The sequence below is a fragment of the Sorex fumeus genome, unplaced genomic scaffold (genome assembly GCF_029834395.1).
Source record: "Sorex fumeus unplaced genomic scaffold, SorFum_2.1 ptg000125l, whole genome shotgun sequence".
In the NCBI taxonomy this organism is placed as follows: domain Eukaryota; kingdom Metazoa; phylum Chordata; class Mammalia; order Eulipotyphla; family Soricidae; genus Sorex; species Sorex fumeus.
Genome location: NW_026606182.1, coordinates 3,422,646 through 3,564,947, shown reverse-complemented (window position 1 = coordinate 3,564,947; position 142,302 = coordinate 3,422,646). Strand labels below are relative to the sequence as shown.

Here is a 142,302-nt window from a genome sequence, read left to right as displayed (position 1 = left end):
TGTACCTAATTTTCCTATCTTTTTTTTTTAATTTATTTGATTTTAGTCTAGTTTAGTTTCTGAGCCACACCTGGAAGTGCCCTAGGTTACTCCCAGCTCTGTGGTTGGGCCCTTCAGCGGCATCAGGGGACTCTGTGGTACCAGGATTCAAACCCAGACCTCCCACGTGCCAAGGAAGCTCTAGCTTCCAAACCTGCTCTCTTCGCTCGTGATCAAACTCTCAGACCTTCCACCTGGTTTATAAAGGTAAAGGTAAAGGCCCTCCCGTTGATCGTCGATTTGCTCGAGCGGGCCCAGTAACGTCTCCATTGGAGACTTTGTTGTTACTGTGTCTGGCATATCGAATACTCTCGGTAGCTTGCCGGGCTCTCCGAGAGGGGCGGAGGAATCGAACTCGGGTCGGCCATGTTGGCCGCTTGTAAGGCGAACGCCCTACCCGCTGTGCTATCGCTCCAACATAATCCACTCATTAGGCAGCATCGTCAGAGACTGACCATTTTCCACTGCCCCACTTAAAGAGAATTTTAAAGAAAGGCACCGGAAATGTGTCCGTAACTCTATTTTCCCATGAAGAGTTAAAACATCATCTCAAATTTAAATGAAAGTCACAAATATATGTGCCGTATTTTCAGAATCCATAGCTGTGCTGTGCTGTACACACACACACACACACACACACACACACACACACACGTACACACATATTCTCCCACACACACACCAGCGATCACAGGGAGATGCAAACTATTCTAATTTACTATGATTTTATTGGGGATTTCGTGCTTATACTGTAAGAAAAATATATAAGGTTTCTACGTCAAACGTACTACTTTAACATTCAGAACCCTTTTTCAATTAGTGCCTTGTCTACTTTAAACCAATATAGCAATGAGCAATTCAAATCACCCCGCTATATTAATAATTTATAACTGTGGTCTCTTAGCAAATGGCCTTATTATCTCTGTATCCTATTTCCTTTGATTAGCATAATTACTTAAAGTAGAAGCTCCTCCAGCAACACATTTTTAAGCGATGGGAAGACGCATTTGGGCATCCATCTTTTGTCATGCTTGCTGGCCCTCGCTTTGTAGCCGTAATTGCTTACAAAGTATTCAACCAACAGGAGAATTGATCACAGCAAAAGCTCTGTCTGACTAGAACACCCATTATTAGATTCGCAAAGATAATGGAATATACAATAATATGCAACGCTTTCAGTACCTGAATACAGCAGTAAACTTCTTGAAAAATGAAGGAGGTTTTCCAGAATGGATTGTTCCTCTCTGTCGGAAGGTCTCGGAATTCAATTTGAAGTCCTCACTCCAAAATGATTTCACCATCCTCTCCAGACCAGAAAAACATTTTCAGTACTTCAACAGCAGAGTTGTTCTCTTTTGTCGTTAGGCTCGGAGTATGGAGGCGTGAGGATTTTCCCCCCTTACCCCAGGCATTTTAGTGCTAGTCTGTTATTTCAGTTTGCTGTCGGCAGCCTTTCATAAGGAACCTGGTCTTCCTAAAGAAAAATGAATCTTGGGGCTGGAGGGAGGGAGTTTGCCTTGCATGCAGCCGACCTGGGTTCAATCCCCAGCATCCCATATCATCCACCAAGCACCACCAGGAGTAATTCCTGAGTGAGAGCAGAGCCAGGAGTAACCCCTGAGCATCTCCGGATGTGACCCAAAAATCAGAAAGAAAAGAAAAGAAAAAAAGAAAAGAGAAGAATCAAATTCAAGATGAATCAAAGCAGCATTTCTGGGCCCTGTTTCCCCTCCATCGAGTGTACGAGTGGATCAAAACAGGCCTTAAGATGGCTGAGGGAGAGTTTCATGATTTAACCCTGGGCTCCTTCCCATCCCAGAGCCAGCTGGATACACACTTGAGAACAAAGCTCCATTTAAATGGAGAGAAGATGAGAGACCCGAGAAAGCAAGCCAGCCAAAGGAACTGCCTGCATTTTCAGAGGAATCAGGGACCCGGTCGTGTGTGTTTGCTCAAGTGTGCGTTCCCTGCGTTGTGTTCAAACAGGAAGAGACAATATTTATTACTGTTTGCCATCAAATCCCCACAGAGTCCCCTGTGCCTCTGAAAACAGTCCGTGCGTGCTGTGGGTTCCTGATGTGACTCCCAGAAACGACCTGCCCAGTGCTCTTCCAGTGGGCATAGAAACCTAGACCTACTGTGTGCTGCCCGGCGCCCTCCAGTGGGAGCCTCCAACTCCCAGAGAAGCCCCAGAGACCAGTGAGAAGCATAACGTGTGTTCTGTGAATATTCGTTCAGTCAGAGGCGCTGAGCCAAGGAACGCCAAAGAAATTCATGTCATGGGGGGTCCAGGTTCTCTCAGCTCTGTCACAAAGGTAGAGAACTCCGAAATCTCCTTTTTATTACCATCCTACTGTTCATACTCTAAAGGGCTCAATACAGCGATGTCATCAAAAGAAGTTACAGAAAGAACACCGAGGCAGGCAGAGTATGTACTGTTTCCTAGAATCTGCAGGCCAGTGCATTTGGGCCTAAGGAAAGAGATACAAAACCGAAACCCTTCATGGGCTACAAGGATTTGGGTTTGCATCCCAAAGACAAACTGGGCCAGCACCAGAAATCTACATCCCAAAGACTAGATTGGGCCAGAGCCTGGAATCTCCATGTCAAAAAATTTAGGCCGGGCTTCTGTGAAAAAAGAAAAAAAAATGGACTCTTTCAATAGACTGAAATTCATGAAATTATTTACTGAAGGCAGCTTAAAGGAAAAAGATGTTCCCCCTCATCCAAGCCAGTCAAGACACATGAGAAATCTCGCCCATTTCCATAGGAAATCCTATGTTCCTGCCCGTTGGACAGTACATGGGCTCATCCTGATAGCTCAGCCCCGACACACGTGGAAGTCAAGTCTCTTCACACTCAGAAGAATCGTTAGAAAGAAGTCCTCGCCATGGCCGGTTTTACCACCTTATTTCATTTCTTCTTTATTTTCCTCTCATCAGAGGACCACTAGCCTGACATTCGGGCATCCAGGATTCTCCCCTCCCTTTGGCCATTGTCTGAGCCCAGCTAGTCTCTGTTCTCCCTGGGGTGGATGGAGAATGTCCCTTTAAGAGTTCTCCTTGATGACAGTTGGCTTTATCCCTCCCCCACCCCCCACTGGTTCCTCCAGATGATTCACTGGGCAAACATTTCTGAAATGAGAGCAGATGCTCTGCCAAGCCAGCGAGGATGGCGCGGTGGAGCAGGATGTATGTATGCCCTCTTGTTTCCCTCCCGCAGCAGGACACAGAATAGCGCCTGCCCCATCTCTGGACTTAAGGCCTATTTTGTACTTACTGCATGTGTCTAATAAGAGGTGAAATAAGAAGAAAACACAAACATTCGCATCAGACCATGCAAAAGCAAAGAAAATCTAAGGAGTAAGAACCGGTTTCATGAAGGAAGTTGGTAGCATTCGAATTGAGTCTTTTTTTTTCTTTTTTGGGTCACACCTGGGGATACGCAGAGATTACTCCTGGTTCATGCACTCAGGAATTACTCCTGGTGGTGCTCGGGGGACCACATGGGATGCTGGGAATCGAACCCGGGTCGGCCGCGTGCAAGGCAAACGCCCTACCTGCTGTGCTATCGCTCCAGCCCCTTGAATTGAGTCTTGAAGAAACTGATGCCATGATAAGCTGCAGTTAACATTCTCAACTAGGCCTCTGCTTCTGTTTCCCCAAAGCAGGACTTGCAGTTTCTGGTAGACTCCCAGTTGAGTATTATAGGAATTGGGCAGAGATAAGGAATTGGGCAGTTGGGTCTGGCCAGTCATGAGGGGTCACCATACCCTCCTTAGATGTCATTGCTAACTGTTACTGAGGAACCGTTGTCCAGTTGCTGACCACTGTTGTAATAGGGCCGATGCTAAAAATAGACCAGTATATAAATTGCTCTTAACCTGCACCCTATATAAACTGCTTGTGATTTGGAGTTGGGGTTCTTATCAAGACTCCACTGTGTTGGATGAGACTTGGACCCTAGCACGAGCTAGTGCTGACTCGAGCTAGTAATAAAGTTCCTTTGCTTTTGCATTATCATTTGTGGAACTGGGTCTCTCCCCGCGACTGGGGATCTGAAATTCGGGCACAACACACCTTTTTGGGGAAAGCAGGCAGCGAGGGTTAAAGGCTAGCCTGGAACCGTGAGAACAAAGACTCGGGACCATGAAAATATGAGCCCACACGATGGCCAGGACCCTGAGGTCAGAAACCAGTTAGGTAAGAAGATGAGGAAAAGCATTTCAGGCAAAAGGAACAGCATGAGTGAGACTTGATGACCCAGCGGGAACACGATATACTGAAATGAGCAGAGTAGAATCACAGCATTCGAAGGAACACAACAGCCATGAGGCCAGAGAGGCCCCCAAGACTAATAATCCGGGCTGAGGCTGGTAAGTCACAGTGAGTAGTGTGAGGACATTTTGGAGAGCGGTCACATGATCTGATGGTCACATGACCTGCTGGTCAGTTCTAGACAGAACAGTCTAGCTGTACTGTGCAGGGTGAACGCAGGCCCTGGGGTGAGGTGTGATGGAATCCAGGCTCTGGTTACTCACCACAAGATGACCAAGACTCGAGGGAGAAGGAAGGGCTGGTGCCAGCACCCTGAGGTGGCCGTCACGTTCCAGAACCTTCTCACTCTCCAGCTGGGACTCAGTGGGGGAAGAAGGCAAAAGCAGAGCAAGGGTTGGCAGGAAGCGCCAGCCCTCCAGTGCCCTTCCTTGGCCACGGTAGGATGGACTCCCCGGGATATGCCCTCCTGTTCTTTGGAAAACGTCAGATAATATCTCCGTGCAGTTGGCCCGTGGGGGTCGAGCTGACATCATCCGGGATAAGACATCTGTTGTTTGTTCTTTTCCTCTCGGTTGGCTCCTCACTTAATACTAAGCACCCAGTTTCTAGAAACATTCCTTAGCATTAAGGGAAGGGCAGAAGCAAGGAGTGAAAGATCTGGAACTTGGAGCTGGAGCGGTAGCACCGTGGGGAGGGCCTTTGCCTTGCACGCGGTCAACCCAGGTTCAATTCCCAGTATCCCATATGGTCCCCTGACCACCCCCAGGAGTAGTTCCTGAGTGCAAAGCCAGGAGTAACCCCTGTGCATCACTGGGTGTGACCCAAAAAAGCCAAAAGAAAGAAAGATCTGAAACTTCTGGAACCCACTGGCTCACCTGGAGACCTCTTGGGGGCGGTGGCAGCAAATCTATCTCCAGTATGAGAAGTGGAAGAGAAGAAGGTCAGAGCCAGACACCCTGCATTTCAGAGGGAACAGTGCTGGCGAGGTACTGAGGGTTCCCGGCGCGTCAGGGGACATTTCCATGTCAGCAACTCCGCCCCACCACATTCCCAGTACAGCCTGATCTCACCACTCGCGGGCCACACGCCCCCCATTGGACACCCGTCCTGCCCATGGCCTTGGTGCCCACTCACACTCGTCTCGTCCTGCCTGCGTCTTTCTGCTTCAAAACCCAAGAGTTTCCACCGGAAACTTTGAGACTTGCTGAGTCAGCCTCAGTGACTGCTCCACACAAAGGGACAATTCTCAGGCACTAAGAGCATTAAACCTCACATTGTCGGGCCTGAGGGACCAGTACCTGGGGTAGGTGCTGCCTCGGACGAGGTCGACCTAGGTTCTATCCCCGACACCCCATATGGTCGGTCCCCCAAGCCAGGAGTCACCTCTGAGGGCAGAACTAGGAGTAAGCCCAGTTGTGTCCCATCCCCCCAAAAATTAATCTACCTCGTTCTTCACATTCGTAACCTGGCCATCAATTCACTTCTCACTGATTTTTCCCCCCTTACTTTCTTTTTTTTTAAACCTACTTCCTCACTATCGCCCGATCTGCCTATTGTCTGTCATCTACAAGCTGTTCATGTTCACTCGAGTCATCCTGAATAGGATTGGCAGAACACTAGATGAAGGACAACCATGCGAGCAAGCAGGGTTCCGCAAAGGATTCAGCACCATCGACCATATCCACACGGTAACCAAGCTCATTGAGGTTTCTCGGGAGTTCAAGATGCCGCTCTGCTTAACGTTCATTGATTTAAAGAAGGCCTTTGATTCTGTTGAGACGGAAGCGGTCATTGAAGCCCTAGCCAATCAGGGCATTCAAGCCCAATACATCAGGATCCTCCGTGAGCTGTATTGCGGATTCACTACCAGGATCTCTCCATTCTACAAAGAAGTGATCGTTGATGTCAAGAGAGGGGTGCGGCAGGGTGATACCATTTCACCGAAACTCTTCAGTGCCACCCTCGAGAACATCATGCGACGACTGGAATGGGAAGGAATGGGAGTGAAGATAGATGGTCGGCAACTACACCACCTCCGCTTTGCTGATGACATTGTTTTAATAACACCAAACATCAGCCAAGCGGCACAAATGCTGGCCGACTTTGACCGTGAGTGTGGAAAGGTAGGACTACAGCTGAATCTTACGAAGACAATGTTTATGAGAAACAGCCTTGTTCCTGACGCCCCATTCGCTCTCAATGGAACGACCATCTCCGAATGCAACAGCTATGTGTACCTAGGTCGAGAGGTCAACATGAGAAATGACCTGGCACCTGAGCTGCGCAGGAGGAAGAGAGCGGCTTGGAACGCCTTCAAGAACGTCGAAGAAATAGCTAAGAGGACGAAGAACCTCCGGCTCCGGGCACATCTCTTTGATTCCACTGTTCTTCCTGCATTAACATATGCCTCAGAGACCTGGGCCCTACGCAAACAAGATGAGAACGCCATTCAGGTCTCCCAAAGAAGAATAGAAAGAGCTATGCTTGGAATATCACGTTTCACTCAAATGAGAGAACGAATCCGGAGTTCTGACATCCGTCGACGATCAAGGATCAGGGACGCTGTCTCATATGCCAAGGTGTCGAAAATCAGATGGGCTGGTCACGTAATGAGATTTAAAGACGACCGTTGGACTAGAGCTGTTACTGATTGGATTCCACGGGATGTCAAGAGACCGCGTGGCCGCCCACCTACCAGATGGTCAGACTTCTTTGTCAAGATCATGAACGATCGGTTTGAGGCCCTCCATGTTCCCGGAGCGAAGAGGTGCCATTGGGCTACACTAGCACGCGACAGGGACAAATGGAGACGTTACTGGCGCCCGCTCGAGCAAATCAACGACTAACGGGAAGTTAAGTGATTAAGTGATAAGTGATTAAACCTACTTCCTCACTATGAGTTCGATTCCTCCGCCCCTCTCAAGAGCCCGGCAAGCTACCGAGAGTATCTCGCCCGCACGGCAGAGCCTGGCAAGTTACCCGTGATGTATTCGATATGCCAAACACAGTAACAAGTCTCATGATGGAGACGTTTACTGGGCCCGCTCGAGCAAATCGATGAACAATGGGAGGACCGTGACTGTGACCGTGACTTCCTCACTATATGCTGTTGGGATCATGGACCGAATTAGCTAAACGCATCTAGGTCTTTCTCTACGTCTGCTTTTGAGAAGCATGTTCGATTTTCTGTGTAGTCCAAATAATTTTTCCCATGATATTTCATGTTCTCTTTGCTTAAATATTTAGTTTTTCTTCAGCCATTTCTTAAGAAGCTGCAATTCCTAGACATTGTGGCATTAAACTGATTATATGTATTATTATGTTTATGTTTAATGCATGTAGTGTGTGTTCTTTCTTCCTATCTGCCTGCCTATAGAAAATCTACACGCGTGTTCACTGACAGTGAAATCTTTGCTTTCACTCATTTGCGTCTCCAAGTCTAATGACTAGTCCAGGAAAAGTAGTAGGTATTTCTTGATCTTTTTTTTTAAATTTTTATTAGTGAGACACCATGAGGTACAGTTGTAGACTTACAAATTTTTGTGCTTGGGTTTCAGTTTTACAATGATCAAATACCCCTCCCTCCACCAGTGCCCATTTCCCACCACCACGGACCCCAGTATCCCTCCCCCTCCCCTTCCCACTCTGCCTCTGTGGCAGGGCATTCCCTTTTGTTCTCTCTCTCCTCTTGGGTGTTGTGATTTGCAAAAGAGGCATTGAGTGGCAATCATGTTTGGTCTATAGTCTACTTTCAGCATGCTTCTCCCATCCTGGGAGGATCCTCCCAGCACCCTTTATTTGGTGCTCTCTTCTCTATCTGAGCTGTCTTTTCCCCTAGCAAGTGTGGCTGGCCTCCAAGTCATGGAGCAATTATTCTTTTTATTTCTTAATCTTTCACATAGAGGGGCTGGAGTGATAGCACAGCAGGTAGGGCGTTTGTCTTGCACACGACCCAACCCGGGTTTGATTCCCAGCATCCCATATAGTCCCCAGAGCACCGCCAGGAGTTATTCCTGAGTGCAGAGCCAGGAGTAACCCCTGAGCATCGCCGGGTGTGACCCCAAAATAAAGCAAAAAAAAAAGATTTCACATAGAGTATGCATTGTTGTACCCAAAATCAACATATAAAATTGACATTAGACAGTTTACAAATTAAGGAGTTTAACAAATATTTGCACATCCCCCATGCGCAAAGGCATGATAGCAGTTGTAAAGAATGTAGGAACTTGGGCCAGAGAAATAAATAGTACAGCCAGTCAGGGGCTTGCCTTGATGTGCCTGAGTTCTTTGACCCCCCTGTTTCCCATAAAGTCCCCCAAATTAGAAGCGACCCCTGAGTTCAGAGGTAGGAGTAAGCCCAGAGCACCACCAGGTATGGCCAGAATAATCAAAACAAAACAAAAAGGGAATACTGCGACTTCGTATAATGCGTGGCAGACATTATACTGCATATAATTAAGATGGGGGTAGAGGGAAGGAATGACCTGACAGAAATACAGAAAAAAAATACTGCAGAGAAAGGAAGGATTATTTGGAATGAAAGACATGCTTGGAAACTTCTGCCAGCAGCTGTACTTGTGAGTGATGGGCCTTGAAGAACGATAGGAATGAGAGAGGGGATGGGGGGGGGGGGCGGTGCGCCCCAGGGCTGGCGTGCAGGGTAAGAGATCAACAGCGGTGAAGAAGTGTGAACTCACGCGGAGAAGGAAGATTAAACGGCTTTAATGGACCTGGGGGGCTCATGGAGCAACGAGAAAGGTCCGCCTGCAGGCCGGTGTCCTGTAGAGAAGTCACAGAAAATGAGCAGCGGGTGTCCTGACAAACCCAAAGAATTCAGACTGAGTCGCGGAGACCTTGGAAGTCTTAGAAGGTTTTTTAATGTGAACCGTAAATCATGACAGTGGTGACGGGATGGAGAGGGATTCGTTTGGCACATTGGACAGAAAAGCAGGAGCAAAGCAAGGCTGGTGGCCAAAAAAAAAAAAAAGACTCAGGACCACTTCTTGCTTTCTAGAATCTTCTGTCCTCTTTAGTATCCTGTCTCAATAAACATCTCTCTCTTTCTCAGATACTTTCCTATGCATTTAGGATAACTGTTGTTGGCTTTTTAATTTGGGTGGTTTTTTTTTTTGGTGGGGGGGTGGGAAGGCGGCCACACTTGGGGGTTCTCGGAGCTTACTCCTGGCTCTGTGCTCAGGCATCCTTCCAGGGTGCTAGGAATAACTACTAAAAACGAGTCGCCGTGGGCAAGGCAAGTACCTCACCCACTCTACTCCTCCATGTCATTGCCCAGATTCCTGTCTCGTTTTTCGCCATGCTTTCTTCTCTTAGATCCTAGTATTTCACTCGTTCAAAAAGGTTCGTAGTTAATTTTTTTGCTTTCGTTTAAGTTGAGGCAACAGGGGCTGGAGAGATAGCACAGCGGATAGGGCGTTTGCCTTGCACGCGGCCGACCCGGGTTCGATTCCCAGCATCCCATATGGTCCCCCGAGCACCATCAGGAGTAATTCCTGAGTGCATGAGCCAGGGGTAACCCCTGTGCATCGCCGGGTGTGACCCAAAAAGAAAAAAAAAAGAAGTTGAAGCAACGAAAGTTTATAGTCCTTTCTCCTGAAACGATGGGAAGTTGATAGAAACGAAATGAGTTCCTTCTGCTTTATTTCATTGAATTTTAAGGGAATTTTAAGGCCTTTTGTTGCCCTTCTTTTGTAATTTCAAATATTTGAACATACTTAAATATTTAAATGATAACTATACAAATGGCTTTATACCTCCCAATTTGGGGATTCACATTGAGTATTATTATTACAAATAGTTTCTCTAGGAAACTCATTGTTATTCTGAATAATCTTGGTTTGTATCTTACTAAAATTTAAGATGATTTTTTTATAGAAAAACACTCCCCCACCATTCTTCTCACATGTGAATTGAAAGTGTTAAATACTTGCCAGAAGGAGCCAGCGATATTGGGAAAGTAGGAGTCCAAAGCCAGTGCATGAGAGGCCCTGGGCCCAGCTCCCTGGCACCTCTTGGCCCCAAGCATTGTCGGATGTGGTCCCCACAACTATTAAATAAATAAACGGACAAAGCCACATTTGACTAACATTCACTTTTTTTTTTTTGGATTTTTAACTGCATGTCTGTAGACCATTGACATCTACAGACATTTCTTTTTTTTTTTTTTAATTTTTATTAGTGAGACACCATGAGGTACAGTTGTAGACTTACAAATTTTGTGCTTGGGTTTCAATTATACAATGATCAAATACCCATCCCTCCACCAGTGTAACATTCACTTTTGAGGAATTCTTTTCATGTAAATATAATCATGCATACGGGCACTTTGCAATACTGTACACCTAGTATTTGACTGGGAATACATTAACACATTTAAGAGGCCCATTTACCAGCTAGAGAAAGCTTGATCGGGGGCTGGAGCGATAGCACAGTGGGTAGGGCATTTGCCTTGAACGCGGCTGACCCGAGTTTGATTCCCAGCATCCCATATAGTCCCCTGAGCACCGCCAGCAGGAATTCCTGAGTGCAGAGACAGGAGTAACCTCTGTGTATCACCAGGTGTGACCTCCCCCCCACCACCAAAAAAGAAAAGCTTGATCATATGCAAATTTTGGAAGTTTTTCTCTCAATAACCTATTTCGTTTCCTCTCCTCTTATTAAGTAGTTGCTCTATATTCAGTGTAGGAAAACAAAGGTATTTTCTCTTCTTTATCCCCCTGTTTCTGTCTGTTTTTTTTTTAGTCCCCAGGCGTTTCTTGGGGGCCAGACTTGGAATACAGGAGAGGAAGCGCTCAAATCACACTCTGAAGGATGAAGTTGAGAGAGTAGGACAGGGCTGGGGATGAAGGGAATTGTGCAAACCCGATTAAAAAAGGGGGGGGTGCTTGAATTGAGTACAAATGATGGATATTTGGGGCTGGAGCGACAATACAGCAGCAAGACCACTTGCCTTGCTTGAGGCCGACCCTGGTTCTGTCCCGGCACCGAGTATGGTCCCCAAGCACCACCAGGTGTGATTCCTGAGTGCAAAGTCCAGAGGAATAACTGCCTGAGCATTGCCAGGAGAAGCCCCAAAATAAAATAAAACCCAAAAAAAGCTGGAAAGGTTTAGGAATGAGGAGGAGAATGAATTCCCAGGAGAAGGAGTTAGCTAAGTGTCATGAATCACCCACTTTGTACTGCGCTATCATTATTACTATTATTATTTTTACTTTTTACTTTTGGCCTGGAAGAACCTGGTAAGGGAAGTGTTTAGAATCCAAGAAATGTTGCTTTTCTTGAACTTGGAGCTGAACGCGATGTGGCTGGAATGTAAGTACACGCTGTGAGGGGCGAGAGGGGCGTTCGAACGGGTGTGCGAGAGCCGTTGATGGCGAATTACACAATCGCCCTCTCAGCCGTTCTTTGGGGAGCTTCGAAATTATGCCCTTTGCCGCTCACCCTGCTCACTTAGTTATGTCTCTAATTTCTTAACTCTGTCTCTTGACAATAACGCTCTTTCTCTTCATTACCATCTTCAGATGAAAGTCTCCGAGGAAAAGCCCTCACGCTGAGAATGTTGATGTCGATTTGCATTTATAAATTCAGCAGCTATCTCTCCATCGGATCCACCTGAAATTTCTATTCCTCTCGATGCCTCCGGTTCCTTCTGTCTGCGATACGATTGTTTGTCATATTTCAGGCACTCCCAGTTTGGGTTACATTCATGAAGAAAATGGACAGTAGCCCCCAACTTGATAAAAAAAAAAATTCCATTTTATAATCGTCGCAAAGGTTCTGCAAAGCTGACTCATTCCTTCCAAGGAGAGAAGGCCTTGGTTAAAATTAGGCTACAACCTGAAGTAGTGATTTTTTTTTCTTTCATGGGTTCCATATAAACACTGAGGCAGGAAGACATTTATATATATATATATATATATATATATTTGGGGGGGGAGACTGTTTTTGTAGCTGGGGGTTCTATAAGGATAGACCAGTCTGATGTGGCATATTTTCTCTAGTTTATCTTGTAAAGGGATGAAAAATTGAAGGACCTAAAAATATAGTGGTTTCAGAGGCAGATTAGTGGGTGAAGGGAGAAATATTTAAAGACAAGTTATTTGAAGCTTGCCTTGCCTTGTACTTCAGGGAGGAGAGAGAAAAACTGGCACTAAATGACTAATGTATCAGTTATAGCTCGGGTGTACTTTAAATAGGCAGAATAGAAGTGTAGTAGGAAGGGAGAGACAAGGAAATGCGAGAGACTTCTCTGATGGCATAAAAACTCCAAACCCTTAAAATTGCCATGGACTTGAAATGGGGTGTTTTCAGTTTATTTTCTAAGTTGTTATCCTATAGCTGTTCCCTCATAGAAAAGTCCATCTTTGTGTGCAAATGTGAGTGTCTACGAGAAATCAGATTTGGTCCAAATAGAAAACCAGGAAGGAACTTGAAGGCTACTGAAACGCTATAAAATCATTTCAGGCTTTGGTCTGACAGATAACGTACCAGTTGTCTGCTTGGAGATGCCTCCTGAAAAGCAAACCGTTGCAAAAACCTTTGAGCCTGAGTGACAGTCCAGCGGAGAGAGCATTTGCCTTGCACGCGGCCAATCTGGGTTCGATCCCCAGCATCCATGCCATAAGGGGGCCCTGAGCACCGCCAGGAGTGATCCCTGAGTGTGGAGCCAGGAGTAAGCCCTGAGCATTGTCAGGTATGACCTCAAAACAACCAAACAAACAAACAAAATAACAGCTCGAAAAAACATGGAGACTTTGGGGCTGGAGCAATAGTACAGTGGGTAGAGCATTCGCCTTGCACGCAGCCGACCCAGGTTCAAATTCTCAGCATCCCATATGGTGCCCTGAGCACCGCCAGAGTAATTCCTGTGTGCAGAGCCAGGAGTAACCCCTGAGCATTACCAGGTGTGACCCCCCCAAAAAAAAAAACTTGGAGACTTTGACAACTTTCCTGTTGGCCAGTAAAGAAGAGTTTGTCCATCCTCGTTCAAAGATATCAAAACCTGTTTCTAATTTTTATAAGCAGCTCTCCACAGAGATCCTTCCTGCTTCTCCCTCCTTCAGAACGTCTGACTCAGGGCCGCTGGTGCTGGCCGTGGAGGTTGATCTCCTGATCTGCCAGAGGACAGCAAGAACCTTAACGACAGACAGTGAGTCTGTGGACACGTTCTCTCCCACTCAATCACAAGCCGTCTCTCGGGGGGCATTTTTCTTTTCTTTTTATCTTTGTGCCCTCTGTAATTGCTTTGTTCCTCGCTGTCCGTTCCCATCTGCTGGAAGTGTCCTGGTCGTGGAGGCGTTTCCCCTGGGGGACCGTGGCCTGTCCTTGCAGAACCTGCGGCTCACCGTGCTGGGCTGCAGGAGTGTGGCGGAAGCACAGGTTCTAAAACGGTTTGGGAACAGGGCAAGTAAGAAGGAACAAGCATGAAATGAGAGCTTCCTCGGGGCAGGGAGTGGTAACAGTGGTTAGGTACGCACAGACCCAGCTTAGGTCCCTAATAATAATAATAATAATAATAATAATAGCACTGTTGCACTGTCCTCCTGTTGTTCATCGATTTGCTCGAGTGGGCCCAGTAACGTCTTCATTGTGAGACTCGTTACTGTGTTTGGCATATCGAATATGTTACGGATAGCTTGCCAAGCTTTGCCGTGCGGGTGAGAGACTCTCGGTAGCTTGCCGGGCTCTCCGAGAGGGATGGAGGAATCGAACCCGGGTTGGTCGGGCCAGCCACGTGCAAGGCAAATGCCCTACTGCTGTGCTATTACTTAATAATAATAATAATAATAATAATAACATCGTGGGGTGTCGCTCTGGAAGCCCCTGAACACCACCAAGTTACATCTAGTGGCCCCTAGCACTGCAGGGCCCAACTAGTATTGTCCCCTCGAAACCTGGCACAGAATAATCCACCTGGTTGGCTGAGTGTCCCTGAGAGAGATTCCCAACACCCCACCCTCTCAAATAAAAATAAACAAAAATTTCTTAAAAGCATTCTGCTAAACATTTAGGGTTCATTGTCGGGGAAGTTATTTAGAGATTTAGAGATTCTCTGGTAATAGTCGGTTATGAGTATTGGCAAATATGCATGCGACGTACAGGGCGGGGCTGGAGCAATAGCACAACGGGTAGGGCATTTGCCCTGCATGCGACTGATCCAAGTTCAATCTCCAGCATCCCATATGGTCCTCTGAACATCACCAGAGGTAATTCCTAAGTGCAGAGCCAGGAGTAACCCCTGAGTATCACCAGGTGGACCCCAAAAGCAAAAAAAAAAAAAAGAACAAAACAAAAAACCATGTGACAGAGAACATCTGCATCTGTGTGTGCACCCAATCTAAAGGGGCCATGCGTGTGCTAATTGAGAGAAAGCGAAGGAACCCTTCTTTCCCTCCCTATCTTATTTACACCAGGCCACGAAGGATTGAGAGTCCAGATTGCTGGCCGTCTTGCTAGTAAACCCTGTTCTGTAACAATGCTAGCTTCTCAAAAAGACAAAGAACACTGGTCTCCTCAGGCTCCGAGCTCAGGGCTGGAGTTTGTGGCTTCCAAACCTGGGTCCCCCCAGAGGGGGCAGAGTCCCAGGAACCCCATGGTTGAAGCTTTCGTTGGATTTCTTCTGGAAACATGGACCTCGGGCTAAGCTGCGTGGGCTCTGGCTGAGATGTCGAAAAGCAGATCTGAGGAGGGCCCCCTCCTGGGGTCGGTGGGCTCAGCAGTTTTCCCACGAGTGTGTGGGGCCAAGAGGTTGCACTTCCTGTTCGAGGTTTTTCAGAACATGCCCACATGTAGGGGTGCAGGTACACAGCCCAGGCTCTCGCTGGGGGCTTCTGCCAGGCTGCACCCTACTATGCCCTGGGTGGCACGGGCAAAATCAGAAACAGAAAACAGCGGTAGCCTTGCTTGAGAGCTGCTGCCTTGGTTTCCATGCAAAACTTTTGGCATTCAAGAAGAAATTCTCAGGTTTACCAGGACTTGAACACGTGCCCAGAAGTATGAGAAAGCAAGCAAAGGGCAGACACAGGCTCGTGGAATCTAAGGTGCTGAATTTGGAAAGTACTTAAGAATAACTAGGATTTATCCCATCAAGAAAACAAAAGAGTCGCCTGTCCTTCTCTCCCGGAAGGGAGCATAACACGACACACGCCATAACCATGTCGCTGGACCCCTGCGCCAGGCTGTTTTGTTTGGGGTGCCCCAGAGGGGGTTGGGTGAGACCCCCTTCCTGTCCCAAGGGACCCATCCCCAGCAGGCGAAAACCTCCAGAATGCAACCCCCGCTATGCTCGTGGTCACTTTCTACATGCTTGGGCCGAGCCTCACCCACAAGTGAACCTATTCCTGGACCATGTGACCACATTTGTGGCCACAACACAATTCATACCTCACACCACCCCTACTTCAAGAGTACTGCACCACATTTGATGGGGTTTAAAGTAGGAGGCAACCAATCTTAGAGGACATTTTTTTTTCTTTTTGGGTCACACCCGGCAATGCACAAGGGTTACTCCTGGCTCTGCACTCAGAAATTACCCTTGGCGGTGCTCAGGAGACCATATGGGATGCTGGAAATTGAATCAGAGTCAGCCGCGTGCAAGGCAAACGCCCTCCCCACTGTGCTATCGGCTCCAGCCCAGGGAAATATATTTTTACAGATATATATAAAACATACGTATGTATATAAGCACACAAGGCTCAACATTTAACAACATGTCAGTGATCTCTTCTAGAAAGGCTTAATGACCCCTGGGTGAAATGCAACAATCTTCACACTCTTTCCTCTAAAGAAAATTTTTGTAAAATTTTCAGTGGTTTGTCATAAGAAACAATACAAAATAAATTATTTCAGTTCTGTTTGGGGGCAGGGGTTGGGGTTCAGGATGGAAACATCCAAAATATGGTGGTGGGAAGGTGTCGTGGTGGTGGGAGATTGGTGTTTGAATATTAAATGTGATCAAATATTGTGAAACTACTTTATAAAATTTTTAAAATTTTAAAAATTAAAAAAAAACAGAAGAGACGGTGGAGTGAAAAAAAAAATATCATCTTTTACAGGAAAAGAAAAACATATTATGCCATCAGAATAGTCACTGTCACTGTCCTCCCATTGTTCATCGATTTGCTCAAGCGGGCCCAGTAACGTCTCCAGAATAGTATTGCCTATAAAAAAAAAGAATCAAATAAAATTCCCAGAACTGTCCTGGGAAATTGTGCAGTGCACTAGAGCGTGCTTTGAATATAGGAGTTTCCCTGAGCCCGCCATGAGTGAGTCCTGAGCACCGAGCCAGGAGTCCCCACACACACGCCAAGTACTGCCAGTTGTGGCCCAGAAAACGAAGAAGAAGAAGAAGAAGAAGAAGAAGAAGAAGAAGAAGAAGAAGAAGAAGAAGAAGAAGAAGAAGAAGAAGAAGAAGAAGAAGAAGAAGAAGAAGAAGAAGAAGAAGAAGAAGAAGAGGAGGAGGAGGAGGAGGAGGAGGAGGAGAAGGAGGAGGAGGAGGAGGAGGAGGAGGAGAAGAAGAAGAAGAAGAAGAAGAAGAAGAAGAAGAAGAAGAAGAAGAAGAAGAAGAAGAAGAAGAAGAAGAAACAAAAGGAAGAAAAGTAGAAGTTGAAATGAAGACCTTGAGGAAAATGGATAGCTCAGTAAGACAGAGAAGCTAGTAACCTAAAAGGGAAGGGAGCTACCGAGAGTATTCGATATGCCAAACACAGTAACAACAAAGTCTCCAATGGAGACGTTACTGGGCCCGCTCGAGCAAATCGACGATCAACGGGAGGGCCTTTACTTTTACCTTTACCTCATTTTAAAATACACAAGGCGAGAGGCTGGAGAGATAGCACAGCGGGCAGGGCGTTTGCCTTGCACGCGGCCGACCTGGGTTCGATTCCCAGCATCCCATATTGTCCCCCAAGCACCGCCAGGAGTGATTCCTGAGTGCAGAGCCAGGAGTAACCCCTGTGCATCACCGGGTGTGATCCAGAAAGCAAAAAAAAAAAAAAACAAAACATAAAATACACAAGGCGGGCCGGAGCAATAGCTCAGGGGGGAGGGCGTTTGCCTTACTGACCCGGGTTCGATCCCCAGCATCCCATATGGTCCCCCGAGTACCGCCAGGAGTAATTCCTGAGTACAGAGCCAGGAGGAACCCCTGAGCATCTCTGGGTGTGACCCAAAAAGAAAAAAAAACAGGGCTTTGGTGTGACCTCTAGGGCCCGGGAAAGCACTTTAGCACCTCACTGACCACCCCAGCAGCAGGCAGTGACTGCCCAGAGAGGCCGGGCCTGGCCCAGGTCACAGTGAGGGACAGCTGAGCGGCCCGGCCTGCTAATCGCCACGTGGCCTTCCTTCATGCCACTCTGTGGCCAGCCTACTGAAGGCCAGCGCTGAAACATCTGCTTTCGGGCCTTGAGTATTTTATTTTATTTTATTTTATTTTATTTTATTTTATTTTATTTTTGCTTGATCCCTTGCAGAAAGATTTGCTGGACTTTCCCTGTTGGCAGCAGGCCAGGCCGAGACAGGGCGTTTGAGAGGCATTAGAGTGATGCATTGCAGGGTTCTAGACAGGACTGGGGAGAAAGCAGGCGCGGATGGGGGGGGGAATCAGGACCCCTTAAGCTTTTGTCTCAATGTGGGGGCCAGACCTGGGAGTCTGGAAAAGGAGGAACCAGGGAAGAAGAGCTTCTCCGAACCTGAGATCTCAGCCGGACCCTTCTGAGCCAGGCCTGGAGGGCAAGTCTCCAGAGGAGAGCCTGGGGTTGCCGGTCGGAGAAAAGCCAGGAATGAGTCTGCAGTGATTATCCGCTGTCATTGGGGTCTGCGGGGGGTGGTGGGAGGGGATTGCTTGCCAGGAGAGCCTCATTTTCTGGTTGGTCTTTATTAAAGTATTTCTTTCTCCAAGGCTGCCAGGCTGATGCCTCACACCCTTAGAAGATAATGAGCTTGGCAGATTAAAAAGGACTCGTACCCCCCATATTTTAGTGGCTCTCCAGCGTGAGGGAGGCTGTAAGCCTTTGGGTTTGCTCTGAGTGAGGACAGATTGTCCCTCCTCTGCCCTTTGGATGCCAACTATCTGGAGAAGAGCCCCTTCCTGCTGCTCCCCCTATGAATTTTTTTTTCTTTTTGAGTCACACTCGGCGATGCTCAGGGTTTTCTCCTGGCTCTACACTCAGGAATCATTCCTGGCAGTGCTTAGGGGACCCTATGGGATTCCGGGGATCGAATCCCGGTCAGCCGCGTGCAAGGCAAATGCCCTCCCCGCTGGACTAAAAATCACTTGAGTGATTTTTCCTGTAGCTCAGACTACCCGTTAGGTCATTAGCTATTCTGTTATGTCCTCTGGAAAGGACGCAAAAGAGAGATCTGCGGGGCCAGTGGGTCCCCCCAAGTTCCATGGCAAGAGCAATATTTATGAGGTTGATTAAAGGCTGTTTTGTTGTTGTTGTTGCTTTTTGGGTCACACCCGGCAATGCACAGGAGTTACTCCTGGTTCATGCACTCAGAAATCTCTCCTGGGGGGACCACATGGGATGCTGGGAATCGAACCCGAGTCGGCCGCATGCAAGGCAAACGCCCTACCCGCTGTGCTATCACTCCAGCCCCGATTAAAGGCTGTTTTTTTTTTGGGGGGGGGGGGGTTGTTTTCGCAAAAGATGCAAGCGAAGACAGCTTTCCCCATATTCTCTTAAGCCACCGTTAGTACTATGTGAGGCCGCACTGGGGTTTACTTTTGATGGTGCGTGTGTGTGTGTGTGTGTGTGTGTGTGTGTGTGTGTGTGTGTGTGTGCGTGCGCTCCTATACGCACGCGCATATGCACACATTGGGGGGTGGAATCCAGGATCCCACACTGGCAAAGCGTGCCCTCGACCACCCAGCCCCGTTCCCAGGTTTGCTTCTCATTTTCCTGAAGGGGGAAAAGAAATCACCGTTTCTCTCCGTTCTCATGCTGGGAGCACGGCCCTCTCCTTTGTCCCCACGTGCCGCCCCTCCTGGTGCTCCGAACTTCAGCACTCCTACCTCCGTGGCGCTATTCAGTTCCCCGCGCCTGGCCAGGAGCTCCTGCCTTCATCCCCACAAAGACTCAGTAACCTGCTCCCTTCCTTGGCTCTATCAAAGCCTGCAGAGACAGAACAATGGACAATTTCCCCGGAAGAAAGGAGAGAGAGAGAGAGAGAGAGAGAGAGAGAGAGAGAGAGAGAGAGAGAAAGAGAGAGAGAGAGAAAGAAACAGTTCTGCAGCCCACCTCCTTTGTGAGCCCAGGGCCTCTGGTCAGGCTGGGTTCAGGAGGGTCAGGCAGAGCTGGGGGGAGCCTCAGTACACTGGGGGGATGCTCCCGGCCCCTGCCACCATCCCCCCCCACACCCATTGTGCGGCTGGTCCCTTGAGATGCATGAATCACTGATCTGATTTTTTTTATTTTTAATTTCGTGAGCCCAGTTTGTGTTTCATGGGTAAGTGGTGGGGGAGGATTCACCTTTAATTCAAAAGCTCCATTTTTCTCAGCAAACTGTAGTGGCCAGTTTAGTCTTTTTCTTTTATCCAATGTTATTCCTCAATCCTTTTCTTTTATGGAGCTTAGTTATAATGAGTAAAGCGTAGAGTGTAGAGCCAGGAGGAACCCCCGTACATTGCCGGGTGTGACCCAAAAAGCCAAAAAAAATTAGATCTGAGGACCCCTGAAGCATACCCTTTAAAGAGATGCCATTTTGTGGCTTTACTTTGTGTACATCATTCTTGATTCCTGCTCGTTTTTGTCACCCAGAAGAGTCCTCATGAGCGGTCACCCCCCATTCCTCCCAGCCCTCGGCAGCCACACACGTCCTCCTGCCTCCATGGGTGCATCTGCTCTGGATTGTTCGTGTCAGGGAACCACCAGTTCCGGCTTTGTGGCCAGCCTGATCTTGCCTGGAATCCATCACGAGGCCCCTCACGCCTCTCCCTGTTTCCTGGGAGAGATAAGCTCTGTGGGCATCTGCGTCGCCTTCACTTGGGGGTGCGAGGAAGAATTCTGCTGCAAAATGGTAAATAAGAAAATTGGTATAAGTTAGAGCAAAATCATTGGTATGCAAAACGCCTGGCTGGTTAATTTTAATTAACCTGCCAGCCATTATATACTAGGAAGACTTCAGGGGATGGATGGGAGAATGAGAAACAAATGAGGGTGAGGAAAGAAATCCGAGTTTTACAATGATTTGGTTTGGTTTGATTTGGGGGTTACGTTACTCCTGGCTCTGCACCCAGGGATCACTCCTGGCAGGGGCAGGGGATCATATGGGATGCCGGGAGTTGAACCCAGGTGTGGCGCAAGGCAGATGCCCTCCCCACTGCACTATTTCTGTAGCCCCTGCCTACAGTGAAATTTTTTTTCTTTTTGGGTCACATGTCACCATTCACTGGCCCAATGTGACTCCAAATGAAAACATTTTGAGACAGCACCTTGCACCGAATCGTCTCCTCGCTGCGTATCTGCGTGCCCCAGACCCTTCGCTGGTGGCAAATGTCACACCGAGCTCCTCAGCAGCAGGGTCACACTGTCATACTGTCACACTGTCGCTGACGAGAGCACCCGCGGCCCTCAGCTCTGCTGGGTACAAGGGAGAAGAGCACCAGCCAGGCACCCCAGAACCTTCTATGGGGCGTGAGAGATAGAAACTAAAAAAAAAAAAAAGGAGGGGCAGGGAGATGCCCACACACACACACACACACACACACACACACACACATACCACATACACACACAGCACACACACATACATATACACCACACACACTACATACACACCACACACACACCACACATACGCACACACACCACACACACACCACACAAACCACGCATACACACAGATACACACCACATACACACACCACACACCACATACATATATACACACGCACACACATACCACACACATACACCACACACCACACACACATATCACACACATACCACACACATACACCACACATATACACCACATACACACCACACACACATACACACATGCACACACCACACACATACACCACACACACATACACACACACATGCACACACACATGCACACACATGCACAAACACACCACACACACACACACATAACCTGTGCAATTTCAAGTGTCAGGCCAGCTGCGGAGTGTCTGGGGCCAAGACCCTCCGGTGGGTTACGGTCAGTGGCTGGCAGGATGGCATTGGTGAGCTCAGGACACTGGGGCGCACAGGAGGGCGACCAGGGGGGAATGTTGGGTCTGGGGTTGTGGCTTCAGAGCCAGAAGGAGGCAGGAGCCACAATTCTCAGGCTTGGGCACATAGCACAGCACCGGGAAGCTTGGGCACACACACACACACATACACACACACACACACGCACACACACTCACGCACGCACAAAAATGCACAGTCTGCGTCGTGTGTGCCCAGAACGCGCTTTACCATGGTCCAGGGAGCATCCTGTGTGAGCCTGGCACAGAGTTAAGTGGCATGTCTTTCAGTCCCACCATGTATGTCCGAGTCCCTAACCGAGTTCTCCGGCAGCTGAGGGAACACAAGATTCGCTTTCGACTCAGCACCGTTCTGCTCCAATTCTCCCTCGTACTCGGCGCATCCTCCCCCCAGCCAGAGCCAGCAGCTTCCAGAATCCTCCCTTAGTTCTCCACCAGCTCCGTTTGGGGGCCTGGGATCTTGAGTCGTGTCAAGGACGTGCCCTGTCGCCCGTCACTGCCCTGATTCCTTCCCGTGTTCCCGCGAGAGGAACCGCGGCGGCGCCGGCGGGTTCTTCTTAATCTCGGGCCAGCACCTGTTTGCCTGTGACTCTCGCCTCTTCCCCCCAATTCTAAGTCGCGTAAGAGGAGAGACGGAAGAGAAACGTCAGTCAAGCGTTGTGACTCTCTTCCAACATGAAGCCAAGTCTCTCACCTTTTCTCCCCTTGTCATCTTTGGGGTGAGATACTTGATGAAAAATCCTTGAGCAGGCAACGCTTTCGCACAGTCCAGAAATGAACCGGCGGGGCCAGAAAAATAGCACAGCGGGGAGGGCGTTCGCCTTGCACACAGCCAACCCAGGTTCCATCCCCGGCATCCCATGGGGTCCCCCAAGCACCACCAGGAGAGATTCCTGAGTGCAGAGCCAGGAGGAATCCCTGAGCATCGCGGGTGTGACCCTAGAACAAAACAAAACCCCCAAAACGGACTAGAGAGATGGAACAGAGGTAAGGCGCATGCCTTGTTGTGGCCAGCCCTGGTTCCATCCCCAACATCACGTGGTCCCCAAGCATCACATCAGCCCTGGAGGCCCCGAGCCCCGCAGGGCCATGCAGCACTGATCCTCAGGCCCCCAGTTGGTCAAAATTTGCCAGAAGGGGGGACCGAAGGAGGTGGGGGCCAGAGCGATAGTACAGCTGACCTGGGTTCAATCCCCAGCATCCCATAGGGTCCCCCGAGCACAGCCAGGAGTGATTCCTGAGTGCAGAGCCGGGAAGAAGGAACCCCTGAGCATCACTCGGTGTGACCCAAAATGCAAAAAAAAAAAATAATATATATATATATATATAAATTGCCAGGAGGGGTCCCCCAGGGTACAGCTCAGGAGGGTCTCTGTTCACCCCATAAAGAAACAAAAACCAGGGGCTGGAGTGATAGCACAGCCGGTAGGGCATTTGCCTTACAAGCAGCCGACCCAGGTTCAATTCCCAGCATCCCATATGGTCCCCTGAGCACCACCAGGAGTAATTCCTGAGTGCAGAGCCAGGAGTAATCCCTGTGCATCACCGGATGTGACCCAAAAAAGAAAAAAAAAGAAAAGAAAAACAGAGACCAGTGGGTTGGATCAGTAGCATACTGAAAGGTAAGGTCCCAGATTTGGTCTCTGGCAACACCGACAAAAGGAAAACGACACTAGCTCGGACCTATTAAGGACTGGAGAGATGGACAGCAGGTCAGGCACTGGCCCTGCCTGAGGCCAACCGGGTTCCATGCCTGGCACCACATACAATCCCCTAAGCCCGCCAGGAGTGACCCCTGAGCGCAGAGCCAGGAGCAAGCCCTGAGCACACCCAGGTGTGGCCCCCAAACAATCAAAAAACTATTAAGTTGGGGGCTGGAGCAGTAGCACAGCGGGTATGGCATTTGCTTTGCATGCGGCCGACCCGGGTTCGTTTCCCAGCACCCCATATGGTCCCCTGAGCACCGCCAGGAGTAATTCCTGAGCGCAGAGCCAGGAGTAACCCTGTGCATTGCCAGGTGTGATCCAAAAATCAAAAAAAAAAAACTATTAAGTTTCCTCTGGTCTCACTCTCTATCCACCCCCCCAACCCTGCCTCTTTGGGTAACCATTAATATTAGTTTCTTTTATGCTTCTTCGAGTGAATGAAAGTAAATAAGTTTCTAAATTTTGCTTTTCCTTTATCACAGAAAAGGCAGGGAAAGCCTCAGTCCTTTGCTAACCCTGCCCTATGTCAATCCCTAGACCACCCCTTTGCCTGCCTTCTGGATTTGACACCCAGACTTTCCCTGAATTTTATAAAAGAATTCTACTCGAGTCGAGTGGTGGGGGTGTGGTACAGAGCGGTTCAGAGCAGATACTTCGACATCAAAGGCTTGGATCGGTGGCTCATTCCTCCCCGATTTTAGCTTGTGATCTTGGGAACATTTTTTTAGTCTCTTTGAAATGTGTCTTTGTTTATTGGCTAGAAAGGGGCTGGAGTGATAGCACAGCGGGGAAGGCGTTTGCCTTGCACACGACCGACCCAGGTTCAATTCCCAGCATCCCATAGGGACCCCCCAAGCACTGCCAGGAGTAAATCCTGAGTGCATGAGCCAGGAGTAATTCCTGTGCATCGCCAGGTGTGGCCCAAAAAGCAAAATAAAAAAGGGGGGGTCGCTAGAAAGCCTAGTTCACGTCATTATTGGGGGGAGGGGCGCTGAGAGAAGATAAGTGGGAGAATAGGGCTGGAGCGATAGCACAGAGAGGAGGAAAGATGGTTCAGCCTCTGTCCTGGGGGAACAACTTGTCTCGTTCCGGGCACGCAGCGTCGAGCAGAGCCAGCGTGAGTTCCCAATCTCATGAAACTGGCATCTCAGGGTCTGCAGAAACCAGAGGCTCACAGGCGAACATCAAAGCCTAATGATTCGGGGACAGAATCATTAGGCTCCAACCTGTTAAGAGGTTCAGGAAGCCTTTGTCTAAGGGAGCTTTGGAATTAAAACCCGAGTTCCAAGATTATGGGAAGAAACACCACGTACCGCCCTGCTGGACAAATGGAGTACAAGAGAGCATGGAATACAAAGGAGGTGAGGAGATATATTTTGACTTCCCTTGTCATAACAGAAATGCGCTTCACCGAGCACACCGAGACAGATTTGGCGGGGAAACGAGATCTTTCTTGACACCAGCTGGTCAGGCCAGGAAGACAGTTAAGCAGAGCACCTGAAGCCATTGGCCGGGGATTAGGGCTTCCAAGAGCACTTCTATAGAGTATCTGTGGGACACGTGACTTCTTATCTGGCAGGACACAGTATGGTCATTGGCATCAAGTACAGAAACGATGTTGGGGCACCGGACAGCCAGGATATCATAAGGAATCACAGTTCCATCGAGGGAAGGTTATTTCCCCAATATCAGGGAGTCTTGGGGTTTTACAGTTTACAGCGTGTACAAGTTATGAGCATTTGGGGCTGGAGCAATAGCACAGCGGAGAGGGCGTTTGCCTTGCATGTGGCCGACCCAGGTTCAATCCCCAGCATCCCATATGGTCCCCCAAGCATCCCATATGGTCCCCTGAGAACCACCAGGAGTCATTCCTGAGTGCAGAGCCAGGAGTAACCCTTGAGCATCACCGGGTGTGACCAAAAAAAAAAACAAGTTATGAACATTCCACCACCCAACATTTGGGACAGTCACTAGAGGATTCTCAGGAAACAGTCAGACACTTTCTGCTGCAGAGCTCTTTATTGTAAGCTTGAGTAGATCCAACCTCTTGTACCCACCTCGCTTCTTCCTCCCTCCCCAGTCACCAGAAGTTTCAAGCATCTCCATCTTCCGACAGAACCACGGAAACGGAAACGGTGATCCCTCTGGGAAAATGCCTTCCACGCGCATAAGGAACTTCAGACTTTAACTCGGTTCTACATAGCTCATATATTTTAATTCAACCATTTGTTAATTAGTGTAATTAACAAGCACTTATTTGAGTTTCTATTTCGCCAACTCCATTACATGAATAGAACAAACTTGGCTTAAATTAAGAGTGGGTATATTCTGATTGACTTTGTAATTATCGCAGATTAAAAATACTTCATTAGATGTTATTCTCTTAAGTATTTTCCTTGGAACTCGAGGATCTTATTATAAGGCTATTATAAAAATATTTTACAGTTTACTTACTGTCAAACTACTCATGTGTTCATTCTTTAAATATGTATTAAGCACTCGTGACGCGTAGGCAACTTGCTAGACATTTGGGACACGGTGGTAAACGCAATGGCTGTGTTTTTTGTTTTGTTTTGTTTTGTTTTTGGGGGTTTAGTTTTTTTGGGGTTTTTTGCTTTTTTGCTTTTTTGGTCACACCCGGCGATGCACAGGGGTTCCTCCTGGCTCTGCACTCAGGAATGACTCCTGGCAGTGCTCAGGGGACCTTATGGGATGCTAGGAATTGAACCGGGGTTGGCCGCTTGCAAGGCAAACGCCTTCCCCGCTGTGCTATTGCTCGAACCCCAATGGCTATGGTTTTGACATTGGGGGCAGGGGAGGATGCTGTGATACTGCTGTGAACCGGGGCTAGGAGTGGGCTGTGGGGGTCTGGGTCCGGAACAGGGGGGACAGCCAGCTCTGCCTGGGCCCCAGGGATGCGTCCTGAGGAAGGGAAGCCCAGGTCAGATCCTGAAGGAGGAGCAAGTGTTAATCAAGCAACAGGTATAGGGGACAGGTGGCTCTGTGAGGCCAGAGACAGGGTGACCCACCTAGCAGGGAGCTAGAACCTCTGCTGTGGGGAGGGAGGGTGGGGGAGGCACCAACGGACTGAGTGACCCAAGAGTGACAAGGAGATGGATGGATCGGATTAATCCGTTTGCTTTGTGCCTATTGAGATTGACGGGAGTTGAATGGATTGGGTTGAAAGTGAAATCAGAGACTGTTGGGAGAATAAGGGTTTCCGAAATCCATTTACTGATACAAATAGGCTTTGAAAGGGAGTTGAGGTCAGGGTGCCTCTCTCTCTCTCCTCTCTCTCTCTCCCTCCCTCCCTCTCTCCCTCTCTCTCCTCTTCTCTCCTGTCTCTCCTCTCTTGTCTCTCCTCTCTCCTCTCTCCTCTCTTTCCTCCCTCTCTCCCTCTCTCTTTGTCCCTCCCTCTCCCTCCCTCTCTCTCTCCTCTTTCTCCTCCTCTCCTCTCTCTCTCTCTCTCTCTCTCTCTCCCCCCCCTCCCAAAATCCCACACCCCTACCCCCAGCAGCAACTCCTCTGTGAATCCGTGAGTTACCCACAGGAGACTGGGACTGTTTTTTCACTTGGTTTTTAAATAGAGTAGATCCTGAGATGTGATAAAAAAAAAAAAATAAGAGAGAGAGAGAGAGAAAAAAAAGATTTTGAGCTGTGGAATTGAGAGATTTTCATTTCTTGCAGAACACCAAGTAATTTGAGGAGGCCAAGCATATCATTGTTATGCCAGAATATATGTGCCACCTTTTATCAGCAGGCAGGCTTCGAAGAGAGTAAATTGGCTGGGAAGAAACAAGGTTTTCAAGATGATTTTGTTTGGTAATTTCAAATTCTGTTTTCTCACTGATGGTGCAGAAAGTTCTCAAAGATATGGTAATTATTGCGGAATTATGGCCTCCGGCATTTGTCGCTATTCAAACGGTAAAATTCCATTCTGAAACGTCCCCGGCTCTGGGTGCGACGTGCCTCGCCGGGTGGAGAGCTTGTCCCCTCTCGGAGCGTGCGTCCTTGTCACAAACACGACACGGACGGTGAGAGATTGACCCCGGGAGCTCGGGGAGTCACTGAGAATGGGACGGGGGGTTGGGGGGCTGGAGGGAGATGGGGGTGAAGCCCACCAAACTGAGCTCAGAAACTCCAGCTACTGTCTGGCTGTTGTTCCTTTTGCTGGTGCTCGGCGTTTCTTGAGTAACAACCGTGAACTCAGCACTTTCTAGTTCTTTCCATCACCAGCAGGGTGGCACACGTCGCCTCTGAGGGAACAGTCTAAGAAGAGCTAAGGAGCTTGTCCTGGGTCCCGTGAGCGGGTGGACGGGACGAAGCAGGGTCAGCCCCAGAGCTCTGGGCTGTCTCCAGGGTGTGCTTCTAACCACCAGGCCACACAGCCTCACCAGTGAAGGTGAGGACGGCCGGTCGGGTGGTGGGTTCCTTGGCGAAGATGGGAAATGGGGGGTCCACAGGGGTCTGGCCTGAGTGTCCACTGCTTAGGGAGCAGTTGGGGGGGGGCTGCTGCCCACACTTGCACCCCCCATTTGCACCAGCTACTAGTGGGTCCCCCCACACCGGGTTGAAGCTTCCCCTACACCTCTGGCTGGTGGCTGATATCCTCCTGGGGGGTGCTGAACCGATCCCGGGGCCCTGAGGGGTGCAGGAGCTCTCCACTTGTGTAGGAAGGAAGGTTCCCAGGGGCTCTCTGTACGTGTTCTTTTTTTCCTACCATACCAGCAGGAAACGGTAGCAATGTAGCACTGTCCTCCCGTTATTCATGGATTTGCTCAAGCGGGCACCAGTAACGTCTCCATCGTGAGACTTAACTGTGTTTGACATATGGAATACACCTCGGGGAGCTTGCCAGGCTCTGCCCTGCAGGCGGGATACTCTGGGTAGCTTGCCGGGCTCTCCAAGAGGGACGGAAGAATTGAACCCGGGTCAGCACCCACATACACATGCACACATGCACACATACACACACACAGACACAAACATGCACATGCACACACACACACACACACACACACACACATGCACATGCATACATGTGCACACGCACACACACACACAATCACAATCACAAGCCCACACACAAGCCCGGCTGTCAGCACTGCTTCCCGTGTAGCCGGGCTCTCTGCCACTGGAGTGTGTGAAGCACCTGAAAATCACCCAGGCGGGGCATAAGCCAGGGGTGGGGTGTGGTGTGGAGGAGCCGTGGGCTCAGCACAGAGGCGGCCGCGCTGGTCAGCTGCCCTTTGTCGGAGCGAGCAGAAGACACTCAGTAGAGAACTTCCTTTGCTCTGGCTCCAAGGGTGGGACATCTCTTTATATCTGAACCCCAGGGAGCGGCCACCAGCCGGGGCACTGGCTTTCATGATCCCATCTGCCCACAAGTGTCCGCCACCCCCCAAACGGGACTGAGCAGAACGCAGGCATGAGGTGAGGCCGAATGTGGGGACAAAGCCACAGCTGGAGAACCCCGGACGGCAGAGACAGAGAGAGACCAGCTGCTGGGGGAGGGGGGGGACACACACAGCTCCGGGGGAAGGGCCAGGGGCGGCTCTGAAGCCCCGGGACAACCCCGCGGCCCCTCCAGGTCATGGAGCAGAGAGAGAGAGAGAGACAGTCACATCCCCTGCAGACACCCGGTCAGGGGCTCAGCGGAGGGGACACGCGTGCCTATGATCGCGGGGCAGGCCAGGACTGGAGTCTATGTCCACTTGGGGGGGGGGGCTGTGGGAGACAGAGCCGGAGAATCCTGCTCGGACCCCCAGATGCACGAGCGGGGTCTTTCACCCCACACCGCATCCCTCACCATCCACACCTGCACCCCAGAGCCGCGGGCAGCCCTGGCCACCTGCAGCCATAGGGGAATGGGCTTTGCCAGCCCACACAGCCCCTGAGTGCACCCCCCCCCTCAGCTGGGCACCCCCAGACCCTTCCCTCCTGGCTGGACCTATCATGCCCACCTTGTTAGCAGGGCACCCTCAGACCTCACCGCTCCCCTGGAAGAGCACGTGACCCCCCCACCAGTGCTATCCCCTTAGGAGCAGAGAACGGGGTGCAGTTTGGGTTCCAAATGTCCTCACAGGGCTCTTGGGGTGGGGGCTGAGGTGGGCTGATGGCCACCCCCCTCATCTTTTGATGCCGTTTCGAGGGGCTTTCGGGAACTGCACAAGGTCCTCATGGCTGAGCTCCCCCACCCCGCCCGCCCATCCCACCCCTACTTCTGCTCCCTGAATCAGGGTTCCCTAACGAGGGGCACATACCTCTTGGCTTTGGAGAGCTCATCAGAGGCGGGCCTGGGGTCTCCCGGGGCTGGTGGGGATGAGCTCAAGGTCACGACCTTGAGCATCTCCCTCAGCTGCACCCCCCCCCCAGCCCCTTCTGAGCGCTCAAACCCGCTGCCACCTTTCTGAGTCCGAGTCTGTGATGAGCTCTGTTGAGGTCATTAACATATACTTCATCATATCTAATCCATGGAAATGAGTGTTTTCCTGGGGCTCATTAAACTCCGCGCCTTCCCCTCGAAAGCCAGAGTCGTTGTCGGGAACCACACACAGAGCAGAGCCCCCTCCCCACCCACCCCCACCACCATCCCCAGGTGAGCCCCTGGCAGAGGGCCCGCTGAGCGCTCACTCTGTCTTGACCCTTCAGTGACCATCTCAGTGACAGGCAAGGCCGGCGCGGGGACGCATGCGGCTTCCTGCACATCTCCCTGACCACCTGGACAAGTGAGTCCTGGGAGAGGAGGGAACAGCAAGACGGAAGTGGAGAAACGTAGAAATAACGGGAGCCGCATTCACCTCCCGGGCGCCCAGGGAGCAGGAGCTGGGCTAGGGTGGGCACCAGCTTGGGGACCTCCGTGGCCAGTCCCGGCCCTGGGGGCACAGCTCACATGCCCAGGGTGGGCAGTGTGATGCCCCGAGAAGGGTCCTGGCACCAACCCCTTTCCTGCATGGGGGGCCCTGAGCAGGATACGGGTGTGGCCTGGGTCCCTGGGCGTCCAGCTCGCCAATGGAGGCTCTGCAGGAAGGACCCTGGTCGGGACGCTTCCGTGGGCAGTTCCGCCCGGTTTGTGTTCCCCAAGCACCCAGCGTGCAGTTCCGTTAATAAAAGGGGCTCCTTTCTCAGAGCCTGACCTTGCAGAACCCACCAGGGGATCCCGAGCCTGTGGGCAGCCTCTCTGGAGGGACACAGGCCAAACAGCGCCTGCAGTGTCCCCCGGGCCTCTGAGTCCCTCCGCTACCTGGAAATCTGAAGAGAAAGGGGTTCCAGGGGAGGGCGTGGCCATCGGGGAAGGGGGAGGGGGGCAGCTGGCCCCCTGCAGGGTCACCCTCCTCGATTCTGAAGCTTCAGATTCACTCGCTTTCTGCCGCTTTCCCCTCACCTCAGCCCGCGAGGCAGATGTGTGAGCGCCCCAACGCAGAGACTGTTCCGGCCACCAGCCCTGCACAGTCAACGGTCAGTGGTCAGTGGTCAGCAGTCAGCGGTCAGCGTCTGTTTCTTCACTCACTCATTCGCACCTCTCCGGACCATGGGTGGCCCCAGCAGGATGCCGGAGGTCTATAACCCACAATGCTTGCCTGGCAAAGTGGTGAACCCATTGGTGCCCAGGGCCACCCTGTGTGGTGCCAGGATCGAGCCTCGAGATCCTCGCTACAACCCTGAGTGCCCCAGCCCCCACTGGCCTGTGTCCTTGGCTGGAAACCGGAAGCCCAGCTTCTGTGAGCGTTCAGGCCCGGGATGGTCTCAGACGTTTCTGTCTCTCTGAGGGAGAGCTGGCAGGACGCCTCTGGGACTCAAGAGGCAAGAGGGAGGATGGGCCGGTCTCTCTCATCCCCTCTCCCCACGGGACCCTGGAGGTGACGCCCACAAACTGTCCCCAGCTGCTGCTTAAACCCCTTAAGGGCCATAATCCAGAGACACACAAAAGAATCTCTAAAGCAAGCAGCTCTTGCAGAGATTTCTCCAGACTCTAACCACCTTATATTTTTTTTATTATTAGTGAATCACCGTGAGGTACAGTTACAGGCTTACAAACTTTCACACTTGCATTTCAGTCAAACAATGATCGAGTACCCATCCCTCCACCAGTTCCCGTTTCCCACCATCAATGGTCCCAGCATCCCTCCCACCACCCTGCCCCCTCCACCCTACCCCGCCTCTGTGGCAGGGCATTCCCTCTTGCGCTCTCTCTCTCTTTTTGGGTGTTGTGGTTTGCAATAGAAGTAGTAAGTGGCCATCATATTTGGTCTAGAGTCTACTTTCAGCCCGCATCTCCCATCCCAAGCGGGTCCTTCTGGCACCTAAAATTTTAGAATTCCAGGCGTGCATGGCCGTGACATCTTATGCTATTCATAATAAGCAATACAAGAGAGTATGGGGGAGATTGTCTGCCATGGAGGCAGGAGGAGGGCTGGGATGAGGTCGGAGGGCTACCGGGGACCTTGGTAGTGGAAGATGTACACTGGTGGAGGGTTGGGTGATCGATCATTGTATGACTGAAACTCAAAAAGAAAAAGAAAGGAAAGTTTTATAACTGTATCTCATGGAGATAAATTAATAATAATAATAATAATAATAAAATTAAATTAGCATTCTGGAAAAAAAAGTAATGTGGACTTCATGCCCAGTTCAATCAGCTTAATCAATGGCTGAATAAATAGCAGTACTCCTATATTGTTAAAAATAAATAAATAAATAATTTTTTAAAATAAAAATAAATTTTCAAAAAAGAGGTGACAGGGAAACCCCAAGGGTTGGGGAAAAGAATGCCCGCAGCCTCTGAAGTCAGACCGGGGTGGGGGGGGGCGGGGGGGTTTCAGGGTTCAGGCCAGGCAGGAGCCGCCCGTTCTCACCCTCTTGGAGAGGGTCCCGAGGCCCAGGGGTCCCAGGGGTCCCAGGCACCATCGGGTGAGTGAGGACAGGGGAGCAGGGGAGCGGGCCAGAGCGAGGTCTGCCCACAGTCTCAACAGCCCGCCTGCCCGGCCGAGTGTCCAGGGGCATCAGGGAAGTGTGACAGGCTCCTGGGGGCCCCCGACTCCCCAGGAGGGAGAGAGTGAGGGGGAGCTGGGGAAGATGACCCAACGGGGGGCTTCCTGAGGACCCCTATGACCACACACACACGCACACGCACACGTACACACACACACGCGCGCACACACACGCGCGCGCACACACACACACACACACATACACACACACACACACACACACACACACACACGTGTAGGGACTGAATGCAGCCAGGCTGGAAGTGCCAATGAGTCACCAGCAGGTGGGGTTCTGAGCCCTGGCCCAGGGGGCAACATGGTTCGAGGCCCGAAGAGGCCCCTTCCCCAACGCCCCAGAGCTGGTGCAGAGGGGTCCTGCCCACCTCCCCCCCTTCTTGTTCCTCACATCCCTGCTGCCTCTGTCCCTGCCCCAAGTCTCCGTGCTCCCCCAGACCCCCCACCCAGCCCCCCAGACTCCATGGTACCACCCAGACCCCTCACCCAGTCCTCCCAGTCTCTGTGCTCCCACCCAGGCCCCCAACCAGTCCCCCAGTCTCCATGCTCCCACCCAGGCCCCCAGTCTTCGTGCTCCCTCCCAGACCCCCCACCCAGCCCCCCAGTCTCCGTGTCCCACCCAGACCCCCAGTCTTTGTGCTCCCACCCAGGCCCCTAATTTCCGTGCTCCCTCACAGACCCCCCACCCAGACCCCCAGTCTCCATGGTCCCACCCAGATTCCCCCCACCCAGACCCCCAGTCTTCATGCTGCCACCCAGGCCCCTGATCTCCGTGCTCCCTCCCAGACACCCCACCCATCCCCCCAGTCTCCATGATCCCACCCAGATTCCCCCCACCCAGACCCCCAGTCTCCGTGCTCCCACCCAGGTCCCCACCCAGAACCCCAGTCTCCGTGCTCCCACCCAGACCCCCACATCCAGCTCATGCCTCTTCCACCCTCTGGAAGCGGAAGGTGCTCCCTGGCTCCCTGGGGTGAGACTTGGGGGTCTGAAGCCTTTCAGAGCAGGGGGTGCTCATCGGGGCAGCAAGCATGGGGGAGGCGGAAGCCCAGGGCGGGGGGTATAGGATGGAGCGGGGGTCCCATGAGAGGGCAGTGCAAGCTCACCCGGCAGTGAAGGAGGAGGCTAGAGGGAGCTCCAGGAAGGGGGAGGACTGCAGGGGAGCACGGGGAGCATGGTGAGGCCAGCAGGAGGCGGCGGGGGCTGGGCCATCCTCGTGTTCTCTGACGAGCTGCTCTCGGACCCAGGTGCAGCACCCGCATCTCCTCAGAAAGTCCCCGTCACCCCCAGACCCCCGAGCCCCGCCGTGGTCCCAATGCCAGAGTGTCCCCCTGGGATTGGGCGTCCTGATTTTCACCCAGGTGCACCGAGCAGGGTCGAGGACCATCAGGCGGCTGCAGGCACGAATCAGAGGGCTGAGAGCAGGGGGTGCCCTATGGGGGGAGGCGTCCAGCAAGGGACATGGGACCCTGCCCTGGAGCAAGTCAGAGCCATGTCCGTTCCCCCAACCCGTCCCCCTCCCCCCAGGTCACCTGCTCAGACCGGGCTGAGGCCTTAAGACTGTGAGTCTCATGTCCCCTTCCCTGGGATGACCGGGGTCCCAGAGGGAGATGGCTCTGAGCAGAGTACCCAGCTCATAAGCATTTGGGGGTGCCCAGCCGTGAAGTTACACTGACTGCCAGAGGGCGTGGGGGGGTCCGATGGCTGCTGCATGGCCAACCCGGGTTCAATCCCCAGCATCCCATAGGGTCCCCCGAGCACTGCCGGGGTAATTTCTGAGTCCAACACCAGGAGTAACCCCTGTGCATCACTGGGTGTGACCCAAAAAAGAAAAAAAAAAGCTTATTTAAAAAAAAAAAAGCGATCCGTGTGGAAAGAGAGGAAGCCATGTCCCAGAGTTGGACTTCCCAGTGCTCCTTAGGGCTCCCCCGAGCACAGAGCTAGGAGTCCACCCTGAGCACTGTCGAGAGTGGCCCACCTGCCCTGTTGCTCGTCTCAGAAAGCAGGCCTGAGGATAACAAGGCACAGGGGGCTTGAGAAAGCCAAACTCAGGGTACGGAGACCCCCCCCCCTCCGCTGGCTCCCGCACAGTCCTGGCTCCCTACCCGACCCCGCCTGCACAGTGCTCCTCTGGCCTGAAAAACCAGAAAATGATTCTGGGTCCCCAGGAGCAGCCGGTGGCCCTGGCGCCTGCCAGCAGCTCGGCGACGTCTGGATCCCGCAGGGGCTCAGGGTCGGGAAGGTGCCTCCTTCGCGTCCAATTAGACCGTGTTTCATTTCTCCGGGTATTGTTGTCCGGGGACAATGAGCGGCTCCTGAGAATAGCACAGCCGTGAAAGGCTTCTCTGAGCCCCGCGCACCTCTGAGCGGCGCCCGCCGGGGGGCTCCGCGCCCCCAGTGAGCGAGGGAGCCGCACCAGCTGTCAGCGGGAGAGACCCTGTAATTAATTTTTAAATTCGCTATTATCATGCATTTAGGCTGCGGCCCTCACTCCGCTGGGCTCTGACCTTTCCAAGCTGCTGAGGTGCTATGGGCGTCTCGCCAGTGGGGGCCACTGACCCCAAGGCTATAAAAACTGCTGCCCCCACCTGGGACTGAAGGCTCCTGCCTTCCCCCCTTATTTCACTTGTCACCTGGGCTACAGGAAGCACCAGCACCCCTTTTTATATGGAAATGAGGCGTATGTCTCTCTCCCTCACCTGCCAGCTCCACAGTGGCTGTCAGCCCTGTCCTAGAGGTGACGTCTGTCCCCGTCCATGCAAGCCCGGCCCAGGGGCTGCTGTAGGTGGACTGTCCATGGTACTGAGTGTGCTCCTGCCTTTCACCCCATCAGCCCCAAACCACTTCCTCTGCCCCGGCCCCAGCCCAGCCCACCCCACCCTGAGACCCCTCCCTGAGACCCCTCCATTCATCACACAGAAGTTGCCCCCCCCGGGGGGGGCTGGAGCAATAGCACAGTGAGGAAGGTGTTTGCCTTGCACACGGCCGACCTAGGTTCGATTCCCAGCATCCCATAGGGTCCCCCCAGCACCGCCAGGAGTAATTCCTGAGTGCAGAGCCAGGAGTAAGCCCTGAGCATTGCTGGGCTTGGGAGAGAACCCTGGACCCTGCCGGGTGTGCCCAGCCCCCTGCAAGAAAATAAAATTAAACAAAATGAAAAAGTAAATTAAAAAAAAAAGCAAAAACAAAACCCAAAAACAAAACAAAACAAAAACAAAACCCAAAAAGCTAAATAGAAAAAGAAAACGAAGTTGCCTCCCCCTCCACCCCACCCCAGAGACTCCCCCAAGCAGTGCTCAGAGGCCCCAGGGGCTGCTGCAAGCCATCCTCAGCTATGTCACATGACTCCGCGTTCAGCCCCGGGATGGGGTGCTGGTTGGACCTCTCCGTGGTGTAGACGGCTAGATGGATGGTGTTGGGGGGGTGTGGGGGAACTCCAGGCTCCACCCTGCTGTGGAGGCAGGATTCAAACTCAGGCCCCCAGTTCCTCTGACCACTGGCTGTCTCCCCAGACACAACGCCTTGGGCTATGGCCATGCCAGGAGTTGTCAGAGCACTGAATGCAAAGCCCACACCATTGCGTTCTTGGATAGGAAAGAGTGTCAGGTCTGCTGGTGACTGGGTTTTGTTTGGGGGTTTTTTAAATTTACTTTTTCATTCTGTTTACTTTTATTTTATTGCAGGGGGGCGGGCACACCCAGCAGGGCCCAGGGGTCTCTCCCAAGACCCAGCAGTGCTCAAGCCACCAAATAGCACTGGGGGATGGGGCCTGAGGCTCCCACATCAAGGCGTGAGCCCCTAAGTGCCCGGGACACGCGGGGACCCCCCCACCTCCGCTCTGGCTTCCCAGAGCCCCGTCATGTTTATTGCCTTGATTTTGTAGAAGTTCCTCGAGTCTGTGGAGCTTGTTTTGTCTGTTAAAGACGCTCCTTTCAAGCTTCCTGCAAAACTGCTTTCCAGGCCATGAGCTCCCCAGGCGGCCGTTTTTCCCGAAGCTTTGCCTCGTTCCCTGCAGCTCCCAGTGCTGATCTCGTTAGCGAGCGGCGACTGTCCGCCTGTCCGGGCGAGGCGAGTGTCCCACTGGGCCCGATCCTCTCGCCCACCTTCTCCTCGGCCTTGTTAAGTCCTGACCGGCCTGCCGGGAGGCGGATGCACTCTATAGTTCTTTTTTGCTTTTTTTGGGGTCACACCCGGCAATGCTCAGGGGTTACTCTTGGCTCTGCACTCAGGAATTGCTCCTGTCGGTGCTCGGGGGACCATATGGGATGCTGGGGATCGAAACTGGGTCGGCCGCATGCAAGGCAAATGCCCTCCCCGCTGTGCTATCGCTCCAGCCCCTGTAAGTTCTTTCTAAGTTCCTCTTTCATCCTCTGCTCTCCACATTTTGTTGCTGTCTTTGACTTCTGCCATCTGATTGCAGTGTGTCTTGGAGGTTTTCAAGGTGACCCTCCAGGTCTGAGTGCTCCAGGCCCCTGCCACCCCACTCCGGTTTTTCTCAGCTCTAGGGAGTTCGCCGCTGTGGTTCCTTGGACTCGCTCTTCATGGAATCGGCCTTCCTGTTCCGAGGGATGCTCCCAGTGCTTCGGCTCTCTGCTGGGCTGTTCATTTCCCGCTCAGACTTTTTTCCTTCTTCCAGAGTTTTCTGGAAGTTTCTGCAATCTCGTCCTGGAACTCACCCATCTTATCCTCAGCTGCTGAGAACTTCCGCCAAGTTTTCCATTTCATGACCACACGCTCACACTCATGCTTAGCTGAACAGAACATCCTCACAGAATTTATCGCACATACATGTGTGTGCATGTGTGCGTGCATGTGTGCATGTATGTGTGCATGTGTGTGCATACACGTGTGTACATATGTGTGCATACATGTGTATGTGCATGTGTGTGCGTGTGTACATCCTTGCATACATGTGTGTGCATGTGTGCGTGTATGTGTGCATGTGTGTGCATACACGTGTGTACATATGCGTGCATACGTGTGTATGTGCATGTGTGTGCATGTGTACATCCTTGGATACATGTGTGTGCATGTGTGCGTGCATGTGTGCATGTGTGCGTGTATGTGTGCATGTGTGTGCATACACTGTGTACATATGTGTGCATACGTGTGTATGTGCATGTGTGTGCATGTGTGTACATCCTTGCATACATGTGTGTGCATCCGTGCATGTGTGTGCATGCAGACTTGTGCATGTGCGTGTGTGTGCACACGTGTCTGTGTGTGTGTGGTGCTGGGGCTGGAACCCAGGGCCTTATACATGCAAGCCAAGGGCACGCTCCCAGTGCCCTTCTCCGAATCTAAATCGTGGGTCTGTCTTCTGTTTGCTCTGTTTGGGGGCAGCTTCCGGCTCAATACGTGGAGGTCGCTGTCAGTTCTCAAGGGACCGTGTTGCGCCAAGGATGGGCCTGGGGCTCTGGTGTGCAGAGTCTGAGCCCTAATGCTTTGCGTCCTCGCCCCAGCCCCAAGGCGGGCATTGCCTGCTGGCCTCTGCACAGGGCCAGGCGCAGAGCCAGGCCGCGAGGACACGGAGGTGAAGGGGCCTCCTCCTCTGTGCCCAGAGGGGCCAGCTGCTGTCGCGCCGTGTGGAGAGGCAGCGGGACTTGGCAGCCGAGCGCGGGCGAGAGGCTCTCTCCGCGGCTCCCGGCAGCGGGGACTCGGCCGTGAGCCGGCAGGAGGCCTCCACAGTGGCAGGAGAGCCAGCAGGGGCCTGGCGTCTCCAGAGGCGGGTCAGCGCCTGATGGACAGATGGGGCGTGGAAAGGCAGACTCCCGTAGCGGGCGGGAGGCCCAAGGTCACCCAGCCTCCCTGGGAGCAGAGATGTCGAGGGCTCTGTGCATGTGACAGGCACCCCGGGACCCCGAGGACTCCCAAAGGAACCCGAAGGCCCGGCAGCTCAAGGGAGCTCTAGGATGGGCGACCCCACAGCCCCACGTCCCCCCACTGCCAGCCTGAAATGTCCTCTGTGGCTGTTCCTTCTGACCCGTCTGGGGACACTCAGGGACCCTCCGTCACAGCCTGCCTTGGGGACGGCCATCCATCCCTTCTGCCACAGCCTCACTGTCCTCAGGGGGACTCCATTTCCTGTGCTGGTGAACCATTTCCACTAGCCCAGAGACTGCGGGAGGAGAGGGGCAGGGGTGGCCCCCGACAGTGACCTCAACTCGCCTCCTGTGGGGTGGAGGGTGTGGGGGGCTGCAGCCTCTCCTGCCCAAGTCCCCCAGTGGCGGGCAGCGGCCTGACCTGTCCCTGAGTGCTCAGTTGGAACCAGAAGCCTCACCGCTCTCGTGGGGACACCCAGAGCTCCACCAAGTGACAGCGGGACCGGGAGGACGAGTGAGGCACTCCCAGGTGCCTCACCCCTCCTTGACCAAGGGGGATGGGGCAGGGGTGTGGAGGAGGGTGGGGAGAGGGACAAAGCCCCCGGAGCACCCCCAGTCCCTGAGCAAAGAGCAGCAGGCTGGACAGAGCCTGCTGCAGCTGAGCGTGTGTGTGTGTGTGTGCGCACACGTGTGTGCGCGCATGTGTGTGGGAAGGTATATGTATGTATACGCGTGTGCATGTATGTTGAGGGGTGTGTTTATGTGTGCACCTGTGCATGTTCATGTGGACATGTATGTACACACTTGTGCATAGGTTTGTGTCTCCATGTGTGTTTGTGTGTGCTCGTGTGTCCATGTGCATGTGTGTGTGTGTGTGTGTGTGTGTACAGTAGCAATTGGTAGAGAGTAGAGTCCAGAGGCACCTTTGGCCTCCAGCAACACCCAAAGACCCCCGGACAGTGTTGAAGGTTCAGGAAGTCGTTCGGCCAACACCCAACCAGCACCGACTAAGCAGGCAATGACCGAAGATGCAGTCCTTTGTGAGGCGAGCAGGCCCGAAGGCTTCCTGGAGGAGGAGTGCTGACCCCCACCACCACCGCTGCAGCTGTTTGGAGAAATCTTTAGGCAGAGGCCATGATGCCCACAGCAGCCCACGGGAGCTTCTGGGGGATGAGGACACTCGGACGCATCTTCTCTCTGGGGTGATGGAGCAGACAAGACCGACCTTGCAAGGTGGTCCTGAAGCAAGGCCCCGTGGAAGGGAGTATCTGGGCAGAGTCAGCAAGAACAGGGTGTCAGCACCAGGTGTCTGGCCCCAGGACTCACTCGACCTCTAGTCACAGCGCCCAAGACACGCAACTGTCACGTGAGCTTAGCAGGTCATCCTAACCGCAGCATCTCGCCTTGATTGGGACTGGGCCGGGGCAGAGCAGAATAGGAGAGTGGAGAGGCCCATAACGCTGAATTTCATGTGATTAGACCTTCTTGTAAGCCGGGACCTCCTGTAAAATCTGTGTGTATTGGGCAATAAAGTGAACAACCATCAGCGGCTCCCAAGAGTGTTTCTCCAGGAGCCCATCAGCCTTCGCCCCACGTCTGCCCGGACCCAGTGAGCAATGTGTCCAAGGACCTCGGGGGGGAAAAACTGTTCCCCAAGAGGGTGAGGCACAGGGCATGGCCCCGCCCGCCAGGCAGACCCTCCAGCTGGGACACAGCTTTCTCCTTCGACTGCGTTGTCCAGGCTCTGGTCCAGGGGCTCGTCATCCATCCTAAAGTGGACAGGGTGGCCCAGAGGCACACACAAAACTCACCCGCCCGCACCCAACTCACACTCAGTGTCCCAGGGAGCGTGGGCGTAACCAGCGCCCCTGCCCCCAACTGCGCCCCCCCCCCCCCCACCTAACAGAGCTGTCCTGTGTGTGGTGCTGTGGAGTCCGGCTGGGACCCAGGCTGGGACCCATCCCCCAGCCACTAGAAGCCACATCTTCATCTTGTTCTAGAAGACACGGTCCCAGTGTGGGGTTGGTTCTGAGGCTGCTCAAGAGCACTTCTAGAAGCTTCTATTGGCAGGTCCTGGCATGGCTCTCTTTTTCCCCCGCTTGCTTGGTTCGTAGAGTGCTCCTGAGCCAGAAACCTCACCCCGGGTCACCCTGGTGAGTGCTCAGCCCCGCCTGCAGCCTCTGTGTCCTCCCATGGGTGACCCCAGGACCTTTTCTCCACCTTCTTTCTCTGACACACATTTGCATCCTGGGATTATTTTATTATTTTTTTTCTTCTACCTTTTAAAAAGCTCCATCTTCTTCCAGCCCCCTGCTTCCCTCCTGGACCAGGCCCATCCTCTCTGTGTTTCCTGTTTTGATCATCTGCGTTTTCGCTTCTAGAAGCTTCTGTCTACTGACTTGACTATTTTCATAACTCTCTGATCGGGTTTATATTTTCCTCCCCTTTGGTCCCTTTGGCCATGCTCTGCATTTTTGACTCTCTAAACAGCGTTTGAACTTCCTTATTTTTATTCTGACCACTCGGCCCCCAAGACATCTGGCCCGGGCTTTTGCCAGGGTGGTTTCGGCCGAGTCTGACTCATCGAAACTGTTTCTTCTCGGGCCTTGACAACCCAAGCCTGCTTTTTGGATGCCACATGACCCAGCCTCAGTTCCGCAGAGCCCGAGGTTCTAGATGCCTGGTCTGGGCAGATACTGAGAAGGTGGGCAGTGGAGGGGGAAGGGGGGAGGGATGCCCTAACTCTCTCCCGCGGGTGATGGGGGTACCATAGTGCCCCTCTGCTGGTTCAGCTTCCCAGAAGTCCCCTCACAAACCTAGTCGGGCATTGCACAGCCAAGCCCTGCGTTTCCAGGACATTGGATGTGGGAGAGTGACCCCCCTTCTCCCCGCCCACATTCCCCCCCACCCCCGGCTTGGTCGTCCAAGGAAAAAGAAATGACCCCTTCCCGGGGCTGGAGCAATAGCATAACGGATAGGGCGTTTGCCTTGCATGCGGTCGACCGGGGTTCGATTCCCAGCATCCCATAGGGTCCCCCGAGCACCACCAGGAGTAATTCCTGAGTGAAGAGCCAGGAGTAACCCCTGTGGATCGCTGGGTGTGACCCAAAGAGCAAATAAATAAATGAGTAAATAAATAAATTATAAAAAAAAAAAAGAAAGAAAGAAATGACCCCTTCCCTTCTGCTCCTAGTGTGAGTCTGATCCTCCTGCAAACACCTCGATCTCTCAGGTTTGGGGAACTCAGTGTCAGGGGTGTGGAGCACCCCTCAGAGTCCTCCATGCATCCCCCCGAAGGCAGGGAGCATGGGCTGGGCAGTGGGGAGGGAGCCCCCCCACATGCAAGGACTTGCAGAGATCACATGGACCGCCACCCCCACCACCATGCGGAAGGCCAGGCTCAGGGGTTCCTCCTGGCTCTGTACTCAAGAATTACTCCTGGTGGTGCTCGGGGGTCCCTATGGGATGCTGGGAATCGAACCCGGGTCGGCCGAGTGCAAGGCAAACGCCCTCCCCGCTGTGCTATCAGTCCAGAGGTGCGTTTCTGGTTCCGCTGTAGGGTCTCAAAGATTTGCCATTGCTGAGCCATGTCCCAGGGGTGCCCCCCTGGTGCCCGGTGTCCAGCGCGTGGAGAAGCGGGTGCCCAGGGTCGTGGCTGGCGGGTGGCGTTGAAGTTGGATTTCGGCTCTTTTGTTTGGGAAGATGAGAAAGTTCTGGAGAGGGGTGAAGGTGAGGATCGTGAGGGGTGGGGTCATCACTGAGCCCTGGAGTAATGGCTGAGGGTCTAAACTCCTCCCGAAGGGGTTCTTGGCTACGGAGGAAAAGGGGCATCCTTGGAGGAGGGGGCATGAGGAGCTTCACCCACCCCTGAGTCAGGGCTTCAAGCCTGAGACACTCAGAGCGGAGGAAGCCCCCTGCGGGCGCCATGGGGGCCTGGCGCTGGCAGACTCGCAGGCAGAGGCTCTGGGCTTGAACCCAGAGCTGCAGGAATGGCTGGCGGGGCTCCCCGAGCTGCTTTCTGGGGGGCTGCTGGACACGGTCTCCCTGCCCACTGTGCCCAGAAAGTGGCCCATCTCCCCCAGGCCGCATGCACCAGGGGGCTCGGATGCACCTGGGGCGTTCAGGCATACAGGAGCTCAGATGCACCCAGGGGAGCTCAGATTCATGGGGGGGGGGGGGGGGGAATCGGAAGGACCCTGGGGAGCTCAGACCCCTGGGGGTGGGGGGGCCTGGACGGATCCCGGGGAGCTCAGACTCAGGGGGCATGGGGAGGGGGTTTGGACACACGGGGGGGGGCTCAGATGCACTGGCTGGGTGGGGGGCGGGGGGCTCAGACTCACCAGGGGCCTTGGACACACGGTGAGGGGCGTCAGTAGGAATTTGCACTCCAGCTCGACCAAGGTGCAAGGTTTAACCAGGACTCACCCATGATGGGCACCCCTCCCCCGCTCTTCAGAGGCCTCCAGGGACCCCCCCACACACACACACACACACCGCCAGGTGGACGGCCCTGCCCAGCCTCCATCACTCTGCCTCTCCTGTGCAGGCTCTGAACCCACCGCGCCCTGCTGGGCCAGCCCAGGGACTGTCACCCTTGGGTCCCCAGCACCTGGCACAGGGATGGCATATGGTAGGTGCTCAATTAACACACCCCGGGCAGGGGAGGAGAAGGTGTGGGTGCCAAGGTGGGGGAGGGGGATGCTGGAGCCCACCGCCGCCCCGCTCAGAGTGACCCATCCCCTCTCCTCTGAGCCCTGGGGACAGCCCCCCCATCCCCCCCCCCCCCCCCCCCGCACAGCCCAGCCTGGACACGGGGACGCAGCTGCCCGCACGCAGGTTCCCCAGGCAGCCTCGTTGCCATGGCAACGGCAGGGGCAGCCACAGCGACGGGGGCGGAGGCGCTGCGACCGTGGCACGCGCCCCACCACAGCCCGCCAGGACTAATTCCCATCACTGCCATTAGCGGGGTTTTGCATAATCGCTCACAGGTATAATGATCGCGCACAAGGCCTCGCGCGCCCGGTGTTCGTTTGGTTAAAATTCATGAATTCGGGCCGAAATAAAAAGTGCTGATGGCTGAAGATGCGCTTTCCCTTAAAAGGTTCCCAGGACTTTTTTTTTTTCCTATGTGTGTGTGTGTGTGTGTGTGTGTGTGTGTGTGTGTTTTCTCCCCCGTGTGGCGGCTGCTTCCTGTCAGTCTCTCTCCTTGGCAGCAACTTGCTTTTATCCCATTATTCACGGGTAAAAGAGAGGAAAATAAAGCGGCCTCAGCTTCCCAGGGGCCCCCCAAGGTGCCCTGGACTGGAGGGGGGGGGGTCGTGCCCAGGACAGGCTCCCCCACCAGCTCTGTGGAACCACACCCAAGGGCTTCAGTTTCCCCAGGCAGCTGAGTAAGGTCCCCAAAGTTCTCTTTTGCTTCCCAAACCCAGGAGCAGAGAGAGGGGGGTGCTCAGACTGGTGGGGACCCAGCCAAAAACCGTCTAAAGGGGCTGGAGCGATAGCACAGCGGGGAGGGCTTTTGCCTTCCCTGCGGCTGACCCAGGTTTGATTCCCAGCATCCAATAGGGTTCCCCGAGCACTGCCAGGAATAATCCCAGGAATATCCTCGGTGCATCACTGGGTGGACCCAAAAAGCAAAGCAAAAAAAAAAAAAAAAACAACTAAAGCCTTGGGCTAGCCAGGAGGGCTTCGTGGAGAGGGTGACCTTGGAGCCAGGGGCTGAAGGGGCACAAGTTGGCCAGAGAAGCGAGGGGTGAGATCTGGGGTCCAGTCCATGGGCCACTGAGGCCCAGGAGGCAAAGCTTGAGAAATGGGGGAGGGGGGCTCAGCCTTCGACTCACCCCTTCCAACAACCTCAGAAGTCTTGGGTGTGCCCACTGGGGGGGAGAGGACACACCTGGAGGGACAGTGGGGGAGGGGCAGTGTGCAGGAGGAGAGGGGGCAGTGTCGGGGCGGGGAGCTGCTGGGAATGGGGGCAGTCACCTCTCAGGACAGGGGACAGTGGCCCAGGAGCCCGACCTGCACATGGGCACATCGACCCCGGATTGAGCTTCTGCCCCAGCCCTGGACACTGGCTTCAGAGGGGCTCCCGGCGGCCCCCGAAAACGCAGCTGGATGAAGCCAACCGTCAACACGCCCCCGAGCCCAGCTCGGCCATCCCAATGGCAGGGATGAGACCCACCACACACACACACACACACACACACACATCTGCAAACATGCACGCGGACACACATGCACGCACAGGGACGCATGCACACCCATGCACCCAGCCCCAGGCACACGCACCGAGGGCGTCTGGCTGCCCCCACACAGCCCGGGGCAGGTGAGTCATCCCCTCCGGATCTGGGGGGGGAGGGGGGCAGCAGCGCTCATATCCCTGGCAGGTTCCTGAGTCAGCGCTGAGAGACGGCCGTGACTCTGTCAGACTGTCAGGAACTGTCAGGAGAGACGGTCGTGTCCATCTGGGGGCAGAGGCCTGTGTGGTCCAGGCAGGGAGGGAAGCAACGGAGGAAGGAAGTAGAGGATCTGTCCTGGTGACCTTGGGGACCTTGATCCAGCCGTGCCTGAAGGCAGCCTCACCTCTGACTCCTTAAACCGCAAAATTATTTCCTCCTTCCCCTTTATTCTCTCTCTCTCTCTCTCTCTCTCTCTCTCTCTCTCTCTCTCTCTTCCTCTCTCCTACCCCACTCTCTCTCACACCCTGTCCTTGGCTTTTTTTTTTTTTGCTTTTTCACCCAGGGATGCTCAGGGGTTACTCCTGGCTCTGCTCTCAGGAATCACTCCTGGCAGGGCTGGGACTCCTGCAACCATATGGGATGCCGGGATTAGAACTCGGGTTGGCCACATGCAAGGCAAACGCCCTACCCGCTGTACTATCACTCCGGTCCTGCCCTTGGCTCTTTTATCCTTAAACTTGAGTTGGGGATTGGGGGGTCTGCCCTTTGCAGACCTATAATGTCCTATAATCCTGGCCATACCCACAGGGCTGGAGCAATAGCACAGCGGGTAGGGTGTTTGCCTTGCATGCGGCCAACACGGCCGACCCGAGTTCGATTCCTCTGCCCCTGTTGGAGAACCCGGCAAGCTACTGAGAGTATCTCGCCCGCACGGCAGAGCCTGGCAAGCTCCCCGTGACGTATTCGATGTGCCAGACACAGTAACAACCAACTCTTACAATCGAGACGTTACTGGGCCCGCTCGAGCAAATCGATGAACAACAGGAGGACAGTGACAGTGACCCACAGACTAAAGCCAGGGAGCCGTTCAGCCGTGCGAGGTCAACCCTGCAGTGGCCTCTGCCCAGTGCAGCATCTTAGCTAGAACTAGGGGCTACTTCCCACCCCGACTCCACAGCCCTGACAGGTCCAGCCGAGAGAAGGCCCCGGACTAGACACTTCCCCGGGGTGCAGTTTCCCCAGAAAAGGACAATAATGGGAGGGGGCATTTCAGGGGAGGGAGCAGGACCCGGGCCCAAGCTGGGGGCAGTAGGTACCCTTGGGGGCACATTTGGAGGGGTGCTTTCTGGCTGCAGAAGAGTGATTTCCCCCGGATGGGGTGCAATATTTTTCTTTGGTGGGGGGAGGGGCAGCAGGCCAAGTTCAGTTTGGGACCCTCGAGGGCCCAGACCGTGCAGGCCCTAGGACCCCATCCCGCCCCCACCCACGCCGTGAGGGAACACGAGCACACAGGGGAATTCAGAAATAGGTTTCCGGGTTTTTATTCAAAACAACACGGGTTTTCTCTACCCCGGGGCGGTCTGGGCCGGCAGATACCAGCACATCAGCAACTAGGGTGGGGGGGGGGGGGAATAGGATGGAGGGGGGGGCTCATTCACACCATAGAAACTGTACAGCGACTGGAAGTGCAAGAGTCACAGCGCAGGGCCGGGCGGAGGACTGCCTGGAGGAGGAGGCCCCCCAGCTCAGCTCCCCGGCTCTGCCAGGAACACTGATTATTGCACAAAAGACAGGAAGAAAAAGAGTATGTGTATCTGGGCGGAACAGCGGCTTCTAAGACCCCAAGCCCTTACACAGCGCAGCAAAGGGGGCCACAGGCGGTCCTGAACGCGGAAGGTTCCAGGGGAAGGGCGGGGTCGACAGGTAGAGACACTGCACGCTTCCTCCTCCGCTAGGGGCCAGAGGCCTGGCCCGGGCAGGGAGAGTAGTGACCGGGAGGGGCTGCACCCGGCGGCTCTGAGCTAACCCAGCCCGGCCGAGCGCCCTGCGAACAGGCTCCAGGAGCGGGGCTGAGATTGTGCTTTTGTGACTGCGGGAGAGGGGACGAGCACCCGGCCCCTCGCGGCTCCCCGGGGGCCCCCAGCCCCTTGTGGCGGCAGGACTAGACTGGCACCTGGGACCAGCATTGGGGGGTGGGGTCTCTGAGAGTGAGCCCCTGGCCCCACCCGGGCCCTGCCCCGCACCCCCACCCCATCTTCTGCTGGTTCTGGGCTCACGCAGTCCAGGCGAAGGGGGCTTCGTGTCAGACAGTGGGGTGGGGGGTCCCTGCTGGCCCTCTGTGGTCAGGGATCCTGGGCTGAGCACTGGACGGTCCACCTCGCACCCCCTTCGACTGCAGCGTGCTGATGTACCCCAGGCCTGAGTGGGCCCCTGGGTCCCCAAACGAGACCCAGAACGGAAACCCACAGGAACGGGGGTGGGGGGGACCTGCACGCTCTCTACGCTGAACCCACCAAGCGAGCCCCTGGGGCCCCGCATTCAGGCAGCTTTTCAGGGGACCCTCCCCCCACCATCCGCCCTTCTGGAGAAGGACCGCAGGCAGAGGCTCTCCCTCTGAACCCAGCACTCTTGAACCCTGGGCAGGCGCCTCCCCACACACACACACCTCCATGGTCGTTCTACCAAACCGATCTCAGGCGCGGGTCCGAAATGAGCCAGGGCCCCTGATGGCCGAGGCCAAGAGCCCCCCACCATTGTCACCCCTCCATCCACGCTCACCTGGACACCCCTTGCCTGGCTGTGGCCGGGCACTCGGCACCCACGGCCCACCCAGCGCATTTTCCAAACAAATCCAAGACCAGTGAGTGAGTGGCTGGGCCCAGTGTCCACACGCAGTTCCGAAAAGTGGTGCAGGGGGCCGGGTGTTGGGGCAGGGTGTGAAACGGGCCTGGGGCCAGTGGGGCCAAAAGGGTGTTGAGGGACTTTGGGGTTGGCCCCCGCCCCTCCATCACCCCTGCTTAGAATCTACCCGGGTCTGCTCACTCCTCAAGCTGGCCACCTCCAGCTCCGACCTGTCCCCTATCAGCCGATGACGACACCACCCCACACCTCCCGGTACCCCAAAGGGCCCTCCGGGAGACCACCCCCCCCACCCCGCCCTGGACGGGACTATGATGGCCTGCGGGTTTTCTAGAGTGAGGACTAGCTCCGGGCTCATTGGGGGCACCCCGGGGCGTCTACGGACACTGCTCGGGACAGGGGGGGACGGTCAGGAACACAGACGTGGGGACACCCCGACACGTGGGGCTGGCGGGGGGGTGGGGGGAGCGCGCACCCGGCCTTAGCAGCGTTTCTTCTTTAAAGGTGGGGGGAGAAACCCCAAAATGCACCCTGAATTTCACCTCTGCGTCGGGCTGGCTGCCCCCCAAGGAAGCCTGCACCAGCCCGCCCCCCACCCATCCCGCGGCCGGGCGGGTCTTCGGCAGCTGCCCACCTCTGCAAGAACTACGCTCTCGGTAAGAAAAATAAATCTATCTGTCTGTCTGTCTGTCTGTCCGTGTGTGTGTGCACGTCTGCGGGCCGCTGGGGAGTATTGCTGTCTGCCCGGCTCCTGAGGTAAAGCAAGTGGGAGGCGCGCGCGCCCCCGGCCTCATCTCTTGCTGCGGCCGCTGCAGCCCTCGCCGGGACCCCCGGGCGGCGGGTCGGCGCGGGCCGGGTCCTTGGTGCGCGCGGCGGCCCACGAGGGGCTGCGGGCCAGGGTGGGCGCGGCGCGGGGCCCCGGGGCCAGGCGGCCGCTGCTGCTGACCCTGCGGGGCGGCGGCGGCGGCGGCGGCGCCGGGCAGAAGAGCGACGTGAGCGACAGGCTGCTGAGCGGCTCGGGGGGCTCGGCGACCCCCGGCGCGCGGCCCGCGCCCTCCTCGTCCGACGGGTCCAGGGAGTCGCGGCGCGCGCAGCCCCCCGGGCTGGTGGAGCCGCCGCTGCTGTAGCTGCGCTGGTGGCCGCGCAGACCCCGCAGCCGGCACGCGCCCCCGCGGCCCCGCAGGCTGGGCCGCCGCGCCCCCGACGGCGAGGGTCCGGCCGGGGGTCCCAGCGCGCGCCGGGGACTGTCGCTCAGCGTCAGGCTGTCCTCCAGCGTGGCCTGCAGGCTGCCCGCCGAGCTGCTGGCGCTGGCCTCCAGCGAGGTGTCGCTCCCGGTGGCCTGCGGGGACGGAGGGGGCGTCGGGGGAGGGGAGAGGGGGGTGCACCCACCTCCCCACCACCCAGAACCCGGGGTGCCCCAGCATCATCAAGGTAGCTTTCTGCGGCTGCAGCTGGATGACCCCGACCTGAAGCCTCCGCTCCCGCCCCACACCCCCATGCTGGACCCCTCGCTGCCTTTTCAGCACCCCGACCCCCACTTCCCTAGGGAGCAATCTCTCCGGGTGCCCAGGTGATGGCCCTCCCACTATCCCCCACGTCGTCCCCACCTCAGCGCCCCTCTAGCCTGCAAAGCCCCCAGCCCCCTCCTCCTCCCCGTCCCCGTTCCAGCCAGAGCCCTCCTGGCCCCGTCAGCCCCCATCTGCACCCCCACACCTCCCGCTCCCCGATGCCCCAAGGCCAGGCCCTTCCCACCACAGCGCCACTGTTCCCTTGGGGGGTGGGGGTCCGGGGGTTCATACCTGCCGGAGGAGGGTGCAGTTGACGCTGGGGGACCGGAGCGAGGCCCAGGAACCCTGCAGTGCAATTTTGGGGAGGGCCCCGGGGCTGGCCCCCTTCTCCTGCCCCTTCTGGCTGGCGGACACGGCTGGGTGGAAGAACTCGGCCGGCATCGACAGGAGGGTGCTGGAGGCATCCGGGGAGAAGGGGCTCGGGGGCGCGGCTGGGGAGGGAGGACAAGAGGGCTGGGGTCTCCCTGACACCTGGCACGAAGACCCCCCTGGGGTCTGTCCTCTGAATCGGAGGTCAGGCCACCTGGAGGGGTGTGGCGCAGCTGTCCCAGGGGGCCATCCCACACCCCCATGCGGGCCCCTTTCTCTCCGGGCTGGCCCCTCCCTTCTCCATCCTCCCAAACCTGGGGTCAGGGGCGGCCGGTGATGGAGGGCTCCGTCCCCGGATACCGGCCAGGCTGGCACTTGGCCCTCCGCCAGCCTGTCCCTTCAAAGGCTGTGAGTTTTCAGGAGGATCCTCCAAGGGGACCCGAGGAGAAGGGGGAGCCCCCGTTCCACCCGCTGTCCTTGAGCCCAGAGCCCGGCTACACGCTCAGAGCACGAAGGATGCTCAGGACAGGGCGTGGGTGCACCCAGCCCAGGGGTACCGCAGACCCCGCATCTGCTGCTCAGTTTCACCCTGCGGGGGAGCTCAGGGGCCATCTCAGTCCAGCTCGAGAGGAAACGCAACGCTCCTCCCTCTCGGTGGAGGATAAGCCGAGCTGTCACCTCCGGCCCCTTCATGGCCCCTTCACTGGGATTCTGGGAAGTTCAACAGGAAGCTCCCACCCAGGGCTGGCACCTGAGTCCCCACCCATCCTGGCCCCGCTCCTCTCCACCCTGGCCCCTCCCCTCTCCACCCTGGCACCGCCCCTCTCCATCCTAGCCCCTCCCCTTCCCAGCCTGACCCTTCCCTTCCCATCCTGGCCACTCCCTTCTCCATCCTTGCTCCTTCCCCATCCATCCTAGCCCCTCCCCTCTCCATCCTGGCTCCTCCCCTCTCCATTCTGGACCCTCCCTTTCTATCCTGGCTCCTCCCCTCTCCATCCTTGCTCCTCCCCTCTCCATTCTGGACCCTCCCCTCTCTATCCTGGCTCCTCCCCTCTCCATTCTGGACCCTCCCCTCTCTATCCTGGCTCCTCCCCTCTCCATTCTGGACCCTCCCCTCTCTATCCTGGCTCCTCCCCTCTCCATCCTGGCTCCTCCCCTCTCCACTATGGCCCCTCCCCTCTCTATCCTGGCTCCTCCCCTCTCCATCCTGGCTCCTCCCCTCTCCACTATGGCCCCTCCCCTCTCTATCCTGGCTCCTCCCCTCTCCATCCTTGCTCCTTCCCCATCCATCCTAGGCCCTCCCCTCTCCATCCTGGCTCCTCCCCTCTCCATTCTGGCCCCTCCCCTCTCTATCCTGGCTCCTCCCCTCTCCATCCTGGCTCCTCCCCTCTCCAGCCTGGCTCCTCCCTCTCCGTCCTGGCCCCTCCTCTCTCCGTCCTGGCTCCTCCCCTCTCCATTCTGGCCCCTCCCCTCTCTATCCTGGCTCCTCCCCTCTCCATCCTTGCTCCTTCCCCATCCATCCTAGGCCCTCCCCTCTCCATCCTGGCTCCTCCCCTCTCCATTATGGCCCCTCCCCTCTCTATCCTGGCTCCTCCCCTCTCCACCCTGGCTCCTCCCCTCTCCAGCCTGGCTCCTCCCTCTCCGTCCTGGCCCCTCCTCTCTCCGTCCTGGCTCCTCCCCTCTCCATCTGGGTGACTCCTCTCCCATCCTGGCTCCTGCGCTTGCACCAGTCATAGCAAGCCAGGGGGATCGCCTCCCCTGCTTGTTCTCCTGGTCAGTTGGGGGGGCCCTCACTCCGACAGGCAGGGGCACTGCCCTCACCGTGGCTGCTCTCCTGCTTCAGCCAGGCACGGACAGGGTTGAGTGGGACGGGCTCCATCTCACACAGGCAGCTCTCGCGGTCCGAGGATGCAGCTGTGTTGGGCAGGGGGAAGACGCACTCACCGGGGTCTCCTGTTCGCGTGGGCTCTGGCTCACCCTGCATCAAAGGGGCCAGGGTGAGAGGGATAGAGACCAGCCCTCGTGGCTAGGTCATTACCCGCCCACAGCCCTCCTCCAGGAAGCCCTCCCTGGTACCCAGAGCAGGTAAGGCTGCCCTGCCCATCCTCCTGGTGGGTCCCCAAGCCTGGAGGGTTCCACAGCATCGTGGCCCTGCAGTCAGGCTCCAGGCACAGGCCCGGCCAGTACAGGAGGGCTCTGACTCCAGCAGCCCAGAGAGGCAATCCCACAGCAGTCCCCGTGGAATGGAGCCCTTCCTGCTGGGCCCGGCCCCCAAAGCTGCAGCAGTTCCTTCCGCCAAGACAACCTCAGTTCCTCAGGGGCGGCTGCCCTCCAGGCCTCCACAATATAGACCGTGCCCACAGTGGCCTGCCGGGGCTCTGGAACCCCAATACCCTGGGGGGAGCAGCTGTGGGGTTTGGGGGTAAGCTGAAGGGCTGAGAGGGGCAAGTGATCAGCTGCGAGGGAGGGGGCTGCCCTGTCTGAGCTGGTGGAAACACCCCAGGGGTCAAGACTCCCTCCTCGGACCAGGGTCCCTTACACCGGTCCCTCCAGCTGCCAGACCCCGTGGCCTGAGCCACAGGATGACCCAGAGGCCACCTCCTGAGGCCCTGCCCAGAAAGCTCATTTTCTCATGCCTGAAACGGGTCAAATCTTCCTCCATGCAAAGAGCTGGGGACAGAAAAACCAGAGCGAGCAAAGGGTCACCCCACGGCCAGTGCCGGTGCCCCATGGACTCCTCTGAGCGCGAGAAGCCAGGCAGACCTGGACAAAACCGGTTCGGTAGCTGCAGGGAGGGTCAGTGGGGCCTGGAGGGACACTCCACGGGGGAAGGGGGGGCTTCATGCTCTAGCCCCTCGTTCCTGAGGCCCAGCACCTGGCGGGCACCGCTGCTGGGGACTAAGCCGAAGTGGCCCTCCACAGCCGCTCACCTTGGAGTCTTTAGGGCCAGCAGGGCAGGCCAGGGGGTCCTCAAGACTCAGGTCGTCACCCAGCAGGATGGAGGAAGAGCGGTCAGAGTTCAGGGAGAAGGCCTCTGTCTCCGCCAGCTGCACCTGCGGGTGGCCACGCTGGTCACTGGGGGCCGGCTGGGCAGAGGGGGAGACCCAACAGGGCTGGGTAGAGGGGGCGGGGCCGGCTGGGCCGCCAACCCCGACCCACCTGTCCCCAGACCCGGGAGCCCGGTGCTGCCCTCTGGCTCTCGCTGTTCCCTTGCCCGGTGCCCACCCTGCCCACACCCTTACCTCCTGCTTGTCGTGGTGACACTTGTCGCAGCCGGCCGGTGAGGAGTAATGGTGGAAGATGGAGCCCGACAGGTTGTCAATGATGGTCAGCTCCCCCTCCAAGGAGTCCTTGATGATTAAAGAGACGCTGTCCAGCCACAGGTTCTCCTAGGCGGACGGGGACGGGGTGGGGACAGGCGGGATTATCGGCAGGGTCCCGGGAGGGTGGGGTGGGTGGGGCGCCGCGAGGCCCGGGCCCCTGGTCACAGGGTCACCCCTTCAACGGAGCTGACAGTGGGGCGTGGACAGGTGGCAGGCAGTGTCTGCCCTCGTCACCCTCCAGCCCGACAGCGCCCGCCCTCGGCGACCCCGTGTCCTCTCGCGCCGCCCACCTGGGCTGGAGAGTAGCAGCGCCGGCACAGGCGGCCCTCGGGGTCGCCCCCCGCCGCCCGCCCCTCCGGGCCCTCGGCCGGGGGCCCCTGGCGAGCCGGCGGGGGGCCGCGGGCCGGGGCCCAGGCCGTGGGCCAGCTCCAGCTCCAGCTCGGCGTCCATCTCGGCGTCCTCCTGGGCCTCCTTGTTGCTGTCGTCCAGGTGCTTCATGAGCACGGCCACCACCACGTTGATGAGCACGAACTGGGCCGTGAGCACGAAGCTGACGAAGTAGAGCGGCGACACGAACTGCAGGCTGCTCAGGCAGCTGCGCTCGTCGTGGGTGCAGTCCCGCAGCGTGTCCTGCCCGGGCAGCGGGGCGGGCTCAGGGGGCGGCCACAGGCCCCGGCCACAGACCGGCCATGGGAGCCCCAGTCCTGCCTGTGGCCCTATATACGGACCACCAGTCCTGCCTGTGGTCCCGCCCACTCCTGCCCGTGGCTCCGCCCACGGACCGCCCACTCCGGTCGGTGGCCCCGCCCACTTCCGCCTGAGGCCCCGCCTGCTCCTGCGTGTGGCCTTGCCCACGGGCCGCCCACTTCTGTTTGAAGCCCCGCCCACTTCTGAGGCCCCGCCCACTCCCACCTCTGGCCCCGCCCACAGACTGCCCAGTCCTGCCTATGGCCCTGCCCATGGACAGCTCAGTCCTGTTTATTGGCACCCACCACAGACCGCCTAGTTCTCCTTATGGCCCTATTCAGGCTGCCCAATCTTTCTATGGCCTTGCCCATGGACCTCCCAGTTCTGCTCAAGGTCCGGCCCCACTGTCACGGCCACACCCAAGGACTGCCCAGTCCTGCTTACAGCATCCTCAGGGCCTGACCTGCCCCCCCCCCAGGTGAACCTGCCCCCAGAGCCTCTGCTTCTCTGAGCCTGCACCCTCTGCGGGCAGGGTCAGCTCCCCAAGCACCCTTCTGGGTGCCAGCCCGCCTCTTCCCCCAATCCGGCCCCTTCCGCTGATACCTTCATGATCCCATTCCAGTTGTCGCCGGTGGACACCTGGAAGAGCGTGAGGAAGGCCATGCCGAAGTTCTCGAAGGTGGCATGCCGGCTCATGCCCTCGCACGGGTTCTCGTCGTTACAGACTGCAAGAAAGGGGGCGGGGTGTCAGCCAGTGGAGATGCGGCCAGGGACCCCCAAAGCCGGGAGGCCCCGTGGAATTGGTTGCCTCCGTCCTCCTGGAATCCCTACCACACCCCTCGGGATGCATGTATGCCCATTCCAAAGACAGGGAGACCGAGGCTCCGAGAAGTGGCACACAGCTAGGACTTAGGTGATGAGGGCCGCTTTCTACACCCAGCTCTTCTAGGCCCCGCCCACAGCTGGCGGTGGCCCCGCCCACTTCCGGCTATGGCCCCGCCCTCGGACCGCCCACTCTTGCCTGCAGCCCCGCCCACAGCCGAGCCAGTCCTGCCCATGCCCTGCCCATGGACAGCTTGCTAGCTCACACGGGCTGGGGGCCGCACGCTGGGGGCCACTGTCCACCCCCAGAGTCCACCATGAGGGCAGTTTCTGGCCCGAAGCTGTCTTGTCTGTCTTCCACCCCACCGAGACCCTTGGGCCCTGCCTCATCCCCATCACCTAGGGGTCACTCAGCCCCCATCACTCACCCAGCTTCCCAAAGAGCTCCACCCCCAGGGCAGCGTAGATGAAGAAGAGCAGCATGAAGAGCAGGCCCAGGTTACCCACCTGGGGGAGAGAGCAGGAGGGTGGGGAGCACTGCAGAGGCAGGGCGGGGCCACTGGCACATTTCACATGGCCCCGTGTCCAAGTCTGCCCCCTGCCCGGACCTAATGGAGGCCTGAGACACCTGCTTTTAGCCCGAAGACCGTCTCTCTCCCCTCCTGCCACCCTCAACTCTCCAGAGAACCAAAGAGGTGAAGTGTCTAGACCAGAATCACGCAGGTAACAGGCAGCGGGGACAGGGATTCATATCCAGCAGACAAGACCCAGGTTATTCACACAATGGTTATTCCATAACCCCTGCCTAGCTAAGATAATTTCCGGGATGGATAGAGAGACCAACAGGGGAAAGGAAAGTCTTGACAACAATGCCACCACCTCCAGGAAGTCTCCCTGGATTCCTCACAGCAGACTGGAATGTGGGCTGAGGGTGATGACTACTGCACTGCCCTATCCCTGTCCTCGGGGGATCTGGAAAGTCGCGGAGAGCAGAGGCAAGGCTGGGATTTAGTTGGGATCTGCCCCCTTAGGCCAGCACAGGGAATGGCCCCTGAGAGAAGGGAGGGTTGCAGGATGCATCTAGGACTGTGGGCCTTCCTCAAGCCCTGCCGCCTACATCGCGCAGTTCCTGCGGGAGCAGAGCGTCCCAGATTCCAGACCTATTTCCAGTCTTCCCGTCCGCTGGAGACGGCCTTTCCCTGCGCCAAGATAAGGCTCAAGCACAGTTTTGCCCTAGAAAACGCAGCATCTTCCTCGAGCCCGGGAGACTCGGGAGATGATGGCGTTGTTCGCTGCCATGTGAGCGCCGGGAGTCACTGACGCCGCAGTCCGGCCTGCGCCCGGTGGGGCCCTACTCTCTGTGAGCACGGCCAGGTGGATTCAGCCGCAGGCCACGTATGACACCAAAGCTTGGTGAGATGAGAGACGGCTGAGTGAGGAGTTTCCCGCGGCCTCCTGCAGCCTCCCTGCCTCCCCTCCAGCCTCCCCCTCCAGCCTTCACCCCTGCCCCGTGGGTCCTTGCAGCAGCCTTCCTTCCGAGAGTCGTCCCAGGGCAGCACCCAATGCCTCGAGGAAATGGCAATACTGGGTGTAGGGAGCGGCAGGAGGAGGCTGGCGTGCACCCCACAGCCCCCACTTCCCGAGCACTTCCCGGCCCGAGCCTCGGGGGTGCTTCATGAGCTCTCGACTGCACCCTCCGAAGCGAGCACGGGGGCCAGACCCCACTTCAGAGGGAGGGAAACTGAGGCACAAAGAGGTGGTCTCAGGCTGGAGCCACAGGCCAGTGGGGAGGGCGCTTGCCTGGCATTGCCGCAGACCCAGGTTCGATCCTCAGCACCCCTGAGACCTGCCAGGAGTGAGCCCTGAGCACCACTCAAAAGTAAAAAAAAAAAAGGGTGGAGGAAAGAGCTGAGTCCAGACTCCCAAGGGGTGGGGCTCAGAGCCCAGGAGGGGCAGCTGGAGGCCAGGGGCAACCCACTTCCCGCCTGCCCACACCAGCCCACGCTCCCCATGAGCCAATCCCGCTGCGGAGATGACCCTTCTCTCAATGGGCACCCCCTGGCTTTGCATGCAGGGCTGTCCCAAACCCACCCCAAACTGCCCGGCCCCGCCCAAGACAGCGGAGCTGAGCTGCCCTCCCTCCTCCCTGGGCTTCTGTCCTCCCTGCACCCACCCCCGTCCCCCCCCCCCCCACACTCTGAGCATGTGGTTCTGTGTCTCTTATCCAAGATCCCTCAAGTTGCTGGAGTCGAGGCGAGTCACATGCACGAATGAGTCAGGGGCCCCGAGGGGGGCTGGGGTAGGAGGCACTGCAGGACCCCCGGAGCGGGGCTGCTGGAAGTGGCGAGGTCACGGCAGCACCGCCTCCCTCTGCCTCTGCCCCTCAAGGTCCAGCCCACGGCCCTCCCCGGACAGTGCCAGGGCTGTTCCAGCTCCGCCTGAGGGGTTCAGTGCAGAATGTGGGTCCTCAGAGCCAGCCCGGGGCCAGGCGCACAGTAGGGACGGGGACTCCAGATGCGTCTCCGGACCCTGCCCCAGCTCTGGGCACGGGAGAAGGAAGTGGGGCGCCCTGCACTCCCCAGATCCAGCTCGGCTGACCCCTGACCTTACCTGGGGCAGCGCCTGCACCACCGTGTCCAACAGCGCCCGCATGCCCGTGGCCATCTTCAGCAGCTTCAGCACTGCGGGCGAGACCAATGGCAACGCTGGGCGGGCGCACATGCATGTGCACGCATGCGTGAGTGCTTGCACATACGTGCCTGCAGGTGCCATGTAGGCATGTCCATTGTATGTTCATGTGTGCATGCATGTATGTGTGTAGGCAAGTGTGTTTGCATGTGTGTGTGCATATGTCCATTGTGTGCACGTGTGCGTGCATTCATGTGTTTGTTTGCAACATGTGTGTATATGTGCATTGTATGTGCATGCATTTGTATGCTGGGTGTATATGTGTGCATTCATGTGTTTGCATGTGTGTGTGCATGTGTCCATTGTGTGTGCAAGTGTGTATGCATGCATGTGTTTGCACATGTGTGTATACGTGCATTGTATGTGCATGTATGTGTGTACTTATATGTGTGCCTGCAAGTGTGTGCATAGGCGTGTGTGTGAATGTGTGTGCATGTTTATGTGTGTCTGCTTGTGCGTAAGAGCTCTGCCGTAAGCCCAGGGGGACAGAGGACGGAGTGAGTGTGGGTCAGGGGTGGACGCTGGGGTGAGAGTCCCGAGGAGGAGGGCAGGAGTTGGGACCGGACCCCACGGCCAGTCTTAATAGGAGGCGGGGCGGGAGATGGGGGCTGTGTCCTGGAGCGCCCACGGCAGGGGGGCGGGGGGCAGGGGCGGGCGCCTCACCCCTCGCGATGCGCAGCACCCTCATGATGCGGATGATGGTGGGGTTGATGGGCAGCGCCGCGTTGATCTCGATCTCCTCCAGCGTGATGCCCATGACCGACAGCAGCACAATGGCCAGGTCCAGCTGGTTCCACCTGGGCGGGGGGCGGGGGGAAGCGTCCCCACTCTCAGCAGTTTGTGTTTGTTTTGTTTCAGGGGAGGGGGGAGCACAGTGGCGGTGCTCAGGGCTGACTCCTGGGGGGCAGTCAGGGGACCTTCCGGGTGCCAGGGATCAGACCCAGGTCGCCAGGTGTAGGGCAGGAACCCACCCCCTGCTCCCCACGGCCCAGCTATGCCCACCCTCCCAGGGCCCACTGCGAATGGCCCCTTCCTGCGCCCCGAGAGGCTTGCGAGCAGGGAGGAATCTCTGCCCCTGAGTCTTTCATTTTTTTTCTTTTTGGGTCACAGCCGGCAATGCACAGGGGTGACTTCTGGCTTTGCACTCAGGAATGACCCCTGGCGGTGCTCGGGGGACCCTATGGGATGCTGGGAATTGAACCTGGGTCGGCAACGTGCAAGGCAAACGCCCTCCCCGCTGTCCTATCCTCCCGCCCCTGCCTCTGAGTCTTGAGCCAGCTGCCCGCTGAGTGGCACCAGGCTGGTCTGTGACCCTCTCTGAGCCTCGATGATTAGGGCCCTCTCTAGGGGCCACTGGGGCGTGGCACAGCCCGAACCCAGGAGGGCTGGGAGGGGGAGTGCAGCCACTTCCTGTCCAGAGTTGGTGACATTTGGGACCCCCTGGCCGGCACTGCCCAGACACTCACTGTCGCTCGGGCTCTCCCTGACCCGCAGCCCACCCCGCGCTGCCCTGGCCGGGCCTGGCCGCTCACCGGTCCTTGAAGAAACGCCTGAGACCGAAGGCCACCAACTTCAGCACCGCCTCCAGCACGAAGACCGTGGTGAACAGGTAATTGCAGTACTTGAGGGCCGTCTCCAGGGACTGGGGTGGACCGAGAGAACAGGCATGACCCGGGTCCAGGCCTGATCCCCCTCATCCCCCATCAGGCTCTGCCCCTGAATTCAGTCCATCCACACTCAGCGCCTCTGTTCTGCTCCCTCCCACCGATTGTGAGCCATCTCCTCTGCATCCCGCCTCCCCTGTGGTCCAGGCACCCACTCCATGGAGGCAGTGTGGGGTGGTGGTTAGGGCCAGAGCTCAGACCCCTGAATCAGCATCTCCATCCCCCCTTTTTTTTTTTTTGCTTTTTGGGTCACACCTGGCGATGGACAGGGGTTCCTCCTGGTTCTGTACTCGGGAATCACCCCTGGCGGTGCTCAGGGGACCATATGGGATGCTGGGAATTGAACCTGGGTCTGCTGCGTGCAAGGCAAACGCCCTCCCCACTGTGCTATTGCTCCAGTCCCTCCCTCCCCCCTTCTTCTTCAAGTGACCAGGAGCAAGTACCCCACTTCTCTGAAACTTACTTCCCCCTCATCAACTGGGAATGACAATAGTACTATCAGGTGAGGGCATGCTCTGTCACCCCCCACCACCACCAAGGGGTACTTGGCCCCAGGCTCTGAGGAAGGGAGGCAGGTGGAGCTCAGGAAAGTCCTTCCCAGAAGAGAAGAACCTTAAAGGCCCGATAGTGCATGATGGGGAGGCGGGGAAGGGGGGGTAGCACCTTCCTGGATCTCCCCACCTGTCGGAATTCAGATCTGAGAGACTGTGGGGGGGGGGCTTGGGGGCCCCTGGGAGGGGCGGGCAGGAGGCATATCACACCCACTGTCTGTGTACGGGCCCCGCCTCTGACTGAAGAGCGTGGGGCTCACAGCTCATTTCTCGGGGTGCCCTGCCCTAATAGGCGGCTGCAGGAATCACCCACGGGGCCAGCCCAGGCTGGGCGTGCCATAAAGAGGCGGCAAACAGGAGTCCTGCTGCTGGTGCCTTTTCTGCGAGTCTAAAGGCGCCTGTGCCCCTGTGCCGGCCCGCCAGGCAGCTTCCCTGCCTCACGTCCCAACACTCCTGCTCACTGTTCCAAGATGGTCCACTGATTCCTCACCCGAGGAGCCCCCTGCCCCCTGTCCACCCTGGCGGGCTCTAGCACACCCCCTGCTCCATGTCCCCTCGCACGATCAGGTCACCCCCACGGTCCTGCTCCCAGCAATGGTCTCCCCAGACCCCATCTGTGGGCAGGGACCAGCCCGGAGCACCAGTGTGGGCCCCCCACCCCGCCCCCAAATTTCCCGGATGCGCCCGGACCCCCACCGTGGGCTGGTTGTAGTGCTCCAGCGACATGGTGACCACGTTGAGGCAGATGATGAAGGTGATGAAGATGTCCAGGTAGTGGCTGGTGCACATGGAGTGGATGAGCAGCCGGGTGGGGCAGTAGGTGGCATAGTAGGGCAGCCGCTGGGCCTCTGTGGGCAGGCGCGGGTCAGAGGGGGGCCAGAACGAATTGGGGGGCGTGGGCCGGCGGGAGGGGGCAGACAGGCGGGGGTCCACTCCACGCCCCGCCCCGCCCAGCCAGGGCCCGGACAGGGAGACGGGGGTGCCGAGGGTGGCTGGCCGGGAGGCGGCCCGTGGCCGTGGCCGTGGCTGTGGCCGTGGCCGTGGCCTGGGGCGAGGCCCGGCGCGGGGGTCCCACTCCCCCCACTCACTCCGGCGCTTCTTCTCCAGCCGCCGCAGCCGCTTCTCCTCCCGCCGCCGCGCCTCCTCGGCCTCCTGGTGCTGCCGGCACTTGTGGAAGTTCTCCACCACCACGCCCACGAACATGTTGAGCACGAAGAAGCTGACGATGAGCAGGAAGGAGATGAAGTAGAGCAGCATCCAGGGGTTGTGGTTGGGCACCGGCTGCGGAGCAGAGGACGCGCGCGGGACGCTCGCGCATGCGCGGAGGAGGCCCCCCGCGGCGGGGCCCGATGGGGCGCGGGGCAGAGCCTGCTTACCCCGGGGTGGGGGGCAGGTAGGGAAGGGGCAAGGGCCAGCCGATTCCTCAGTTCCGGCTTCCGACAGACAGGGTCACCCGGCTTCCTCTCGCCCGCCCCACTGAGCACTGCCTGTCCACTCGCCCACCCGGCCTTCACCCGCTCAACTCCCAGCATTCACCTCTCCACAGGTCATCATTCATCCAGGCACCCTTCCACCACCCGTCCAGCCATCCACCCACCCGTCCACCCACCCACCTATCCAACACACCCACCCCCCATCCATCTACTTGCCCATCCATCCATCCACCCACCCAACCATTCACCTACCCACCCATCCATCCACCCACACCATCCACTCACCCATCCATCCACCTACCCATCTATCCATTCATCCACCCACCCATCCATCCATCTACCCATTCACCCACTCACGCATCCACCCACCTACCCACCCACCCATCGAACACATCCACCCAACCAACCATCCACCCACCCATCCACTCACCCACCCATCGAACACACCCACCCATCTATCCATCCACCTACCCATTCACCCACCCATCTATCCACCTACCCATTCACCCACCCATCCATCCATCCATCCATCCACCCATCCATCAACCTACCCACCCACCTAGACATCCATCCATACACCCACACCATCCATTCACCCACCCATCAGTCCACCCACCCCATGCACCCACCATCCATCCACCTACACTAACCTCCAATCACCCACACATTCCATTCATCTGTCCTTCAACCCATCTATCCACCATTGACCACCACTGTCCTCCCATCTGCACACCAATTAATCAACCCACCCATCCACCCAACCTCCATCCATCCACCCACTAACCCACCCACCCACCTACACTGGTGTTCACACACACACATGCATTCATCTGTCTACCCATATTGGCCACCCACCCACCCACCCATCTACACATCCATTCATTCTCCCTCTTCCCCCACCCACCCACCCACCCATCTACACACCCATCCACTCCCCATCCATTCATCTGGCTGGCATCCAGCCATGCACCCTCCCGCCCACTTCACCCACCCATCCTGCCACTCGCCCGTCTGTCCATCCGCCCACGCCTCACGCATCTACTCATCCATCCAGTCATCCTTCCACTCAAAAACGTGTCAGCCAGCAGAGAGAGAGCGATCCTACGGGATGCCTGTGTGCACATGTGTGCTGGAGGAGCAGGGGGCGGTTAAGGAAGTGGGGGAGGGACTTTGCCCAGTCCCGGGTCAACAGCCTGCCCAGCCCTACAGTGGACCCCTCTTCTTAGGCTGACTCGGGAGAGAAAACTCACTCCCACATCCATCCTCACCCCCACGGTACCCCAATAGCTCTGCAACTTGCTCTAGTGTTCTAACACCTACCCTGGGTGCCACCACCCCAAACTCCTGCCTTCTGTACCTGCCCACCTGGAGTGTGACCATCTCCCTCCACCCCAACCCATCCCTCACCTCCCCATATTCTGCCCCATGGTGCCCACCCCCCGCTGACTCTGCACCACCCCCCCCCTGCAGAGCAGCACCAGGCAGGTGTTGAGGCCAGAGGTGGGTGAGACTGGACAGTGGGATCCTTACAGACCACCAGGCCCCAAAGATACTGCACCCCATCCACCCACCCAATTCTGGGGCCGGGCCTGGCCCTGCCACGCCCACCTGCTGGTCCACAGCGACAGCGTCCAGCCCGTTGTACATGATGTTCACCCAGCCGTCCTTGGATGCCAGGACGAAGAGGGACATCAGGGCCTGCAAGACGCATGGGGGGGGGGGCGGGGGCCACGGGGTGAGGGTGCGGTGGTTCTCCATGGCCCTGCCTCCCAACACAGTGCTCCCACGGGGCACAGTCAAGCATGCAGTCCATGAAGCGTCACAGAGTCCGCGCCATATGCCAGGGAAAAAAGAACTGCACAGCGGCCCCTCTTGAGAGTCACTGGGCAGGTGACCTCAGCGCGCGCGCACACACACACACACACACACACACACACACACACAGAGGGCCTGGCCAGCACATTACTCAAGTTGGCTGGGAGGCGGGGCCTGTGGCTGGGGTCAGGGATCAGAGAAAAATTCACAAAGGGGTCCCCACTTACTCCCCACCCCAGGAGGGGGGAAAGGTCACTATCTCTGAAGACCCACCCCAGGCCTGGACCCCCTTCCCTGGTCCTTGCCCACACACACACCCCTGGCCCCCCACACCCCTGTGAACTGGCCAGACCAAGCCTCTGGAGCACCCGGAGGCTTGTGGGGTGTGGTCTGGGCTTCCCAGCTGGGGGCTGTCCCCTGGGGTGCAATGGAGCAGGCAGAAGGTGAGGGACCCCACTGAATACAGGGCAGGCTTTGCTGTGCTTTCATGTCTCGCTCCCCTTTCACAAATGGCAAACTGAGGCCCGGAGTCACAGTCACAGTAACAGAGCCACGCCGGGTCAGGCTGGTCCCCAGACTCCCGTGGGGCACCAAGGCCCCTCCCCCAGGACCCCCAGGATGCAGACAGACTCTGCACTCCAGCCCGGAGGCGCACCTGGCCCAGGTTGTCGAAGTTGTACTTGTGATGGACCCAGCGGTAGTTGGCGGCCACGCAATCAGAGCGGTTGGTGATGTTGCGGGTGTCCACGCCCAGGCAGTGGTAGAACTTGCCCTTGAAGAGCTGCCAGAGAGACGCGGCGAGCAGTGAGAGGCTGACCCGCTCCCCAGCTTCCGGGGGGCACCTCCTCAGCACGCCTGGCTGCATCCTCGCCTACCCGCTCAGGCCAGGAGAGAGAGACCCTGTCCCCAGAGGCCGCTGAGGTCGGGGCAGTGGCCGGGCTGAGGCCTGCACCCTGCTCTGCTCCCTGGAGCCCCAAGAGAGGGAGAGAGGGACAAGGGGAGACCCTACAGGGACGCAAGCCCGGCCGTCAGCTACCCAGAAGGGGCAGATGATCCCCAAAGAAGACCCCTGCCCAGGCAGATGTGCTGTGGGTCTCTCACCCCGACATGGGGTGTCTGTGACCTCAGCTGCAGCTTCCTTAGGTCCCTTCGGCCACCCCCTGTCACATGCTTGATGCCCCCTCTGTAGACCCCATCCCTCTGTGCTCGGCTCCTGGGCTGGATGGGCACTTGGGCTGGACTCCATCCGACCCGGTTCTATCCTGCCTGGGCCGGAGGCGCCATGCTCACCCCAACCTCTCCACAGCTCACAACAGAGCCCAGCTCAGCCCTGCCGGGCAGGTCAGGTCACCTCCCCAGGGCTGTCCTGTCCCCTGCCCCCTGCCTGGCCCTATGCTCCACAGAGCTGGGGAAGCTGGGGTCTCCGGGAGCACTCAGGCGGGCAGGAGAGTGGGGCCTCTTCCTCAGCCCCCGGGGCCCACCCAGCGGGGTGCCCTCACCTGCACCCCCAGGATGCCGAAGATGATGAAGAAGGCGCAGCAGATGAGCACGATGTTGCCGATGGGCTTGAGGGAGGAGATGAGCGTCTCCACCACCAGCTTGAGCCCGGGCGCCCGGCTGATGACTCTGCGGGCAGGAACAGGGCCACAGTCCAGACTGGGCATGGCCTCCCTCCCCCTATCTGCCCAGAGGCAGGGAGGGCTGACAGGGACCAGCAAGCCCATGCTTTGGCATAAGGCGGGAGCATCATCCAGGACTCCCACCTGGGGCCCTGGGGGTCCACACCCCATCCTGGTCTAGACTGTGGGGGGCCTCCGGGGTGTCTAAACCCTCCCTCCCAGCATATGCCCCACCCCCAGCGGCCCCGGGCTTCCCTACAGCTGGCCGGGGCACTCAGGTGGTTCACAGTGTGAGCAGATTGGGGGGCTGCACAGAGCCAGAGTGAAAGGCCCACCTGGACACCCCCCCCCCGCATGTGGGCGCACGGGTGTCCCCGTCCGGGGCTAGGGGCGCTCACCGCAGGGGTCGTAGGGTGCGCAGGAGCCGCAGGACCCGGAGGACGCCCAGGATCTTAGCTCCCCCAGCAGAGGCCACGGACACCACAATGTCGATGATGGACACGAAGACGAGGAAGCCGTCCAGCACATTCCAGCTGCTGCGCAGGTAAGCCTGCTCCCCAAAGTACAGGCCGAGCGAGACCACCTGGAGGCGGGGCCAGGCTGGTTAGGGGCGGGGCCTTGAGGGGGCGGGGTTAGTTAAGACAAAGTCAGGGGGCGTGGCCAGGCAGGGCAGCGGCGGGTGGGGTTAGTTAGGGTGAGAGAGGAAGAGGCGGGGTCAGGAAGGGCGGGGCCAGGTGGGCGCGGTTAGTTAGGGCGGAGGCAGGAGGGTGGGGCCAGGCGGGGCGGGGTCAGGCAGGGGCGGGGTGGGGTTAGCTAGTGTGGCGAGAGCTGGAAGAGCGGAGTTAGTTATGGGGCTGGGGAAAGGGCAGAATCTGTTGTGGGCGGGGCATGGTGGGCGTGGTTAGTTGGGGGCAGGGTCATGGGGTGGTGCCAAGAAGGGCGGGGTCAGGCGGGTGGGGTTAGTGAGGGGATCTGAAAGGGGCGGGGTCTGTTGTGGGCGGGGAGATGTGGGCGGGGTTAGTTGGGGCAGCGTCAAGGGGCGGTGCCAAGAAGGGGGCAGGTGGGCAGGGTTAGTTAGGAGAGTCGGGAAGGGGCAGTGTCCGTCATGGGCAGGGTCAGGTGGTTTGGTTGGTTGAGGGGAGCCAGGCAGGGCTTTGCAGCCGTCAGCGCCTGCACCAGGGAGCCCAAGGAGCTGCTGGTGGCCACAGAAGGCCCAGTGAGCAGCTGCTGAAGGGTCCCTGCTCCCCACACCTCCAGCAGATTATCAGTGTGAGCAGGGGTCTGTGCTTCCCAGAAGCCCCATCCCCGGACTCACACTCAGCATGGGTGCCCCCCACCCCGTGGGTTGATGGGCAATTAAATGATGAGCAAGTTGGGGGCGGGGACTGCGCATGGGCGGGGCTGGGACCCCAGTGCTGGGGGGGGGAGGGGGCTGGAGGGGTGGTAGGGGTCTCAGGAGAAACTGGAAGCTACCTTCAGGGTCATCTCGCCCACGAAGATAGCCGTGAAGATGTAGTTGGACACAGTGAGGAAGATGCGCTCCTGAAAGAGTGGGAGCCGCCATGGGCCTGGGTGCTCAGAGCCCGGCACAGTCCAGGAGGCGTCCCCAGCGCCAGCGAGTTCCTGCCGCCCCACCCAGGTGCCCCGAGTTCTCCCTGGCACCCTGGCCACGGGACTCAGCCACTCACGGTGCTGCCAGCCTCGATCTGGGGCCGTTCCAGGGCGATGGTGATGCAGTTGAGGAAGATGAAGGCCAGGACCACATAGTCAAAGAGTTTGTGGGCGATGATGGTCTGACACAGGACGCGGAACCTGGAGGGATGGGATGGGGCACTGTCCACTTGTCAGGAGGGCACAGGATCAGACACCCTGATCCAGGAGGGCCCGCCAGAGGCTCTCTCCTATTCCCCCAAGACTAAAGAACAGAAAGCAACTCTGCTGGGCTCAGGCTGCCCACCTGGAGCGCCTCCCCTGGCCACACACCCACAGAAGTCCCTGGCCCTGGCCCCCGGGCTTTTCCAGCCAGAGAGAGACCCCCCTGCCACCCGCCGCACCTTACTTACTCCTGGGCTCCCCTACCCCCCTTTACTGCCCACTTTAGCCACCCCAACACCACCTGTCTCCAGAGTCTGCGGGAGGCCACCCATCCAGGATGTCCTGGGGTGCCCCTCTGCCCGTGAGAGCACCCGGGCGACTTAAGGGGTGACCTGAGGGTTCTTCCCACGGGGTAGGCAGCCCCAGAACAGCAGGAATGAGATGACCCGCCCAGGAAGGCAGCACAGGTGAGCTCCAGAGCCTGGACCGCAATCCCTCCTCCAGCCCAGACAGGCAGCACCCCCCACCCAGCCCCCGGCCCGACCCTGCCCACCTGTTCTCGGGGGAGAAGAGATAGACCGACCAGTCCTCGCGGATCTCACACCAGTCCGGCTTGTAGACGTCAATCATCTTGCGGACTCGGAAGCAAAGGGTCTGGGAAGCAGAGCGCGGGAGCGGGGAGGTCAGCGTTGACCAGCTGGGGGCCCACTGTGACCCACCTGAAGTCCTGAGCAAGACTCTAGCCCCCCACTGCCCTCCCCACGCACCACCTGGGACAAATGTCCAAGCCCAAAACTCTGGGCATGCCCCAAGTCCGCCTCCAGCGCCGGACATGCTCTGGACACGCCCCCAGCCCTGCCTCCAGCTCTGGACACGCCCCCTTGCTCACGTTCTGCTCTGGACACGCCCTGGACACGCCCCCAAGCCCACAATCTGCTCTGGACATGCATGCCCTGGACACGACCCAGACCCTCCTCCAGCTCTGGATACGCTCCCAGGCTCACCACCTGGTCTGGACACGCCTTGGACACGCCTTGGACACGCCCCCAAGCCCACCACCTGCACTGGACACGCTCCCAGGCTCACCTCCTGCTCTGGACACGCCCCCAGGCCACCTGCTCTAGACATACCCTGCTCTGGACACACCCTGGACACGCCCCCAGGCTCACCTCCTGCCCTGGACATCCCCTGGACACGCCTCCCCAGGCTGACCTCCTGCTCTGGACACGCCCTAGCCACGCCCCCAGACCCGCCTCCGGCTCTGGCCACGCCCTGGCCACGCTCCTGCCCCTCTAGGCTCCTCGGGCCCAACCGGGGCCCCCTCGGGTGCTCACATAGTCAATCTCCTCGTCGTCCCCACGGTCATGCCGGTCACCCATCTTGGTGAAAACGTCCTTGGCGATACTGGGCATCCTGCCGTTGCAGTCCTCGTGGCCCGGCCCCGGCCCCGCCGCCCTCCAGGCCGCCCGGTGATGCGCGCCCGCGGCCGGCCCCAGCTCGGCCAGGTCCACCGAGTCCCTGGTGTCCAGCGACAGCGTCCGGCGGTGGTGGCGGTGCCGGTGCGCGGGGTGCGCGCCGTGGTGCGCGACGTGGTGCGCGTGCGGGGCGTGCGGGGGCGCGGCCCGGGCCGGCCCCTCCTCCCGGGGCCCCTCGCCCGCCCGCGCCGCGCCGCGCTCGGCGGACAGCAGGGACTCGTGCTCGGCCGAGGGCGGCTTGTGCTTGAGGCTGTTCCAGCTGGAGCGGCGGCTGGCCCAGGCCCCGCTGCGGCCCCACGGCCCGTAGTAGGAGCTCCGGGAGCTGGACTGGGAGCAAGGCGGGGGCTTGGGTCAGCGCGCCCACCCCCGCGCGCCCCGGGCGCCAACGCAGCCTGCACGGGAGGGCGGAGGCCAGGAGGGACCAAGCCCGGCGTGCCTGTGTCCACAGCCGTGGGTCCCTCTTCCGAAGGGACAGCCGATTAGGGCACGCGCCCATTTGGCAGGAATGGAAACTGAGGCTGAGAGAGGGATGGCCACACAGCTGGGTAGGAGCAGACTGGAGCTGGGATCTGGCTCCTCATCTACCCGATGCTCTACACCAGAGCCACTGGCACTGCTGTTCATTCGTTCGTTCCTTCATTCCCACTGGGCATCCGGGAATGCCGTGGGCACAGGCCCTGACCAGTTCTGCTGAACAGATACTGGTGCCCTAAGCCTGCACCCCAGTCAAGGGCAGGACGGGTGGGCGCTCCTGCTGCGGGGAGCTCAGCATACACCCCAGCAAAGAGCACTCCTGAGCACTCTACAAAGACTCACCAGTGAGTACTCGCCTGGAGCACCTCATAAGAATTCACAAGGGAGCACTTACTGAAGCACTCCACAAGGACTCACCAGGGAAAATATACCCGGAGCACCCCACTGGAACTCATCAGGGAGCATCCACGCAGAGCGCCCCACAAGGACTCATCAAGGAGCACTCAACCAGAGCATCCCACTAGGAATCACCAGGGAGCACTCACCCAGAGCACTCCACAGGGAGCACTCACTAGGGGTATCCTATTAGGACTCACCAGGGAGCACTCACTGGGGCATCCCACTAGACTCACCAGGGAGCACTCACCCGGAGCACCCCACTAGGACTCATCAAGGATCACTCACTAGGAGCATCCCACTAGGACTCACCAGTGAGCATTCATGCAGAGCACTCCCACAAGGACTCATCCAGGAGCACTCATCCAGAGCACCCCACAAGGACTCATCAAGGAGCATTCACTGGGGGCATCCCACTAGGACTCACCAGGGAGCACTTACCGGAGCACCCCACTAGGACTACCAGGGAGCACTCACACAGAGCACCCCCACAAGGACTCATCAGGGAGCACTCACTGGGAGCACCTCACTAGGACTCACCAGGGAGCGCTGGTCGGCGCTGAGCCTGCCCAGAGACATGACACTGCTCTTGCGGGAGCCCAAGGCCATCAGCACCGGGTCTGGCTGCAGCGAGAGGCGGGGGGCGGGGGCAGCTGCCCCAGGAGGGCCGAGTTGTCCACCCAGAGGGAGACTGGGGTCCAGGTGCCCATTGGGGGTCATGGGGATGGGACAGAGCTTGGGATCTGGAGGGATGAGAGAGAGACGGGGGGAGGGGGGCGGGACAGACAGGGGACAGGGCAGGACAGCAGAAAGAGCCACCAAACACACAGACAGACACACAGACAGGGACAGGAGCAGACAGAGAGGGTTTCTGGGAGTCGTCCTCCCCCAGAAAACCCCCCCGTGATGGGCCAACCTTGCTCTGCCCCTCTCCCCCCACCCCTGCAGGGTTCTCTGCAGGCTTAGGGGACAGGGGGGGCCTGGCCTCTGTGGAAAGCAGGCGGCCCTTGTCTGAGGACCAAGTTGCAGATGACCTGGCGCCTGGAGCACTCCTTCGCAGACCGGTCACTGGCAGGTTGGGGGCAGGTGGCCCCGGGGGGCTGGAGTCCAGGGCCCAAGGCCGTCACCCACCCTCTGCTCTCTCTCGCCTTTGGCCAGCCAGCAGGTGCGGGGGCAGCTCACCTCCAGCCTCCAGGCCCTCCTGAAACTTCTCCAGGTCCTCCATGTTGGACGAGCTCTGGTCCTCATCCGAGTAGGACCGGTTGGCGTCACCCTGCGAGACCGTCCCTTGCGTTGGCGCGGGGGTCCTGCCCTTCCCGCCCCCACCAGAACTTCCCAATGGGTGTTTTCAGCCCCGTTTTACAGCGGGGGAAGGAAAACGCGTCTCAGAAAAGCAGGGGGTGGGGGTGGGGGGGAGGGCTCAGATGAGCACAGGCCTTGCCGGGACAAGGCTCACAGAGCAATTCATTTTTTTTCCCTGCCTTTTTTGGGGTCACACACCCAGCAATGCTCAGGGGTTCCTCCTGGCTCTGCACTCAGGAATGACTCCTGGCAGTGCTCGGAGAACTATCTAGGATGCTGGGAATCGAACCCGGGTCGGCCGCGTGCAAGGCAAATGCCCTCCCCACTGTATTATCGCTCCAGCCCCAAGCAATTCTTTTTTTTTTAAAATGAAGGAAAAGAAAAAGCAAAGGAAGGTGAGACGCTCAGGAGACACTCAACTACAAACCACCACAGCCCAGTGACACGGAGCCCTGGAGCCTCAGAAAATGGGGCAAGCGGGACTCGAACCCAGATCTCAGGGGGCCAGAGAGGATGAGGCTGTGAGCCCAGGCAGCCTCTACTCACACTCCTGTGACTGGCGCTGACGACCTCACCGACTGAGACGCCCTCTCCGGGAACCCCTGCTGCCCGCTACAAGCTCCACTCGCCCCACCATCCCCCCTCGGGTCCCTTCCGGTGCTCCCACCACCAGGGGCGCGGTCACCTCCGCCTGGAAGCCCTCCACCAGGATGGCCACCAGCAGGTTGAAGAGCACGTAGTTGCCGAAGGTCATGAGAGCCACAAAGTAGAGGGAGGCCCAAGGGGAGGTGGAGGCCATGCCATTGTAGAGGACCACATTCCAGTCCTCCTGGGTGAGGATCTGGGGGGGACAGTCACAGCTCAGCCTGGGGGGCTGGGCCAGAGCAGGGAGAACCCACAGCGGGGGGGGGGGGGGGTAGGGAGGGCACAGAGCTGTGTCGGGGCACACCCAGCACCCCCCCGGGTCAGGGCACTCCCCACCTCCATCCCCTCGGCACCCCCACCCCTGCCCCAAACCACGACACACTCGCTCAGGACACAGGGACTGAGCCCGTGGGGACGCGCAGCCTCGCACCCGCAGCCCTGCAGCTCACCTGGAACACGGTGACGATGGCCCAGAGCAGGGAGTCAAAGTTCTTCCGGTCGGGGACCGTGTCGCCCGTGTCCGTGCGGAGGCTGAATTTGCAGCCAAAGATGTGCATCCCGAGGATGCTGGGGGCGGGATGGGGTGGCTCACGGGACTCGCCCGTGTCCCCCCTGCAGAGCCCGGAGCCACCCTGGGGGCCGCACCCAAGGCCGAGCACTGCCCCCTGCCCTCCCCCGGCCCCGCATCCACCTCGCAGGCCCCGCGGCGGCTCACCTGAAGATGAAGATGAAGAGCATGAGCAGCATGCAGAAGGTGGCCACGTTGTCCATGGTCTTCATCAGCACCACCAGCTGGCGCCGCAGCGCGGGCATGAAGCGCACCAGCTTGAGCACCCGCAGCAGCCGGAAGGTCCGCAGCACCGAGAGGCCGCCGTCCGCCTGCCCCACGATCTCCCACACGCTGCGGAGACCACCGTCCACTCCGACCTCCCTCCCGGCGGACTTTCCTTCCCACGCCAACACCCAAGGCCTCGGGGGATGAGCCCCACGGGGAGCCCCGATCTCCGCCTCCCAGTTCCAGAAGGTTCTTGCCATCCCTCCCTGCCCCCGGGAACCCAGGCCCGTGGGACGAGCCCCATGGGGAGCCCTGATCTCCGCCTCCCAGTTCCAGAAGGTTCTTGCCATCCCTCCCTGCCCCTGGGATGAGCCCCACAGGGAACCCTGATCTCTGCCTCCCAGTTCCAGAAGGTTCTTTCCATCCCTCCCTGTCCCCAGGAACCCAGGCCCGTGGGACAAGCCCCACGGGGAGCCCTGATCTCCGCCTCTCAGTTCTGGAAGATTCTTTCCGTCCCTCCCTGCCCCCAGGAACCCAGGCCCGTGGGACGAGCCCCATGGGGAGCCCTGATCTCCGCCTCCCAGTTCCAGAAGGTTCTTTCCATCCTTCCCTGCCCCCAGTAACTCAGGCCCGTGAAATGAGCCCCACCGGGAGCCCTGATCTCCGCCTCCCAGTTCCAGAAGGTTCTTTCCATCCCTCCCTGCCCCCTGGGAACCCAGGCCCGTGGTCGTTCGCCCCGAGGCACCTGATGACCACGATGACGCTGTCGAAGATGTTGTAGGGGTTCCGCAGGTAGTCGAAGAGGCCGAAGGCCGCCAGCTTCAGGAGCATCTCCAGGGAGAACATGCTGGTGAAGACCACGTTGCAGATCTCCAGGATGTTGGTCAGCTCCTCAGGCTGCAGGGCACGGCGGCACCCGGTCAGCCGGGGCAGCGAGGGACCCCCCACACGTCCCTCAGCGCCCCCCCAGGGTGGTCAGGATGTGGGCAGGCCTGGCTCTGCCACCCACCGGGTCAGTGTTCTCACGGGGGGGGGGGGGGATCCTCCAGCCCCAACATGCACACACACAAAAACCCACACACACGTGGGCACACATGTGTGTGCACATGAATCTGTGTACATGCACACACGTGTGTGAACACACACAATGCACTCTCATGCACACACACGCATGCTTGCAAACACACACTCATGTACACACACACACACACACACACGCATGTGCACACACTGTCCTGAAGGTCTGTGCAGCCCCCACCCACAGTCACGGGTGGGGCACACGCAGGCCGAAGGGAGACCCGGCGGGAGCTGTCTCCCCAGTGGAAAAAGGCTGGGAAGCTCGCCCAAGGTGGGCAGGCCCTGCTGGGCACCTCCGCCCATCTGTGGTCTCTCAGGGGCCTGCTCTGAGCCACCTGCCGGCCCCCAGGCCCTTGACGGCAACTCGGTTTGCAGACAAGGAGACGGGCTGAGCGCAGGCCCGGCCTGGCAGGTGAGGAGCAGAGGGGGGTCTAAGGCCGCTCCCCCCGCCCCATCTGCTCCCCTGGCCCCCAACACTAGCCCTGACGGCTGGTGCCCACCCTCCCGCCCGGCCAGGCTGTCCTCCCCGGCCCAAGGGAGCACTGAGCCGGGCGAGCTGGCGCTGGAGTCTTGGCCTCCCCTGCACCACGGGCCATCTGACAGACCTGGGGGGCCTAGTGGGGGCCCATGCCACGCGGCCCCAGGAGTGGGGGTGGGCCCGCTGCTGCCGCCGTGGGATCGGGACCCCCAACTGCCTGGGGGAGAAGGGCCCCGAGCTCAGCGACCTGGGGGGACACCGCAGATGCCCCGTCCTGCAGGTGAGGAGACGGAAGTCCAGGGTCCCCGAGCCGGGCACCAGCTGCGCTGCTCTCCTCCTGCACTCGTTGCCCCCCGCCCTTTCATCATTGACCCCCAGCAGGACCCTCCGGGAGTCTGGCCTCTGCGGCAAAGCCCCACACCAGAGCCAACACACAGTCCATGGGTGCCAAGGAAAGCCAGGGTGGCCGGGAGGGCTTCCTGGAGGAGATGGCCCTTCACCAGAGACCTCAGGCTGGCAGAGACTAAACTATATTCAGCCTCAAAGGCTCCCGCCCACCAGACCCCTCCAGCCCCCGCCCCCGCCCCCAGCCCAGTCCCAGGTGGGGGCCTGATGTGGACCCCCAGGGAGAGAGAAGAAAGCCAGGAACCACTTCCGGCCTCCAAGCCCCCGAGGCGTAGCACAACTCCTGGCCAGTGAGCGAGCAAAGACCCCCCTTTCGCCAGCACTGCACCCACAAGTGGTCCCCAGGGACTCTGCCATGCCAGGGGGCGCCTGGCTCAGGGCTGACAACAAGCACGAAAACTGGCACCTGGGGTTGCACGCCCCCCTCCCTGCAGCTCCCAGAGGGCGCGGCCTGCCCCCACCCCCACCCCACCACCTCCCACGGCTCCTCCTGCAGCAGCGTACCTGGGACACTGGCGGCTTGGGGCACAGACAGACAGACAGATGACAGCTGGGTAAAGACAGACAGACAGACGGGTACAGATAGAGACCCAGCGGGGGCACTAAGGGGTGGGAAGGGGTGGAAGGAGATGGACAGATAGACACAGAAACTGAGGGACAGGCAGAAGCAGAGACACAGATGGAAAAGTCATAACCTTGGCAGAGGCGAGACAGCTGGAGAGAGAGAGAGAGAGAGAGAGAGAGAGAGAGAGAGGGAAAGACTTGGGGAGGGAGGGAGAGAGAGGGAGGGAGAGAGGAGCAGGCAGGCAGGCTGACAGACCAAATACAGGCAGGCAGACACAGGCAGGCAGGAATACAAGCAAGCAGGCAGGCGGAAGACAGACAGACAGACAGACAGACAGACAGAGACAGACAGAGGCTGTGGCTGGAGAAAGCGCAGAAAGGCCCAGTGGTCAGGAGGTGTCAAGAGAAGAATGAATTCCGCTGAGGCAGGGGAGGGGCCTTTGGGGCCAGTGCGGAGGGTGCTGGGGTGAGGGCCGGAGGGCAGGGCTGGGCCACTCTCAGAGCCGGCGGCCCTCCCTGGCCCCCTGCCGCTCCCGCCGTGGTCACCCTGAGGTGGACAGGGCCCCCCAAAGAGCCAGGGGCGAGGGCCCCAAGGGACAGCTTCAGGGCACCTGGGATGAGAGCCAGAACCCTGGCCCCTCCCCTACTTTGTCTGGGCAGGTGGGGGGCGGGGAGCCCAGGGCTCACTCCTGGCTCTAAGCTCGGGGCTGACTCCTGGCTCTGTGCTCAGGGCTGGCTCCTGGCTCTGTGCTCAGGAATGACTCCTGGCTATGTGCTCAGGAATAACTCCTGGCTATGTGCTCGGGGCTCACTCCTGGCTCTGTGCTCGGGGCTCACTCCTGGCTGTGTGCTCAGGAGACCCTATGGAATGCTGGGCACCAAACCCAGTTTAGCCACAACTGCAAGACAAGCGCCTCCCCCCCCCCCCCCCCCCCGTGCTCTCTCTGCCCATTTGTCCATCCTTTGAGGCTCCAAGCAGAAGGAGACAGACTCCACGTGGGGGCCAACGCTGGGCGGGCAGGAGATCCCCTCAGTGACCGCTGCTGCCTGCAGTGAGGAGGGACCTGACAAAGGCAAGTGCCACCAGGGCAGTGCCAGGCTGGGCCCGCCGTGGGGTCACCTCCTGGGCAGCTGGGGGGGGGGGGGGAGCGAGGAAGAGAATCCATGCTCTGGGAGCCTGAGAACTCAACCCAGGGAGTGCCAGTGGTGGGGACTGTCTCCCGGGAGGGTCCCCACGTCTGGTCCTGGTGTCCCTGAGCTCCCAGAATCCCTGCGTGTCACCAACGGGGGCCTTAGACCCCGCCAGCTCCCTGCCTGCTCCTAACGCCGTCATCGGCGCCTCCCCAGGCTCCTTTGTAATGAGCGGAAAGGCTGCAGGTCTGTGGCAGAAACCGGGTGCGAGGCCTCAGGGGCCACGTCCAGGGAAAGAACGGAGCCTGCGACCAGCCAGCTGGGGAGGAGGGAGAAGCCAGCAGGACACTGCCGGCCCAGGAGGCCGGCCAGGGAATCCAGGCCGCTGGGCAGGGCGGGAGCAAGTGGACAGCAGGTAGGGCGTGTGCCTGGACAGCAGGGAAGGTGTCCCGGATAGCAGGCGGCGTGTCCCAGGTAGCAGGGGGCGTGTCCCAAGTAGCAGGGGCGTGTCCCCGATAGCAGGGGGCGTGTCCCGGACAGCAGGGGCGTGTCCCAAACAGCAGGGGGCGTGTCCCAAACAGCAGGGGCGTGTCCCGAACAGCAGGGGCGTGTCCCAAACAGCAGGGGCGTGTCCCAAACAGCAGGGGCGTGTCCCGAACAGCAGGGGCGTGTCCCAAACAGCAGGGGGCGTGTCCCAAACAGCAGGGGCGTGTCCCAAACAGCAGGGGGCGTGTCCCAAACAGCAGGGGCGTGTCCCAAACAGCAGGGGCGTGTCCCGAACAGCAGGGGCGTGTCCCAAACAGCAGGGGCGTGTCCCAAACAGCAGGGGGCGTGTCCCAAACAGCAGGAGGCGTGCCCGGTCACCCACCCGCCCGGGCCCACACTGGCCTGCTCGTGGTGCTCGATGCCCATGCTGAGCGTGTTGACCAGGATGGCCGTCATGATGCCGCGGCTGAAGTACTTGCTGTCCACGATGCCGCGCAGCTTGGCCCGCATCTCCCGCCACACACGCCCGCACAGCCTGGCCGGCCCGTCCGCCGGCTCCTCCTCGTCCTCCTTCCCGGGCCCCGAGGACCCTCCGTCGTCCTCGCTGCTCCGGCCACCGTCGCCGCCGTCCGCCTCGTCATCGTCGTCCTCCGCACCGGCCCGGGAGCTCCCAGAGCCCTCCCGGCCCGAGTCGGGGCTGCCGGGGCCCATGTCGTGCCGGCAACGGGGGCAGCTGGCGGGGTCGGCGGCCAGCACGGCCGAGAGGGGCTGCAGCACGGTGTGGGGCGTGGGGTCCAGGGGGCTGTGACGCGGGCAGAGCTCTGGAAGGCAAGGGGGCCAGGTCGGGCTCGGCCGGGCTCCCCGCTCCACCCCCAGCCCCCCAGGACCCGGCCTTGCCTGGGGCACCACAGGGGACTCAACCTCCCCGGGAGGGACAGCACCGCCAGGACAGAGCAGGGTCCGGGAAGGCGGCTGGTCGCGCCCTGCCCCCAGGAACCAAGCCGGCCACTGTCCCCATCCTCCTCGCTGGCCGGCCATGGCCCTGGACCTGCCTCTGCCCTGCACTCTTCCAACAGGCCAGGCTGCGGGGCCCACCTCCAGCGGACACCATGCCCCCCTCCCCTCTGGGGTCCCACAGAAGCAGGAGCAGCCTTGCACACGCCTGCTCTGGAGCAGGGACCCCAGAAACGCAGGCCAGGCTCACATCTGCCCACCCCCGACCCCCCAGGATGAGCAGGACAGAGCTGGGGCGGGGAGGGGGCTTGAGCACCGCCCGCAGGAACCCACGGCCTGGGACGCCTGGGCACAGCATGCAAACAGCCCCCCAGCCTGCGGGACCCCCGTGCCCCTTCCCTGGGCCCGGATATGGTGTGGGGGGACAGCACGGAGACCCGCCCACAGGCCCCTGGAGCTGGGCAGGGGCTGGCACTAGGAACAGTGAGTGGCAGCTCCTGGATGAGGGTCCCCATGGCCTCCCGGGAACCCCCAATTCTACAATCTGGTGCGCCAGTCCCCATGGGGAGACTGAGGTAGCAGGGGCACGCCCCGTGCTGTGCTATGCCAGGGTTCACCTCCTCCGGGTGCCAATGAGGCAGGGTTGAGGCTGGGCTCTCGCTCCCCGGGGGGTCCTCCTCCTCCCCCGGGGGCTGGAGCCCCAGATTCCAGCATCCCAGAGTCTGAGGCGGCACTGGTCATGCTGCACCCCGACAGCCTCATCTGCCAGGGCTGCACGGCCCACCGGACCGGAATTAGAACCGGAACCAGGACACACTCACGCTGAACCCCCTCACCTCCCAGAACTTCACAGCCCATTGGACCAGAACAAGAACCAGAGCCGGAACCAGGACACACTCACCCTGCACCCCATCATCTCCCAGTGCTGCACAGCCTACCGGACCGGAACCAGAACCGGAACCAGAACCAGGACACACTCACTGTACCTCCTCATCCCCCAGGACTGCACAGCCCACCAGACCAGAACAAGAACCAGAACCAGCATACGCTCACCCTGAACCCCCTCACCTCCCGGGACTGTATGGCCCACCAGACCAGAACAAGAACCAGAACCAGAACCAGGACACACTCACCCTAAAGCCTCTCGTCTCCCAGGACTGTATGGTCCATCGGGCCAGAACCAAAACTGGAACCAGGACACTCTCTCTGCACCCATCACCTCCCAGCGCTGCACAGTCCACCAGGCCAGAACCAGAACCGGAAGCAAACCCAAGACACACTCATCCTGAAACCGCTCATCCCCCAGGACTGCAGAGCCCACCAGACCAGAACAAGAATCAGAACCAGAACCAAGACACACTCACTCTGCACCCACTCATCTCCCAGGAGTGTAAAGCCCACCTGACCGGAACCAAATCCAGAACAAGAACCACTCACTCCACAGCCCCTCAACTCCCAGGACTGAGCGGCCCATCAGACCAGAACAAGAACCAGAACCACCCCACAGTCCTACACCAGAACCAGATCCAGAACCAGAACTGGGCCACACTCACCCTGTGCCCCTTCAGGGAGGAGGGCGGGGCGCTGGGAGGCCCTTTTGCAGCCCCGGGGGGCAGCTCTCCAGAGGACCCCATAGGCGCAGGAGTGCCCCACCTGCAGACCCTCATGCACTCACAGGGGTCCCCAAGGGCCCCAGAGTCACAGCTCTGGCCCACTGACCACCAGGACAGCAAGAGCCCATGCCAATAGGACAGCGGTGGCCACAGCTGTGTGGTCCCGCTGAGGGCTGACACTGGCCTGTGTCTTTCAAGGGTGACTCGGGAGCAGAACCCACCGGTGGGTGGGCGAGGGGGGTCCCTCCCAGGGCCCAGGACCAGCAGCTGGGATGGCACTGCAGAGTGGACGAAGGTCCCGGGAGATGGGTATGTCCCTCCCAGATGACTTGGCCGGTGCTGGGGGACCAGCCACGGGCGACACCAGTGTCACTTGGGAGTCCCCGGGGGTGGGCCTTGGGGGCCACTCACTGTAATGCCGAGGCTCCTTGGCGGCGGGGCCGGGCTTGGCGGCGGGACCCGGGCCCGCGGCCTGGCGCCGCCGCTGCACGGCCTGGTAGAGGCCCAGGGCGCGGCGCTTGGCCTTGCGCAGGATGTGGCAGGCGTACTGGAAGAGCTCCTCGTAGCAGTCGCCGGGCTCCGCGTAGCTGGCCACCGTGCTGGACGACAGGTAGCGGCGCCGCTGCTCCAGCATCAGCCGGTGCTCGCGTTGCTTCGTCTCCGAGAACTGCGTGGCGATGACCACCAGGCACAGGTTGATCATGAAGAAGGAGCCCACCTGCGGCGGGAGGGGCGCGCGGGCACCGGTCAGGGCGCGGGGGCGGGTCAGGGCGCGGGGACCCGGGCAGAAGGGGCGCATGCGGATCAGAGCGCAGGGACGCGGGCCGAAGGGGCGCACGCGGGTGGGGTCAGGGCGCGGGACCGGGCATAGGCGGACGGATCAGAGCGCAGGGCCGAGAGCCGAAGGGGCGCAGGGGCATGGGTCAGGGCACGGGACGGGTCGGGACGCGGGGCCGCAAGCCGAAGGGGCGCACAGGGACGGGGTCAGGACGCGGGGGAGGCCGAGATCCGGGGCGCACCGGCACAGGGTCAGGGCGCAGGGACGCAGGGCGCAGGGGCGCATGAAGATGGGGGTCAGGGCGCCGGGTCCCAGGCATAAGGGGCGCACGGGGACGGGATCAGGGCGCAGGGGAGGCCGAGACCCGGGGCAGGACGGACAGCAGCGGCGTCCAGAAGTGGAGAGACGGTGACCGACGGCAAGGAGGAACAGAGAGACTGGACAGACTCGGAAGAGGAACAGGAAGCAGCCCAGGATGCCATGGCTCCCGCCCCCGGGCCGGACAGGGACGTGGGGGACAGCAAGACCCTCCCCAAGTCCCCCATCCCCCCGGCCAAGTGCCCCCAGCCGTGCCCACTTCTCTGGACCCGACTTTGTCCCCGTCCAGACCAGAAGAGAAGCTTCCCCTGAAATGGGTCCCCACGAGGTCTCATCTGCACTGTCTTGGGGGTGGCAGTGAGAGAAGCCACGGGGACCAGGGACACCCCCCCAAGTCCTGGCATCCAGCTCGGGGGCCTCCACAGGAAGATGAAACCACAACGGGTGCTCAGAAGGGTCTGGGGGGCTGTGCACTCGAAAAGCAGTAAGGAAGCGGCACCCGGCGGTGAGCATGAGGAGTGGTGGGTGAGTGGGGTGCACGCGCAGGACGCCCCCAGCCCGCCCCCCACGCCCCCCCACGCCCCGCCACTCACGATGATAAGCAGGATGAAGTAGATGAAGTTATAGAAGGAGTGTGCGTCCATCACGTAGTACATGATCTCCACCCAGCCCTCCAGCGTGATCACCTGCGGGGCACAGTCTGAGCGCCCTGCCGGCCCGCTGCCCTGCCCGCTGCCCCCGCTAGGCCCTGGGCACCCACCACCCTCCCCCCTTGCAGCCGAGGGTGCTGGCCCGGCCTCTCAGGCTCAGAGAGGACAGTGAACTCGAGAGCCCCCGGGCAAGGCATCAGCACACATGTGCACACATGTGCGCTCACACACACAGTGTCCTGCAGCCAGCCTCCTGACAGGTGATCACCTCCACCAGGAGGGCCCTGAGCCCCAAACTGTTCCCATGGGACCCCAAGAGGGACCCCAAGTTCTCTCCCTCCCCCTCAAAGAATGGTCAGCTGGGACCTATTGCCTCCAGAAACCTGTGACACCCCCCCCCGTCCCGCAAAGAGCCACTTTGGGGTCACTTGGTGCTGACACCCTCAGCTCCCGTCCCTGTCCAGCGGGGGCCGGGCCGGGCTGCAGGACACTCGTGGCCGGGCCGGCTCACCTGGAAGATGACGATCCAGGCGTAGCCGATGTTGTCGAAGTTGATGGCGCCCTTGTGGGGGTTGGCACTGCCCGTGCGGCACACGTTGTAGTAGCGGTTCCAGTTGACACAGAGCCCGCTGGCGTTGAGGTCCTGCCGGCCCGGCCCGAAGTCGTAGACGTCGTCCTTGGACAGGCAGCACTCGCGGCCCTGCTCCCGCAGCGGCGGGATCTCGTGGCAGCCCATGATGCCGTTGTCCCCCGACAGGGAGCAGATGAAGGGTGTCTCGTCGTCCTCCTCCGGCTGGTAGTACGGGGGTAGTGCCACGTCCCCGTGTCTGTCCACGGAGGGTGGGGGAGACGGGCGAGGACAGGTCAGGCCCAGGAGGAGCAGGAAGGGGTGCGTGCGCCCCATGGTCGTCCCTGCCGCGGGGGCACTGCACCCCTCTAGGGCCCGGCAGGGGCCTCAGCACTGCGTTTCCCCTGAACTCTCTGGGCAAGCGGAGAAGCTGCTTGTCTGTTTGGTCTGGGGCCTCACCCAGCGACACCCGGGGCCGACTCCTGGCTCTGTGCACAGGGTTCACCCCTGGTGAGGTTCAGGGGACCACACGCGGTGCTGGGGATCAAACCCAGGTCAGCCTCGTGCAGGGCAAGCGCCCTCCCCTCTGGACTACTGGGTACTGAGTTTTGTTTGTTCGTTTTGTTTTGTTTTCTTTTTTTTTTTTTTTTTTTGCCTTTTGGGTCACACCTAGTGATGCTCAGGGGTTACATCTGGCTCTGCACTCAGGAACGACTCCTGGCGGTGCTCAGGGGACCATATGGGTTGCTGGGAATCGAACCCGGGTTGACCGTGTGCAAGGCAAATGCCCTACCCGCTGTGCTATCCCTCCAGTCCCTGGGTGCTGAGTTTTATGCAGCAGCTTGAGGGGGAGCTGTCACCCTGTGGCTGTCACTCTCCCTCCCTGGACCTCAGCTTCCTCCCCAGGGAGGCAGATGGTGACTCCACCATCACCTCTGTTGGACGGGCCTAAAGACAAAAAAACCTTTTTTATTTTTTGTAGAGCGATAGTGTGGAACAATCCTTTATAACACCTCTGCCCCTTCATAAAACCTGGCCCCTGTAACATGCCAACAAGTCCCAGGGAACAGCTAAGAGGGTATGTCTGTGTTCCAATGAAATTTTATTTACAAAAACGCCCCAGAGGGGGTGAAGCATTTGCCTTGCAATGCGTAGGACCCTGGTTAGACCCCCTGTCATTGCTTTGGGTCCCCTCATCACCGCCAGAAGTCACTCTCAAGCTCAGAGCCAGGAGTAGCCCCGGAGCACCACTGGGCCTTACCCCAAATCACCCCAAAACCAAATCAACATCAAACAGTAAAAAAAACAAAAAACTACAACCGTACTTGCCTCCTCTAGAATAAAGCTTTTGTACCCCAAACACAAATAAAACACAGATTATCTAAACCATTAACATCTCTTATAACTCATTATGTTGAAGAACCCCTGACCTGAAGAACAGAAAATCCACTGAAAAATCAAATAAAATGATCGATACACAGGAAGAGATTGATTGATCACCGCACCGATAACAGCAGAACATCAATAAAAACAACAGAGATCATTTCCTGTCTTGCAAGGGTGTCAGGGTGGGAGGGGCTGGCATTGGAGTCCCTGCTGGTTCAGCCTTTCTGAGGGGCGACAGGGACCCCACACATCCACCCTAGTGTCTTGGGCCCCTCACTGCTCTAGACCCTGGTGACAGTCCCGAGAGCTAAAGAGCTAAAGGTGGGTTTCGCCACTGAGGCACTGGGACAAACGACGCCCCTAGGAGAATAGACCTTCACCCCAAGTCACCCCAGGGTCATCCTTACTTGCGACAGAACACATAGATCTAAATGAGAAATATGAGATTCCCCCCCCACAAAAAAAAAAAAGTTTCTTCTGAAGGAAAATGTCAGGGAATATTTCCATGGCCCAAGAGAAGGAAGAATTCTTTGTCTAGACATCAAAAGCAATGCTGAAAACTGGTTCATAACCTGGAGCTTTACAACTACGATTACAAATGGGAGCTTTTTCATTAAGAGAGCAGAACAGGGAAATGCAGCCAAGTGGGGCGAACATCAGAATCCGCAAGCACAGACTACCTATACTACTCGCTCATCACTTATAATCCCGGTCTGTGTATACATACACGCGCCTGGCTGTCCTCACCGGGGTCCCTTAGAGGGGGGAGGGTTGAGTTTCTCTCCCCCTCCCCACCCCGAGCAGAGCCCCAGCAGCTGAGGACCTCCGGAGCCAGCCACGGCCATGCTGGGACCACTCTCCACACTCCGGACGGGCCTCATGCATGAAAGAACTGGCAGAGGAACCCAGGCATGCGGGTCCCGGGGCTGAGGTCTCCAAGCCTACTCGGATTGGGACTGGGCCTCCTCCACCCAGACCCCCCTTCTTCCAGTAGGTAGGCGTCACACCCACCAGCTGCCGCCAGCGCCAGGTTGGTCCCATCAACGGCCAAGACGCAGAGACTATAAAACTCAGTTCTTCTTTGGAGAACCTGGCAGAAACCAAAAGTATCCTGCCCGCACGGCAGAGTCTGGCAAACTTCCCTGTCGTACTCAATATGCCAAATACCAGTAACAATGATGGGTCTCATTCTCCCAATCCTGAAAGAGCATTGAAATGGCTCTTTTAAAATCTCAGGGCTAGGAAGAAGGAGGCAGTCTTCTGCCCCCGTGCCTGGCTGTTCCTCGCCGGGGGCCCCTTGGAGGGGAGCGGGTTGAGCTTTCCTCCCCACCCCGACCAGGACTCCAGCAGCCGAAGACCTCCAGGACCAGCCACCACCATGCTGAGACCACTCTCCACACACATGAAGGTACTGGCAGAGGGACAAAGCCACGCGGTTTCCGGGGCCGAGATCTCCCAGCCTACTCGGATTGGAGTCGAGCATCCTCCACCCAGATCCTCCAAATTCCAGTAGGCGGAGGTCACACCCACCACCTGGCCCCCTGGCGCCATGTAATCCCATCAACGGCCAAGACTCAGAGACTATAAAATCCAGCTCCTGGAACCTTATCAGGACATCTTTTTATGACATCTTATTATCTCATTCCTACTTTGAACAAACTTGCAGGCTATCGAATGTAGCCTGCCCACAGGGCAGAGTCTGGCAAACTCCCCGTGGCCTACCAAATATGCCAAATACCAGTAACAATGATGGGTCTCATTCTCCTAAAGAGCCTTGAATATAATCTCAGGGTTAGGATGAAAGAGACGTTACTGGGGCCTGCTCAAGGCAATCGACGAATAACAGGATGATGAAATGAATGAAATGAAAAGGAAGAAGGAGACATTACTGGTGCCTGCTGGAGGAAATCGACAAACAACAGGATGATCGTGATCGTGATATGTAAAAAAAGGTAAGAAAAACAAAACAGACAGCACAATTTTATTTTGGTTTTTGGGCCAAGTTCTGATGGTACTCAGAGCTTACTCCTGGCTCTGCACTCAGGGATCACTCCTGGTGGTGCTCAGGGGGCCATATGGGATGCCGGGAATCAAATCCAGGTGGGATGCTTGCAAGGCAAGTGCCCTACCCACTGGCCTCTGAAACACATTTTTTTTTTCTTTTTGGGTCACACCTGGCTATGCACAGGGGTTCCTCCTGGCTCTGCACTCAGGAATCACTCCTGGTAGTGTTTGGGGGACCCTATGAGATGCCGGGGATAGAACCCAGGTTGGCCACATGCAAAGCAAACACTCTCCCCGCTGTGCTATCACTCGGGCCCTGAGACACAATTTTAAATGAACACCATATACTTCACAGAAGGCCGACAAAGGCGGACAGGCCTGTGCAAAGGTGCCTCTCGCCACCATGGGTCAGGAAAACACACATGCAGCTGCTGTAAGAATCTCTGGCATGTGCTGGACACTTTCAGACCCAAAGGACAGACAATGCCAGCCTCGGCCGGAACATGGGGCCGCAGGAACTCTCAACTTTGCCAGCTAACGCGTGGTGCCACCATGCCAGGAAAAACCACTGGCAAAACTTCAGGACGCTAAGGGCGGGCCCACTCGCCACCCTGCAAAGGCAGGGAGGGCCCAGGGATGGGCAAGGCCACCCACTCCGATCTGAAAGAGGACATCCCCCGGAGCTAGGGACCCCAGCCCCCAGCAACCGCCCAGATCGACTGGACAGGGAGGACAATGAAGCCGGCGTGGACCTCACAGAGCCAAGCAAGGTGAGACTCGGACGCTGCCCAGTCCAAGTGACCCTCTGCAGGGGGCCAGAGACTGGGCACAGGAGGCGTCCGCGGAAGGAAACCTCAAGAGCAGACGAAAGGCCAGAGCGATAGTACAGTGGTTAGGGCATTTGCCTTGCATGAGGCCGACCCGGGTTCGATTCCCAGCATCCCATATGGTCCACCGAGCACCGCCAGGGGTAATTCCTGAGTGCAGAGCCAGGAGGAACCCCTGAGCATCACCAGATGAGACCCAAAAAGCAAAAAATTTTAAAAAAAAGAACAGACGAACTGGCATGATGGCCGATGGTAAGAGGACACGACTCGAGGGCCTCCTGGCGACATCTGTGTGTGACTCAGGGACTCCCAGCCCAGTGTTCCCACCTGCTGTCATGACCCGGGCTGGCCTAGCCGTGTGCAGAGGGAGAAGACGGAGGGAGAGACTCTCCCTCCCTGGACCTGGAGCACAGCAGTGGCCAATCCACAGGAGAAGGAAGCCGGTTGGGTTCAGACACGCGGGCGCCATCCCCTGCCTCGGGCCCACGGGGACCTTGGGGTGTCCGAGTTCTCCCACACTCACAGCTCCGCCAATGCCTGCTTAAGCAGCTGTGGCCGGGCGCTGTCTGCAGGGACGCGCATTCTGCCCAGCCAGCAGGTCTGCGGGGTCACCTCCCCGGGGAGCTCAGGGTTGTGGGAGGAATTCCGCTTCCTCTCACCCCACCACCTGCCCTCTGCTCAGGTCTAACCCTTCGTCCTTCCCTCTGCAGCGTCTACTGTGTCAGCCGAGATGCCCAGTTCCCCCCAGGTGCTGAGTGTCGCCAGCAGTTGAATGAGCAGTGAGGGCCCGTCTGCACAGAGACTCGCTGCTACCCAAGAGAGAGACGAGGCCTTTTGTGCTGGATCAGAGGGTCCAGGCCAAGCGCCCACCCAACACACACACACACACACACACACACACACACTCTTAAATCCTGCACCACCAAGAATCAGCATCTATGGACCGGGAGCACTCAGTGGGGAGCACCTGCCACAACTTCAAATGATCCTGCACAGGGGCCGGCCCTGAAGGGCTCCAGGGTGGGCCTGCACTCACATGGTGAAGTTCTCCTCCAGGAAGCAGCGGTTCCGCAGCAACCCGGCCCACAGCTGCACGCCGATGATGCCGAAGATGAAGAAGACGAAGAAGCAGAGCAGGAGGACGTTGCCCAGCATGGGCAGAGTGTCCAAGAGTAGGTTCACCAGGACCCGCATGCCTGGCGAGGGGCCGGAGCAGCAGGCAGACGGCGACAGTCAGATGGCAGCGGTCAGGTGGTGCCAGTCAGACAGAAATAGTTGGATGGTGGCAGTTAGACGGTGACAGTCAGATGGCAGCGGTCAGATGGTGGCAGTCAGACAGTGGCAGTCAGATGGCGGCGGTCAGATGGTGACAGTCAGATGGCGGCGGTCAGATGGTGGCAGTCCGATGGCGGCGGTCAGATGGTGGCAGTCAGATGGTGGTGGTGGTCAGACAGTGACAGTCAGATAGTGACAATCAGACGGTGGCAGTCAGATGGCGGCGGTCAGATGGTGGCAGTCAGATGGTGGCGGTGGTCAGACAGTGGCAGTCAGATAGTGACAATCAGACGGTGGCAGTCAGATGGCGGCGGTCAGATGGTGGCAGTCAGATGGTGGCAGTCAGATAGTGACGATCAGATGGTGGCAGTCAGATGGTGGCGGTCAGATGGTGACAGTCAGATGGCAGCAGCCAGATGGTGGCAGTCAGATGGCAGTGGTCAGACAGTGACAGATGGCAGCGGTCAGATGGTGGCAGTCAGATGGTGACGGTCAGACAGCAAGCAGAAGAAGAGCAGGTGAGAGAATGGGAGGAAGAGAGCAGTGAGAGTCAAGCCACGGGCTCCGGACTGCACCTCCCCCCGCCCCGCGTCCACCTCCTGCTGGACACCTGCCCTTCCTCCTGGGGGCCATGGGAACGACGCTGTCACCATTACATGAGTGAGTGGGCCTCGAGGGAGCCCCTGCAGAGGGTCAGACCCTGCCAGGGAGACGCACAGCCTGGTCTCCATCAGGACATGCTTTGTAGCCATCAAATCTTGGAGCAGCGGCGCAGGAAAGGCACACGGCTTAGCCGTGGGCACACGGCCAACGCGTGGTGGGACATCAGCCAAGTGACCTGATACTTCCCCCAACCCAGGGACCCTTGCTCGTGTCCAACACCCTTCCCCTCCTGACGGGGAGACTGTTTCCCATGAGAAGAAGCTGGTGAACTGCATCAGAGATGGGAATCTCCCCCGGGAGGAGAAGGGGTGGCTGAGAGGGGTTTCCAGAAGGCTTCTGGGCAGACCCCTGCAGGGACCTGGGAAGAGTGACATCTGACTGTCACCCAGGGCAGGGATTGGGACATGCAAAGCCCGTTACCCAGAATCATGAGGGCCCCTCAGTCCTGGCCCCCCTGAGCCACCCCATCCTGTACCCAAGGATCGGGCCAGGGGCGGGGATTGGGGAGAGGGGGCGGTTCTGCTTTCTGAGCTGGAAATGTCCACACTGCATCAATATAGAGCTCATTCACAGGGGCCAAGTCATTGTACTGACTCTGCCTCGGCCGCCATGGACAGTTGTGCAGGTTGCACACTGCACCCCCTTCAAATTCCAGAGTCTTCTCCAAACCCCAGCTTCTCATCCCTTCTCCTTCTCTTCCCCCTGGGATGCAGCAGTTGGCTCAGGCCACCAGAGCGAGTCTGCCGGGCCATTTGTTGAGTGAACAGAGCAAGCAGCCGAGGGGGTGAGGGTGGCAGACCGGAGGGGACAGCCTGGGGCCCTGACCCTCCTTTCCCCACGCCGGGGGTGCTGCAGGAGGGGTTGTTAATGACGGGGATTCCGTGGGGGCCTGCACCGCCCGCTCAACGGGGGCTGATTTCCAATTAGTAATTAACATCGGAGCTGGAGCGATAGCACAGCGGGGAGGGCGTTTGCCTTGCACGCGGCCGACCCGAGTTCGATTCCCAGCATCTGACAGGGTCCCCCGAGCACCACCAGGAGTGATTTCTGAGTGTAAAGCCAGGAGTAACCCCTGTGCATTGCCGGGTGTGACCCAAAAAGAAATACTAAATCAATCAGTCAATCAATAAAGCTCATTCTGAGGGGTATCCACAAATGGGTGGGATTCAGTCCGAGGGGGTGCTGGCCAGGAGGGCTTAGCGTTCCTCAGCTGGCTGGGTTGAACAGCACCGCCGAGCTCAGCCTTTGGTGCTCAATCATTACATTCTCTTGTTCTCCAGAGGCTGGAATTCAGGAAGGCTCTGGAAAACCAGCCGCGGCTTCCAACATGGCAGCCTGGCCCCTGGTCTCCCCACGTGCCCTCCTCCAGCCTCGCTCACGGCAGCCCCAGGGGTGGAGGCACCGAGCCCAGGCATGATTAGCTAGTTGGGGACTCTCTGAGGAGGCGTGGGCACGGGACAGGGAGCACCCGCCCCCAACCTTGATCGTCCTTCTGGGCCCGGAGTCAAGTCATCGACTCAGGAGAGCAGGAGAGTCAACGGCTTCGCTGTCCCCCACTCCCGACACTGGACACGGGAGCGGAGGCCGCGTCCTCTGCAGGGACAGCGCCCAGGCCGGCCTAGCTCTGCACACAGGAACCGGCAGGGCCAACCTCACCGTGGAGAGGAAATGAGCAAGTGCCCATGCACGAACCAGCCCTGATCCCACAAAGTTGACGCCGACATTCTCCAATTGGAAATTCTAATTTCTGCATGAAATGAAGGAAATTCCTAGAGGTCCACTAGGGCAACCAAGAAGTCGAACCCTGAGCTCCTGGAAGGCCTGAGAGTAACCAGGCAGAGTGGTGCAGCGTCAGGCAGGCCATTTCCAAAGGTTGGGTTTTTTTGTTGTTGTTGTTTGTTTGTTTGTTTGATTGGTTTTTGTTTGAGGGCCATACCTGGCAGTGCTCAGGGTTTATTACTCCTGGCTCTGTGCTCAGAGATCATTCCTGGCAGTGCTCAGACCATAAGGGGTGCCAGGGATCGAACCCAGGTCATCTGCAAGCCGGGCAAATGCCCTCTCCACTGCCCCTCCCCCCTGGCCCCTTGCAGGCCTTCTTAAGAGAGCATTTGTATTAACTCTCCTTATCATCACCTTTTTTTTTTTTTTTGCTTTTTGGGTCACACCCAGTGATAGTGATGCACAGGGGTCACTCCTGGCTCTTCACTCAGGAATTACTCCTGGCGGTGCTTGGGGGACCCTATGGGATCTGGGAATCGAACCCGGGTCAGCCGCGTGCAAGGCAAACGCCCTCCCCGCTGTGCTATTGCTCCAGCCCCTCATCAACTTTTCTTAAGCTCCAGGCTTGGAGAAAATAACAGTCCCCTCTCTAAAACCAGACTCTGTCAAATTCACCAAGAGGCGAACAGGTGCAACCACACACTGGCAGCTGGTCACCCCGCCAGCAAGGCCACCCACAAAGCCAGAGTCCAGCATGCGGGTGTGAGGGTCCCCATCTCTGAGGCCCGAGGCCCCATCTGGACATACAAAAGTTTGGGGGTCATGGGGCTGGAGTGATAGCACAGCGGGTAGAGCGTTTGCCTTGCACACAGCTGACCCGGGTTCAATTCCCAGCATCCCATAGGGTCCCCTGAGCACCGCCAGGAGTAATTCCTGAGTGAAGAGCCAGGAGTGACCCCTGTGCATCACTATCACTGGGTGTGGCCCAAAAAGAAAAAAATAGTTTGGGGGTCCTGGTGTATATGTGTGTGAGGTGCTGGGGTGTGGGGTGAGAGTGGATACCACGGGGGGGGGGGGGAGGGCGGAAAGATCTAGAGTTTCTGGAGGGCATTTAAGGTCAAGAGTCGGGAGGGGACAGATGACAGGTGGGCAAACCACAGAGTCCCTTAGCCTTTCACCCCATTTCCCTGGGGACCCCTAGTCTGAACCCTCTGCAGGAGACCTGATGGGGCTGGCAGCGGGGGTACGCTTCCTGGCATGTATCTGCCCAGAGCTCCAGGGTTCATTGTGCACACAGCACTGTCAGCCCAATTAGCACCACCCCTCAGCCTGGCCAGCTCGTGTGCAAACCATCGAACTCATGCCAGGAGCGAGCCGGACCCCAGACCCTCATGGTCAGGAGGCCCCCACCCTCGGGCCTGGCCAGGTCAGCGGAGGGCACCGGGCGACTGGGAGATGCCGTCTGCTGCTCCTGGCACTGCCAATGCCAACTAATCAGGGCACAGCGGGCACTCGGGAGGCCGGGCCAGCAGCATAAGGCCGGGCCACCGAGGACATGGCTGCTGGCCCCAGGCCAGCTGGGGAAGTGTCTGAGAGCGGATGGAGGGCCCTATGCGCCCTCTCGGACCATGGGCCCTCCACAAGGCCATCGGGTGCACGCCCTGGAATCATTAAAGGTCCCCCACCTGCATGCCCAAATGATTCCTGCTCATTCCAGAAATTCCTTCCCCAACCCTTCAAAGTTCAAGCCGAGGGACCCCTGTTGACTCACTGGAGCCCGGGTCTGGTCACCTAGAGTTGTTTTAACCACCCCACATCTGTTGTGGTCAGATGACCACTTGTGGATGCTACCTTGGATGGGTGGATGTACGTATGTGTGGGTGGATGGATGGATGGATGGATGGATAGATGGATGGGTAGATAGATGGGTGGATGGATAGGTGGATGGATAGGTGGATGGATGGATGGATGGATGGATGGATGGATGGATGGATGTTGGATGGGTGGGTGGGTGGGTGGGTGGATGGTGGATAGATGGGTGGATGGATGGATGGGGAGATAAATGGTGGATGGATGGATGGATGGATGGATGGTGGATGGGTGGGTGGGTGGGTGGGTGGATGGATGGATGGGTGGATGGGTGGGTGGATGGGTGGGTGGGTGGATGGATGGGTGGATGGTGGATAGATGGGTGGATGGATGGATGGATGGATGGGGAGATAAATGGTGGATGGATGGGTGGATGGATGAGTGGATGGATGGACAGATGGACAGATGGATAGATGGGTGGATGGATGAGTGGATGGATGGATGGACAGATGGACAGATGGATAGATGGGTGGATGGATGAGTGGATGGATGGATGGATGGATGGATGGATGGATGGATGGATGGATACATGGATGGATGGGTGGATGGATCGAGGGGTGAACAAATCAATAATACAATGAAGGTTTAATGACACTTCTTTGGCCTGGCATCGCATCCCAGAATCATCCCTGCTGACTTGCCAAGTAGCATCTGAAGTGGGGGCAGCTTCCCCCACCCCACTCCCGCATGCCGCTCCTGTCACGGTCCTGGCTGCACTCACGAGTACCAAGTCAGGTCCCACCAGCTGTCCCAGCCAGCTGTTCCCCACACACGCTCTGTCTCTTCTGGATAGGTGGCAGCCCTGGGGAATTGAGTCTCCCGTCCCCACCTCCCTCCTCCCTCCCTCCCTCCCTCCCTCCCTTCCCCACCAGCACCGCCAGGCCTTTCTCCCACCAGCAGCTTGGGGACCCTCCAGGGTGCTGGACAGACAGCCCTGGCTCTCCAGGTGGACTCAGGGTCTGCTGTTCTGCCAGGGATGCCGTCAACACGCATGTCCCCAGACCAGCCTCTGCTCCCCCTCAAGTCCCCAAAAGGCGACATTGACGGCCGTCCAAGGTCACACAGCACGTCCTTCCTCACAGACACCAACACTCTATAGAGGTGAGGCTTGTTGGCCCAATTCTGCTGAGAACCAGAGGAGGCTGCCCAGCTGGTCCCCATTACCAGGATGTGTGCGCCCCGGGACCAGAGCAAGCCCGTGGGCACGGGGCGAGTCCCCAGACGCTGCTCTCTCTCCCCTGGCTGGGACTGACAGCTCTGCTTCCTGAACCAGGGACGGCGGGCTGCAGGGGGGTATAAGGACAGAGACGGCGGGATGGAAGGGGCATGGGGCAGGGTCAGCGGACTGCAGGGGACAGGTCAGCCTCGCCCCACGGCCTGTGTCTAGCTGCTCTGGGCCCTCCTGGTCCCGTCCATGTTTGGGCCAGGGGACGGAGGTTCAGGCTCCCGTTCAACAGGACTTTCCCAGCAGAAAGAAGTACTTTGCTTGTGGTTCCAGGAGGCAGCTCAGTGGTTAGAGCCGGAGCTGAGGGTCCCAGGAGGGTACCACCATCAGCCACCTTCCGGGACCGGAGGGCAGAGACACACCCAAACCAGCCTCTGGGCTCACCCTGGCCACCCCCAGAGCCCCTGCCAGCTCCTCCCAAGACCCCTCCACAGGTCAGCTAAGGGCACCTGAGGTCAGTACAGAGCTCCACTCCTTTAGGAAGAGGGGAAACTGAGGCCCAGAGACAAACACCGCCTCCCTCTCGCCAGACACATGACAGCTCCAGACCCAAAGCCAGAACCAGCACCCCTGGGACCCCAGCTGGCCATGTGCCCCTCCTCCCACAGCCAGGCCAGGGCTGACCCCTGCCTCCCACGCTGCCCGGTCCCGACTCTCCTGCCTGCCACCTGGTGGTGGACATGGGCGTGGCAGGCTACAAGAAGGTGACCCTGGGCAGAGCAGGCGCCAGCACTAACTGGGAGTTCTTGGAACACGTTGAGACACGGAGAGGAGAGGAGGCGACTGTGGACCCTCCCAGGTGGCACCTCTAAGAGACCGTGGCCCGGCCAGGTCATGCATTCTCAGGGGACTCTGGGCACAGGGCATGGCACCCGGGTCCAGGATTGTCCGCACACCAATGACAGTGCCCCCAAATACTGCCAAATGAGCCCCCAAATTCAACAATAAAAAAACAGCCAGAGCAGATACAGCGGGCAGGGCACCCGCTTTGCACACAGCAGACCCAGGTTCAATCCCCGGCATCCCAATCACTGAGCACTGAGCCAGGAGTAAGCCCTGAGCACCGCCAGCTGTGGCCAAGATAAATAAGCAAGTGAATAAATAAGCCAGTCAGAGCCTGGCCTCTGCGTCCATCCCCGAGGTCACCAGCCCCCAGTGCCCAGAGGCGGCCGGGAAGGGGGGTGAGGAATGGCCAAACAGGAGCAGCCCGTGTGTGGAGGAGGAAACTGAGGCCCAGGCCGGGAAGGGAAGAAGGGATTCGATTTCAGGTAGAGGCGGGAGGAAACCTGGGGGCAGGACAGAGCCAGGTTCAGATCGCTGGGGGGCCCCTAGCCCCGCCCAGGGCGTGCTGCAGGACCAAGCCAGGCCAGAGCCTCTCTCAGCCTCAGTGGACAAAGGGTGGGCTGGCTGGGCCAGGCACCTTTGCTGCTCAGACAGGCCTGTCCTTCCCCTGCAGACGGCTCCCTCCCACTGTGACCCCGTGTGCCGGGAACGGGCACTGCAGAACCAGGCCTTAGGGTAAGGACACCGCATGGAAGAGGCAGTGAGAAGCTTGTTGGACGGTCGGATGCAGGGACCATAACTCTTTTTTTATTTTTAGGGTCACACCCGGCGATGCACAGGGCTTCCTCCTGGCTCTGCACTCAAATATTACTCCTGGCGGTGCTCGGGGACCCTATGGGATGCTGGGAATCAAACCCAGGTTGGCTGCGTGAAAGGCAAACGCCCTCCCCGCTGTGCTATCGCTCCAGCCCCAGAAACCCTAACGCTTCTCCCAACTCATTCCAGGGCCCTTCCAGAGGTGCCCAGGGCTGCGCGGCTGTTCCCAGGCAGGAGCTGGGGAGCTGGAATTCAGTCAGTCACTGGGCCCAGTGAAGCCGGGCACAACTGCTCCCCCGGCCGTGCCCACGGCGGCCACCCTCTCCCCCCCACCCCCGAGCCTTGCCCCGAGAGGCAGACTCCTGGAAACGGCAGTGCCAGGCGTGCCCACATCTGGGCCCCCATTCGTTGGGCACTGATGGGCCCTGCCGGCACAGGCCTGGCGCTGGCAGGAGCAGCAGCTCCGTGCCAAGGGACTCACTGGGCACGCGGTTGATGGCTTTGAGTGGCCGCAGGACTCGCACGGTGCGGATGGCGGACAGGTTGATGTTCTGCAGGTCCAGGGAGTATTCGACCATCCTGCAGAGAGAGGAGAGTATGAGGGGTGTGGCCTGTGGTGGGCGGGGCGTTGGTGGGTGTGGCCTCGTGTGGGCAGAGCCTATGATGGGGTGGAGTCGTGGTGGGCGGGGCATATGGTGGGTGGGGCATCATGGGCGTGGCCTGGTGTGGGCAGAACCTACAGCAGGTGGGGCTCTGGTGGGCGGGGCCTGGAGTGGGCAGGGTGGGTGGGTGGAGCCCTGGATGGACGTGGTTGCCTCCCACTACGCCCACACGCCCCGCCTAGCCCCCTGGACTGTCCTGAGGTTCCCAGGGCCCGGGCAGGGAGCAGAGACCTGGGGTCCACTGTGTGTCCAGCTCCCAGGCAGCTCAGAAAGAGGAAGGGCTGGCCCCAGGCCCCAGAGGGCAGCACAGGGAGCCCAGGGAGCCTGCCCTGGGGTGCTGAACATGGAAGTAGCCCCCTGGATCTGTGAATACCTGCGCCCCGTCCCTGCCGAGTGTCCAGGGCAGGGTGGAACTGAACTTGCAGACGGCAAGGCTGTAAGGTGAGAGCGGGTCCCCAGTATACCCATCCGGGGAAGAGGTCCCCACCAGAAGCCAAACCCACCTCACGCCACTAGCCTGGGCTAGGATCTACAGGTGGCAGATCCCTACATCCTCCACCACGCGCGCCCAGCCCTGTCCCCCCAACCCCCCGAGCCTTGGTTTCGGGACCCTCTGCCCACAAACGCTGAGCCCCAGAGATGCTGCTCACGCTTTAAGCACAGATCCCTGGGGGTCCTTTCAGACTCCCCCCTACCCCCACGCAGGGTCCCAACACGGCTCCGAGGAGGACAGCCCGAACCCCACACGGGTCACGCGTGATCTGGGGCACGCCCCTGTACCACAACCGACACTGCCACCGAGTGTGTGACTGCCACAGTGGGGAGGCGAAATAAGTAAGTGACCTAAAATTCTCTTTTCTAGGGTGAGGGAGACGGCTCCAGGGGGTTGAACGCAGGGAGGCTCTCAGCTCAAGCCCACTCCGGGGCCCACACTGTGTGGTATGGCCCAGGTCACCCCCAGGAGCCACTGGGGGTGAACACTAATAAAAAAAAATTTGATTAAAAGAAAAGTTTTCCCCTCTAGGCACCATCATGAAAGCCGTCTGCCTGGTCCTCAGACTAAAGCATGACTGAAAGTCCAGGACCCTCTGGGAGAAGTCACTGGAGCAGGGCAGAAAAGCAAAAGCACAGCCACACCAGGGCCACCCACACCCCCTCCTCGGGGCCTCACCAAACAGCCCCCACCCCTCAACAAGCCCTGCAGGTCCTTGAAGGCAGCTTGCCTCCTCCAGGAAGCCTTCCCAGATGTCCACAGGAGGCAGGTCCCTAGAGGCCTCTCTGTGGTTCCCTGAAAACAGATCCTCCGGAACCCCACGCTGCCTGCTCCCACCCTGAAGTTCTGCCTCGGGGACTGCAGACCCTCCCTGACCCAGAGCCCCCAACAGGCGGCAGCCCCACCTGCCAGGGTTCAGCAGGAAAGGAAGGCTTTTCCCACACACAACCTCAAAGCCGTCCTGTTGTGGGGAAGCCTCCCCGCCCCCTGAGGGGAGAGCCACTGAGGAAAAGCCCTAGGAGGGGAGGCTCCATCCTCCAGGCCGGGCTGCGAGCCCCTCCTCACACACAGCCACCAGTCACACACCAGCCAGCACGCACCCACTCACCCAGCACACACACGAACACCACAGCACACACACATGCCCAGCACACACATGCATGCTACACACACACCCAGTACACACACAAACACCATAGCACACACGCACACACCACAGACACACACCCACACAGCACAGCACACACACGCACACCACAGCACACATACCCACACTACAGCACACACACCCGCACTGCACAGCACAAACACCCACACACCAGAGCACACACACACACCCAGCACACACACCCGCACTGCACAGCACAAACACCCACACACCAGAGCACACACACCCACACTCCACAGCACACACACACTCCCAGCACACACACCCGCACCGCACAGCACACACCCACACAACCAGCACACGCATGCTTCCCCACACAGAGGAGTGGGCTCAACAAACTAACAAGCCCCCCCCCAGACTCGGAGGAGAAGAGGTGGGGCGGGCCGAGGGCAGCACAGGCCGCAGAGCCGGGCGGGGAGCGGGGCTGTCTGAGGATTCCGCGCGTGGGTGAGGCAAACTGTCATCTTCCTGCTTCACAGCCAGAGCTCCGGCAGCCGAGATGCGTGACGAAGGCACTGCGGGGGCGGCACACACGGACACACGCAGACACACAGGCACACATGGACACACAGACACACTCAGACACGGTACACATGGACACACGCAGGCACAGACACACACAAACACACTCAGACACGGGCACACACGGACACATGCAGACAGACACACATGGACACACGCAGACATGGGCACACACAGACACATGCAGACACAGAGGCACACATGGACTCACAGACACACTCAGACACGGGCACACATGGACACACGCAGACACATGGACACAATGGACACACAGACATAGGCACACATGGGCACATGCACACACAGGCATACACAGAAACACAGGCACACACAGACACACAGACACAGGTACACACAGACACACGCAGACACACAGGCACACATGGACACACTCAGACACCAGCACACACGGACACACGCAGACATGGGCACACACAAACACACAGATACAGGTACACACAGACACACACATGAGTACACATGGACACACGCAGACACAAACACACACAGACATAACAAACACACAGACACAGGCACACATGGAGACACGCACACACAGGCATACACAGAAACACAAACACCGGCACACACAGACACAGGTACACACGGGCACACACAGACACGGGCACCCATGGACACACAGACACACAGGCACACACACACGGACAAGCACACAGGGCAGTGACCAACACAGTCACATGAGCTCACACACACGCACAAGCATATACACACAATACGCCTGGGCTCGCCCTGGCACACATGAACACTCGTGCACACACGGTTACATGTGTGGGCACGTGTACACGGAAGGCACACGCATGGGTCCACATGCATGTATGTGAGCACACATGGGAACGCAGGCATGAGCACATGTGGACACAAATGAGGACACGCTCACCAGGCCCAGGAGCTCCCCAAGGCGGTCAGTGCCTGCCCCCTGCCTGGGCTCCCCCTTCCAGGCCGTGCTGGTGGGTGCAGTCCCCGTGGGCCCGGTTGACGCCTTGCAGGGGTGCAGGGCGGGGGTGCGGGCTGCAGCCGGGCCATGGGGACAGGCCTGTGCCGCCCACGGGCTCCCTGGCAGCCCGCCCCGCTGTGGCCATTCCGGGAGCCCAAAGCAGACCAGGTGTGACCCGTTGTTGGCCCTGTCATGCCCCCCACCACCAACAACCGGCCCTCCGAACACTCCCCGTGGGGGCGCACCTTCCCCAGACACCCCCAATTGGCTCTGCTCCCAGTTTCCCGCAGCCACGCCAGGAGGGGAGAGGCCCGAGAGGGCAGACGACAGAGACAGCCTTCCCCCCAAGAGGGGAGAAGCCCAAGACGGGGCTCAAACCCTCTCCAGAAGCGGAAGCGTCCTGCTTCTGACCCAGGTCCTGACTCAACTGTATTTCATGCACAATTTTTTTAGGGGGGAAAGGGGGGATGAACCAAACTTGCAGCCTCTGGGCTGGGCAAGCAGGACCAGGGGGGAGGCGCAGCTCCGTGATGGGGTGTCTTAGAAGCTCACAGCGCGAGGGGGACAGACCAGGGGGACTGGCCAGCACAGAGTCGCAGAGTCTGGGCGAAGGCCAGGGCAGGGCGAAGGTCAGGGCAGGTGGATGCAGGGGGCAGCCCCCACCCAGGGCCCTGTAGTCTCCTCCTGGAATACGCGTCCAGATCCCTCCCTCCCCTCCAGCCTCACGGGGTCCCTTCCCCACAGTCCCTGCTCTGCCTTCGCGCCCCCCTTCCTTCCTAAAGACCCTCTACTCAGTGCTCCCAAGCTCTGTTCCCACCTTTCTGCTTGGGGGGGTCCCCTGTAGCAGGCCAGGGCAGACCCAGGGGGGCAGTAGCTGACTTAGAAGGGGACCCCCAAAAGCACAGGCAAGGAGATGGAAGAAATGCCGGCAGGCTGTTATTGGGCAAGTTTCGGGGTTGCCCTCCCCCCAGAGCTTGTGTGGGGCGCACCCCCGGCCCAGTCTGTGATGACGATGGGTCATGCCACCCCTCCCCTCCAGTCCCACTGCACACACAGTAGGGGTGCAAGGTCTACTTAGCCGAAATGACCCCTTCCTCCTCCCACCTGGGTGACTGCGGAGGGAGCGGGTCCCCCAAGGAAAAAAGACAAGGTGAGGTCCTGCCTCCCGGGCCGCAAGTCAGACATCACTTGCCGGAGTGAGAAACTAATTCCTAATTACACAGTTACTTTATCACACAGCGTCAGTGCTAAGAGTCTAAAAAAATCAACAAAAACCCCCACCCACTCCCTCCTGCCGCTCCCCGGCGCCTAATTAGGTAAGTAATTTTGCTTCAAAGAACTTTTGTCCTGACATCACCCAGGAGGAGGAGAGAGTTTGCTCTTGAGCAAAGGAGACGGCGGGCTCGGAGGGAGGAGGGTGGGCAACTGCCCTTGGGCCCCGTGTCCCCTGCCCACTGGATCCCAGCTGACCCCGGGGGCAGCCCAGCCCCTAAGTTGGGGTGCAGAAAAGACAGCCACATCCGGACCCCGAGGTGCCCGCAGTGGGTGTTCTGCAGATCCTGCCAACCTCCGGGAGGGCTGAGGTGAGAGGAGGTGATGGCAAGTCTGTGGTTGAATCCTGCCGGCGACACCCTGACCCCAACCCAACACTGCAACTGTCCCCTTTGGGGAGGGGGCGGGAGGGGACAGGCACATTTCTGTCACTGGCGGCAGCAGAAAAGGCCCCTAAGTGCTCGCCCTGGACCCAGCGTGTCCCATGTCTTACACAGGGCCGGGATTCTGGTCCTGTGCAGACCCTGAGACTCAAGTGGGGTGCATCTGAGTTCTATAGCCCTTCTAGGGACCCCTTTTTTAAGGGACCCCCCACCCCAGGCCCAACAAGCTCCCTGAGGACCCCTTTCCCGCCCACCTGGGGCACAGACGCTCAAATTCTCCTTTGGGTCCACAGCACCCAGCCCAGGGGCTGGCCAGGACTCAAGCGCTCCCTGCCGACTTGTCAAATAACTTGAGGGACAAGATCAGAGAGAGCAAGTGGGGAGGGAGGGGAGGGGAGATGAGAGGGCCAGCGAGTTTGGGATTGACAGGGAGCAAGATCAAATGACTGAGAATGACCTGGCTTTCCAGGAAATAAAGGCCCCTCCCAGGAAAAGGCTCCAGCCAGCGGCAGATTGCAAAGAGGATGTCTCCTCAGTTCTTTCAAGGGGCTCACAGGGGCTTGCTTCCAGTGGAAGCAATCGAAGACGTCGCTAATGGAAAGGAAGCTGAGAGGCTGGAAAAGGCAGGTCATCCTTCCGGAGGCTGCGGGCATGAGTCAGGATTTTCTGGGTTGGGAAGCTGACCACGGGGGAAGGTATCAACGAGGAGGAGAGAGCCGGAGGGAACAGAGGGAGAAATGAGAGCGGGGAGAGGAGGGTGTCTTGCCTTTGGCACACTTGGACGCCAATGGGGCACGGGTCACCCACACGTCAATTCTAGACACCAAAAGAATAGGGATGGATGAAGCCAACTGGCCCAACGGGAACCCAACTCAGGCCACGGCAGAGCACAGTTAGGGAGAATGAGGAGGTGGGGGGCAGGGCTGCTCTCGGGACCTCCACAGCAAGACCCCCTGCACCTTCCCCAACCCCCCATCTTCGCTCGGGTGGCTTGACCGCAGCAGCCTCATCCCTGCACCGCACGGCCCATGGAGATGCACATCCATCCCTCCAACGTCTCTCTTTTCCCCAAGATCCTGGAGCGGTCCCCAGGCCCTCCTGGCCCCGCCCCGCCCCAGGTCACGTGCTACGGGGGTGGGTGGGCCTTGATCAAGGTCTGGCCAATGGGAGCGCCTCCTTTACCCCTCCTGCCCCCCCCCCCTTCCAGCACGTGCTTCTGGGAGGGGTGGGCCTTGATCTAGGTCTGACCAATGAGAGCGCCTCATTTCCCCTCCCCCCGCCCCCGGCAGTTGGTCCCTTCAGTGATTGGCTCAAAGACAAGCAAATCAACCCTGCCAGCCAATCGAAGCCAGGGAGGTTCCAAGCCTCTACTGTTAAACGGTCAGTGGGTCCTTGCCCTGAAGCATCATTCTGCGGGGCCGGAGGGAGGAGGATGTGAGCTCCCAGCCTGAATCGGAGGTTTCCTGGGCGTCTTAGCCCTGCCTGAATGAGCGGACCCTCACCCAAGGCCATCGGGGCCAGCGATGGAGCGGACCAAGATCACCCAGTGGCCCCGAGGCCACAGATCTTGGGCTTTCAGTAAAGGAGTCGCTAAAACTCCTTTAAAAGCCGGGTTCGATGGTTCGGCAAAAGAGAGTCCTGCCTGATTTTGTGATTGAGAAACAGGCGGGGGGGGGTGGGGGGGGTTGGGAAACGGGAGGGGGCAGCTGACCACTCCCCATGGCCCTGAAAATGGACCAGAGCGCTGCCCAGCTCTCCAGGGCACCACCGCAGAGCCGGTTGGGCGGGAAGAGGGTGAAGAAATACCCAGTTACCCAGTGCCGTTCTCCCGGCCCCTTTGAGGAGCTGCACGCAGTGGGCAGAAGATGGCTTCACCTCAGCCCTGCCCTTGGAAAATCTACTCCTTGGCACAGACAGACACGGACCTCTCAAGAGAAATCGGTGTGAAGCCGCCAGATGAAAAGTGACCGGGCCAGACAGGTGCCTACGGAGAGTTTCCCTGGTCAGGCCCAAGAGACTCAGCCCACTGCCCCACGCCCACTCTGCCACTGAGTGGAGAACACAAATGCGTTTGCCTGCATTGGGCTTGGGGAGTTCCCCCCCCCCCCACCCCCAGCCCAGCGGACCCCCATCGGGCCACCCACTCAGCTGAGACTAAAATCAATTATTTCCAGAGAGCTGCGTTCACAGCGGGCCCTCTCTCTGGACACAGAAAGATGCAAAGGGAGCCACATGGAGGAGTGGACAATGCATTTTCTCTCCCTCCCAACTTCGCCAAGCTCCCAGAAAGCGTTGCCCGTTGACTTCAGTCAGATTCAATGATGTGTCTCTGCACAGCTTCCCTCCCGGCAGCCACGGCCGCAATGCCCACCACGCGCAGGGCCCAACCCGGTGGCCAGGACTGCTCGCATCACCCACCCCTCCCCTCCCTCCCAGCCTTCAATACAGACATGACTCTCACAGTCCCAGCCACTGCTCTGAGGCTACACACAAGGCCTGGGACACCCCACGTCACAGAGTCATCACCAGAAACCACCTGTATTGGGTCCGAAAGAGCAGCCCAGGGCTCACCAGAGCCCCCCGCCCACTGTTAGGTAGGTTTTCTGTTTAGAGTTGCACGCTGCCTCCCCGGCAGAAATGCTCTCAGCAAATTACACAACTCCGGGACCTGACCACAGCTGGGTCATCCCCTCCCTGGCCCATCCGGGCACGCACTCCCATTCCCCGGCTCTGCCCGAACCAGCTTAAGACGGTCCTACCCTGGCCACCTGCAGCATCTGTCAAGTGGGACAGACCTCAGAATCCAGCAGCATGCAAAGGGAGGCTCGCACGACGCCCCCGGACTCTGCCCAAGAGGACTCATTTAGCTTCGCTCTTCGAAGCCCCCCTGCCCTGGACCATTTGCACTAAAGGAGGTCCCAGCCGCCTGGCCCCAGAAGCTCTGAGCCGGAGATGAGCAGTTGTTGACCAGAAGGGCCCAGAAGCTGGTTCCCTGTCCAAGAGGAGAAAAGGATGATGATACCAGGTGGACAGCGGGTGGCCGCCCTGCCCCTGCCCCTGCCCCTGCCCCACAAAGGTGCCACCTGATCCTGTGCCGTCTGTCCAGCCCACTGGCTCCTCCTGAGTAGGTCCTTGGGTCCCTGGACAGGGGTGCCAACGCAGAGCCCTCCCCCAAACTGCCCGTCCTGTGCTTTGGAACCGGAAATCGGGGTTTCTTCTGGAAGCCGCTCTGCCCAGGATTCTTCTGGAAGAAGACCCTGCCCAGCCCCCTGGAATGAGACCAAGAAACGTGCATTTTAATACGAACTCCAGCAGCCCCTGGATTTTGATGGGTGCCGGGGTCCTGGGCGGGGGAGGGAGGGGAGCCAGGAGGTACCCCCGCTGGGAGAGTGGGGGTGCTGCCCGCTCCCCCCACCCAAGCTCATACTTGTCCCTCAGAAACTCCTCAGCCTCCCTCGGGACACACCCGGGTCCCGCTCCAAGATGCCACCACAGTGAGAAGCTTCAGGCTACAGAGGCCCTACCTCGACCAAGCCTGCCAGCAAGGAACCGGGCAGCCCCGAAGCCACGCTCCACCCCGCCCCATCTGCAATGAAATTCTCAAGGAAGCAGCTCACAGAGGTGCCCTGACAACCCCCTCCTCGGTCCTCCCTTCTCTGGCAGTGATCAGTATAAGCAGAGTCTGACGTACACTCGGCTCTCGGAAGCAGAGGGCGGGGGGAAAGGACTTTCAACCCAGTGCTCCTGGGGCTCCGTGTCCCACCCAAGGGCCTGGCCAGCAGGTGGCCGCGGGCCCGGCTGGCCAGGCTGGCTATGGGCAGCATTGTGAGGAGGTGCTCAGCCATGGCGGGGGTGGCGTCCAGCAGAGAGGAAGCCAATAAAGGCCACGTGGAAAGTGACATCTGGAACCGAATGTTTCATTCAGATGGGGGGGGGGGGGGCTCGAGGGGGAGGGGACAGGTGAGTCTGAGGGTGATGGGCACTGGGGACCCCCTCCCCACCCTAATGGCCTGGGGCAAGCGAGCCCATTTCTCCACACCCCCAGCTCCATCTCAGCCCCCCCCCCCCCCCCGCCCAGGGTCCCTCTCTCCACCCCCCCTCCACCCCCCTTAGGGTCCTCAACCTTCCCCTGGCCTTCCCCCCCCCACCCCCGGCGGCCAGCCCGAGGCCTCACAGGTCACAGGCGCCCACCCCCCTCAAAGCCAGTTCTGCAAACAAGCAAATGGGTGGCCCCGAGAAGTAAGAGCCACGGGAAGACATTTTGGGCCAGCCAGAGAACTTTCTCGCACACGTCAGACTGCCCCCGTTTGGGGCGGGCTGCCTTGGAGAAGACAGGCCTCGCTGGAGGCGGCGGGGAAGCCTAGGCCTGTGGCGATGTGACGAATGCTCTGACCTCTAAGGAACCTTCCAGAGCTGGGAGAGGGAGCCGGTAACTTGGGGAAGGGGGAGGAGCGGGAGGGAGGAAGAGGCTGCGGATGTCAGGCCGGTTACTGGGGCAACAGAGCATTTATAGCACCAGGGGGGAGGGGGGAGGCGGCTCGGGGGAGGGGCGGCGGGCCGGGCTCTGCCTTCCAGCCACAGGCCCAGAGGACAGCGACAGCGGGGCCAAAGGTGACCTGAGTCCCAATGGTCTCCGCTAAGCCTCCCGTTTCCTGTCATCAGAACCCGCCGGCTAATATGTGGGGTCGGAAAGGGTCTGGCATAGGGGTCCATGTAGGTCACATCCCCAGCATGTGTCCCATCCGGGGGACCCCCTCGCAGCCCCCACAGTCAGGCCCCTGCTCCCAGCTAAGCCTGGGGCCAGCAGCTGGCTCGGCCAGGGGCGCTGCCGCCACACACAGGGACCCGAGTTTGATCCCTGGCACCAAGTGGCGCCCTGAGCACATCACCCACCCACCTTGACTCGTCAGCCCTCGGCCGCCGGCCCCCCAGAAAGACTCTGCCTCGGTAAGCCCAGCCCCCTGCTGCCCCCACCCCAACCCACAAAGATGCAAAGGGGCCGTTGCACAGGGCAGAAGCCAAGGGAGAGAGGCCAAGGTGCCTCAGGCACCCAGAGGGCCACAGGGCTGAGGCCTGGGGGTCCGGGAGGGGATGTGCAGCCCAGCCGGCCCTCTGGCCGTGGAGTCCCGTTCCCCAGGACACACGCCTCTGTCGCAGCCCATCAGTAGCAGAGTCACCCTGAAATGTAAGGGCTGGTGGCCCAGTCGGATTCTGTCCTCACTCTCCCTCCTCCCCACATTCTTCCCACTTGTCGATGACCTTAGGGGTCTCCGTGGGGGTTGAGAAACCCCACAGAGCACCATTCATGAGTAACCCTACAGAGCAACTATTCATGAGTAACCTCAAGAGCACTGTAGTGAGTAACTATGGAGCACTATTCACGAGTAACCCTGTGGAGCACTGTTGTAAGTAACCCTATGGAATGCCGTACGTTTTTCTAAGTTTGGGGGAATTATTTGACCTCAAGAGCAGAAGCAGCATCGCCAGACTCCAGGGAACATGCACACAGACATCTTTCTAACAACAGAAACCACGCAAGGATGCACACCAGTCCGAACAGAAACGAGAATTACGGGCTGACCAAGGGCTGCCGTGCGCCCACCTGGCCTCTAACAAGGCTGGAGTCCACGCCGGTGAGGCTGGGACATGGAACACAGGCCTCGGAGCAGGGTTAGGAGAGGGGCGGGATTCTCGGACACGGAGGCGTCACCTCCACGAGCTCTGTGGCACGTGGCTCACGCTTGGTTGCTCCACTCCCCAGCCGGGCCCTGGGCCTGCCCGCGCGCCCCGGCACTCCCCGAGGATCTGACACGGGGGTATGCATGTCCCTCCACAACACACACACAACACACACACACCCAGGTTTACACACACACATACACACACACATATACACAGACACACACATACACATACACAGAGACACAGACATACACAGAGATCACACACAGATACAGACACACAGATACACAGACACACATGACACACATACACAGACATATACACATACACACAAAGACACACATAGACACACACATACACATATACACACATACACAGACACACAGACACACAGACACACACATACACATACACAGAGACACAGACATACACAGAGATCACACACAGATACAGACACACAGATACACAGACACACATGACACACATACACAGACATATACACATACACACAAAGACACACATAGACACACACATACACATATACACACATACACAGACACACAGACACACACATACACATACACAGAGACACAGACATACACAGAGATCACACACAGATACAGACACACAGATACACAGACACACATGACACACATACACAGACATATACACATACACACAAAGACACACATAGACACACACATATACATATACACACATACACAGACACACAGACACACAGACACACACATACACATATACACACACAGACATACACACAGACCACACACAGATACAGATACACATGACACACATACACAGACATATACACATACACACAAAGACACACATAGACACATACACACATAGACACACATGCACACACAGACACATACAGACACATATACACACACACAGACACACAGATACACAGACATACACACACACACAGACACACACATGTACCACATACACACACACACACACACACATGGGTTCCAGTGTCTTGCCTCCCCTGGGCGTGCCAACAGTGGACGGTGTCACTTCTGCGCGTTCCCTCCCGACAAAGGCCCCAGCCCGGCTCAGAAATGCTCTCAGGGAGCCACAAACCCTGCTGAGGCCTCCTCTCTGGGAGAGAGAGCGCCCGAGCCTCACCGGGAGGGCGAGGCAGCCCGTCCCCTCACCCAGGGAGCGTGTCAGCGGGCCACCAGCCTGGTGTGACCCAGCAGGGTGGGCAAAAGGCCTGGGGCAGAGTCTCAGAGGCCCCCAAGCCAGCGAGACTGGCACTCGGCCCCCATGGGCACAGCTCGATCGCTTCGGAGATGGTCAGCGCCGACCTCTGCCCAGTGTCCAACCTGCTGAGTGACAGCGCAGGAAGAGGATGTCACCAGGTCACACGCAGCAGGTGCTGCAGCGGCTGTCACTGTCCCCGCTGGACAGATGAGGAAACTGAGGCAGCGAGAGGTGCGACAGGCCCACTCTGAGCTGTGGGGGCCTGAGGACCGGGAGGAAGCTAGTGGGCGTGCCTGACCCCTCAGCCCGCCCCCGGTGCCACCACGCACTCCCTCGTGGGCGCCCACCTACCCCGCCATGACGATGAAGAAGTCCAGCCGGTTCCAAGTGTCGCCCAGGTAGCACTTTTTGCCGAAGATGCCCAAGGCCACCATCTTCAGCACCATCTCCATGGCGAAGAAGATGAAGATGAAGTCGTCAAAGACCTGCGGGGACAGAGGGCAGGCAGGAGCCAGGGAAGGTTGGGGTCGGGGAGCAGAGCCTGGGGGGCAGAGTCCCCAGAGAGGTGTGAAGCAGGGCAGGACCCCGGGGTCAGGGGGAGGACCTGGACATGCCCCCTGGCTGGGAGGGAGACAAAAGCTTCCCTAAGTCCATTCATGTCCACTGCCTACGGATGCCTACCCCGCTTGCTCTGTCCAGTGCCTACCGTCAACCTGAAAGCTTGCCCCATCCCCACGGAGACCCCCATGGACAGCTGCGTTTGACAGAGGAGAGAACCAAGACTCAGAGAGGCCAAGCCACTTGCTCCACATCACACTGCAGGAAGAGGCAGAACCGGAACCCATACTCGGTCCCGTGTGGCTCTGAAGGAGTTTTGTCCAGACAGGCCCAACACCCCAGTGGGTGACCTCATGCTGCCTTCCTGGGTTCAAAAGGAGGATGCAAGTGTTTCCCTCTGCCAGGGGCTCAGGCGACGACAGGTCCTAGGGGCGTGGGGGAGATCCTCTTTCCAAACCCACAGGGGCTGCAGTTCATGCAGCCAATGCGCGCAGGGCAAGGCGCGTGTGCAGACCCACCACCCGAAGGAGGCCTGGCCGCTGTCCGTGGGGGTAACGGGGGCGATGTTAGCAGGCCAGTCCTGAAGAGCTCGGCCTGGGGAAGGGCTGGGTTTCCGCAGAGGACGGTCAAGGTCACTGGCGCTTACTGCTTGGCACCCCTGCCAAATGTGGGTTTGCAGGAACCAGGAGGGGGCCCCGGGCTGGGGCAGAGGCCCAGAGTTGGAGGGTGGTGGGGATGGAGGCACGAGACCACCAAGGGAGCAAGGGGGCGAGTCCAGGTGGGAGTGAGGAAGAGGGCAGCCATCGGAGCAAGGGCCCAGCAGGGCAGCAGAGACTTGAGGGGGAGGTGGGACCTGGCAGAAGGGAGTGGGGAGCAGACTGGGAGGAATTGGGGAGCTAGGGGTAAGCAGGGCAGAGGGACGGGTGCTGAGGGCAGGGCATGTTGGAATGGAGAAGTGGGCGGGGCATGTTGGAGTGGGCGGGGTGTGGGGATGGGTGGAACGTGCATGATTGGGCAGGACATGTCGGAATGGGCGGGGCGTGGAGAAGTGGGCGGGGCGTGTTGAGGTGGGAGGGGTGTGGGAATGGGTGGGGCACATGTGATTGGGCAGGACATGTTGAAGTGGGCGGGGCGTGGGGAAGTGGGCGGGGAATATCGGAGGGGCGGGTGTGTGGGAATGGGCGAATTATGTGCGATTGGGCGGGACATGTTGGAATGGGCGGGGCGTGGGGGAGTGGGCGGGGCGTGGGGGAGTGGGTGGGGATGAGCAGGGTATGTATGACTGGGCAGGGCTTGTTGGAATGGGAGGAGCGTGGAGAAGTGGGCGGGGAATAATGGGGTGGGCGGGGCATGTGGAGAGGGCGGGGCATGTGGCGAGGGCGGGGCGGGGCCATGGGAGGGACACCGAAGGATGAAACGAGCCCCACAAACTCACCTGCAGGATCTTGCAGCGGTCCGACAGGCAGTCCATGTCGTCACAAGGCTGGTACATGCCGAGCGTCACGCAGTTCAGCAGGATCACCATCATGCTGACGCATTCAAACCACGTGCAAGCGGAGTCAAGGACGACAGCCGGACAGAGCTGCCCCCCTCCCCCCACGCAGGTAACAGTCCGCCCTCCCGCCCCGCACTCCTCAGCCCCCCTTCCTGAGTCTTCCCTTCCAGGTGGCTGCGTGCCCACAGGCCCACTCCCAATGGATGGGGCCCACACAGGAGTTAAACCCCTCCATGGGCCAGAGCAATAGTACCGCGGGGAGGATGCTTGCCTTGCATGTAGCTGACCCTGGTTCAATCCCCAGCAGCCCATATGGTCCCCCAAGCTCACCAGGAGTGGTCCCCGAGCATCTCAGCCCTGAGCATCTCCAGGTGTGGCCTCCCCCAAGCCCCACCACTCCCTTCTTTTTTTATATATATTAAAAAAAATTAATAGTGAGACATCATGAGGTACAGTTGCAGACTTACACATTTTTGTGCTTGGGTTTCAATTATACAATGATCAAATACCCATCCCTCCACCAGTGCCCATTTCCCACCACCACGGATCACCACTCCCTTCTGATCCCAGCAGGTCTGAACTCCCAGCATGCCCTGGGGCAGGGGCATTTCCCACCCCCCCCAGCCCCCACCCAACTCCTACTCATCCCTCACAACCCTTCCATCCTTCCCTCTTCTGGAAGCTTCCCTTGATTCAGCCAGAAAAGAGTGGCTTATCTCCCTTTCCAAAAGTGTCCCCTACACCCCAGGTCTAGGTCATGTCACCTAACCAAAATTAGTAGGAGCCACAGAAGTGGGGGGGGGGCACTGTCCAGTCCCTGAGGGCTATGGCCCCTGGGTGGTAGAGGAGGAATTGGGCCAGGGTGTGGGGTATGGCCCAGGGGACAGTGGGCTCCAAAGGTCGAGTTTTCTGGAGCCCCTCCGGGGACAGACAAACAGCACCACCTCCACATCACTGGCACCAGCTGTGTGCGTGTGTGCATGTGTGTGTGTACACGCATGTGTACACATGTATGTGTGTGCGCATATGTGCGTATACATGTGTGCATGTGTGTTGCGTGTGCACGTGTGTGTCTGTGTCGGGGTGGGGATTCGCCCAAGTCTGGACCCTTTCCCTAAAGCCTGGGAGCATCAGAAGCCAGGCACGAGGCGTGTGGCTGCCCGAGGAAAGGCACCTGAGGTCGGGGACCACAGGCGGCCGCGTCTCAGGGGCAGACGGTCCTCAGGGGCCATTCAGGTTGGGTCTGTGGGACTCTGCAGGCCAGCCCTGCGGCCTGAGGTCCACCGCGAGTCTCCACCATGGATTCCCAGCAGCCAGCACAGCGCCAGGCAAGGGTTAGGGCTGATAGGGGCCTCCATGCTGTCTTCATGGGCTCCCCGTGCCACCCCCTGGGCGCAGAGCCCCCCCGCATCTGGGTCCACACAGGGGACCCAGACTCCTTTCCTTCCGCATCACCCAGGCCCCATTTCTGTCTCAGGACAGCCCCACTGAGACCCTCTGGGCAGCTAGTCCAGAGCAGAGATGGGGAAGAGGGCACCACGGGCAGGGATGGGACAGGGCAGGCACAGGGGACCACACACACACACACACACACACACACACACACACACACACACGGGGGTCACTGAGCACAACTGGATTTCAAACCCACCCATGTGTACAGGCTCCGTGCGTGTGGCCAACAGCACGGCCCACAAATTCTGCCTGGGCCAAGGGATGGGGGTGGGGGTGGCACATGGAACCCGGCACCCCCCCCCCACTGCACACGGCACCTCCCCAGGACCCCAGAGCCTGCCCGAGCACCAGCAGCGAGTCCCCAAGCAGCCTGAGCGTCCCCGGCACGCCAGCCCCGAGGGGGCGACCGTGGACATTCACGCTGACGAGTGCGCCGCCCCTGCACCCACAGCCCGTCTGCCACGGAGCGTCGGGGCCGGTGAAAACGTGCCAGTCGGAGCCTCTCAGCTAAAGCGCACGCAGGCGTGGGCCAGGGAGCAGGGCTGGGCCGCGGGTGCAGGCAGGGCCATCTCCTGTCCCCAGCACCCTGAGGCCAAGGAGCCTTCCGAGTGGTGCTCGCGGCTGATTACAGATGATTAGTCCTGGCGCAGAAACCAGCCATCCTGGAGAGGCACAGAGCAGGCGACGCCACCCGCCCGCCAAGTCTCTCCCACAGCTGATGAGAACCAATCGGGCCGAAGCTCCAAGGCTGGCCCCTGGGGGTCCCTCTCCTGCCTGCCCCCCCCTCAACAGGCCTCAGGGCTCGAGTCTCCAGACCCCAGGACCTGAGCTCCCTGCACCTGCCCCCGCCCCTGGAGGTGCATGTGTGGAGCGCCTGCTGTATACCTGCCCGGCTCTCCCCTGCCTCCAGATGTCACCGGTCCAGGGCCCTGTGAAGGTGGCTGGTGCCCTGCTCGGTGACAGCAGCCACACTGCCAGGCCCTGGGCCGTCGGAGGCCATCGGCCTTCACCCCACTCATCATCACATGCACTCGCTCATTTCATTCACTCATCATTCATTTGTTGATTATTGCCTTCATTCGTTCATCTGTTCAGGATTTCGTTTATTCATTTCATTCATTCATTTCCTTCTTCCATTCATTATTTCATTTATTCATTTTTACATATTCATTTCATTAATTCATTTGTTCTTCCAGCATTTCATTCATTCGTTCTATCCACTCATCTATTCATTGTTCTTTTATCTGTTCATTCATTTGTTCATTATTTCATTAATTTGTCCTTTCATTCCTTTGCTCATTTCCTTCACACACTTTACTCATTCATTTCATTCCTTCGTCCATTTCCTTCACACACTTCCCGCATTCATTTCATTCATTTATTCATTCATTTCATTCACCCTTCATCCATCTCATTCATTCGTTTATCCATAATTTCATTCATTTGTTCATCATTTCATTCATTTATGATTTTATTCGTTCTTTCATTCATTCATCCATCCGACTGTCTTGATGAGGAACAGCCACTCTAGCAGAGCCCCCTGGCAGCATGTACTAAAGAAAACAGCAGCCCCCACTAGGGCAGCCCCTGCACGGGCACACCGACCCTCACGAGGGCAGAGAGGGTCACAGCGCAGAGGGCGGGAGGGCAGGCCCGGGGGTCCAGGCTCCAAAAAGCCCAACAGCCCATTCCACCTGTTCCCCAAGTCACCCCAGCACCACCATCATGAAGGGCCCAATGTGGAATTGCCAAGCCTGGTTGTCTGAGTATCGCCAGAGTGACTCCCAGGCCCCCTGGGCATTGCTTGAGAAGATTCTCCCACCTCCCCCCACTAAAAAAAAAAAAAAAAAAAAAAAAAACTTAGCAAAACGAGTGAACCATCACCAAGAAGAAAATCTTGAATGATTTTCTTCCAAGAATCTTCCAAGGGGAGAATCTGGGGGTCAGGGACCTTCAGTGCTGAGACCCTGGTCCTGGGACATCAGGATCCCCAAGAAGAAAACTCAGGATGCAACAGGGAGAAACCAGGAGCCCAAGTGGGGCAGCAGCTGCTTAAGAACCAGGGGGGACCCTCCACTCCCTGGGAGGGAGCCGGCGCCCCTTAATTCCAAGGACGTGCCCAAGGCCACCGCCAGTGAGGGGGCTGCACTGGGCCAGAGCCGCCCCCCATCCCGGCTTCTCCGGGTTCCACCCAGGAGGCAAGACAGACATAACCACGCCCAGAACCTGGCAGGAAACAGACGCCCCGAGCAGGGCCGGCCCGGGGGTGGCCGACAATGCAGAGCTGCCCTGCAGCACACGGACCCCCGGCAGGCGTCCCCACGGAGGAGGGAGCACCGAGCAGTGAGCCCCGCCGTCCCACCCCCAGGCGCGCTCTGCAGCCTTCCTGTGTTAGAAGCGCTCCTTCCACTTGGCCAAAGTCTCTGAGGCCCAGATGCCCGGCAGGCCACGGTGCCCAGTGCAGACAGCCGGAGAGGGGGAGGCAACAGCGAGAGAACAGGACAGCCAGCTTGGAAGGAAACCCACAGGCGGGCGGTTCCAGCCAGGCAGACTCCATGGATGTGCCCACTGCAGCCCCAGTAGGAGAGGGGAGCTGTCCAGGATGCAACTGCCCATCCCCTGCCCCCAGGACCAGAGACCTGCAGAAGTGGGCCCAGCCCGCCTCGGGGAGCGACATTTCATCTCCTAGAGCCTCACACCTCAAACCTCTGCCCCCAGAGAAGCACACACAGAGACCCCTCCTGCCCCCTCTAGGCCTGCCTTGAGAGGGAGTGAGCTCCCGGTCTCTGGAGGAATCAAGGAAAGAAAGGCAGGATTTCTGTTCTAGAGCCCTTGCCAGGCTCCCCTTCCCACCTCGGACCCCTCAGCCCTCCTTCCTCACACCTGTCCCTCTGAGTTCATCCCCTGAGCATCCCCGCCGACGGCACCTCTCCCTGGTCACTGCAGTACTGGGAAGACCTCAGAGCAGACACAGTTCCGGCCGTCCAGAAACCACACGCACACAGGTGATGATGCAGGGCACTGAGATACTGCCCCTCCTGTCTCCCTGGGAGCCACCAATCCCGTTGGCCACACCGGCCCCTCGCTGCTGTCCACTGCCACAGCATCCAGCAGGGCCGACCCACTTGCCTCCCCCACGGGGCTTCTTTGGCATTTCCCCGCCACCTGGAGAAGCTCTCGGGTCCTTCTCTGAGTAATGCTTTTAAATACATAAAGCGTGTGTGTGCGCGTGCGTGTGTGTGTGTGTGTGTGTGTGTGTGTGTGTGTGTGTGTGACGCTCAGGCTGAGATAGGAAGGAAGCCAGTGATGCTAAAAAGAGTTGTCAAAATATTTTTTCAAAAAACAAATTGTGATGGAGAACTCTCCGTGCTCCATTGCCGCACAGGGAGCCCCGGGACAGGGGGGCTCGGGGCTCACTCACCCCCTGGGGGTCCGCAGAGGCCAGGCCCAGGGGCTGCCGGTCACCCCAGCATCCTGCTTCCAAACTGCCTCCCCTCAAGCCTCGGTCTGGCCTTTGTCCCAAACCCCTTCCCTTGGGCCCCAGGACTCTGCAGTGCCTGGCCGGTTCTCCTCCCGGGGGTTCTGCCCAGAAATGCTCCCAGCATCTAGGTCTCCCCCACCCACCCCCAGGCTCCTGCCCACCCTGGGATGCCCAGGTCCTAGGCCTCTCAGCACTGAGGCTCCCTGACCCCCAGATTCTCCCCTGTGCTTGAGGGCTTTGCTCCTAGCCAGTCCCTAGTTGTTTTCCAAATTGGAACCTTCCAGAACCCGTGTCCTCTCAGAGAGCCCTCCCACTCCGCGCTGGGCAGCACCCACGCCTGGCCTCAGCCATTCCTCCCACAGGGCAGCCAGAGGGCACAGCCAAGCTGCAGTCCACCACGGGCCCCCCAGCCAGGACACGCCCAGTCACACAGCACTGGGGGCTAGGCCGATGGGGAAGAGGCTCCCACAGGGCTGAGGCAGGCAGGAGGAGCCAGGACCAAAGGGCCTTGGAAGTGGGCGCCCCTCCCTGCTCGTAGACAGGGATGGGGGGGACAGCCCAGGGACCGGCAGGATAGGCCACGGCAAGGGAGGACAGGAGCCCTAAGGACGCTGCCCGGGGAGACGCGGTGAGGGGGACTCGATGAGCATCCCCACCGAGGAGATGGAGGGGCAGTATCTCAGTGCCCTGCATCATCACCTGTGTGCATGTGGTTTCTGGATGGCTGGAACTGTGTCTTCCCTGAGGTCTTCCCAGTACTGCAGTGACCAGCCAGCCGCCACCTCCCAGTCTGCCCCGGGAGCCTCGGGGGACCTGACTGCCCCACACTCGCCCCCAACTCAGGCCTGGGGTCCCCTCTGAGGCCCCGGACAACCCCCAGGCAGACCCCAAGGTGAGCCCCAGCTGGCACCCCCAACCCCCGCATAAACTCATAGGGGTGTGATGGAGAAGAGCGGAGTCGGAGGGTGACCCAGGCCCACGCTCTCCACCTGTCCCCCCCGTAGAACACAGTGTAGGGGGGGCGGTGTCCACTAGGAGACCACGGCCAGGGGAGGTCTGAGGCGGTGCCTCCTGGGTGGGGGGGTGGAGCAGAATCAAACAGCCTGGTCAGAGCCGCTGACCGCACTGACCCCACTGGCCCTACTGGCCCCAGGAGCAGAGGGAGCAGCCAGGAGGGGTCAGAGGGCAGAGGAGACCCCGGACCGGGGCTGCAGAGGCCGGGGGAGGGGGGGCCAAGCCTCACAGGTCAGGCCAGGCCAGGCAACAAGCAACTGCAAGGGCTGCAGTCACAGTGCCCCCTCCCGCAGACCCCGAGACCCTGGGCAGCCCCTGCCCCAGCGGGGAGGGACTCATCCAAGGTCACGGGCAGCTGCGGCTCCTCCTCCCACCCACCAGCCCTGCTGCCCCCGGCAGGCGCCTTCACAGCCCACTGGCTCCCACCACGCACGCACGCACGGCTGCTTCTGGCGGGGGAGGCAGGTGCGGAGCAGCCGGTGAGGCCGAGGGGGGCTCCCGGGGGGTCAGCCCAGGATGGCTCCAGGCTGAGCGCGGCTCCCTGGGTGGCCGCCGAACCCCAAGAGCCTCGCCTGGGCCTCCAGGAACTGCCAGACCGGCCTCCCGGGGGCACTTGCCCGGGACGCCGCCAATCTGAACGCACCTATATGTTCCCATAGTTTCCCCCCGAGTGAGCCCCGAGCTCGGAGCCGAGAGACGGCCCCGCGCAGTGCCTGGGCTTGACCCAAAAAATTAAGTAAGTAAACAAAACCAAACAGACCCGGAGCAGGACAGGTGGAGAACAGAGGCCGGGAGTCAGAGAACTGCATTCTCCCTGAGTTTTTGTTTTTTTTTTTTTTGCTTTTTGGGTCACACCCGGCGATGCTCAGGGGTTCCTCCTGGCTCATGCACTCAGGAATGACTCCTGGCGGTGCTCGGGGGTCCCTATGGGATGCTGGGAATCGAACCCGAGTTGGCCGCGAGCAAGGCAAACACCCTACCCGCTGTGCTATTGCTCCAGCCCCTCCCCCCAGTTCTGACCCAAGTGCTGTGCAATCTAGTGAAATATCACTGAACTCTCTGAGCCTCTTTTCCTCCAGAGCCCAGTGGGGCTAGAAGGGCACCTGCTTCCAGAGCAGGGGGATGGGTTAAAGGGATTCCAGGAAGCCCCTCTCGGCCCCTTTATCGCCGCCCCCGCCCTTTGCAGAGATGAGAAGACAAGACGCAGAGAAGGGAGCTTGGAGGGAGAATCGCTCCCTGGCGTCCCCTCCCCCACCCCAGCCGTGGTTCCACACCCCAAGCTCTCGAAGTCTAACCGAGGGTGGAAAATAGGTTTCCAACTGATTAGTCAGGCTGCCGCAGGGCCCTGCCGGGGGGTGCAGTGATTGATTAGTGATGTCTGCAGGGGCAAGACCATAGCCACCGAAGCACGGATTTACCTAAGCAGCGGGAACTGCTCCTGATTCTCCGCCGGAAACAGCCTCTGACGCGGTTACGCTCTGTCCAAGGAGGGCTCAGAGGCCAGGGGCCGGAGCGATCATACAGCAAGGAGGGCATTTGCCTTGCACGTGGCTGACCCAGGTTTGATCCCCAGCATCTCATAGGGTCCCCCGAGCACCGCCAGGAGTAACTCCTGAGTGCAGAGCCAGAAGGAACCCCTGAGCATCGCTGGGTGTGACCCCCCTCACCCCCCCAAAAAAAGAAGACACAAGAAGGCACAGAGCCCAACATCTTTAATGGAGCTGCCCTGAACGGAATATTTATGTCTCCAGCCAGACTCGACGGCCTGTTCGCCTTGGCAAGGCAAAAAATAAAAGTGCTCACGGAGTTTTTTGTTCCAGTGCCCAGTGCCCCAGCTCCCCACGTGAGGGCTTCAAGTTTTACTGTTATTCTTTCTGTTGTTGTTACCATGACGGGGGGGGGGGGGGGGAACGGGGAGTCGCACACACACGCCAGCTGAGGGGACTTGAGCCTTGCTTAGTTGTTGTTTTTGTTTGGGTCACACCCGGCGATGCTCAGGGGTTACTCCTGGCTCATGCACTCAGGAATTGCTCCTGGCGGTGCTCGGGGGACCATGTGGGATGCTGGGAATCGAACCTGGGTCGGCCATGTTGGCTGCATGCAAGGCAAACACCCTACCCACTGTGCTATCGCTCCAGCCCCGAGCCTTGCTTAGTTTTGATGCTGGCCTCAGGCATACACCAGGCCGTGCCACTCTGTGAGCCCAGGTCACACACTCCGCAGAGGAGTGAAGACTCTGGTGGGTGCGGGGTCCACCCTTCAGGCACCTTCTTTGCAGTGGCAGCGCTTACTGGCGGTCACGCCCCTTCATTCATGGTTCCTGCACGCCCTTGGCTGGGGTGAGGCCCCAGATCAGCCCCCCACCACACCTGGGACCCGCTACCAGGCTCAGAGAATGGGGCTGCCTGAGTTATGCCGGGCTCATGTGGGCACACCAGGGATTTGAACTCACGACCAATGTTTGCAAAGGTAGGTAGGAGCTCTAGGTCACTGTGCGGTTCCTCCAGGCTCTGCATGGGCTGGAGGTGTGGCTTTGGTCTTCGGGGCTACTCTGTGAATGGGGACTCTTCCCCTGTCCCGTGTGATCGGCGACAAAGCCGGGGCTCAGAGAGGTCAAGAAAGCGGACCGTGGTGACACAGCCCAGTTAGAGACTGCACCAGCACCCCCCCCCCCAATCTCGTGACTCAGGCCTCTGGCACTTTCCATGAGCCACGGGCCCCCTCCCTGAGTCAAACAGCATCACTGAGACCCAGACGCCGCCTGACCCCACTCGCTGCAGGCCCTGCAGGCCCGGGAGGGCTGGGTGGGACCTGCCTTGTGGGGGGTGGGGGGGGGGCGGGTTTGCTCCACTCGGCTCCCAGCTCCAGCGAGGGTCCCTCACTCCGCTGCCCCCGTGAGTCAGGCAGTGAGTCAGGCTCATCTGGGCGGGAGAGGCCCTGAGTCAGGGACGCTTGTGAGGGCGGCTGGCGCGGGGCCAGGCGCCCCGGCCCCCCCCCCCCCCCGCGGTGGCGGCGTCTGGCCCAGGAGAGCTCGGAGGGTGGACACCCGCTGTCCCGCCCGCCGCCCCCGCCTGGGCCTGGTGCCCGCCCGTGGGTCGTCACTGCGGGTCCTTGGGGCTCTTGGTCTTTCTGATGTTTTTATGTAGGGGTCCAGACACTGCTGGCCGCCTCCTGCACCATCTACGCGGGCCCTCGTGGGCTCGTGGTGGGGAGCAGAACCCCGTGTGGGTCAGTTCGGCTGTCACGCACGTCAGCAACAGGCCACTAACATCCAGGAACCTGAAACACACCCACAACGTGCAAGACGGCCCAGACCCCAGAACACCGTCCCCCCAATGCTGGGGAAGTGGGTCAGCCCCAAAACCCCCAGTGAGGAGCAGACAGAGGGAGACTCTGCTCAGGGGACTGCCCAGCGCTGTGGGGTCCCAAGGTGGCCAGCACCCCTGGGCCAGTGTCTGCTCCTATGACCTTTGACCTCATGGCCTGTCTCCTGCCCACCGCCGGGCTCAGAACACAGAAGGACACTGCCCGTGCACCGCCTCCCTGGGTGCAGGCTCACGGGGGCTGGCGGCTGAACTGCACCCCCGCAGAGCCCCCAAACCATACCTCCACGGCACCCCCAAACCACAACATCGCAGCGCCCCCAAATCACCTCGCTCAGGCCCCAACCCGCTGGGAGCCGGGCCCAGAGGGGACCTCGGTGTGTGCCAGCACCGCGCTGACCACTCGCTGACCACTCGCTGACTGCTGACCACTTGCTGACCACTCACTCACCACTCACTGATCACTTGTTGACCACTGACCACTCGCTGGCCACTCGCTGACCACTGACCAATCGCTGACCACTGACCACTCGCTGACCACTGGGTGCCCCTCTGCCGACCAGGCAGCCCCAAACCATGCCAGGTGGAGAGGGGTGCTGTGCGCCAGAGGCGGCCGGGAGCCGCGTACCGCAGGAGGGTTGGGGTCTCCGATGGAGAAGTGGGGGGTTGGCCCCCATGTGGCTTCCACCCCACGCTCCCCCCAACACAGGCCAGAATGAAACCAAATCGGGCCCGGAACCCGCCCAGGGCAGAGCTGCTCTCCTTCTCAGCCCCCTGTGAGTGTGGGGTAAACTGAGTCACTGAATGACCCTCTTGCTAAGCTGAGACAACCCGCCACACACAGGGCCCCACCCTCACTCCACAGAAGGAAACTTCTGGTTCTGAACCAGCCTCCTAGGACAGATCCCCCCTAGGACGACCCCAGGCCGTCCCCTCTTCCGCCCCCTTTAAACTGGGGCGTCAGCACGCCTCCCAGCCCACCTTCCAGGCACCCCAGGGGTTCAGGTTGGGCTCAGGTGCCCCTGTGAGACCTCTGACCCGGAAGGACTCAGTTCTGCTTGGGGCCCCAAAAACTATGAGATCGGGGCCAGAGAGATAGTGCAAGGGGCAGAGCACTTGCCTAGAGAGCAGCTGGCTGGGATTCAACCCCCAGGACCCCGTATGGTCCCCCAAGTATCACCGGAAATGACCCCTACACTTAGGGCCAGCAGTAAGGCCTAGGCATCAGCAGGTGTGACCCACCCCCAACAATAACAACAGCAAAGCACCTCTGAGGTAATGACACAGGGTCCACGGCAAACTACACACAAACTACACGCAAACTACATGCAAACGACACACAAACCACGCAAACTACACGCAAACTACAAGGTCCCAGAGCCGCCACCTCCATAGCCTGGCACTCCCTGCCTCCCAATCCTGCACACACCACAGCCCAGGGGCGTCAACAAAGCAGGGGTTGGGGCCCAGAAGTCTCAGGGTCTGAGCCCCCCCCAAGGCCCTGCCCACAGCCATCCCTGCCCCTCATCTCTGCACCCACACGCCCCCACGGGCGCTCTCCCCTGCATGCTCCTCCCTGGGCCCAAGCAGACGCTGCCCAGTGCCTGACAGGACCCTGGAGGTGGCACAACGCCAGCTCTGAACCACACAACCAGAGGGGAAACTCTGAGGGGTGCCCTGAGGGGGTCCTGACAGCTGCCATTTGAGGAGGCACCCCAGGATTTGACCCGAGAAGGTCGGGTAGACGAACGGAAGAGCATGGGTGAGGTCTGAGAATGAAAGAGCTGGGGGAAGGGGTAGAGGGGTGAGGCTGGGAGAGCTGAAGGAGGGTGAGGCTGGGAGAATTGGGGGAGGGGCGAGGCTGGGAGAGCTGAAGGAGGGGTGAGGCTGAGAGAACTGGGGGAAGGATGAGGTTGGGAGAGCTGAAGGAAGGTGAGGCTGGGAGAGATGGGGAGGGGTGAGGCTGGGAGAGCTGAAGGAGGGGTGAGGCTGAGAGAACTGGGGGAGGGGCGAGGCTGGGAGAGCTGAAGGAGGGGTGAGGCTGGGAGAGCTGCGGGAAGGATGAGGTTGGGAGAGCTGAAAGAGGGTGAGGCTGGGAGAGGTGGGGAGGGGTGAGGCTGGGAGATGAAGAAAGAGTAAGGCCGGGAGAGCTGAAGGAGGGGTGAGGTTGGGAGAGCTGAAGGAGGGGTGAGGCTGGGAGAGCTGCGGGAAGGATGAGGTTGGGAGAGCTGAAAGAGGGTGAGGCTGGGAGAGGTGGGGAGGAGTGAGGCTGGGAGATGAAGAAAGAGTAAGGCCGGGAGAGCTGAAGGAGGGGTGAGGCTGGGAGAGCTGAAGGAGGGGTGAGGCTGGGAGAGCTGGAAAGGGTGATTTGGGGTGAGGATACGCAGGCCTGGCACCCAGTGCGGGGAGACTGAGCTGTGCTTCTCCAGGGAGCCGGGAAAGGTCATGGGTGTCAGAGCAGCCGAGGCAGCACACACACGGGCCTGCTACAGCCCAGGCTTCCCCGTCACGGCCGCCATCAACATTAGCGCATCTGTGGCCAGGCCCACACTCCCCTGCTGCAGACCCCCTGGGCCAGCCCAGGACACAGCATCAGCCACTCCAGGACAGTCACCCGTCCTTAGAGCAACCTCCATGCCCCGACGACTCCACGCAAGTCCTCCCAGAGCTGGGCGCCCCCACGGGGCCAAGGACACGGTGACACACCGTCATTCCCACACGCGGCCAAGGACACAGTGACATACCGTCATTCCCACATGCTGCCAAGGATGTGGGTGACACACCCTCATTCCCACACGGGGCCAAGGACACAGTAACACACCGACATTCCCACACAGGGTCAGGACATGGGTGACAGGTCGTCATTCCCACACGGGGCCAAGGACACAGCTGACACACCGTCACCCCCACACACGGCCAAGGATATGGGTGACACACCGACATCCCCACACGGGGTCAAGGACATGTGAGACACCGTCATTCCCACGCGCGGCCAAGGACACGCGTGACGCACCGCCATCCCCGCGCGGCCAAGGATATGGGTTACACACCATCTTGATGCACCAGTTCCGGGGGCTGGTGGTCTGTCGCAGGCAGAAGAAAGCCACGGGTGCCAGGTCCGGGTGTGGGACGTCGGGGTCCGCGTTGGCTCCATCCAGGGGCTCCTCGGGGCCCGGCGGGGTCGGAGGGGGGCTCCTGGGCCCCGGCTGCTCCGTGATCCCGGGCTCGGCCGTGGGGGCCGCCGTGCAGGAGGGCGGGGAGGGGCACTCGGCCATGTCAGCGCCGGGCAGGGGGCCCTGGGGGACAGGAAGGCACAGGTGGGTGGGCAGCTCCGACCCGGGGCCCCAGGCTCAGACTCGAAGTCACACTAATGTCCCATCTGGGCCCCACCGTGTCACCTGGCATCTCCTGGGTGGCCCTTGGGGTCCAACATCCCGCTGAGAAGGAAGGGGCGGTCCAGGCTGCGTGGAGACCCTGACTCGGCCTCGGACCCACCCCAGGTCCCTCCAGGTCCCGCCAGCCCCACCTACCCACGAGTCACCTCCCCCAAGTCCTCGGCTGCTGGAGTCCCCGGGGCCCCGAGCCCTGAGAGCTGGCAAGGAGCCCGGTCCCCTGGTGCCCGCCCAGCCGCCTGCCAGGACACCAGCGCAGACCTTTCCCTGGCTCCAGGGGCCACAGACAGGCCGCAGCTGCCCTCCCCGTCCCGGCTCTGGGCTGTGCTTCTTGCCGGCACCTCGCCGGACACACGTCCACCCCGGGAGACAAGCTGCTCCCGGGTGCCCGGCCTCCGTGCCCGCCCGCCACTGGCTCCTCCATCCTGCCGGGCTGGACGCCACAGCTCTGAGGGGGCCGCTGGGCTCCCCTGGGCAGACCCACCCCACTGTACCCTCACCCCAGCCCCTCCTCTATGCATGCCCGCTCTGCCCGCTCAGGCCAGTCATTCGCCCATGAATACCCTCAGCAGCTACTGTGAGCCCGACCTGCCCTCCCCCTCCCCCACTCCCTCCCTCTCTTTCCCCCTCCCCCTCTCTCCCTCTCTCTCCTTCCCCCTCCCTCTTTCTCTCCTTTCTCTCTCCCTCCCTCTCTGTCTCCCTCTCTCAGTCTCCCTCCCCCGATCTCTCCCAGGGCTCCCACCAGCCTGGCCCCATCCGCTATTGCCCTGAGGATCTGCATCCTTCCCGGCAGCGTCTCCTCTGCAACCCAGACACGGACTCTGGTCCTCCTCCTCCGCCGCTGTGTGTGCCTGCGCCGGGCAGTGCCGGAACATGCAAGGCGTCAGCGACTGTGCTGAGCCTGCATCCCTGTCACCCCGTGACCTTCGCCCGCGCCCATCACCACCATCATCCCCAGCGCCTCCATCACCTGCATCACCTGCATCATCCCATCGCTGTCACTGCCACCACCGCCACCACCTCACCAGGACCATCATCTCCATTGTCACCGTTATCATCATCATCTCCATCACCACTGTCACCTCAACTCCGTCACCTCCATCGCCACCGTCACTTCCCTCAGCAGCACAACCACCAGTGTTCCATCATGATATCCCCCAAAACCACCATGTCCATCATCTCCAGCACCCAGGACTCCATCCCCATCTCCCCATCACCTTCATCATCATCTCCCCATTACCTCCATCTCATCTCCCCATGACACCATCCCTTTCACCCCATCACCTTCATCCCCATCTCCTTATCACCTCCATCTCCATCATCCCATTACCTCCATCACGATCACCTCCATCACTTCTATCACCTCCATCACTTCCATCTCCATCTCCCCATCACCTCCATCCCCATCACCCCATGACTCCATCCCCATCACCCCATCACCTCCATCCCCATCTCCCCATGACTCCATCCCCATCACCCCATCACCTCCATCCCCATCTCCCCATCACCTCCATCCCCATCACCCCATCACCTCCATCCCCATCTCCTCATGACTCCATCCCCATCACCCCATCACCTCCATCTCCATTTCCCCATCACCTCCATCTCCATCACCCCATCACCTCCATCCCCATCACCCCATCACCTCCATCTCCATTTCCCCATCACCTCCATCTCCATCACCCCATCACCTCCATCCCCATCTCCTCATGACTCCATCCCCATCACCCCATCACCTCCATCTCCATTTCCCCATCACCTCCATCTCCATCACCCCATCACCTCCATCCCCATCTCCTCATGACTCCATCCCCATCACCCCATCACCTCCATCTCCATTTCCCCATCACCTCCATCTCCATCACCCCATCACCTCCATCCCCATTACCCCATGACTCCATCCCCATCACCTCATCACCTCCATCTCCATCACCCCATCACCTCCATCCCCATCTCCCCATCACCTCCATCCCCATCTCCTCATGACTCCATCCACATCACCCCATCACCTCCATCCCCATTTCCCCATCACCTCCATCTCCATCACCCCATCACCTCCATCCCCATCTCCTCATGACTCCATCCCCATCACCTCCATCCCCATTTCCCCATCACCTCCATCTCCATCACCCCATCACCTCCATCCCCATCTCCTCATGACTCCATCCCCATCACCCCATCACCTCCATCCCCATTTCCCCATCACCTCCATCTCCATCACCCCATCACCTCCATCCCCATCTCCTCATGACTCCATCCCCATCACCCCATCACCTCCATCCCCATTTCCCCATCACCTCCATCTCCATCACCCCATCACCTCCATCCCCATCTCCCCATCACCTCCATCTCATCTCCCCATGACGCCATCCCCATCACCCCATCACCTTCACCCCCATCTCCCCATCACCTCCATCCCCATCTCCTCATCACCTCCACCTCCATCATCCCATTACCTCCATCATGATCACCTCCATCACTTCTATCACCTCCATCACCTCCATCCCCATCTCCCCATCACCTCCATCTCATCTCCCCATGACGCCATCCCCATCACCCCATCACCTCCATCCCCATCACCCCATGACTCCATCCCCATCACCCATCACCTCCATCTCCATCTCCCCATCACCTCCATCCCCATCTCCCCATAACCCATCACCTCCATCTCCATCACCCCATGACTCCATCTCCATCACCCCACTACCTCCATCTCCATCATCCTATCATCTCTATCTCCATCACCCCATCATCCCCATCTCCATCACCCCACCACCTTCGTCACCCTCTCCATCTCCATCACCCCCTCATCTCCCCACCGGCTCAACTTCGTCCCACTCTGGCTGAGGCTGACTGCAGGCTGGGCAGAGAACGGCCTCTGTGTGCTTAGTCTGTGCCAGTCCCCCACGCCCTGGATCACCCCACAAGCCTGCGTCTCTCTGCTGGAGGAGACAGGCCCGGAGCCCCGAGAGCCTGAGTCACCAGCGTGCACAGCAGCGCCAGGTCCCAGCCAGGCCCCCACTCCAGGCATCCCCGACCCCCTACCACATGCCTCTCACACAGGTACCTCACACACCGCACACATTTTCACAATGTGACACTCACACATTACACATCACGCACGGCACAGACACACACGCGCACACAGCACACAGCCCTTGCATCTCCCACACACACCGTACACACCTCACACAGCTCAGACAGTCTGTGCTGTGCACATCTCCCACATACAGCACACATATACTCACACAGCACACACACTCCATACCATACATACTTCACACGCACACACACCCTACATATACTGTACACACCACACACACCTCCCATACCACACAACCACATATTGTATCTTTACATACACAACTCACACACACAACACACAAGCCATGTACCAGCTATACCATCACCCCATCACCTCCATCTCCAACACAGTGGTGCTGGAGATGATGATGATGATGGTGACGGCTCTGGGCTCCCCCACAGGCCCGCCAGGACGTCAGCACAGCTGCCGCCCAGACGAGCCCCCGCAGGGCCTGCGAGTCTCCCAGTCTCGGCAAAGTCGCTCCGAGTCTTCCTGTTGCCCCACCTCAGCCGGGACAGGGAGGGACGGCCTCGTGTCTGCAGAGCTGAGGGAACTGCGGGGCGAGTTGCGAGTGCAGATGTGTGCATGGGGTGTGTGGTATGTGTGCGTGTGAGGTGTATGTGGTGTGTGTGAGGTGTGTGGGGGGGTGTATGTGAGGTGTGTGTGAGGGGGTTGTGAGGTGTGTGGCGTGAGTGTGTGAGGTGTGTGTAGTGTGTGTGAGGTGTATGTGGAGTGTGGGCATAAGGTACAGTGTATGTGAGGGGTGTGTGAGATGTGTGAAAGTGTGTGTATGGTATACGTACGTGAGGTGTATGTGGCGTGTGTGTGAGGTGTGTGGTATATATGTGAGGTATGTGTGTGAGGGGTGTGTGTGAGGTGTGTGGTGTGTGAGGTGCGTGTGGTGTGCACGTTATTCATGTGGTCTGTGTGTATGTGTGTGTAAGATGTGTATGCAGGTGAGGTGTGTGTTAGGTGTGTGTGTGTGGCATATGTATTTGAGATGTGTGAGATGTGTGTGAGTGTGTACGGTGTGTGTGGGTGTGTGAGATGTATGTGGAGTGTGGGCATAAGGTGTGTGGTGTGTGTGAGATATGTGTGAGTGCATATGGTATATGTATGTGAGATGCGTGTGGTGTGTGTGGTATGTATGTGAGGTATGCGTGTGAGGGCTGTGGTGTGTGAGGTGCGAATGGTGTGTGCATGAGTTATGTGGTCTATGTGTATTGAGGGGTGTGGGTAAGGTGTGTGCATGTGAGTTGTGTGTCAGGTTGTGGTGTACGGCAGGTATGGTGCGTGTGTATGGTGTGTGAGAGACATGCATGGCACTGTGAGGTGTAAATGGTGTGTGTGCAAGTGTGGTGTGTGAGGCACATGTGCTATATGTGAGGTGTGTACAGAATGGAGTCTGCATATGTGTATGGCATGTTGTACGGATGTGCTGTGTGAATCTGTCTGTGATATGTGTGGGACGTGAGGGTACGTGCAATCTATCACTGTCACTGTCCTCCTGTTGTTCGTCGATTTGCTCGAGTGGGCCCAGTAACGTCTCCATTGGAGACTTTGTTGTTACTGTGTTTGGCATATCGAATACGTCACGGGGAGCTTGCCAGACCCTGCCGTGCGGGCGAGATACTCTCGGTAGCTTGCCGGGCTCTCCGAGAGGGGCGGAGGAATCGAACTCGGGTCGGCCATGTTGGCTGCGTGCAAGGCAAATGCCCTACCGCTGTGCTATCGCTCCAGCCACTGCACTATCACTGTGCAATCTATGTGAGATGTATATAGTACAGGCTCTGTGAGGTATGTGTGGTGTGTGTGTATGGTATATCCAACACGTGGCACATGTGGTATTGTGGTGTGTGTGTCAGGTCTGTGTGTATAGATACAATATGTGTTGTGTGTGGTATGCGAGTGTGTGTGGTGTGTGCCGTGTATGTGCTGTATGTGTGTGTGGTATGTGGTGTGTGTGCTGTGTGAGTAGATGTGTGCTGTATGTGTGAGGTGTGGACAGCACAAACTCTGTCTGAGGTGTGTGAGGTGTGTAGGTGTGTGAGGGCTGTGTGCTGTGCGCGCGCGTGTGTCTGTGCCGTGTGTGATGTGTGAGTGTCGCACATATTGTGAAAACGTGTGCGGCGTGTGAGGCGCATGTGTGAGGGAGCATATGTGTGTGTTCACAGGAGCAGGCGATTTTTTTTTCCCATCTCTTTTTCAACAACACACCAGCAAATGTCACTGCTAGAAGAACAAGCAACCAAATTCAGCCCAGGAATTTCAGAATCCAGGAATCTCCAAACTAGAACGTCACAGAATCACCCAGAAGCCCAGAGACGAGAGGCCCAAGAGACGAGCCCCAAGAACCAACAGTAGCGCCCGTGTGGGGTGTGAGGGTGCGGGTGCGGGGGTCCTACTGGGTACCCGGCAGGGCATGAACCAGGGTGGCGCTGAGCGTCACAGCGAGTCCGCCAGCATGCGTGTCAGGCCGGAAGCCGGAAGCCGCGTGGGCTCTCAGAGGGTCTCCACGCGGGGCAGCTCCGGAAAGAGGGGCCAGGGTGAGAGTACAGTGGGGAGGCACCCGCCTTGCACATGGCCAACCCAGTTTCGATCCCTGGCACCCCATAGGGTCCCCGGACCCCACCAGGAGTGACCACTGAGCACAGAGTCAGGAGACAGCCCTGAGCACCCCCGAGTGTGGCTCCAATAAAAAAAAAAATTTCAAAAAGAATGGGACAGCCCCAAAAGTATGAAAGTCATCCCCACACCCACAGTCACACACACATTAACCTGCTCACAGACACACACTGACTCTGACAGAGCCCCCCCCCACACACACACATAATCACAACATTCAATCACGCAGACCCACATAGCAACACACACCCCTCACCCTCATGTCCCCTTCTTTCTCGGACACTCGGTTACCACACGGACCCGCGTGCATTTCCACATACGCTCACGCACACGCACACACATGCACACACACGCACACACACACATGCACGTTGTGTGTGCGCACACACACGCACACGGGTACACACACACACACACACACACACACACACGCAGAGCCTGCATCTGGGAGCCCGGAGACAAGTCCCGGTGAGGCGGCAGGAAGCCTGTCTCTCTAGAACCTTCCAGCAGGCGTCCCCGAGCCCCCGGAACCCTCTGTCTGCTCTCTTCCGCATGACAGCTCGCCCACCCCCGAACTTCATCTGCCCCGCGCCCTTCGTCGCCGGCGTCGTCACGGGCTCCCTCCGCCTCTCCTGGGGGGAAATTTCCAGCTCGCGGCCTCCATGGGCCCCTCCACATGCAGCCGCCCCTCCCCGCTCCTTCCCCAGAGCACCCGGGCTGACCCTGATCGCCCGGACGCAGCAGGAGGGGGAACAATCTGGCAGCATCAGAGCGAGGCTGGTGGCCCAGCGGACACCAGCACCAGGGATGGGGAGAAGGGGGCACCAGGGGGACCCCCAACCCCCTTGGAACTTCTGTGTTGCTGCAGCCGATGCAAGCCTTTTGCCACACACAGCCCGGCCCCCAGGGCAGGATGCGCTGCGAGTCTGTCCAGCTGCTGTCATCCAGGTCCCCCCACCCCGGCCCTGCTGGGAAGCTCTGGCTCCGATCAGCACCCCTCGGTCACGGCCCCCAAGACCCCCATCTGGCACATCCCAGGCGCCTGGTCCTGGCCCAGTGCACCAAGTTCCCGAGTCCCTTCCCCTCCCCAAGGAGAAGACCAAAGCCCAGCGAGGTCCCGCCCGGCCCCGGGTCCAGGGCTGCTTAGCCCAAGACCTTGAGGTTTGGGGCCCGGGAGCCAATGTGAACCCCGGGATGTGTCAGCCTTTGAGGACAGGCGGCCGCAGCCCATCCCCCCTGCCAACCCCCACTACCTGCCCATGTCGGCCACTGTCACTGATTTCCTGGCGCCCAGCCCGGTGTGGCACGTGCCAGTCCCTGACGCTCCAACTCCAGCCCCTTCCAAGTGTTTGAACATTTCCCAGCAGGCGACTCTGCTGAGCATTTCTTGCTCACTCTGCAGTAATCAGGGCTTTGGGGGCTTCCTTGGGCCACCAGACCAGGGAGAAGGAAGGTGGCCCCAGATTCGAGGAGACAGAGCACTGGGCCAGGAGTCTAGGGCCAGGGGTCTGAGTCCTGGCTGGCCTCTCCCTGCCTCTCCCCCCGCCCCCCGCCACTCTCTCTTGTGCACGCTGCAGACATGATTCTTCCTCCACCTGCCTGGTGCCGGGGATGGCGAACGGGGAGAGAGATGTGGAAAGTCTCTCATCAGTGTTAGGAAAAAGTCTCTCATCCAGTGTTAGTGTCACTGGACAAAAGCCACAGCTCAGCTTTGCAGACCCTCCAAGGCTGGGGCCCGGGAGACAGGATGGGGGGTTGGCCAACCCATGGGCCCCCATGGTCCCCCAATCCCGCCCCCAGGAGTGATGCCCGAGTGCAGAGACAGGAGTCATACCTGGGCAGCACCAGTGTGGCCCCAAACCACCACCTCCCTGCCAAAACAAAACAAATAAAACAAAACAAACAAAAAAAAACACCTCTCCAAGGTGGAAAGACGGACCCCCAAATGCATAGGACACAGGTGTCCCCTTGGTGCTAACTGCTGCACAACCCCCCCCCCCCCAGGTCAGGCTTGTGATGGGGACTTGCTCGAGTCTCTTGCATCCTGGACAAGAGCTCGGTGATCCAGGGACAGGCCTGAGCCCCGGGACGCCCCTGAGAGGTCAGAGGTGAGCAGAGAGAAAACCCAAAGGTGCTTCTTAACCGCACCAGCCACGAGGGTCGGTCGAGGGCTGGAGACGCAGCACAGGGGGGAGGGCTTGTGCCTTGCAATCGGCCGACCTGGGTTCGATCCCCGCCATCCCATCGAGTCCCCCACCCCCAGCCCGAGCCCTCCAGGAGTGATCCCTGAGCACAGAGCCAGGAGTCAGCCCTGAGCACGGCTGAGTTGCGCCCACACATACACACACACACACACACACACACACACACACACAAAATAAAACAGCCAAGGCGGCCTCGGGGGTGATGGAGAAGGCACAAGGCAGGGTCACACACCGAGAACTCGCTCGGGGGCTCCCACAGTTCTCGTGCCTTCAAAGCCCCCCACGGCCCCCACCGGCCGGACAGCAGACAGCGCCAGAGCCCTTCTAAGCCCTCCCAGGATGGGTCAGTCACTCCTGCTCCCTGCCGGGACCCTCGACAGCGGAACAGCCGGGCACAGAGTAAGATGCTGAGGAAATACCAGGGGGACAGAGAGGCCCCCGGAGGACATGGTGCCCCCGGCTCCCTGGCACAGGGCCCACAGCCCGCCAGCCACCGAGCCACGAACCTGCAGGCCCAACTGCAGATGCCACACGTCACTGAGTCACACACGTCCACGCACCGCGCCGCGGCGCCCTGCACCACTGACCCCCACCCTCGCCATCCCAGGGAGCCACAGGGTGCCCCGGGGACAGAGTCCAGGCCCTTAGGCCAGGCCCCCTGTCACCACCCCATCCTGGGGTTCAGGACAAGACAGACTCAGGGGACGGAGGGGACAGATGGGGGAGGCAGAGACTCTGCAGAGCAGGAGGGAGGATGGAGCTGAGGCCAGGCAAGAAAGGAAGTCGGGGTAGGGGGAGGCCGGAGAGGGAAGAAGGCCCCCCCGCCCCCCGTCGGGGCCAGGCCCCCAGCAACAGGACAGCTGAGTGTGGAAGCCCCCCGAGAAGTTTCCACTGCCCCAGGGAAGGTCCCTAGCTGCAGGGATGATGGAGGGGCCGCGAGGGGCCCTGACACTCCTTCCTGGAGGGCTGAGCTCGGGAGGGGCTGGGGGCAGGTGGCATGGAGGGGGGTTGGTGGAGGGGGCTTGGCTCTGGGACAGAGAGCGAAGAAGAAGCCACAGGTATGGGGGTCCCTAAAAGCCCTCCACCTCTGCGTTCAGGAGGGCAGGCTAGGGGGAGGGGGGAGGCTGGAGTCTCCACCAACGAAGCACCAAGGTCAAGGGTACTTGGTACTGGGGCTGAGCTGCTCAGTGCCCCCTGGTGGGCCTGGACATTGGGGGGCAGGGTCCCATGCCACAAACCAAGGCCTGCAGTGCCCCCCGCAGATGCCCAGCGCGATGCCAGGGGCGGCCTGGGTGAGCACGTGAGATAGGGGGACAGCCTGGGTGGGGGGGGTTCCGAGTGGGGACAGGCCCGCGGGGACCCCCCACGCTGAGCTGGCACGTGGGACCCTCCTCTCCTCCTCTTCCTGTCCCTCTACAGCTACAGCCCCCCATGCTGTCCCCCCTCCCATGTCCCTTCCCTCTGGCTCAGAGTGGACGGCGGAGGGGACAGGAATCGGCCCCGGTGACGAGGCTGAGTAGAAAGTTTGTCCAGAGGGGTGGACACGAGTTTCAAAGCAAACCCTCAGAAGCTGGGGCAGACCCTGGTCCAAACGGCGATCCACCCTGCAGGGCAGCAGGGCCTGGGGATGGACCCCAGGGGGACACAGACCGCCGTCCCCCCCCAGTGCAGAATTAGACCCCGGGGGGGGACAATGGCCCACATCATGCCACTGCTCCCCAGCCTCCAGGAGGCACCAAATTTCGGGGGTGGCACCAGGGAGGCGTGGGAGCCAGAAGGACAGAGTGACCCCCTGCTCAGATGACCTCCCTGGGGGTCAACTGCCACGGCCAGCCCAGCCCCCCGCGCTCTGCCTGCCTCTCCCACAGGCACGCGCAAGCACGCAGTCACAGGCACACGCACGGCCCTGACCCCCACTGGGTCCAGAGGGCTCCCCACGCGCGCCCAGCACCCCCGGTCCCCGGAGGGGGGGAAGGGAGGCGCCAGCCAAGGCCGGCTCCTGCAGCCCCCGCCCCGGGGACGCGCGACCTCCCCCCACTCCCTGCCCAGGCCTCTGGCCCCCCACATCCCACACACACACACACACACACGCACGCACACACGCGCACACACGCACACGCGCACGGCAGACAATTAAAATCCAATCATCATAAACACTCATTATATAACCAGCCCCAACCTGCCCGGGGCTCCCCTTATCCCCCCAAGACCCCGGCGCTCACCGGCCCCGGCTCCCGGCGGGGAGGCCCGGGTGGGGGGGGACCCTCCGGGGTGCTGCTGGCCGGGGATGGGGGGTGGCGGGCGCCGGCCCGGGGCTCGCGCAAAGTTGGGCACCGGCTGCCCGGGATTCCCCATCCCAGAGCCGCCGCCGCGCCGCGACGCGCCGCGACGCGCCGCGATGCGCTGGCCCCGGGCTCCGCGCACCTGGCCGCGGCAGGACGGACGCGCGGACGGACGCGCGGACGGAGGCGGACGGGCGGACGGACAGACGGACACGCGCCCCCCACGGCCGCCCGCGGCAGCCCTGACTTGTTGAATGAATCCCTGCAGCGCCCGCGGTGCCGCCGGGGCTTGGCACCGGGAGAACTTTGGCGGCCTGGGAGAAGGGGCCGGGCAAAGTTTCCCGGCTCCCGCCGGCCCGCACCTGCCCCCACCCCCGGGGCCGGGGGTCGCGGGGGTCCCCGGAGGGGCCGGCGGCCGCGCGGGCCCCCGGCGCCCGCGGTCGGTCGGTCCGGAGCGCGCGCGCCACCGAGCCGCCCCCCGCCGCACCTACCTGGGCCTGGGCCGGGCCGGGCCGCCGCGCGGGGGTCGTCCGGGGGGTCGAGGCGCGGGGGCGACGCGCGCGCTCCGCCAGGCCGGACCCCGCGGGGGGCCCCCCGCGCCGCCGCCGGGGATCAGCTGCGCCCCTGGGGCGCGCGGGGCGCGGCGCGGCGGGCGGCGGGCGCGGGGGCGCGGGCCATGGCTCGGGGGGCGCGCGGGGGGCGCGCGGGGCGCGGCGCGGGGGGCTGCGGAGGGGCCCGGGCGCCCGGCGCTGCGGGGACGTGCGGCGGCGGCGGCGGCGGCGGCGAGACGGAGCCGCGCCGCGTGCGAGGCAAAACCGTCTTATACTGACACCAAATGTCTTCGGGGGAAGCTGCAGGCGCGGGCGGCCGGAGGGGGGAGGCGCGCGGGGCGACAGACAGACAGACAGACAGCGGCGGCGCGGCCGGCCCGCCCCGCTCCCCGGGGCCACCAGGGGCCCCCCGCCCCCCAGTCTCGCGGCCACCTCCTTTGGAAATCCGGGGTGGCGCCTGCGGGGAGGGCCGACCCCCTCCTCCCCCCCAGCAGGGGGGCTGCGTCATGCGTAAAAAAGGGAGGGACCCCAGTACTGGCCACCCCCGCCAAGTCCTAGGGCTGACCCCTTTTTCCCTCCGGATTCGCGCGGAGACGCTGGGGGAGGCGGGCTGGAGGGAGGGGTGGTCGCCTCGCCGCCCCCGGGGGGTTCCCAGCACTTGAGCAGGACGCCAGAGGTCACTCCCCGGCCCAGCGAGCCTTCCCGCTTCCCTCCCGCGCCTCTTCTTCCTCCCAAGCCTCACTCAAGACCAGAGGAGCCAGAAGAGCCTCCTCCTCCAGGAAGGCTTCCAAATAGGACTCCCAGCTGGAGAGGCCTCTTTGTCCAGCGGCAGAAGACCCCCGCCTCAGGAGGCCCAGGACCCTCCAAATGCAGAGGAGACTGAGTCTCCCCAAATTCAGCTCTGTGGGTGTCAGGCGCTCCCCAAAACCACCCCCTGATGGATAAAAAAAAAAGAGAGACACTGGCCTGGGCTCTAAGCCTCACACCCCCCACTCCATCCTCTGCACCTAACCTCGTCCTGCACAGGGTTCAGTAGCGGGGGGCTTGCTGGGCTGGGCTCCAGGAAGCTGAGACCACCCCACCCTCAAGAAGCACCCAGAGGGGGGTGCGCTCTCTCTGACTCCCCAGTAATCCGCCCCAGAGCAAACAGTCCACCCTCACGCCCCCCACACACCGGCACCTCCCATATTCCCCTACAACCTGCCTCCCTGCCCACCGCTCCCTCTGTCCGTCCCAGACCACGCACAAGGTCACGCGGACACGCAAGGTCACACGCACAGACACACAAGCCAGGCTAGGCGGTGACCAGTCACGCAGGGACACGCGGGCCAGGCCAGGAGGAGGCACACGGCCACCACTCCCATTTCTGTCACAGCAGCGGGGGCTTGGCTGGGGGGGGGGAGGTCCACAGGGAGGAGGCTGGCCGGAGCCCACGCGGGCTCAGGGTCCGAGAGGGGCAACAGGGACATGTCACTCCAGAGGGAGGGAAGACGGAGGATGAGGGGAGGAGGAGGAAAGGCAGGGGAGGAGGGAGTCACAGTGCCCACCAGGGGGCACTGTGCGGGGGGGGGGGAAGGGGGGCCTTATCCTTAGTCCGTAAGGGTCCCAGAGAGATGTGAGACCCTGGCTCCATCCCCTGAACATCCCCCCCATAAAAAGGGGCTGGAGCGATAGCACAGCGGCGGGTAGGGCGTTTGCCTTTCACGCGGCCGACCTGGGTTCGATTCCCAGCATCCCAGATGGTTCCCTGAGCACCACCAGGATTGATTCCTGAGTGCATGAGCCAGGAGTAACCCCTGTGCATCACTGGGTGTGACCCCCCCCCAAAAAAAAAGGACCTCGAAAAGCATCTTAGCAAGTTCTGGAGGCCGGTAGCTCTTGAGATGTAATAGGGTTGTCCTGGCTTACAGGGTCACAGCCCGGCCCTCCCGGGGGCGCGGGGACCCCTTTCTTCTCCCTCATTTCCGGTTATCCCAAGTTTTGGGGTCTTTGGGGGCAGGAGAGCCACACCCAACTATGCTCAAGGCTGACTCCTGGCTTGGTGCTTAGGGGTCTCTCCTGGCGGAGCTCGGGAGGCTGTCTGGGGGGCCAGGCACTGAACGTGGTTGGCTGCACGCAACTCCGCTGCCCCTCGAGGCTCGCTCCCGGTTTTACACTCGGGGTCACTCGGGGTGGTGCTGGAGGGGCCAGGTGTGGAGCCAGGGACTGCACCTGGGTCGCCGCATGCCAGGCCAGTGCCTTGACTGGCCACACCGTCCCGCGGCCTCAGGGCTGTTTCACTGTAAAGGAGCAACGTGCCCAGGATGGCAGTGCCCGGGTGCTCTCCTCCGGCCTCCGTCAGACCCTCGCTGCCAGGCCAGCTGCCGGCCCCACTGTCACTGCATGCCAGCACCCTCCAGCCCCCAGCCCCGGAATGCCAGTGGCGGGGACACATGAAAGGTCACTGAAGGAGTGGGGCGGGGGGGTGCCCCGAAAGAGGCCATGAGAGTGCCCCCGGGACTCTCCCTGCCCGCGGAAGCTTCATTTATTCCTCACTGCTATTTAGACTGTGCCTGGTATTTGCAGAGGGGAGGCCGTGCGAGCACTCGTTAGCCCAGGCCAGCCCAGTGGCAGGCGTGGATCTCAGGGTGGGGGGGGAGGGGAGCCACAGCCAGGCGGTCCCTCTCCCAGGACAAAGCCCACCCAGGCGTCGGCTCCCTTAGAGCTGAGGGCAGAGCCACCCTGTTCACCTCCGTCCCTGGAGAACTTTCTAGCACTGGCAGGAGCTTGGAGGGGAAGGTAGGTCTGTTAACGGGGCTTTGGAGAGGCTGGAACAGGATTCCTTCCCCTCAGGAACAAACAGGCCGGGTCTAGGCAGAAAGATGCTAAGAGCACAGAGACCAAGAGCCCAGTGGCCCCAGAAACGTCAATTTAAAGCCAAAACCTCGACCCATTCCTCCAGGGCCTACAGAGCAGGTCACCAGCACCAGGCCCCGTGCGGAGCCTTGGGCAGACCTGAAAGCCCCCGCCCCGTCCCAGCACTGTCCTGTCAGTCAGAGGATGAGAAGTCAGGAGACTCGATCAAGGCCACCCCGCTAATAGGTGGCAACCCGGGCACTTAAATTCAGGGTGGGCTCCAGAGTGCTCCCAACCCAGGGGGGTCTCCAGAGTGCTCCCAACCTGGGGGGACTCCAGAGTGCGCCCAACCCAGGGCTCGAATGCTCCCAATCTAGGGCTCCAGAGTGCTCCCAACCCAGGGGGCTCCAGAGTGCTCCCAACCCAGGAAGACTCCAGAGTGTTCCCAACCCAGGGGGCTCCAGAGTGCTCCAACTCAGGGGGAGCACCAGAGTGCTCCCAACCCAGGGGGGTTCCAGAGTGCTCCCAACCTGGGAAGACTCCAGAGTGTTCCCAATCCAGGGGGCTCCAGAGTACTCCCAACCCGGGAGGGGTTTCAGAGTGCTCCCAACCCGGGGGGACTCCAGAGTGCTCCCAACCTAGGGGGATCCAGAGTGCTCCCAGCCCAGAGGGTCCAGAGTGCTCCTGACCTGGGTGGCTCTAGAGTGCTCCCAACCCAGGGGATCTCCAGAGTGCTCCAACCCAGGAGGCTCCAGAGTGTTCCCAATGCGGGAGACTCCAGATTGCTCCCAACCCGGGGAGTTCGAGTGCTCCCAACTCGGGGGGGGGCTCCAGAGTGCTCCCAACCCAGGGGCTCCAGAGTGTTTCTGACCCGGGGACTCCAGAGTGCTGCCAACCCAGAGGGCTCCAGAGTGCTCCCAACGTGGGGACTCCAGAGTGCTCCCAACCCGGGGGGGTTCCAGAGTGCTCCCAATGACTGAGGCTCAAAGCGCCAAGACAGGAGTCCGAGTCAGCCTGGCCCGGCAGCCCTCCCGGGAGTTCCCTGGCCCCTGTCAGGCTCTGCTCTGGCCCCCCCAAGTCAGAGAGGCTGGGGGCATCAGGGGGAGAGTCGGGCCGCAGAGCGCCAAGGTCGAGTCTCGGAAAGAAGGTTGGACATTTCTGGGCCCAGGCCTGTGCCGGGGGAGGATGGCAGCCCTGGAAAAGTCTGGAAAGGCTGAGTGCAGCAAGGTGGGCTGGGGGGTGGGGGCGTGCGGAGTCAGGAGCGGAGGGAAGGTGGGGGATTCCCTGGGCCTCCCCTCTGCAATGGAGGTGCAGAGTGAACCCCCAGCCCGCAGGCACCGCGGGGCCCGGAGCAGCCAGTTGGACAAAGGACGGAGTGGGGGTGGCCACAGCACCCACCAGGAGGAAGCCCTGGGCACCGCCAGGCGTGGCCTCGAGACCCCCTCAAGGAAAGGGGGACAGAAGGGCAACTGGAGGACCGGAGAGACCCCAGGCTCGGGTGCCAGCCAGGACTCCAGCCGCAGCCCCTTCTCCGCACAAACCCCCCGAAAGTCAGCCACACACTCAGAGGCTGGCGGGCGCCAAGGAGGATGCCCCCCCAGAAGCCATGGGGGTGTCCAAGCAGGGCCCCGCCCCCACTGGGGGAGGCCAAAGGTCAGCGACAGGAGACCCACACAGGCCTGGCAGGATGGGGGCGCAGCACCCCCCTACCTAGGTGGTAGGGGACCCTCGTGGACAGGCCCTTCACCTGGTCAGGCCGGGAGGGCCACCACGCAGCTCACCTGCCACCAGGGAAGAGGCCGGAGAAATGTGCCAAGGCGGTGGGGTGGGGTGGGGGGTGGGGGGAAGGGGAAGGAGGGGGGGAGAAGGGGTCAGTGACCCCGGTATGGCGTATGGGGGGGAAGGACAGAGAAAGTGGAAAGTGTGTTGGGGGGTTAGAGTGTGCGGGAGAGCAGCGCGTGAGTGTGTGCGGGAGAGTTGTGTGTGCAGCTGTGTGGTGTGTGACTGTGTGTGACTGTGTGAGTCACTGTGACTGAATGTGTCTCTGTGCGACTGAGTGTGTGTGAGAGAGAGAAAATGTGACTGTGTGACTGTATGTGATTGTGTCTCTGTGTAACTGAGCGTCTGACTGAGGTTGTGGCTGTGTACGTGTAACTGTGTATGTGTGTGTGTGACCAAATGTGTGAGTAACTGAGTGTGTGAGTGTGTGTGACTGTGTATGTATAACTGAGTGTGTGTGAGACTGTGTGACTGAGTGTGTGACTGTGTATGTGTGACTGTGTGTGAGTGTGTACGTGACCAAGTGTGTAACTGAGTGTGTGACTGTGTATGTATAACTGAGTGTGTGTGAGTGTGTATGTGACCAAGTGTATAACTGAGTATGTGTGACTGAGTGTGTGGCTGTGTCTGTTGCTGAGTGTGTGTGTGTGCTTGTGTGTGCTTGTGTGTGCTTGTGTGTGTATATGTGTGTGAGGCAGAGGGAGACCAGGTTCCCTCTCGGCCCAGAGCCATCACCAGTACCCTAGAAGCTTCTGGGTGTGCCCGCCCGAGCACATCTGGCAGGGGCTGCTGTGTACCCCACATCTGCGGGTGGCAAAGAGAGGGAGCACAAAGAGAGGGAGCACGGTGGGTCTACTCCAACAGGACTGTCAGGACGGGGGCGGGGAGGCGCCGCCCAGACCCCTGATGCCACCCGTCCCGACGGGCATCTCTCTGGTCAGTGCTGCTGTGTGTGCAGTCAGTCCTCTCCACACCCATTTCCCGGACATGGAAACTGAGATCCAGTCGGTCTGAAGGCCGGAGGGCAGAGAGCCGGAGTGTGGGCCCGCATGAGGGAGCCCCAGGCCCACCGGCACCATTTGGATTTGGCCTGTCCGCCCCCTCCCCAAAAAAGAATGAGCTAAAGAGCTGGACTCATGCTTCTCTGAACTGAGGCCTGGGTTGGGTCTCCGGCACCAGGAAAGTCTGGGCCCTGCTGGGATGGACAGAGAGGGAGACAGACAGACAGACAGACAGACAGGCAGGCAGGCAGGCAGGCAGACAGACAGACAGGGAGGGAGGGAGAAAGGAAGGGAGGGAGGGAGATTGGGGAGGGGGAAGGGAGGTCTCTCCTTTCTCTCCTCCTCCCTCTTCCTCCTGGCCAGCTGCTCCTCATCTGGCTCCTCTGCCGGCCCGCACCCCCCTTTGTCCACACCTCTGTCCCCCTGTCCATGTCCCCCTGGTGCCCAGCACTGCACGACCAGCCCCTCTTCCCTTCTCCTGGGCTGCTCCCCCCACCCCCATCTCTGCTCTGTGCGTCTCACAGCACCTGCCTGCTCCTTATACTCTCCCTCCCTCTCTTCCTCCATCCATCCATCCCTCCCTCTCTCTCCTTCCCTCCCTTCCTCCATCCCTCCCTCTCTTCTCTCTTTCCCTCTCTTTCCTCTCTCTCTCTCTCTCTCTCTATCTCTCTGTCTGTCTGTCTCTCTCCCTCTCTCCTCCTGCTGTTCAGAGGAGATAATAGAGCTGTGACTCTTCCTTTTCTTTTCCCTGGACAAAGCCCGTGCCCCTGCGGTTGGACCTCCAGGAAGCCGCCTTCAGTGTGGCCATGAGGAGGGGGCAGGGAGGGTGGGTGTCTGTGCCTTTGCCCGTGGGGGCCCGGGGTGAGCCTTTTGGGGAGTAGAGCAGCGTGGATGCGCGGCCTACAGGAGCCCCGAGTCCTGGCCTCGATACCGCAGGGTTCCCTGAGCATCCCAAGCCCCAGGGACAAGCCCACCTGGAGCCCCGTGCGGGGAAACTGGGGCACTGGGTCCCCATCTGACTCTGAGTCTGGACGCTCAGCCCCGGGCCTTCCCAGCGGTCAGGCACCAGGCCCAGCGACCCACACACTGGCCCTTGAATGTCGCTATGAGCAGCGTGAAGGAAGAATCGCAGTGTGTCACGGCCAGTGTCAGCCCCGAGAAGGACACAGCAGGGAGGGGGGCGGCTGACCTCTCACAGCCGCTGGCAGGGACAGGGGACAGGCTTGCTGGGCGGGCTCAGGTCCACCACCCTCCTAGGAGCTGGGCCTTCTCCTGGGTGGGACAATCCAGGCCGCAGCCTCTCGGTCCCTCCCGCCCCCCTCAGCTCTCTCTCCCAAGTGCCGTCTGCAGGCAGACACTCAGGCACATGCTCAGACCCATTTCTTCACACACTCACACTCACACACACGCGTTCACTCACGCTCTCATTCACACACGCATGCACGCTCACGCACGCATACACTCATTCACTCACACACTCTCATTCACACTCACACACTCTCATTCACATCATTCACACTCATCCTCACACACAGACACACTTGTTCACTTACGCTCATTCACCCACCGCGTGCACACTCATGCACACACTTATTCACTCACACACCCTCATTCACACTCACACATTCACACACTGAGACACATTTGTTCACTCACTCTCATTCACACACACTCACATACACGCACACACACGCATTCACACACTCATTCACACTCACTCGCTTATTCACACTCACACCCAGACACACTCGCTCACTCGCATTCACACACACAAGCACACTCACACACCCACACACGCGCACACACTCACTCACACACTCATTCACACTCTCACACTCGGACTCGTTCACTCACACACGCACACACTCACACACCCACAATACACACATTTATTTACACCACACGCACGCACACTTACACACTCACATATGCTTGCACACTCACTCACACAGTCACATACTCAGACACACACTCATATACACACTCACGCTTACAACTACACACACATTTCCTTTGACCTTTGACCAGGGCTGTGCAGAAAACCTTTCATTTGAGTGGAGAGGCCGGGGTACAGTCTAGAGAATTGGGGGTTCCCTGCAGAGGGCTGTCCTGCGCATGCTTTGGGGTGAAAGTGACTGTCCACAGTGTAAGGGGACCCGGCCCCTGGCCACCAACCACTGACATGGGTAGGAGCTCGGCGTGCCCAGCTAGGAAAGCCATGGGGCCGAGCTGCCGACTGAGAAGCACAGATGTGGTGGAGAACCAACCCCCTTCCCTGGTCCCTGGGGCTCCCACCTGATGGGGTCAGCAGGGTCACCAAATTTTCTCTGGCATGGGCTACAGTGATTAGCACAGCGGGCAGGGCATTTGCCTTGCATGCAGCCCAACCCGGGTTCAATTCCCAGCATCCCATATGGTCCCCCGAACATGGCCAGGAGTGATTCCTGAGTGCATGAACCAGAAGTAACCCCTGTGCATTGCTAGGTGTGACCCAAAAAGCAAAATAATAGTAATAATAATTTTCTCTGGCAACAGCAAGGACCAGATTGGCCAAGAGACTCACTGAAGGTCACGCAGCAGACAGCAGCGGGCTCCAAGGCCAAGCCTAGACCCAGTCCCTAGAGAACCAACCTTGATGGTCTGACCTCGGGGGAACTGGGGACAGGCTTCTGCACAACTTAGCCCAGAGCATGCACTTCCTGGGCACACAACTGCCCCCCGGAAAGACAAAACACACAGGCCCCTGATGTACTATCCCCGCACCGCCAGCCACAGGCACACGCACAGACACAGCAGCTGCACGGACGAACGGACGACGCCAGAGCCTTCCCCGCGTGCGCCCCCCTCCGAGCCTCCAAGCCTCTGCCGCACATGCTGTCACCTCCTTCTCAAGTACACAGACACTTGCCTGTTGTCATGCTCAAGTTCGCACAAACACAAACACGGCACAGAAATACCCTCTCCCAGATGTGCCGGGAGGGAGGAAGACAGACGGAGCCTGGGGGAGGGGGGGAGGAGAGGCGGGACGGGAGGGGGGGAGATGGGGAGAGAGACTGGGGGAGCAGAGGGGAGGGGGGGAGGGGAGGGCTGGGGAGGCAGGGGCCGGCGAGGGAGGGGCGCGAGCAAGCCTAACTTTAGCAGCGCTGCCTGATGAGTCACGCTTGGGGGGAGCATTGAGCGGCTCCAGGTTTCTGTTTATATACCTTGGCGAGCTAAATATACAGGCTCAGGGGTTCTTCTGCTCAGGCCCAGCGGCCACTCTCGGCTCTGCCTCCCACTCCCCTGCCAGGACACGGACACGCTCCCCGCCTGGCCTCCCCCACCCTCGGCCCAGAGGCCCTATCCTGCCACCACCCCTCTTCTTGCAGACATCAGTAAAAATCCTGCCCTAACCATCCGTCCTCCCTGCTGACTCCAAACACCGTGCTCCAATCCAGGAGGTCAGGTGGGAAGGGGCGACGCTTGCCCAAGGTCGTGCAGCAGGAAAGGACGGGCGCCATGTGACCGTGTGACCCCAGGCAGGAATTTCCCCTCACCGAGTGTGGGCCTGAGCGACCCGGGGCTGGGGGACCTTGGGGTTCCCATCGGAGAGCGCCCACTAACCCATCACCAAGGCCGGCCTGGGCGAGGTGGGAGCAAGGACCAAAAAGAAACAAAGAGAAAATTCTGCTGATGAAATTCTCTCCGAACCCACAGGGACCCCACCCCCCGCGCCATCAACCGCCACCAGCCTCACCCACAGCCCTGGGTGAGCCTCAAGGCCACCAGTGGGCGCTGGGCGCTGTCCGTGGTGCTGAACGCGGCTTCTGACCGAGGGGCGCTGTCCGTGGTTCTGAATCTGGCGCCTCCTTGCCGGGTCCCTGCTCCCTTACTGACCCCCGGCCCTGCAACGGGAAAGACAGGGTGACCAGGCGGAATGGGGGACGTGTCCACCTCGGATGGGGTTGGCAGGGATGTATCAGGGAGGTGGGCCCCAGTCTTCTTTGAAATCATTTTCAAAACCAGCCACAGAAATGGGGTTAGAGCGATAGCCCAGCGGGGTGGGGGTTTGCCTTGCACGCAGCTGACCCGGGTTCCATTCCCAGCATCCCATAGGGTCCCCCGACCACTGCCAGGAATAATTCCTGAGTGCATGAGCCAGGAGTAACCCCCTGTGTATCACCAAGTATGACCCAAAAAAGCAAAAAATAAAGAAAAAAGAATAACCACAGAGAAAAATAAATAAATAAATAACCACGGAAAGCCAGAGAGATAGCACAGTGAATAGGGCAGGGCACTTGTCTTGCATGCAGCCCACCAGGGTTCAATCTCTGGCATCCCATAGGGTCCCCCAAGCCCTTCAGGAGTGATTTCGGGTTGCAAAGCCAGGAGTAACCCCTGAGCACTGCCAGGCATGACCCAAAAAAAACAAACAAAAATAATCACCTAGGATAGTACACACATGAAGACACTTGCTTTCATATAGCCATGCCCAAGCACTGCACAGGGTCCCCCAAGCACCACCAGGAGTGACCCCTGAGGTTGGGGTAAACTCTGAGCTCCGCTTTAATTTTAATTAAAATTAAATTTGATTTCCTTAGCTGCAAAACTTTACATTTTAATTAAAAAATTAAATTTAAAGTTCATTTAATTTTTTGCAGCCATACATTAAAGAGGCCCAGTCACCGAGTGAAGTCAGCCAAGAAAACCAGCAGCAAGAAGCACCCCCAGTCCTCAGCAGCCGCCCAGCTCTGCCACGCTGGCCTGGGAGTGGACAGACAGACACACAGACAAGTCCAGACCGGTTGGGTGAAGTGGTTCGAGTTTGCTCGTGTGTCATGATCCTGCTGGCGGAAAGGGGACGAACACTCACGCCTTCTCAGGACAAAACTGACTCGGCGACCTTGATGGGCTCCTGAGCACTTGGAAATGTTCCCTCTGGGGTTGACCCAACACCCTCCCCCCGGCAGGCGCCTGCCCTGCTGTCCCGCTGCCATCATCCCTGTGACCTGCCCCAGGGTCCCTTCCATCCCCTTCCCCTGCCAAGCTCGGCTCCGGCCCCCCTTCCCCCGGCAGGGAGCACGTCCTGCCTGCTCCCCGCTTCTCTAGGGCACACAGGCTAGGGAGGGGGCGCAAAGGAGCCCCGGGAGCAGGTGGGGTGTCGGGGCTCAGAGACGCGCCCGCAGAGCCCCTCACCCACCCTCCCATGCACGCAGGGGCGGCGCCCTGCTGCAAGGGTTCACTTCCCGGCTCCACCGTCTGGAGATCTGCTGTGTGACTCTGGACAAGTGGCCTGGCCTCTGTGCCTCAGTTTCCCTATTCTAGCCTGCATGACGTCCATCCACCAGTGGCTGTGGAGTGAGTGAAGGAGCTGAGGGCTTGGGGCCGACTCCATCCTTCTGCGACACCTATTGTCACACGTCATCTGTGACCTGGCCGTGCTCCGCTTTGTCCCCAAGGAGGAAAGGAGCCAGAGGCACCTCCGAGGAGGAGGTGGGTCAAGAGACAGCTCAGCTCTGTGGCCCTAGCACCTGCCTTGCAAGCACAAGGCCACAGGCCAGTCCCAGTGTGCCGGGAGTGAGCCTGGGGCCTGTGACCTCCCGAACACAAGCAGTTTCTGGCCACACCACAGCCAGGAAAGTGAACACTGCAATTACCTGATAAGCCCGTCCGCAGGAGCACTGCAACCATAGGAGGGAGGCAGAAAGGGAGGAAGAAGGAAGGAAGGAAAGAAGGTAGGTATGAAGAAAGGAAGGAAGGAAGGAAGGAAGGAGGGAAGGTGGAAGGAGAGAGAAGGAAGAATGAAAGAGAGAAGGAAGGAAGGAAGGCAGAAAGGGAGGAAGAAAGGGAGGAAGAAGGAAGGGAAGAAGGTAGGTAGGAAGGAAGGAAGAAGAGAAGAAAAAAGGAGGAAAGGAAGGAAGAAGGGAAAGAAAGAAGGAAAGAAGTAAGGAAAGAGGAAAGGAGGGAAGGATGGTAGAAAGGAAGGAAGGAGGGAGGGAAGGGTGGAAGGAGAGAAAGGAAGAAGGAAAGAGAGAAGGAAGGCAGGAAGGAAGGAAGGAAGGAAGGAAGGAAGGAAGGAAGGAAAGGAGGGAAGGAAGAATGGAAGGGGAGGCTGGAGCGATAGCACAGCGGGTAGGGCGTTTGCCTTGTACGCAGCCAACTCAGGTTTGATTCCCAGCATCCCTTATGGTCCCTGAGCACCTCCAGGTGTAATTCCTGAGTGCAGAGCCAGGAATGGCCCCTGTGCATCGCTGGGTGTGACCCAAAAAGAAAAAAAAAAGAACAAAAGGGGGAAGGGAAGGATAGTAGAAAGGGAGTAAGGAGGGAGAGAAGGAAGGAAAGAAGGAAGGAAGGAAGGAGGGAGGGAGGGGGAGGGAGGGAAGGAAGGAAGGAAGGAAGGAAGGAAGGAAGGAAGGAAGGAAGGGAAGGAAGGAAGGAAGGAGGGAAGGAAGGAGGGAAGGAGGAAGGGAGAGGGGACGGAGAAACCAAGGGCAAACAAACAAGCCAACCCAAGCTCACCTTGCATGCAGACGGCCCCGGGTTTGCTCCCGGCACCTCATAAAATAAAGCCAAATGTCTGCTGGGCTGATTCTGCGGCACCACGGGGGGCGGCCTCCCCACAAAGCCCCTCCATAGCCCCCCACAACCCCCCACAGGCCAGATCTCAGCAGCCTACCTCGAAGCAGGGGTGCCCACGGCAGAGCAGCCACTTCCCTCCCTCAGGCCCTGCCCACGGGCTGGGCCCTGAGCCCCACCCTTCCAGCCGGGGCCGGGGGTGGGGGGGGGGGTGGGGGGGTGGG

The 142,302-nt window shown here is 59.3% G+C and overlaps 1 protein-coding gene across 1 annotated transcript; it reads right to left on the bottom strand.

Moving 5' to 3' along the window:
• Positions 1–47,836: 47,836 nt before the first annotated feature.
• Positions 47,837–129,967, bottom strand: CACNA1I (calcium voltage-gated channel subunit alpha1 I). The gene is given in 38 exon segments (XM_056137405.1): positions 47,837–48,462; positions 48,923–49,122; positions 50,822–50,978; positions 51,931–52,053; positions 52,243–52,389; positions 52,614–52,664; positions 52,666–52,953; positions 53,614–53,735; positions 54,261–54,339; positions 56,443–56,513; positions 57,184–57,317; positions 58,053–58,162; positions 59,432–59,583; positions 59,824–60,016; positions 61,777–61,866; positions 62,639–62,764; positions 63,483–63,609; positions 64,001–64,185; positions 65,076–65,144; positions 65,291–65,414; positions 65,971–66,071; positions 66,752–67,219; positions 68,303–68,505; positions 68,945–69,035; positions 69,750–69,905; positions 70,159–70,276; positions 70,425–70,610; positions 71,230–71,381; positions 75,028–75,446; positions 77,604–77,910; positions 78,882–78,974; positions 79,450–79,765; positions 84,760–84,919; positions 92,555–92,652; positions 104,795–104,928; positions 106,437–106,549; positions 118,810–119,065; positions 129,849–129,967. Coding segments are annotated over 37 exon segments (6,447 nt in total). The 5' UTR covers positions 119,045–119,065; positions 129,849–129,967; the 3' UTR covers positions 47,837–47,913.
• Between the last annotated feature and the right edge of the window lie 12,335 nt (positions 129,968–142,302).